General features: G+C 49.4%; 2 protein-coding genes across 2 annotated transcripts; one reads left to right on the top strand and one right to left on the bottom strand.

Moving 5' to 3' along the window:
* Positions 1 to 19493: 19493 nt before the first annotated feature.
* On the top strand, positions 19494 to 20075 carry LOC100063717 (methyl-CpG-binding domain protein 3-like 1). Its single transcript, XM_001916900.1, has one exon. It carries the CDS (start codon positions 19494 to 19496, stop codon positions 20073 to 20075), a length of 582 nt encoding a protein of 193 aa, XP_001916935.1.
* Positions 20076 to 21877: 1802 nt separating this feature from the next.
* LOC100629766 (mucin-16) lies at positions 21878 to 97186 on the bottom strand. Its single transcript, XM_070275002.1, has 64 exons — positions 95320 to 97186; positions 87938 to 91675; positions 86672 to 86796; positions 86508 to 86575; positions 83954 to 84126; positions 82061 to 82096; positions 81774 to 81839; positions 80961 to 81091; positions 80806 to 80873; positions 78648 to 78820; positions 76478 to 76513; positions 76167 to 76232; positions 72034 to 72164; positions 71886 to 71953; positions 69600 to 69772; positions 68962 to 68997; positions 68674 to 68739; positions 66533 to 66657; positions 66282 to 66349; positions 64739 to 64911; positions 64373 to 64408; positions 64049 to 64114; positions 61283 to 61407; positions 61122 to 61189; positions 59912 to 60084; positions 59411 to 59446; positions 59123 to 59182; positions 57781 to 57905; positions 57524 to 57591; positions 56712 to 56884; positions 56563 to 56598; positions 56281 to 56337; positions 52763 to 52884; positions 52346 to 52413; positions 50787 to 50959; positions 50413 to 50448; positions 50125 to 50190; positions 48407 to 48531; positions 48208 to 48275; positions 46147 to 46319; positions 45991 to 46026; positions 45392 to 45516; positions 45039 to 45106; positions 44250 to 44422; positions 44101 to 44136; positions 43518 to 43553; positions 42570 to 42605; positions 39372 to 39496; positions 39212 to 39279; positions 35811 to 35983; positions 34380 to 34415; positions 33439 to 33504; positions 32380 to 32501; positions 32211 to 32278; positions 31877 to 32049; positions 30412 to 30542; positions 29999 to 30066; positions 29212 to 29360; positions 27946 to 28109; positions 27555 to 27622; positions 25643 to 25809; positions 24252 to 24293; positions 23968 to 24047; positions 21878 to 22642 (listed from the first exon to the last, which is right to left on the bottom strand). The coding sequence occupies exons 1-64, from the start codon at positions 97184 to 97186 to the stop codon at positions 22544 to 22546; spliced, it is 11550 nt and encodes a 3849-aa protein (XP_070131103.1). The 3' UTR covers positions 21878 to 22543.
* Positions 97187 to 119079: the final 21893 nt, after the last annotated feature.

The raw sequence follows: 119079 nt of genomic DNA, 5'->3' as shown, positions 1-119079 counted from the left end.
GCAGCTTCAGCATAGCTTGATGAGCAGTGCCATGTGCGTGCCCAGGATCCAAACCGGTGAAGCCCTGGGCAGCAGAAGCAGAGCATGTGAACTTAACCGCTCAGCCATGGGGCTGGCCCCACGTAACTTTTATTTTCTTGGGAATTTGTGAATTTCATCTACATTTTCAGTGCATCAATAAAATATAACTTACATTTTCTTGATGTTAGCTGACAACATTCTCCATGGATGGTAGTCTTCATCCCCCATTTTGTTCAAATTTCACATTTTATTTTATTTTTAAAGAGAAAGTTAAAAAAAATATGCCCCCATTTCATGGTGGAAACGAGACAATGAAACTAAAACCAAGTAGAAACCTGAAGTTCTATACACCCTGAAGGCTGAGCAGCTGCATATTCCAGAGCCCAGGTACTAGGATAACTTCCCATCCTGGCCGTGAGGTCAGGGGCTGTCAGTGGGAGGAGACCTCGGAGAAGCCCCAGGGAGTCTTTGGAGAGGAGAGACTGCAGGGCCTCCAGGCTGGCAGCAGCGAAGGAGAACTCTTAAGTCCTTTGGATTCACAAATACCTTAAAGATAATTGCACTGGGTGGTCTAGGTGAATGCCTGGGTCATGACTGGAGCTGAGGGGTCTGCAAACCAGCTCTAAGCCAGTGTCCATTCTGGGCAGAGATGAGTCCAGGAACGGGTCTGGGTTTCTCACAGCCCCTCTATAGGCAACGGGCAACTTCTGGAGATATCAGGAGACAGATGCAGAGAGAAAAGCATGCGAGAGACGGACTGTTGGCTTGAGGATAGAGGAGTTTGCCAGGGAGGCAGAGAGAATGAGGAGCCAAGAAAGGCACCCTGAAAACACAGTGGGAAAAGCAAGATTGGTGCTGGAGAAAAGGAGAGTGGTGCAGTGAGAAATTCGCCAGGAGACAGCCTTGACCCCCACAGCATCTCTTTGTAACGTCCAACATGATCTTTACTGTTCATGGTAAACCTCGATTTTTATTTACCATGATTTTTCTTCCTTTTTTTTATTTTTAAAAGATTTTATTTTTTTTCCCCTTTTTTTACCAAAGGCCCTGAGTACATAGTTATGTATTTTTAGTTGTGGGTCCTTCTAGTTGTTGCATGTGGGAGGCTGCCTCAGCATGGCCTGATGAGGATTTGAACTGGTGAAACTCTGGGCCGCCGAAGCAGAATGCATGAACTTAACCACTCAGCCATGGGGCTGACCCCTGATTTTTCTTCCTTTTTATATTAAAATCAATAGGATAATTGAGGCTGAGGAATTGGCATTTTGAACTTACATTTGTTTTTTCTAGTACTTGCCCTCAATGAAGAGATAATACCCACTCAAATGAGATTTATCTATGTTATATTAAATATGATTTCATAAATTATTATGATTTTGCATCTAATTTTAACATAAAATCCATCAGTCTTTGTCACATGTTAATTCAGACATAGATAATTTTTATATCATAAATTAAGTACCTCTGATTTCTTCCCTGGCAAACTTGTCTAGCTTTGATTTTGGAATCTTAGCAATGACCATACTCCGTGGGGCATTATTTGCCACTTAGAGAATCTTGGCAGCCAGCTTAGTGCCTTCATTCCCGCACTAGATCTGGAGATGTGGAAATGCATTCACCTTGCTCGCAGCATCGAACACATAGTAATTACTCTATAAACATGAGATAAATGAATAATCAGTGGCATCATCAGGTCATTCACAGAAGCCAGACTGAGACAGAGCTTTCCTAGGTCAGGAAGGAGAAGGATTCATTTATATTTGCAATGTTTTAATTTTTAACATTATAATGTCAACAGCGAATGTATTATTTTTATTAAAATGGGTTCTGAAAGTTTTAAAAAAATGTCGAAATCTCAGAGAAGAGAAAAATAAACCTCTTTGAACCTATCACTTGCTTCTAAGATTGTCAACTCATAAACCACCTGGCTTTATCTTCACAATCCCCACCCCCCCCCCAATTAACCAGCTACAGATGCTGAGAGCACATCATTTCAGGTGTAAATATTTCAGTATTTCTTACAGATGAGAGATTTTTGGAACGCAAACACAAGTACATTATCACACACAAAAATTAAAATGTCATCCCTATAATCAACTATCTAGTCAGTATTTAAGGTCTCCCAGTTTTTGCTAGGCTGTTTCTTGGTTTTACATTTTATTTGAGTCAGGATCTTAATGATCTTCATTTGCAATTGGTTGATCTGTTTCTGAAGTCACTTTTCATCTCTATATTTCATGCATCTTGGGCTTTGGGTGGGATATGCTTGTGTGTGTTTATGTGTCTACACCACTGTGTGAATTATTTCTTTCCTGGATGGCTGGGCCCTGTCAGGAAGGGCCTGGGCTATGGGGAACAGCATTTATACTCTGACCCGGGTTGACACGTGCAATCTTCAGAAAGGAGGGGGAAGATTACCAAGGCATTCACGTGACCCTTGTCTTGCAGGGTGTTTCCAGGGCATGATGTTCAAAAAGCTGGGTGGTAACATTTTAGCTTCTGGTCATCGGGTGGGTTCTCAGGGTGAGCTCAGAGCAGTATCAATTCACTACCTACATGGAAAGCATTTCAGTATTTTGATTGGTGAGGTTGTGTCTGCGTAGGCCCATGTTCATCAGTTTGGTGGCATTCCCCTTCTGGACGCCTGTCCCTGCTCCTCTCATGCTTCATCTTTCAAAACTCCCAACAGAAAAGTTTCCCATCCCCATAGCACATAACCACATAACCACAGCACAAGACTGGGGAAAAGAACACAGCCATCCTGGGGACTACATGCTCCATAGGTTTGGGCCCAGCTGGCCCTTTAGGTCAAGTTGGGGTCAACACGACTGAGTGTGTAAATTAGTGATTGTCCGAGACCATGAACCTCAGAACCACATGGGCCCAGACGTCACCCAGGGCAGCAAGGGAGAGTGTGGGTCATTCACTGGCCAATATTAAGGTCCCTTATCCTGGCAAACCTGATCTTACTCAAGCTCCGTCAGGCCCAGCCAGGGAGGAATGGCCACAATGTACCTGACAGAGAGGCTGGGGGTCTTAGGGAATTTCTGCCCAAAAATAATTCTAGAAGGAAGTGCAGGGATGCTGGAAATCCTAGTTCACAGGGAGCAGTGATGACTATGGAACAAAGCCCTGCTGTAGCTTTAAAAGCTGCATCACAAATCTTTCCCTCTGGATGGGAAACAAGCAGGAAAAGGACCTGCAAGTTCATGGACCAGGATCCCGGGAGTAGTCCAATCCAGGTAATGGGTGAACAGGGAGCCCCTAGAGGCGGCCTGTGGAGGGATGTCCTGCCTGCCCTTAGTCCGTCTGCAAATGGTCTTCCTCTGGCCTTTTCTCTCCCATGTGCAAACATTTATCTTTTCACATTTTTCCCCATTTAGCATTGAGGCATTTACAGAGATTGACTACAAAACTACACGTTCCAATAATTGATCAAAAGAAAGCTCAACAAGAGAAGCAGAAAACATTCCTTCTGCCTCAAAAGCTGTAGAAAGGCAGCCACTGTCCCGGGGCAGGACGTGGTCCTGGCAAGTGCCATCTGGAAGACATGCACATTTCTGTGCTGGTTGCTCTGCTGGGACAGTCCCTCCAGCCTCTAAATCCAAGGGGACCTGAGGGCCTGTCTCTGCTCCTGCCCCAGGGGAAGCACACTGAAACGAACCTGTCCTCTGAGGAACGGGGACTTGGGGGGTCCTTAACTAGCTAGGGAGGGGGTTGGCCTTCCTCCCTTCTCTCACATACAATAAGCTGTGACCACACGAGTTCTTAATTCACGGATGGATGAGATTCTGTGTCTCATTTACATGAGCACAAGAAGTGAAAACCACACCACAACTCCCAGGCTATAAGAGAAACACGATTTTAATATAACATTCAAATCTAACATTCACAATTAAACAAATAATGTTGCTGCACACTAATAGGTAAATAGGCACTGAAGTAGACATGTCAAGGGAGTTGGGGGGTCACCCCCTCCCCATTGGGCTTTAGGGGAAACCAAGAAAAAGCTTACAAGCTGGCCCAGTGTACTCCAAGCTTCCCAGCTGTGTCCCTGCTGCTGGAGAAGCGGCTGAACTGGTGGTGGTCTCCTGAGTGTGACGGCCCCTTGCCAAGGGCATGGCAGCTGAACAGAAGAAACACACTATTTTGGGGTGCCTCCCTGAGATTCATGGCCCACCTCCCTGCCCCCACTGCACTCTGTGCTCCAAACCCTGTGCTGAGTGCTCAGTGCAACCACAGCACCCCATTTGTCCCTGACATTCAGGTACCATAAAGCATCACCCATTTCAGAGGAGGCAACCGAGTCCCAGAGAGGACAAAAGAGTGGCCCGTCACAGGACTGGTCAGCAGTGGAGCTGGGATCCAGGCACAGACTGAGCCCAGAGCTTTATGAGCCCCTGGATTCAGTCCCTGCTGCTCCCGACACTCACTCAGCCCCAATCTTGAGCATGGCCGGTTCTTCTTGGTCCTGAAGAAGCCTCACATTTTGCTCACCTTCAGGTCTGGGGGCTCCAGCTGGCAGGACAGGCTGTAGCTACAGGACAGAGTGGACCTGTGAGCTACCAGGAGCCACACCTCAGGTGTCCCTCCCAGAGCCTGCCAGCAGCTGGAGTCTTGGTTCCCCAGGGATCACCAAGCAAAAAGGTCTGGGGCTGGTCAGAGAGCAGTGGGCACATGGTCCGGAGCTGGCCATCAGAGAGAGTCTGCCCTGCACTCACCCAGCTCCTGAGCCCTCACCTCTCATCCTCATGGAGGGGCTCCATGGCCTGGAACCAGGCCCCAAATTACTCCTCAGGCTTCAGGTGGCGTTCATTGGCAGCCTCTTGGAGCAGCTGGATCCTTTTAATGACCTTGAATTTCTGGGAGGAAGGACAGGATGCAGACAGGCCCTGGGTGGGGAACCCAGCCAGGAACTTGTGGGTAGTGAGGAGCGGCTCTGGGGTCTTTGCTCACTGGGAACCCTCCTTCCCTCCCACTCCATTCAGGACTTGCCTTTTCTCACAGTTGGGTTGAACTAGTTCCTCATCCAGGAAGGTGTCCTTGATGTCAGCCCCTCCTCCCACCCACCAATGTGATGGGATTCCCAGCTGCCTGTATCTAACTCTCTAACACATAAAGGATGAGGCCAGAGAAAGTTTTGCCAGGGGAGGTCTCTGATTTCCACAGCCCCACCCTCCCCGCATCGAGGGCACGACTGCTCACCTCACTCCATTTCTGGAAGTTCACCATATTTCCCTCGAAGGCAGACAGCCAATGTCCATCAGAAACAGCCCCCTTGGCCCATGACTAGCCCCCAGCCCACCCCTTCCCAGGTTGCAGGACTGCCAGGGCCTGGCAGAGGGCAGACACTGCCACAAGGAGAGCCTGAACCTGGGCCAGGCTCTGGGCTCCAGCGCAGGGGGGACAGGGGCACTGAGGCCAGAGACTGTAGCCCAACCCTCTCTGATGACAGACAGGGAGACTGAGGCCTCGTGCAGGGAGGGACAGCTGGACCACGGATGTGCTTCCTGACTTGCAGGGGCTGTCTTCACTCCCCCAGGGGTGGGGCCTGAGGGAGAGGCTGAGTCCAGCTCTGACACCACCTCCTGTGGCTCTGCAGTCAGGCAGCTCTGAGCTCCCCCAGCCCAGGGAGCCTGGAGGGGGGCTTATGCGGAGCTTTGGTTCCCACATCACTAAGATGGGCCTCAGGCCCCAGCTCCAGGGGCGGCCAGGAGGCTCTCAGGAGAGGAGGTTTGCCAAGAGCTGAGAGCTCAGGACCTAGTGTGGGGCTCTCACCTGGCCCCGCCTCCAGCCTCACTCACCTGCAGACAATCCTCCATCTCAGTGTCCAGCAGCTGCAGGTAATGGAGGAGTGAGTGCAGGAAGGGGATGACACACTGTGCCATCAGGGTGGGCGTGGTGATGAATCCTGGCACTCAAGTGTCCCCATGGACCCTCCCCCGAAAACCCTCACTCCAGCCTCCTGCCTACCCCAGACTCCCACATAGAGCAGCCAGAACCCTCAGCAGTCTCCCCCAGGAGACCCCTCCAGGAATACCAGTCTCCCCCATCACCTCCCAGGGTTGGCTTTTGGCAAATCCCAGGGAACATGGTCCCTGCCCCTCCCCACCCCAAGTCCCTCCTGGGCCCAGCACTGCCAGGCCTCCTCCTGCTCACTTCCAATGCAGGCAGTTCAGGCTCTTGGGGCCAGGAGCTGGGCTGGAGGAGGTGGGAGCCCCCTCTGGGTGGAGACCTCCAGCTGTGAGGGTGGAGCCCCCTCTCCTCGGACACATGGACCACTCACCTGCAGGCACCCTCACCTGCTGCTGCTGCCTCACCTGGGCTCCCCGGGGGCCCATCTCCAGGATCTCCAACAAAGAGGTTGCTTCCTGAAAGGTCAAGAGAAGGGTCAGGGATGCCACAGTCCCTTCCACATGTCTCCCAGGCCCTTGATCTTGGACCCTGGACATCTGGTGTGTGTGGCTGCTGCCATTTCTAGAGTGCTCTGATTCTCGATCAGTCCCAGCTCCAATACTCGCTCCTCTGTGGCCTCCGGTCTGCCCAGGCCCCTAAGCCTCTGTCCTCATCTGGAAAGTGTGAGGAGAACTCCACCTGCCTCCCAGGGCCTCCTGAGGACTCAGTGTCATCTGATTGTCATCACTGCTCTCCCCTCACCCCTCGAGGAGGAGGTGGCACATAGTTCCTGCACATTCCTCTCCTCCCTTGTACCTCATCCCCCGTTTGTGGGGCTTGTATCACACATCACCTCCCTCCATCTCCCAGATGAGGAGACTGAGGCTCACAGAGGGGCAGTGACTTGCTCAGAGGCCCACAGAGGAGAGACCCCTTCCCCTCCCAGCCAGAGGCCCTGTCTCCCTGCCTTCACCCCACCTACAGACACACCTCTGAACAAGGTCATGTCCTCTGGACTCTCAGGGTTTAACAAGGCCCTCAGCTATGCTGAGCCATATATGGGGATGGGCAGGCTATCTCAAGGGGCCTGTCCCAGTGACATCTGCCTGTCCCAGCCCCCTGGGATTCTCTGACCCCAGGCTGGGCCTGAGGCCATGCCAAAGGCCTCAGCTCCCTAGGATCCCTCAGGACGTTCCCTTGAACAGAACTCTCTATTCATCCACTCAGGAAGGGGACCCACAGTGGCACATCTGAGTGACGGTGTAGGGGGTGACCAGGGCACTGAGTGATGGTGACATTTGCTTCCTTTTGTTCTTGGAAACTTCTAACATCCAGTCAGGAAGGTCCATGAAGTATCTATTGGATCCCCCAATACTCTCACTGCCCTCTGGGGCATGTGCCCTGCCAACAGGGCACCAGGTGAGAATCCCACTGGGTGTGTCAGCAGTGACCACTATCAGGGCACAGTGGGGAGTCCCAGAGAGCACACAGTTCTGTCCCAGGTCCACCATTCATCCCAAGGCTGGGCAGCCCTCATGTCCACCTCGCCTATGGGACCCCGCAGTGCCCATCCCTGGGGCAGGCAGGGTGCCCTGTCCTTCGAGGTGCAGTGAAGACAGAAGGAGCATCAGGGGCCTGGCTTCCTGAGGACAGATTGGGCTGCTTTAGGAAGAAAAGAGTCCCTGCCCCCTCCATCCACCCACAGCCTGGAGAGAGTCAAGTCCCAGCTGATGGATCCGCATGAGAACCAGGGACCTGCTCATCCTGCCTGCTCCTCGCCCTCCTGGAACAGTCCAGCCAGCACCCCTGGGCCCCCTGACCAAGGCCTCCTGCCCCTAACTGCCCCCACCCGTCCACGCAGCTAACACCTCTCTTCCTGTCAATCAGAACAATATAGACGGTTATTCCTCAGAGAAACTTTAAGGGAAAAACTAAACCAAGCACATCCAGCCTGCTCCCTCCTCCCCTCTCCCCTCCCCTCCTTCCAGATCTGCAGCCTCCACTCACCTCCATGAGCAGCTTCCTGCTCACACTCTGAGCGGTTTTTTAAATTTTTGAGAGCTCTTCCTGAGGGGGGAAAAGGAAAGAATACCTGTTGGGTGTATTAAAAGTAAATCCCATTTCTTTGAAAACCCAGAATATCCAAACATCCTGGATGAGGGTTTTCCCTGGGTCCTCTGAGCCCTGGGATCTCCATGAGACTGGGGAGGGGGCTCTCCTGGTGTCGCCTGGGGCCTCTGTTCCTATAACTACTGAGCAGATGTGTTTTCAACATTCGTGGTTTCAGTTGGACAGAGAGTTCTGTTGTTGCAAAGCAAATACTTGAGAATCTTCAATTTGCCTCAACCCAAGATCTGACATTCAGGGAAACTGATTCCTGAAGCAGAACCACTGGCTTAAGTTTCAGAAGAGACTCAACCCCCAACCATGTCAGTCCCTGTGCTAGGGTGGGCTGTCTCCTGGGAGGTCCCAGCCGACCGAGGAGGCAATGCCAGCCCTATGGCGGGTGTCTGGTCCATCAAGGTGTTGCTCATATGGAGAGAGGCCTACCCACCTGGAAACGTGTCCCCATGTCTTTTTGAGCCGATGGATTGTGCAGCTCTGCAGAGCAGAGAGGATGGCGTGGAGTGAAGGAAACTTCCTCAGGCCTTGGCACGCCTGAGGAAGGGAAGAGAAGGAGCTGTGAGGGGAGCTGGAGCCCTGCTGCCTCTGGCTTCTGTCCCCTCATGGATATCTCCTGTCCTCGATGAGACACATGTTCAGGGAACCCGGGGAGGGCACCCCTGGGACCTGATGAGTAACACTCCCAGACTGGAGGATTTGAGCTCAACCCAAGGAAGGAGCCCAGGAAGAAGTGATCTTCCCACACTGGGACCAGGATTCAAGGTCAGTGAGGCCCTGGCAGGAGGGGCCTGGGGATTGTGCAAGGGATCAGAGCACAGACTTCAATCCCGAGAGCTGAGGAAGGAGAAGGGGCTGTTTCCATGACTCCAGAGAGGGGCTCCCTAGGCCACCCAGAAGGTACCTTGGACACCTGGATCCAGAGCTCCACCACCCTGGCCCTGTCCTGGGCTGTCATGCTCAGGTCTCCCAGGCAGGTGGTGACAACACAGTTGACCACTGTGATAAACTGGGTGACGGTGGCACAGATGGTGGGTGCCAGGTGCTCATTGCCCATGTTGTCCCATGGGGATCAGATGGGGTCCAGGCAGTGGTGGGGCATCACTTGCTTGAACAGCCCCTGGGAAGCAGGGAGTGTCACCCAGCCCTGCCGCATCCCTGCTCAGCGTCCACAGCCCACAGTCCCAGGCCGGGACAGTGGTCAGAGCTGGAGCACAGGAAGCTGAGGATGTGGCCTGGGGCTTGTGGGGGTCCCTGAGTTTTGTCTATGCCCACTGAGGGCACCCAGCACAGGATGACCCAGGACCAATAGTGTGGGGAAGGAAAGAGGCATTTGCTCCCAGCCCAGTCTCACTACTCCAGGCACCAGAACCCGGCTGATACTTGACCATCATAAGGGGCCTTGTCCACCCATTCTGATCACCCTGGGGCGCGACTCCCCACTCAATTTCACATACCTCTCAGACAGTGACAACCATGGGCTATGTTTGTTTGTCTCCCATTTAGTCATGTACACATGAGGTGCCTAATAAATGCTGAGGCTATTGAGGCCTCCTGTGCAAATAGATGATCAACCCAAGGACCTGACAGCACTTCAGTGAACTCCTCTCCCCGACCCAAGGGCCTGACTTTGCCCAACTTCCTCTCTGTTCTGCCTCATTCATCTGCACAGCCAGTCTGCATGGCAGATGCCCTTAGTGTCCATCTCTAGTGTCCACATGAGGAGAGCAAAGGCTTGGAAGTTAAGAGGTTGCCCAGGGCACATGATCGTAAGTGGGGAAGCTGAGACTGGACCTAGGTCATGAGATTCTGCATCAGGAAACGGCAGATCTTGGGCCTCTGATGGCACAGGGAAGGCCGGCCCCACCTGCCCTGAGAACCCCGCTGCTCACCGCATCCATCAGTGTAAATTGCTCTGCAATCAGCTGGGGAGGGAACCCCAGGAAGTCAGGCTTCTCCTCCCACAGCAGGCTCTTGGTGGTCACAGCCCGGGGGGAGGTGGGCTCTGGGGCTGGATCCGGCTCTGATGTTCTCTCTCCACATGGAGGTAGAATTCTCCCTGGAGACAAGGGTCCAGCGGGCTCCAGCTGGATCTGGCCCTGGGGCTGGAGCTGTTGTTGGCATGGCTCTGGCCCTGGAGGGGCTGATGGAGGTGACACTTGCTCCAGCTCTAGCACAGGTGGTAGAACTAGAGCTGGAGCTGGCCTGGGCCATGGAGCTGGCCCCTGCTCTGGCTCTGGAGCTGGTGGGAGCTCTGGAGATGGTCCTGGAGCAGGATAAAGAAAAAGTATCATCAAGTAGATGACCTCCCCTGAGGCTTTCCAAAGACAGGAAGGACCCCACTGCCTTAAGAGAACCCAGCCTGTGAACCTCCTGCAAATTGTCTTCCCAGACTGCAGGGCCCTCACCTTTCAGCTCTGCCTCCACGGGCTCTGGAGCCTCCAGCTGGACTTGGAGGAGGGAGGCGTGGCCCTCCAGCTCTGAGGCAGGCGAGCTCACATGTACATGGGCCAGCTTCATCCTGAAGTGCAGAGGCTTCCAGAAATCCTGCATGGCAGGAAAACCTGCAGGCAGGTTCCCATCAGAGTAGAGATGGTGCTGGGTTGGGGTGCAATTGTGCAACAGATTCAGAGGCCTGGTCTTTCCCTCCACACTGCCCACGCAAAGCACTCTTGTTTGGGTCTGGGCCCTTTGCCTGCCCATTCCCATCCAGAGGAGAGTACCATCCCAGCCCTGACCCCTGTGTGGCTGTCCTGGTGGTGGCAGGCCTGCTCATCCAGCAAGTTGCACAGAGTCTGTTGTGAATCTCTTTTTTCCACCAACATTCTCTTCTCAAAGGGCCTGTACAAGGCCTGCCCCAGCTCCCCACGCACTTGTGCAACTGGACTGAGAACTGAGGCCAATTTGTGAGCAAGTTGCTCACACACCACCTCTTCTGGCCTGGTGGTGGTCAGAAGAGGTGGATGTGGAGGAGGGGAGGCAGATCAAGATGGGACTGTGGTCTCTAGGGGACAACCCAGCCCAGCCTCCACTCTGGTTCCCAGGAGTCCTGGGATCCACAGCTTTTTGACTCCTGTCCTCCTGGAGTGGAAGCCATCAGACCTAAGCCCTCCCATGGGAATCAAAATATGTGTGAGATGCAGGGTTCTGCCAGGCCTGCCTCAGCCACAGCCCCCATACTCTACCCCTATGCTGTTCTGCAGAGATAGGGAGCCCTCCTTCTGGACCCAAAGACCACTCAATTTTCTGGGTGGTCCGGTGGTCTGCCCTCTTGGTTGGAACAAGGAAAGATGCCTTCACATGTAGAGGAGACTATGAAGGCATCACTTGGGATGCTTTGTGGAGGACAGGACTTGTGAAAGATGTCTAGTGTGACTGTTTGACTCTCAGACTACCATTGAGGCCCAAGGATTTTTTCTGCTTCATTCATTGAGTTATACTAAGTGCCTCCAAATGTCCTGCAAGTAGTAGGTGTTTAATATACATGGTCAAATGGCTGAAGTCTAACCAGAACCATCCCAGATATGAGTGGGCCTGGGGCCCCTCTGAAGCCCAGAGATCCTTAATTGGCTCCACCAAGCACAAGGCCCAGGACCAGCTGGATGGAATCTCAAAATCCTTGACAGGGTGCTTCCCCATGTGCTTTGCCAAACTCAGAAAGACCATTTCACAGAGGTGAGTGAGACAGACTACTTTTACTTTTCATGGGGAAGAAGCAATAATAACCATGAACAACCACAGCTCACCCCACAGCCCCATCTGCAGAGCCAGGCACCAGGTAAGCACCCGCCATGGCTGATCCCATTATTCCCTCCAAGAACCCCATGAAGTTTATCCCCTCCTACCCCACTCTTCAGAGGAGCAAACTGAGGCTCAGTGAGATGCAGTGACATTTGCAAGACACATAGTCGGCAGTGGGCAGAATCACCACTGTGCTGAGGGGGGCAGGCACTCACCTAGGGAACAGCTGGTCCAAGACCAGGTGGGATATATTGAAGGCTGAGTAGTTGAACACAAAGGTGGTGACATTTGAGATGTTTCTACCCATTAAGGCTGGTGCCATGGACTCTGTCGGAGTTTCCATTGGGCCTGCCTGGAGGGCACGCATCCTGCAGGTCTCATTTAAATTCACAGTGGGGTCATCTTCACACTGGGTGGAAGGAGGAGGGACACACAGTCAGTGGCATCACCTTGAACCACCAAGAGGATTGAGGGGACTTTCTTCCTGCCCATGTAGCTGGGGGGGAGGAGGGGAGGTCGTGATTCCTGTGGGAGTGGGGCTGTGGGACACTCCAGAGAGAAAACACTGGGAGGGTCCCAGGGGAGTCTCAGATTTGAGTCTGGATGCTGGTACTGCCTCGGTCATGTCAGAGTCCCCGGTTCGAAGACCCCACAGCATCCATGCTCACTTCAGACCAACCTTGGTCATTGTTGGTGGCCTGGTGCACCTGCCTCCTGTCCAGGGAGGTGGTGTAGTTGAAACCATCCACCAGTTCCTCGACCATTTCTGGGGGCAGCTCTGCAAAGACAGTGCCTGGCAGTTCAGGAGGCATCAGGGGCCTGCCTGGATTTCACCACCAGGGGAACCCCCACCACAGATCAGGCTCAGAGGGGATCTGCATAGACCTCCACCAGGGAACGAATGCAATGACACCGTAAGGGCTTGGGATTCACATATGGATAAAGGAGCTTGGTCCCCAGCACTCACCTTCCTATCCTTCCTGCCAAGATCTGGGGTATGAACACGATACACCACTGGGATTCCAACACCTAACTACCTGCTCCTGCCCAGGGTAGGTACCCCCTTATTCCTTCCCTAACTCCACCCCGTCCCCCCCCAACACACACAATGAGGGTCAAGTGGTTTGGAGCTGCGCAGGTGGGATGAGTTGTGACCTGACCTGGAGTAGCCTGCCCTGGGCTGCCCTGTGTTACCTGAGGGTTCCTCCTGCCACATGGCCAGAGACATTGGATGTGAGAGCTGAGCCATTGTCTACAGCAACTGAAGAGGCTCTCATTCTCAGCTTTCTAGGAGCCAAAGATTCAGAAAGTTGGGGAACAGCATAAGAACATCCTGCTGTGTTGAGTGTCTCCACTCAAGTGAGCTGGACAGGAGGCTGTGTCTAGAATGTGTTTGCCTGGTAACCAGAATGCCGAGTTCTATTGGCATCTGTCACCAAGGAAGTAAAGTCACTTCTCCAAGTTTCCATTACCTGGGCCCCTTCCTTCAATCATACCCACCCAAAGCCCCCTCTCAGCTGTTGACTGCTCTCCCTCTTTGCCCGTGTCGTCTCCATCACTGTTCACAAATATTCATCACTGCTCCTTCCACAGCTCCTTGGGAGTGGAACCAGGGCCCAAGCTTTGAGGAGACACAGCTGAGTCCAGACCTCTTTTTTCCTATCAGTTCTGTGTCTGCAAAAGCCATTGTGCCTCTTAAGATCTCCCCAGTCTTCCAACTTGCATAATGGGGATGGTACTAAAAACAGCTTCCTAGGGACATTGTCAGGGGTATGTGTAATAATACCTATAACACCTGTGGGCTAATGTCACATGTGTGTGATACAGAAACTTAGAGATGGAAGAATTACAAGAAGGAGTAGGATGTAACGTGGAATACCACATAAAACGTCCCTAGGTTCCAGGCGTATAATCTAGGGACAGTCACTGCTCACCTGGGCCTCATTTTCATGTCTGTACCTTTAAGGGGCTGAAACTAGAGGAAGGTCGGTTATTGTCATCTACTAGCATTAAACCTTCCATGGTCTCCTGTTTTACTTAGGATCAGACCCAAGTGCCTCATCTTGGCCTATGTGGTGGGCAGCCTCCACAATGGCTCCCTCCCTCCTGGAGCGCACGCCCTTGTATAACCACTAAGTGGTTAGTAACTGGCTTCTGAACAACAGAATGCAGCCAAGGTGGTGGGATGTTATTTCCAAGTTTCAATTACAAAATGTCTGTCACTCCCCTCTTACTGACTTTCTTGTATTCCCTTCTTCTCTCTCTCCTTCTATTTCCAGCTCTCTCTCTCTGTCTTATCTCTGGAACTGAGAGAGCAAGTGCTGATGTTTTCAGTTGCCCTGTGTAGAGGCTCCATAGGAGAGAACTGAGGGGGTGCCCAGCCAACAGACAAGAACTCAGAATCTGTCTAAATGAATTCTGACAACACTCATATGAGTGAACTTGGGAGTGAATTCTCCCCCAGTCGAGCCCTGTTGAGACCACAGCCCCTGTGTCCTAGAGATCGTGAGGCAGAGCACCCAGCTAAGCCATGCCTGATGCCTGGCCCACAGAACTGTGAGATGTTAAATATTTGCACTTTACAGGTGAAAACTTTTGGAGGAATGTTGTCACAGAGGAACAGAAACTAACACAGTCCACCATGTCCCACGGTCTGGCCCTATCACCCTCCTCTCTCCCCTCTTCTTTCTTCTCAGGCTCCCTCCAGCCACGCTGGCCACCTTTCTGACCTCCTCTGGTGAGACTCACTTCTTCCCATAAGTTTCTGAACCAGGGGTGCCTTCTCCCTGACACACTAACTGTTCCCAGATATAGGCAGGGGTGGCTTACACTTGTCATTCTGGCTACAGCAAAAGACCCCTCAGTGAAGCCTTTCAGAACCTGCTATCATAGTCTCTACCATCACAGATCTCACATCCAGAAAAGCACTGCATTATTTCCTCTTTCTTGATCCCATTGAGATAAAGGGAGTCCACGAGGAAGTGCTCTCTGCTTTGGCTGAAGAAGATGCAACTCCTTCTGGTTCCACCAGGCACACAACTGTCTTTTTCAGGCTAGATTTTTACCACCACAAGTCCATTATTTAAGGAAACTATCTTTCCCTCCATTTCATGGGTTTGGTTCCAGAAAGAGACAGAAAATGAGCACCCAGGTTGAAACACCACCAGATCCTTAATTCACTTACTGCTGAGTGCCTCCCAAAAATTTTGCAATTCAGTGGTTCTCCTGAGGCCACCTTTCCCCTGAGACCCAACTCCCAGCCTGTCCTTGGCTTATTAGAGTAACAATGAGATTCCCTCAGAGCCCTCCCAGCCCGAACAAGGTATGTTTTGAAATATCCTCCGCATTAGTTTTTAGGGACTGGGGATATTGGAAGGAGTAATTTGAGTGGATATGTGCAATAGTTTCTACGAAGGGATTATATTATTCAGGCACAGAGAAAATAGTGTGGCTATTGGATGTACCAAGAAAATGGATAATTGATTACATTTTTTCACAGTGTGAAGTCTTTAGAGAGCAAAGATCACAGTTCAGATCATAGACTATAGAGCCAACATCTTATGTTCAAGTCCCAGCTCAATCCCTTACTAGATACTACGATAGGGCAAGTTATTAACCTTGTTGGTGCCTCAGTTTCTTCATCTGTCATGTGGCAATAATGATAAGCATACCTACTTTGTAAGGTCATGGAGAATGTTAAAGGAGTTAATGTTTGAAAAAATGCTTATTTTTCAAGCATAAGAGAAGCACTGTATCTACGGATTATAATTAAATTTAAAAATTCTCTTGACGCTGTCCATAATCCCCAGATGGTCAGACTATTGCCTGGATGTGTGTAGAAATCACTCCACAACAGTCAATGAAGAAATGAATGTACAAAATTGGTGAATGCATTACCAATGTCACGTATGTCATTCTATAGGCATTTCCAAGCCAAGTCACACACAAGCATACCTGCTCTGTCCTGCAACATCTTCTTTGATTCTATCCAGGAATCACTGAGATTTCTTGGACCTTGGTAACCATGTCCACTAAAAGTTCTCTTTTCTCTGTCAGCAAACCCAGTCCTGTCCAATTCCTGCAGCTCACAGGGTCTGCACTCTGATCCTTTTCTTCGCTCAAGGGAGAAATGTCATCTCAGAGCGGGGTACACATAGTGCACGAGTGTTGGAGAAAATGTTTCCCTGGCCTGAGGCAGGTGGAAGAGAGCAGTGACAGAGTGCGATCTGGGGAACATCCTCCAGGTGTCATCAGAGGAGGTGGAGCCTGGGGATTTGTCAGCAAGGACTGGTCTGGTTGGCAGGCCTTGGTAGGTAAATAGTAGGGGAGGCCAGCACAATTCACAGGTCCTAGCATGATATAATCAAAATAATGGTCATGCAATCAGAATCAGCCTACTAAGGTCCAAATAAACCCAATGTCATCTGTTCCCTGACTGACTCACTAACCCAGTAGTGACTTAAGATAATGACATTCATGTTTTATCATTTCCTTTTCATTGATTAGAGTTGTTATACTTTGCATATCTTGCGTATTTTTAAATAGTAAAGATAAAGTGAGATTTAAAACAACCGTCCATGAAAAAGTCTCCCTGACATATTGAATTAATAACCATGATGGTTATTAAGCCATGATGGGAAATTCACAAAAAATCTTGACCTTTAGTGTCTGGTTTTAGATTTTCCTGACTTCCAACTTCTTTCTTGAGATTAGTGCACTTAGGACTATGTAGGAGTGCAAGCTCACACCGTTTGAGAAGTACTGTTGGGACTGTAGGACAATATTTGTTTCATTCTTTCAGTGTGTGTGTGTGTGTGTGTGTGTGTGTGAGTGAGTGCTGAATCTTGCCCTGTGGACTGGCATAGACTCCTTTCTGTGGGAAAAAAATTTCCTAACTGCTTTCTTTTCACTCATGACTTGCCCTGCACTGTCCAACAGTAGCATTAAGCACTCTGTAATATGGAATTCAAATTTTTTGTAGTCATATTTTATTTTATTTTTTTAAAGGTTTTATTTTTTCCTTTTTCTCCCCCAAACCCCCAGTACATAGTTGTATATTCTTCGTGTGGGTCCTTCTAGTTGTGGCATATGGGACGCCGCCTCAGCATGGTTTGATGAGCAGTGCCATGTCCGCGCCCAGGATTCGAACCAACGAAACACTGGGCCGCCTGCAGCAGAGCACGCAAACTTAACCACTTGGCCATGGGGCCAGCCCCAGTAGTCATATTTTAAATAGTGAAAACAGGTGAAACTAATTGTAATCGTATATTTTAACCCATTATGACCAAGATATTATCATTTGTGCGTGCAGTCTATATAAAAACGAACAATGAGGTAGTTTACATTTTTTGCTGGGTTCCACAAATCCAGTTTGTGCTTTCCACTTACAGCACCATCTGAAATTGTAAGTTGAATTTTTTCAGATATACATTCTCTGTATTGAGATATTATAACATTCCCAGCTGTAAAATAAGATTCACATATCTGAGTTTGTAACCGAAAGTTCGGTCTCTGAACCCGATGCCAATCCAAATAACGAGAACAGAGTCTTGAGTGGAAGAGGAAAGGTTTTTACCATGCCAGGCACAGGGAGCAAAGCAAGGGCTCATGCCTCAAAAATTGCTAGCTCCCCGATGAGGAATGAGTAGGGATTTTTATCTGGGGCTTTGGGTAGGGGAGGGAGCGCATGTAGCTTGTGCAGGTCGGGGCTTTTCCACCAGCCTGCCTTTGGCCTTGAGAGGCTGCCTGCAGCAAGGTGGTGGGGGGGAGGGTGAGATAGGAGGATGGCAGGTGGGCGTCCTTTGCCTTTGTCTCTTGTCTCCTCTTCCTGTTTGAGGCGGGTTCGAGCGCCGGAGTCAAGGAGTTGAGGTCTGGGAAGCCTCCGGCTCCTTGATATTCTTGAGACAGCGGCTTTCCTGGCAGACTTCAAGGACACGTGATCAGCTAAACTTTAGTGTGCCTCCAACACCAGGCCACCTGGGTTTTTAACGATTTGTAACTCCCATTTAGTTGTAAAGCTCAAGGAGTCCAAGTTTAAAGAAACAGGTATTTACATATGAGTGGAGCTAGAGAAGCAGGAAAGGGGTGGTGGGTTTTAGTTTTAACCCCATATACGCTGGGTTCAATGTGGGGGACTGATATCAGGGCTGATGTTAAGAGCCTGTAACAAGTTGTTCCAAGTATACTTAAAAATGCTCCACTTCAAGATCATGTTGGATGACTAGTGAAAAGTTACTATCGGGTCTGGCAACAAAGGAGTCAATGTGAGCTTACACAGGAAGCACCATAGAATGGTGAGGGCAGATGGAGTGTGGGGTGGTCTGAGGAGGTAGTTGGAGGTGAGGCCACAGAGACACACGATGTAGATGACCTTTTCTCGGTGGTTCACAGCTGTGAGGAAACATTAGAGAGAGCAATTTATCTGTGAAATATCGGACAAGCTAAGGGGCCTTGAATATGTCTGAAGGAAAAAGAAATGTGAGGAACATTTGAAAAAAAACTTTGTGAAAAATCAAGGAGTAAATATGCCACACATAAAAGAAAGTAAAATTTCCTGACACTATGTATGCTTCCCAGTTGATTCAGATGACTTTGAATTGACAGTGGAACCAAAATGTCACACTGTATGCTTTTCCTAGCAGTTATCATAAGACCAGCAGTAGCTAAGGTATGGCAGATAATCGGGATCTTCTGGGTTTGAAGTTTTACAAAGCAGATATGATGAGCGGTAAGGAATTTTGGATCATTCCGAGGGAATTACTGAGATCATAGACCATACAATCCAGCATGGATAGGAACAGGAGAAGAGAAGATAAGGTGAGATATGGGGATCTGGCATCTCTTCTGATCCTGAGGGACGGGTATCTATTGTATGAATGTTTGAGTAAAAAACCCAGAAATTGGGAATTTGTGATGGGTGAATATGTTTTCTGAATTATTTACTTTTGAACATGACCATTTGGGTTGATGGAAACATCTGGGATATGAGAGTATGTGGCTAGGAGTGGGGCAGATGCTAATTTCTCTGTTGATTTACGCTCTAAAGGAGCTACAAACATAAAGTGGTCAATGGGTTAATCACATGAATAGTCATATAGCACAGAAAAATGGTGGGATTTAGGATTTAGAAAAGACTGGGAATCATGTGTCCTGAGAGGGAGCACCAGGGATAGTGCAGTTGAGAGTGACAAGGACAAAAAAAAGAGTAAAATCCTACTCAAACAAGGAGAGGTTCTTACGAGATGGTGGAGGGGAAATGACCTAGAGTAGTCCTGAGTTTTGACTGTAAGCTTTCTGGTCTTGACCCACATCTCTTTGATGATGTCCCAGGACACAGGTCAGATCTATCCCCACACGGAGCGAGGGATGGTGGAAGTACAAGAGAGCTGAGATAATTGTCCAAAAAGGCAGGTTTCATTTGTTTTTTTAATTATTATTATTAATGTGTATTCAGTACTGGGGTACTTTTTTTTTCTGAGAAAGATTCATCCTGAGCTAACGTCTGTGCCAATCTTCCTCTAGTTTGTATGTGGGACGCTACCACAGCATGGTTGATAAATGGAATAGGTCCGCACCCAGGACCAAACCCATGAACCCAGTGTTCTTAAGCACAGCATGTGGAACTTTAACCACTCAGCCACAGGGCCAGCCCCTCATTTATCATTTTGATCCAATCTCACAATTTATTTTTATAGGGTAAGAGGAAAATGAGTATGATGGTCAAGTCTTCACAGAGGAACCAATCCAAACCAAAGCCTGGGTTAAGCACCTCCATCCCTTTGAGGCTGTCCAGTTACATCTTCCAGAGGTCAGTTACATCCCATCCTGGCAATGAGGTCAGATGCCATCAATGGGAGGAAACCCTGGAGCGGCCCCAACAAGTCTGCTGGCAGAAGAGACTGCAAGGGCTGCAGGCCTGCAGCAGTGCAGGAGAACTGTTAAGCCCTCTGGATCTTGCCAAAGCCTTGCACAACCTTACACCCAATTGCACAGGCACATCCCTGCCAGGCGTGCTCAGGGGTGGTCTGAACTCCAGTCCCATGCCTGCCCCTTTCAGGTCTTTAGATTTTGCAGAGATGATTCCAAGAGCTGGTCTGGACATCCCCCAGCAACTCTGTAAACAATTTCTGGTGACTGAGGAAGATATCAGGAAACAGGAAGGGAAAGTGAAGATGGCAAGAGAGAGACTGACAATGACGTTGGTTGCAGACAGACTTGCTAGTGAGGCGGAGAGAGTGAGGGGCCAAGAAGGACATCCTGACAAACACTATGAAAAAAAGAGAAGATGGCGCAGATGACATGGAACACCACATGATATTGATGCCTCTTTGCAGTGTTCCTAATGTTTTCTTGCTTTGAGCTCTAGAAACTTTAGAATATACCAATACTTTTCTTTCACTCAGTTCTTTGGTGTGACATAGAAAATATAGACAGTGATCCTTTTGAGGTGAGAGATTGGGTTTCAGGTGGGAGAGAAAGGAGATCTTTTCACGTTGTTCTCTCATTTTCCTTTTGTAAGTATATTGTTTATTTGTATTTTAAGGTCAACAGAGAGTTATCAAAGTCACGGGATTCTTTAGAGTTTTGCCCTCGCAGTCAGAGTAAACCTACCTAGGCCAAATGGATTATCTTTTTTGTGTAACATTCCAACAGATTCCAACATAATATTTCATTAAAGAGCTGTCACACCTGTGTTCCCAAAAAAGATATCCGTGTTTGGTTCTCTGTTTTTCTGTTATTTGTTGCACGTTGATTCATAGTTGCATATAATGAAATACCAGACTTTCCTCGGTTTTTTAGATTTATATGTGTTAGAAAATTGACATGTCTTTGGAGTATCATGCTATCAAGAGAAAGACTGTTTTCAGCATCATAATCTCACAATAAGCCACTGTGGGTTGGAATTTGTCTATTGGCTGATCAACTATGTTGTATTATTCAAATCCTCTATCATTACTTTTGTCTGACAGATTTATCAGTTTCTGAGAGCAATGTGTTAAACAATAATAGAATATCTTAGTATTTATATCTTCCCTAAATAATCAGTTATTTTCTAGTTAAATCTTCTCATTTCTATTCTTCCACGTGGCAATCATCTGGAATTTGGCTAGAGTGTGTTTTTAATGTATTGTTTTAAAATTAACACTAACTTAGGGGGGGCGGCCTGGTGGCACAGTAGTTAAGTTCACATATTCCGCTTTGGCGGCCCAGAGTTCCCCAGTTCGGATCCCGAGTGTGGACCTACACACTGCTTGTCAAGCCATGCTGTGGGAGGTGTCCCACATATAAAGCAGAGGAAGATAGGAATAGATGTTAGCTCAGGGCCGGTCTTCCTCAGCAAAAAAGAGGAGGGTCGGCAACATATGTTAGCTCAGGGCTAATCTTCCTCAAAAAAAATTAATACTAAATTAGATGCCCTATATTTTTCTTTTACTTAGGACTCCTGTTATGTTGTCCTGGGTTCACATTTCTTCTTCCTGACGTACATTCTTTGTCGATTCTTTCACTGAAGCCTGCGGGAGGTCAACTTTGAGTCTGCCTGTATGTCAGATAATGTCTTTCCTTCTCTGACAGACAGTTTGGCTAGGGGTTTAACTTAGCTTTGCAGTAATATTTTCTCTTCCCTTGTCAAGTTATTTAATAATTCTGAGCCTCCATATCTTTAGCTTAAAATAGGAATAAAATCCTAAAAATGTTGAGCGTAACTGACTGAAGGCACAGAGCTCACTGATCATGTTGCTTAGCAGACATTAAATAGTCGATAATGAGAGTTATTATTATTACTATAATCTCCAGAGAGTGTATTCTCAAGAGAATGACTGCTTAAGACTGAGAATGTGAAGCTCACACCCTGAAGACTGAGTGGTTGGCATGACAGTGATTTGAATTCTTAGCCCTTGGGGAGCTTCAGCTGTGGTCTGCAAAGCGTGTACAGTTGAAATAATTGATTCCTGCAAACCCACCACAGGACAGTGCAGCCTGCCTCACGCCTGGGATGCTCTGGGCTGCTTGTTGGGGAGCATCTACTGTAAGTCTAGATGGATTCTGTGCAGAGAAAGATGAAAAAAAGACTGTCTTTCTTTTCCCTCAGATTTTTACAGCAGAGTTTTATTCATTTGTACATCCAAAGCAGACACTCTCCTTCTAGAGCCTTGGTGTTACTCTGGGATTCAGGCTTCCCAGACACCTAGTCATTTCAGCTCCCAGGTCCCAATGTGACTGCAGAGTCACGTCTGACCCACTCCTTCCATCTTGGCCTGTTTCCCATCTTGAAGGACCTATGAGCAGGGAGAGGAGCCACCGAGGCAGATGGATCTGGAAGTCCTGGTGAACCTGAGCTTCAGAGAATGAAGCAGATATTGGAAACCTGAGACTGCCAAGGCTTCAAGGGCATGGGAAAATACGGAATAAATGAGAGGGGTGTGATGGCTGGCACAGAGGCAAGGGGAGAGTGCTCCAAAGTTGCCTGAGAAAGGAAACCTCGCACTGAGGTGGGGATTTGATTTTATATGACAGCAATCTCTGTGCCAGTTTCACCAGTTCTCGTGTCCCTGAGGGATGAAATGGTGTGAAGCCACAGGACAGAAGTTTCAGTTGCCTTCAGGTCTTAAAGAAGGGGAAACCTTTTATCTGAGTCCCCTGTGAACCAGTCAGGGGTCAAGTTTAGAAAAGCCTGAAGGCTGTGTCTGACCAATGTGGTTTATTTCTGTTCCAGCCAAGCTCCTCTGGACCCCGGCTGGGAAAAAGGGGTCTCAGGCAGATCTAGTCATCGCAGCTTCCGCAGGTCAAGGTGGGGCAGGTAATAGCCCAGGCGTTGTTGTTGCACTTGGTAGCCGCCCTCCTTCTTCCGCCGGCAGATGGTGAGCTGTGAAGTGAGGATCAAGCATCAGAATGGACCAGTCAGCTGCCCCGTATGGGAGACTCCAGGGCAAGGAGATACCAAAGACACAGAGACCTGATGCTTCCTGTGTCCCTCTCTTCCTTTTTTCCACTTAATTTTCCCTCTTGGTCCTTCTTTTTTTTTGTTTTTTTTTGTTTTTGGAGGAAGATTAGCCCTCAGCTAACTACTGCCAGTCCTCCTCTTTTTGCTGAGGAAGCCTGGCCCTGAGCTAACATCCGTGCCCATCTTCCTCTAGTTTATACGTAGGACGCCTACCACAGCATGGCTGCCAAGCAGTGCCATGTCCGCACCCGGGATCCGAACCAGCGAACCCCGGGCCGCCGAGAAGCGGAACGTGCGAACTTAACCGCTGCGCCACCGGGCCGGCCCCCCTCTTGGTCCTTCTTGTCCTTCCCTTTTCCCTCTTTCAGCTCTCCCTAACCCACAAGCTCTAGCTTAATTGAGGTATTAATGACATACAATAAACTTTATACATTTAAAGTAAATGATTTAAGTTTTGATTATGACACTGAACTATCACCACAATCAAGACAAGGAACGCCCATCCTCCCCAAATTTCCTCATGCTCCTTTGTAATTCCTCCTTCCCTGCCCTTTGCAAACACATTCTCATTCCTAGGCAACCAGTGGTCTGGTATCCGTCCCTACAGATTCACATGTATTTTCCAGGAGGTGTTTATAGATGTGCTCATTTTTATCTGGCTTCTTTCACTCAGCCTAATCATTTTGAGATTTATCCATGTCATTGCATGTATCAAGAATTCATTCCTTTCTATGGCTGAATAGTAAGCCATTGTGGGGATACACCACACTTTCTTTATCCCTTCACTTGTTGGTGGACATTTGGGCTGTTTTCCATTTTGGGCTAGTATAAGTAAAGTTACTATGAACATGTGTGTACAAGTCTATGTAAAGACACATGTTTTTACTTCCCTTGGATGGATTCCTAGGAGTGGAATGGCTACTTAGGTGCATGTCATTTTTAAAGATGCACCCAAGCTCTTTTGCACGAGCACCAGTGAGAATTCCAGTTGCTTGACTTCTTCACCAACACTTTCTATAGTCAGTCTTTTTAATGTTAGCTCTTCTCAGGTGTGGTGTTATCACCTTATGACTTTCACTTGCATTTTCCAAATGACTGATGTTGTTAAGAAAAGGAAAAGGCAAGCCACACTCAGAGTGGGAGAAAATATTTGCAAAACATACCTCTAGCAAAGCACATGTATTTATAATATGTAAAGAGCTCTTACAACCCAATAGTAAGAAGACAGGCAACACTTCCTGGCTTACCAGGAGACAGCAGATCAGGCATGTGACAAGCACCAGGAGTACTGCCAAGCAGATGAGGATGATGGCCCAGAAGGGGAGGTCTGGGGAGACAAGTGCTTGGGTGAGCCACCTCCTGTCATTCTCCCAGAGCTTCTCCCGTCCCACCACTGTGCCTCGACAATGCTTGACATGGGTTGGCCAACCCTCATCATTATCCAAGACCCCGTGCGAGTGGTTCTCTTTGATGGGGCACAGCATCAAGATGCTCCCTCCCCACCCTGGGCTGGGGCTTCCTGGAGGCTTACCAGGACTCTCAGTCAAGGTGTCATCTCTGTTGGAAGAATATCCTGGAAGCAAATGAAATGAAGAATGCATGTGAATGTGTTTTACTCTTTTCAAGCACAAAGAATGGAGAGAACAATCTCATAAACGTCCATGACCTAGATTTAACAATGTATATTTCATTCACTTAAAACAATATTTCATCCAACATAAAAATTACTAACACTTGCCACTCTTGCTTCATCCCATATTTTCACTGAAATATTAAAGTAGACTTCATGATATTTCACCCCATTTTACTTTCCATCTCTAAAAAATGAGGACACATTGCTACATAATCCAAGGCCATTATCACACTACAAAAGTGCAATAAATTAAATCAAATTCACACCTGTAGGCATGGAGGACTGAAATTGGGCTGTGCCATCTAATGATGGTCAGGGGGCGAATGGGTCATAATAGTTGACATGGGATCTCTCTAAAGCTGTAAATTCTCAAATGCTTTCTTCTCTGCCTACAAACACATTCATCCCCTTTTCCTATACTGAGTTGCTTTATATTCATTATCCAGGATTCACCTGCAATGTAATTTCCTCCAGGAAGCCTTTTCTGATTACCACCCCAAGTATGGATTGGTTCACATCAAATAATTTAAATTTCCGGTTGCTTATTCTTGTTATGGCCAACTACAACATAAGCTCCAGGAGGCTAGGGCCACACAGCAGCCAATGGATACGGGAGGAGGGTTGCATGTTCCGCTATTTGTACACCCTCTCCCTAGACAATCTCTTAGAGATACGCTGTCTGATATGGAGCAGCAAGTGCTTTTCTAAATTAAAATTAATCTTAGTTAAATAAAATAAATCTGGTACCTCAGCAGCATTAAAACTCAGTAACCATAAAAACCAGTCACAGTATCATTCTTCAAGTCCTCAACAGCCACATGTGGCTATGCACTGGACAGCACAGATATAGAACGTTCCAGCACTGCAGGAAGTTCTAGTGTATGGTGCTGATCTGGAGCAGGACTTGGAAACTACAGGCTGTGGACCAAGTCAGGCCCATTGTCTGCTTTTATACAACCTGCAGATCAGAAAACAGGTCCATACCCTACACCTGCCAAAGCTGGTACACACAGCTGGAGGCCCTCACTGACCATCTGGCCAAGTGGCTTTCAGCACAGAGATAAGGAAACAGAAGTCCAGAGAGGAGAGTTGATCAGCTTGAGGTCACAGAGCTGTCCAGCAGAAGGCAATGACCTCCTATATTCTACTGGGTGTCCTTTTCTCACTCCCAATGATGGGTGAAAGCCTGCCATCTGCCAGCCTCGGAAAGTTCAATGCTGTCTCAGCCCCAGGCCTCCAGATTCCCAGGAAAGGCGTCAGTTTCTTCCCCAGTGACCAAGGAGCCTTACCATCCACAAGGACACTCTTCCTGTCCAGGGTAAAGTTCTGCAGCTGGGTACCATTCTGGGTCAGCCGCAGGAATTCCTCATAAATGGCAACTCTGTCCAGTCTCTGTGCCAATGGTGAGAAGGCACATAGGGAGTCCACCTCCGTGTGGTCACTGTGGGGGACAGACCTGGAAGCGCACAAGGGATGAACAAGGGTGTCTGGAATTCTACCCTGATTCTAGATTCCCTGCTTCTAAGTCCTGTCTAAGAGAACTTTCTGCAAGGTTAAAAACATTTGTGTCTGCATCGTCCAATGCAGTCATTATTAGCCCCATCATGGAATTTAATTTGATGTAATTAGTTTATAAATAAATAGCCCCAGAGACAACATTTTTGAAATGTTGGAGTAAGAACTTCTGCAAATGCATTAAAACAACAAGAACACTGGCAAAAATGGTCAAAATCAACTTTTTCAGAAGTCTAGAAATTAATCAAAGGCATGCAACAGAGTTAAGAAAAACGGTGGCATCTTGTTAAAGGCAGAAAACGTTGTGGCATTATAACTTGCACTATTCCCTGCCTGCTTTCACAAGATCCTCCATATCTTTGAAAGCCATCAGTCTCAGAACCATGCCAGCTGTGAAAACCAGCAGCCTAGCAGCCATAATGGGTTTGAAGTTCCCAAAAGACCTATCCCCATTGAACTGTCACTATTTGACCTGCCTGGCAGCTCCTTGAAAGAGCCCCGTGTTCAGGGCTTGTCCATAATTAACTCAGAGCTTGCTCAGTGAGGAAAGTCCATTCCAAGGACACTTGCTAAAAACAATCAGTGGTAATTATTTTACATTCTAGCTCCCTGAGTGAGTGATGCAGTTGAGGCAGGCAAGAGGTGAGCCAAAAACATTAAAGAAAAATTGGGGGAACGAGATATTCATGGGTAACTTTGAAAATATCTAACACATTTGTGGAGATCTAGAAGGCCACAAATATTCAGGGCTGTGTGCACGCCCAGGAAGGACTTGAGAAGGTCTCAATCTCTCACCTCTAGCTGAAAGCTTGACTTAATATCTGAAAAACTGATTAATGTAACACACCATATTAATAGAAGGAAGGACAAATACCACACAATCTTGATCCACACGGACAAAAAAGAATTACACAAAATACAACATCCTTCATAACTAAAAAACTCTCAACAAATTAGGAATAGAAGAAAACTTTTTCAATCTAATAAACAACATTCACGAAAAACCCACAGCTAACATCATACTCTATTGTGAAAGACCAAAAATGTCCCCCTAAGACCAGGGACAAGACGATGATGTCTGCCCTCATCTCATATGTTAATCATGGGTACTAGAGGTTCTAATGAGGGCAATTAGGCAAGAAAAAGAAATAAAACACATCCAGATTGGAAAGGAAGATGAAAAACTATTTCTTTTTGCAGATGACACAATATTGTATATAGAAAAATCCTAAGAAATACACAGACACACACACACAGACACACACAGTATGTGAATCGTATCTCAATAGGAGTATAAAACATTTAAACTGCCTCAGTGGTTAGTGGCTCCACTCTTGGACAGCAGAGTTAGACTGCCGGATTCTATGGCAACCAGTTCTAGCCCCCCACCTTCCATGGATCCTGACTGTAGTAGGTGATGTCTTGAGGCAGTGTTTCTATACACCATTTCCATGGCTCCCAGCACCAGGCATTGCCATGTTTGCTAAGGTTTACAGAAGGTCTTTCGAGTCTCTCAGGCAGTTGTGCTCACTGCTTTAGGAAGAAGCCGTTTTTTAGGTAACAGCTTCGTATTCCTAGGGCTCTCTTCCATAAGAGATAGGTACTGGGAGATTATGGCATGGAGACACTTTTACTTAAAGGACAACAGAAGTCTCCAGAGTGATCAGGTCCTGAGTTGGAACTCACCTGAATGCTGAAACTTGACAGTCAGAAAAATAGCTTTTGATGCTGCTGTTTCGGAAGAGCTGGTTGAGCTGAAAGACAGGGCAACACTTCCTTGGTCAGAATCCCGGGTCCAGTGGCATCAGAGAGTTTTCAGCCACAGAGCACACTTCCCCATCTATTCATTCTTGTCTCAAAAACGCTGGTCCAGCCAAGGATGTCTTGTTCTAAGGTTTAACTTAGCTATGTGACCCTGGGCCAGTTACTGAAGCTCTCTGTGTCTGTTTCTTAATTTATAAAATGGGAATAAGGACCTGTCTTTATGAATTGTTATGAACAGTCACCCCCTGGCTCCCAAGTATCCACAGGTCAGTCTTTATTTGGGAACAGAGTGGACACACAACCCCATGCTCACCGCAGCCTCAATACTTCTCTTGTTCTGCTGGTGTTTGCTGGTGCCTGGCTGGGCGATGTCCTGGGAATAAAGTAGGTTGGTGACAGTGAAATTCAGCTGGAAGTGCTGGGAGCTGGGACTACTTGTTGGCTTGTCTGTCGGTAGATGAATTGTCGGCTCCACTTCTACAATAAAAGAAAAGAAAGTACAAAAGTCCCCTATCTGGGGAAGGTTTTAACAAATGGATCATTCCAGCCAGTCTACTTATTCCTGGAAACGTGACCTGAGCTGGGTTTTTAAAAGTGGGCTACAGGAGACCCTCCATTTGCCTGTCCACCTTGAATCCATTCATTCGTCTACCTGTCCAACTCTCCACCAAGCATTATGAGTTCACTAGGATGTGGGGAAGAGGATATTGGGCCTCTCTGGGGCTTAGATGGCAAGCGCAGGTGTTGATCCCCCAGTGGGCATCTGTCATACACCTTTGCTGACCCAGCTTCCTCATGGGTCTTTCTGCCTCTGGTCTTCTTCCCCCTCCCAATTCATTCTCCACACAGCATCAGAGGATGAGCTTTCTAAAGCAGAACTCTGAGTGTGTCATGTTGCTCCACAAACCACTCCAATGCCCAAGAAATTCCCTGCCCACATGTTTAGCCTCAACTGTCACCTCTCCCATGTCAAAGTGTATGCTCCAGCCACACCAAACTTCTCACAGCTTCCTCAAATATGCCATGATCCATCTACTTTCTAGATTACAGACACATGTAGCATGATTCCTCATCTCTTCCCTCTGGCTAGGTCCTTTTCTCCATCACATCTCACATCTCAGTTTCTTCATCACTTCCTCTAGAAAACTTTCCAAGACTGGGCTGTGTGCCCCTCCTTGGGGTTCCCACGGGCTCTTGACATTCCATTACAGCAATTAACACAATGTATCACCAGTGCCTATTTACCCTCATTAACTGTTCGTTGAATGCACGAATAAATGAATGAATGAATCAATCAATAACTCATAACTGGGGACCTAAGAAGGAAACCCAGGATCCTTCACATTTGGGGTTGGAAAAATTGACATGTGAAAAGTAACCATTCCCTTGGGTGCAATTGCTACATTTTTTCTTCATGCCTCCTGTTGGATGACACACTGCCGTGGGTCATCAAGATGAGCTTCCAGAAAGCCTCCTTTTTCCCTCTGGAGCCTCGATCCATTCCACTGTTACTCAGAAGTCCCATCCATCTGCATAGACTAATATTTTCCAGCTTAAAGCTAGCCCCCTCATCTCACACCTGTCACATGCATGTCCGCCAACTGGTAGGTGGCACCCAGCCAGTGAGATGAAGCATTCAGGGTCTTGTCTAGAAAGATCTGCTTCACCACACTCGTGTCCAGATTGGAGGAGAACAGTGCCTTGATGGTGACCAACATGGAATCCAACCTAGAGACAGGGACCACATGAAGTCAGACAGCACCAAACACCAGCAGTGTCTCCCGAGTTCCTGCTTTATACAACCAGACACCTAGGGGCAAGCAGTGGGGGATTATCTGGCTGCCTCTTCCTCCAGGCTAGAGAAGAGACCCTGACCAAAAAGGGAAGGCTTCCAGGAGTTGGGGACAGAAGCAATAACAGGAAAAATAATGAACATCTATGGAGTGCCTCTAAGAAGTGACTTACACATTCCCTCACCATCACGCTGGTGGAAGGTATTGTTACAATTATCCTCATGTAAAAGATGAAGGAACTGAAGATTGGAAATACTCAAAGTCAGCACTGTGTCCTATGACCTTCTTCTACCCAAGTGTAGATGTCCTAGTTCCTCCATCCAACCCTCAGAGACCTGGGATCAAACCCAACTGTGACAGTTCTTGGGCTGTTCACCTCACTTCTCTGAGCCTCAGTTTTCCCACCTGCACAATGGGGATGATCATTGTATCCACTTCATGGGGGCCATTGTGAGAACTAAATGAGATGATCTTGCACAAAAGTGCTCAGCAGGAGACTGACCATGGTCAATGTCATCATTGCAGAGCCAACAGCTGCCAGATCAGCCAATGCTTCCAATCTCTTCAACTTACGTCAAGTCGGTGACCAGGCAGGAGATGAATATGTCTCGTAGCTGGCTTCCTCTGTAGAGCTTGGTGACCTAGAACAAAGGATAAGGAGAGTGGGTGAGATGGAGTTCTCCTGGGGCTGCAGGGGACCACTAGAGCCAGTGAAAGATCACAGGCCTTGTAGCAAAGGAGACCTGAGTTCACATTTTTTCTCTGCCCCAACTCACTGTGTGATCTTAAAGGCCCCTTTATTAGCTTCAGTTTACCCATCTGAGCAATGGGGAAGGCAGCTAGGGCACTGTCTCTGGAAACTGAGAGAACCCGGAGCACACAGAGAAAGTGAAGAGTTGAGACAATCACTTAATAAATGTAAGTCAGACGGAGGAATGAGAGGGGCCTCCAGGGCAAGGAGAGATGGGAGATGGGGAGACACCCACCTTGTCCTGGATGTCCATCAGCAGGGCGGTGTACTCCAAGGACGTGGGTTCCAGGCTGCTGAGGTTGCAGTTGATGATGCGGAAATTTAGCTGGTACTCTCTCTGGATAGATAAACTCTTGGGGGCATAGCCTGCAGCCACCGAGAGGAAGAATAGACAGGCAGAGACTCTCAACTTTCAGCACAGAAGCATGGTGGCCCAGGGGGCTCCTGCCTACTGTCAGAATCATCCAGAATCAAGCCCACAAGCTGGGGGCTGTGAGGGCTTCCAAATGGAAAGTCACCCCAAAGCGGGGGAGAACTGGAATTTTACAAGAATTCTCCTGAGCTGAGGTTTTCTGCTGGGCTGATGCAGTTCCAGCTTCCTGGAATGCTCTTCTACCCTCTTCTTTTCCTGGAAAGCTCCTATTCATGCCTCAGGAGCCCAGTGAAATGGAGCCCCATGAGAGTAGGGACTCATCTATCTTGTTCTTGCCATGTCCCAGCGTGCAACACAGTTTAGGGAACATAAAATCCTTTTCCAGGAAGCCCTCCTTGACTTGTCCCTCCTCCCAACTCCCATGGCACCCTGTTAATAACAGTGTTTATGCCCTTTTTTTGTCCATAAAAAATCTTTAGTTCACTTTCACTGTGAATTTCAGGGGAAGAACCTGTATCTTCTAACTCTGTACCTGGCACATGGCTTGGAACAGAATGGTCATATATATGTGTTTGATGAATGAATGAATGTGAGCTACAATGGATTCCCAAATATGAGGGCCTAAGATACTCATCTCTCATTTGATCATTCCTTCACTCATTTATTGGGTACCATGATGAACCCACATATTATGAACAGAGGATATAGAACCTCACTAGACATAACCTAATGTCCCTAATGTGGTAGAGCTCAGAGTGTGAGGGGGGAGTTGGATAATTAAACATTTAATTGCAGTGGAGTGTGGTAAGTGTTGGTCTGGTGCCCATTTAGGAACTGGGGGACCACGTGCAGTGAGGTCTTTCACTCGCAGAACAATCAGAACTACTGACATTTGGGGCTGTATAAGTCCTGGGGGGTGTCCTGTGCATTGGAAGATAATAGCAATGTCCCTGGCATCTATACACTAGATGCCAGGAGCTCCCTCCCCCAGCTGTGACAATGAAAAATGTCTCCAGACATTTCCAACTATCTCCTGGGGGCAGAGTCACCCCTGGGTAAGAAACTGGCCTCGAGGAACATCACAGAGAAGACTCGCTGTCCCAAGAGACCCCATGGGTCAGAGATTTTGGTTTTGAATTAAAATTAATTACATTACTTGATCAAAGAATTTCATGCTGTTTGACTGACATGATAGCAGGGACCCTCCCCATGGGGGTTTGGGGAGGGTGTCCCCCAACCAGAATGTGGGCTGATTTGTTAAATAGAAAATAAAATAGAACAGGGACAAGTAGCGATCATATGAATCCAAGTCCACATGAACACTCACCATTGACGAAGAGGCTATCCCTGACCAGGGTGTAGAGGCCCATCTGGGTGACACCGTGGGTCAGCTGGTTCAACTCCCAGTACAGCTGCTTTCTGTCCAGCCCGAGGCCCACGAGGTCAGGGTGGTAGGTGCAGACAGCGTCCACGCTGGTGGCCTCCCCATCCTTCTCAGGCCTGGGGAGAGAGGGATGTGGAGACTATAGAGAGAGGTCCTGAAACCTTTGCGGGTGGGGGCCAGAAGGAGGGAGGAGCAAACGGGAGGACAGTGGGAAGACTGAGAGAGGGGCAGTCACAAAAGAGGTCGTTACTGGCAAATGCTCAGGAAAAGGTCTTACTTGAGGGAGATGAGCCTGCAACTCGAGTAGAAGGGGCCCAGGCTGCTCTTCTTGAACAAGGATCCAAGCTGGGGAGGAAGCGGGAGGAGGGTGAGCAGGAGGGACAGGGGCTGAGGGAGGGGCTGGCTAGAATTTATCCTACCAGGAGCTGCTGGGGCCAGCATCTTACCAGGCTCTGCAGGACCCTCTCAGTAGAGTTGAACATGGCTGAGCCATTGCTCATGTCTGTTGAATACTGGAGGTTGGAGATGGTGAAGTTGACTGTGAGGGTCTTTAGGTTGTGTCCCAAAGCTGCAAGAAGAGAGGGAAAGCTATGGCTGTCAGTGACAGCTGGCCTGAGACCAGATCAGAGTCCTGGATTCATTACAATCTGCTGTCTTCACTCCCAGTGGTACACCACCCACTCATGTGGTCACCCAAGTCAGAAACAGCATATGTGCTCAGCTCTTCCTCCCTCCCAGCAACACCAATTCCACTTGCAGAGTGGTCCTCACATATACTCCTGCTCTCCATGTCTGTCCCAGCTCAGGTCTTACCTTCTTTTACCTGGACCAAACTCCAGCAGGCTCACTGGATGCTTTGTCTAAAGGATGCTCTGTACACGGAACACTAGAAAAATCTTTCTGAAATGAAAATCTCACTAGGGCTGCCACTGCTCTAGTACCACCCATGGCTCCCTACGGCCTTCAGTATTAAGTTCAAGCTTCTTGAATTGGCACTCAAGGCCCTTCCCAAGCACGTTCCTGCCGACCTTTCAGTCTCAGTTTATCCATCTACTCTGGGTTAAGATTTATGCTTCATGGAAACCACATTGCTCTCAATCCTCTCCATACACCATGCTGTTTCTGGCCCCTGAGCCTTTGTTCATGGAATCCTCTCTGCCAGGAAAAGTCTTCATCCTCTATGCACCTGGATCCCTCCTACTCATTCTTGAAGACTCCATTCCAGTGAAACTTTCTCTAGCAAGCTCTTCCTCTTCAAATTATGCCAGGTGCCTCTCCTCAAAACGTCCCACATTGTGTTATAATAGTGTGCTAATTTCACAAGACTAGGGGCTCTCTGAGGGACGGCATCAGACTTCATTGTTGGTATAATCTTTGTGATTAGCATGATTGCCTTAAAACCATAATTTCACACCTTGGCTTCCCAGATCCTGGTTTACAATTGGCAGGTGGAGGTGTGGGGCTGGAGAGCCTCTCTTGGGAAATAAAAGGGGCACCCCAGATACCTGTGGTGGCTTCTGGTTGCACAGGTAATGAGGAAGTGGGCAGGAACGTGGTGACCGGCTCAGGAGCTGTGGAAAAGGCTGTCATCAAGGAGGGATAGAGTGGGAGAAGCCCCCAGGCTCACCTGGGTTGTAGCAGTGGTCTCCCAGGACCACCATTCACAGGTGAACCATAAATGAGAGTGAGGGAAGGGGTGACAGTGTGAGTAGAGGGATGAGCAAGCCTGTGGGTGAGATGAACCCAAGCAAGTGAGATGGGTGAACAAGAGAGAGACTGAACACAGAGGAAAGACAGATGGATGAGCAGAAAGATGGACAGACAGATGGGATACCTGGATGGACGGAGGAAGAATGGACAAATGAAGGGTCAGAGAGAAGCAAGAAGAATAAAGGAGAGCAGTTGGAGGGATGGGAAGAAAGAGGATGGAAGGACAGCAGGAAGGAAGGACAAACAGGTGAGTGGGCAGAAGGATGGTTGGAAGGATGGATGGATAGAAGGATGAAAGGATGGATGAAGGAAGGAAGGAAGGAGTCCAAGAGAAGGGATAACTGGGAGGATGGAAAAAGGGATAGGTTAAAAGATTATGAATGGACCCCTGAAAGAATGAATGGGAAAATTTGGTCAAACAAATGAAGGGCCACCAGAATTTTCAGCATGACAGAGATGGCTTTTGTGGTCCCTGTAGGAGATTTTGCTTTCAGGGGGCATGGACTACAAGGTCATTATCTGACCTCAACCCTTATCCCTATAGGGAATGCTTGTTCAAATTTATTTTTCTAACCTAGAAGGATGTAGAAAATTCAGAAAGCCAACACTATGGCTGCAGGTCCAAACAGAGGCCAAGGACTCAGCATTCTTCCTCCCACTGACACTCAGAAGAGAGGCCTAAGTTTTGTCAAGACCCATTGAGGCTGAAATGGGCACTGGTGGCAAAGATACATACTTGTAGGAGGCTCATCCGGACCACGTTCATTATAACCTGGAAACCAAAAAGTCACATGTTAAGGGGAGATGGCAAAACAATCTCAAATGTTCTATGCCTTTGTCCATGTGGGGTTCCTGCCTGGATGCCCTTCCCTCTGTACAACGTGCTCATCTACATGTCTTCTAAGATCAGACTCAAACATCATCTCCACTAATAAAGGCTTTCCTGGTCTTTTGATTGGAAATTATTTTTCCTTACCCTCCTCTCCATCATGCCCCCAACAAGAGGCTCTCGTCATATTTATGTTCACACATTCATCCCCCGACATATCTATCTGTCCCACCATCTGCCGCTCCACCCTCCCTCCAGTCTATCCCTCCATCCAATAAGTATTTATTGAGAGCTTACAATGTGCCAGGTTCTGTTACATTTGGGGAATACAGCACTGAACATAACAGTCTCTGCCTCACTGGAGCTACATTAGGACAGTTGTGCATGTAGCCAATCTCTGTCCCTGTGCCGGCACAAGGCCTGGGTTATGGTAGATGCTTGGTCAATGCTGAATGAGTGAACAAAATGAAGCATGTACATTGTGCGGTTTACGAGCAGAAAATCCTAAACTGGCCCTTGCAGTGGCCAAGGTGATGGGAACAGATGTGAACTCAGAACATCAAGACCCAGACTGGCCACAGACCTCCTGAGGGTGTGGTCAGGTCCCTTCTCTTCTCTGTACCTCCATCTCCCTCTTTGCTAAAATGGGTCATACAGGACCAGGATGGTTCCCTCCCACCTGATGGGGCTATGGAGATAAGGCAGTATGAGTTGCCAAATGCCATTACCAGGTTGGAGACAGAGAGGAGGGAAATTGAGTCATTCCAATCAACCTCCCCATGGCCAAACTCTGCATCTTAGAGCCCAAAATGAGAGTCACCATCGTAAATGCTGTCCCTTCCTGGATTCTAGGCTAATGTCCAGTAGGTCCAAAGCTTGGGCCCTTCAGATGTTCAGAGAGCCTGCCTCCCTCCTGGCCTCAGGGCCCCACCCAGGAGGGAAGCCCATCCCTGGTTGAGGCTGAGAAGAAAGCAGGGAGGGGAGAGAGATGTTGGGTTTGCTCTCCCCAGGGCCCCCTTCAAAGACTCTTCTATGAGTTAATGTGTCGAGTGGAGCACAGCGTTGGATGCTGACAACTGGGGCTCATGCCCTGGCTGTACCACTCTCAAGCTACACCCACTTGGGCAAATTACTTAACCTTCCTGAGCCTCAGTTTCTTCATCTGCAAAATGGGTTTAATCAAGGACCAGCCTTTCAGGGTGGCTGTGTGGGGTCAGTGTGGAGTCGAGATTCACACCTGAGTTTGTCCCAAGTTTTCCCCTAGAGAACTGACTGGTAAATGAAGAGCCTTCTAGGATTCAGGCATGGCCCCAGTGAGGTAGGCTGAGAACTACTCACCATTGAGGTAGAGGCTGTCTTTATCCAGAGAATAGGGGCCCAGCCGGGTGATGCCACGGGTCTGCCGGCTCAGCTCATGGAACACTTGCTTGGCAGGCAGACCCAGGCCACTAGGGGGTTGCCGGTAGGTGCAGAGGATGTCCACTCCTGTCTTGGCACCATTCTTCACAGACCTGGAGAAGGAGAGGTTGACCTTTAGGGGAATGCAGCCCACTTGGCACCTCTCCTGCTGTGGTCACTACACATCTCACACTGTGTGTTCCAGCCTTGTTGAACCATTCACAGTTTCTCCATTGGGCCATACTCTCTCACCCCAGGATCTTTGCACATACAGTGACTTCTGTCTGGAAGTCTCTCCCCTTCTCTCCTTACCTGGGTAATTCCCCGCTCATCCTTCTGGTCTCAGCTTAGACACCTCCTCCTCCTCCTCTAAGAACCCTGCCAGCTGGTTCAGGGGCCTCTTCCGGTTCCCACAGTGCCCATGCTTCCCCCATCACAGCCCTGGTCACCCACTGTGTGAGCATATATTATTTGTCCCTACTTCCTCCAGATGGTGATCTCCATGTGGTCAGGTAAAGGAACAGCATAGTTCACTGTTGTCATGTTGAAGCCCAAGCCTCCAGTACATTACTTCTCCATGTAAAAACTAAAGTCCTGATGAATGGATAAACCAACGATGATACATACACACAGCGGAATATTATTTGGCCATTAAAAGGAAGGAACTTCTGACACATGCTACAACGTGAATGAATCTTGAGGATATTATGCTCAGTGAAATAAGCCAGTCAAAAAATGACAAATACATATGATTTCACTTATATGAGGTACCCAGAGTGGTCAAGTCCATACGGACAGAAAGTAGAATGGTGGTGGCCAAGATCTGGGGGTAGAGGGAACTGGAGAGTCGTTCTCTAAGGGATATAGTTTCAATTTTGCAAGTTCTAGAGATTGGTTGCACAGCAATGTGAACATAATACTACTGAAAAGGACACTTAAAACGATTCAGATGGTAATTTTTATGTTATGTATATTTTACCACAATTTAAAAAATCAATTTCCTTATAACAAAGAATCCTAAAATTTCTATGGAACAACAAATGACCCCGAATAGCAAAAGCAATCCTGAGGAAAAAGAACAAAGCTGTAGGCATGACAATCTCTGACTTCAAAATATACTATAAAGCCATAGTAATCAAAACAGCATGGTACTGGTACAAAAACAGACACACAGATCAATGGAACAGAACTAAAAGCCAACAAATAAAACCACACATTTACAGACAGCTAATATTTGACAAAAGAGCCAAGAACATACAGTGGAGAAAGGAAAGTCTCTTCAATAAATGGTGCTGGGAAAACCAGACAGCCACATGCAAAAGAATGAAAGTAGACCATTATCTTATACCATGCACAAAAAGTAACACAAAATGGATTAAAGACTTGAAACCATACAACTCCTAGAAGAAAATACAGGCAGTACATTCTTTGACATCAATCTTAGTAGCATCTTTTCAATACCATGTCTACTCAGGCATAGGAAACAGAAGAAAATATAAACAAAAGGCATTACATCAGGCTAAAGAGCTTCTGCAAGGCAAAGGAAACCAGTGACAAAACGAAAAGACAACCCAGTAGCTGGGAGAAAATATTTGCAAATCATACATCTGACAGGAGGTTAATCTCCAAAATATATAAAGAATGCATACAACTCGACAACAACAAAACAAACAACCAGATCACAAATTGGGCAGAGGATATGAACAGACATTTTTCCAAAGATATACAGATGGCCAACAGGCACATGAAAAGATTTTCAACATCACTAATTATTAGGGAAATGAAAATCAAAACTATAATGAGATAGCACCTTAAACCTGTTAGAATGGCTATAATTAGCAAGACAAAAAATAACAAATGTTGGACAGGATGTGGAGAAAAGGGAACCCTCATACACTGCTGGTGGGAGTGCAAACTGGTGCAGCCACTATGGCAAACAGTATGGAGATTTCTCAGAAAATTAAAAATAGAAATACTATATGACCCAGCCATCCCACTACTTTGTTTATCCAAAGAACTTGAAATCAACTATTCAAAGAGACTTACACATCCCTGTGTTCATTGCAGCACTATTCACAATAGCCAAGATGTGGAAGCAACCCAAGTGGATAAAGAAGATGTTGTATATATATACAATGGAATACTACTCAGCCACAAAAAGACAAAGTCATCCCATTTGAAACAACATGGATGGACACGGATGGACCTTGAGGGTATTATGCTAAGTGAAATAAGCCAGAGAAAGACAAACACCACATGATTTCACTCATATATAGAAGATAAGCAAACACATGGACAAAGAAAACAGATTAGTGACTACCAGAATGGGGCTGGGGGGGTGAGCAAAAGGGGTAAGGGGGCACATATATAGGGTGACGGATAAAAATCAGACCTCTGGTGGTGAGCATGATGCAGTCTATACAGAAACTGGTAAATAATAATGTACACCTCAAATTTCACAATATTGTAAACCATTATGACCTCAATAAAATAGAAAAAAGGAAAGGATACAAAAAATCAGTTTCCTCCAAGACTCTACGCGGTGTAGACCCTGCTGATATCTCAAATCCCCTCTCTTCCCCCTCTCTTTCTCCCTCTCTGCTCCAGCCACACTGGCATCCTTGCTGTTCATCGAACATGCCAAGCTCATTCCCATCTCAGGACTTTTGTACATGCTGTTTCCCTGCCTGGAACAGTTTTAATTGTTGAATCTTTGTTACCAATTGGGTCACAGTTCAGAAGTCACCTCCACAGAGACGCTATCCTGTCCCCTGGTTAAGCTGCTTTCCCATCACTCTATATCTATGCTCCACATCACCTTACCTCATTTGAAATCACCTTACACAGGTATTTATTCTCCTGCTTAGTATCTGTTTTCTCCACTAGATGAGGGAAGGGGTGGTACTCGTCTTGTCCCTGTGGGTCTCACCACCTGCCTCAGAGGAGCTGTACCATCGGCATCAGCGGAATGAGAATAGGAATGGAGAAGTGCTTCATAAATCCCAACAGAACGCAACCTGATCCAGAGATGGGAGAGTACCTGCCTAGTGGGTACAGAGTTTCTGCTTGGGGTGACCAAAAGTTCTGGAACTAGAAGGGGTGATGGATGCACAATATTGTGCCTGTAACCGATGCCACTGAATTGCACACTTAAATATGGTTAAAATGGTTAATTTTATGTCTATATGTATTTTTTCACAATTTCAAAAATTAATAATGTAATAAAAAATGGATGCAGAAAAAGACCCTCCAAGAATAGCCTGTGGCAACTGGGGGTGGCCCCCATAGTCAGAAGTCCATGTCCTTTGGTGGTGGGTCATGGGGCGGGGGAGCATTCTCACCTTAGGGAAGTGACCTTGCAGCCTGCATAGCGGGGACCCAGGCTGCTCCTCTGGAACAATGGGCTGAGCTGGAGAGGAAGCGAGAGCCAGTGGTGGTCAGGGGTGGGCAACAGCCCCAAGGATGGGTCACGGAGAGCGGGAGGGGGAAGAGTCCTCTCACCAGGTGCTGCATGAGGGTGTCTGTGATGTTGAACTTGAGGGAGCCATGGCGACCCATGTCCGCTGAGTAGCGCAGGTTGTCGATGGTGAAGTTCACTGTGAATGGTTCCTCACTGACCTCTCCAGCTATGGTAAATGCAGAGAGAGGCTCGAGGGGAGGTCAGGGGGCCCTACGTCCACCCTAGATTGGGGCTTCAAAAGGCTCACATCCTCCTCCAGATAAGCCTGAGGGTCACTTGTTAATGGAGACACTCCAGTAGCAAGTAATGGCAGGGCTAATGATTTGGGGGGTTGAGATGGCCTTCCCTCCCAGATGCAGGGGTGGAGGGCTCTGTGAAAACACTCGTGGCTTGTACTTTCCCAGGAGGAAAAGCTCCAATTTGCCACACTGATGCAGAACTGATGACCCCAGAGATTTTCAACCACATTCTCTCTGCTCTACCCGTCTACCTCTGTCTCTCGGTGCCTCGGTCTCTCTCTCTCTCTCTCTATGTGGATAGATAGATCTATATCTATATCTTCCAGGATTGTTGGCTTTTTAGACCTCTGCATAGAAGGTTGGCATATCTGGTCATCAGAAGAGGAGATCTATCTATCTATTTATTATCTATCTATCTATCTATCTATCTAATCACCTATCTATCACCTATCTATCTATCACCTATCTATCTATCACCTATCTATCTATCTATCTATCTATCTACCTATCAACCATAGCCTATCATCTATCTTTCCTGCCCTTATAAGTAGGTATGCCAATCTTCTGTGCATTTGGTTAGAAAAGCCAACAATCCTAGCAGCTATAACCAACCTCTCCACACCTCAATTTACTCATCTGTAAGATGAGATCATAATGATTCCTACTTCAAAGGTTGTTATGCGGTTTAAACAAGTTAATATTTGTAAAGCACTTAAGCACAGTGCTGGGCATGGAGTAAACACTGTGTAAGGGTTTATTACATAAAATAAATAAGCAAATGCTTTTTGATCACTTAGTATGTACAGAGCTTTTTACACGGATAAATATATGCTGGGTACTAGAATTACCCACATTAAACAAAGGAGGAAACCAAAGTACAGAAATGGTCGCCTGCCCGGGGTCACATCACTGGAGGGAGGGAGAGTCTGGTTGGACCCAGGTCCTCTGACCCCCGAGTCCTTGCTTGTGAACTCTCCTGCTACCTGCTATGCTCTTGCTCAGACTGATTCTGGTGCAGTGCTCAATAATTGGGGTGACCTGTGTAGAGCCCAGGGGAAGTAGAACAAATGATTGAGGCAAGACCAGAAGTCCTGTGGCCTGACTCTAGTAAAGATAAGCAATGCAGCAGCTAAATAGTCAAGACAAAACTCTGGGAGAAAAACTCCCCTCTCTTCCTCCCTTCTGTTCATCACTCCTTCCAAGCTTCCTTTTCCCCTTTCTTCCTTCCATCTTTCCTCCTACCCATTCATTTTTTCTTCTTCTTCCCTCTATCCCTTCCTTGCTTTCTTCCACCATCTATCTAACTATCCACCCATCCTTTCATCCAATCCTTTATCCATCCCATCAGCCATCCATCCATCCATCCATCCATTCATTCATCAATTCATCCATCCATCATTCCTTCCTAACTCACTCCTTTCCTTCTTTATTTCTTCCCCTTTATACCTCCCTCTATGCATCCTTCTGTCCATCTTTTCTTCCATCTATCCATCCATTTTTCTTTCCTCCCATCCTTATTTTGTCCTTTCATCTATTTATACATCTTTCCTCCCTTTCTCCTCTTTTTTTTCCTCCATTCATCTTTTCTTCCTTCCATCTGCTCATCCCTCTTTTCTCCCTCTCTCCTTCCATTCATCTTTTCTTCCTTCTATCCATCCATCTTGCTTTCCCTCCATGGACATTGACTTGGTCCTAAAATGCTCAGAAATTATTCCAAGGACTGGACAGTGGTAAACAAAGGAGTCAATGGAGCTGACTTTAACTTATTTTTCTTCCTATAATTTGGGAAAAGACACCTGTTTTTGGACTACAGGAGCCCAGAACCCTGATGTGGTTGGAAGGAGTGAGAGAGGCTGCTTTGATGTAAAAGGCCAGTGATTGACCCAGGGATAGTTTGAGGGGATTGAGAAAACACACCCCTAATGCAAGGGCAATTAATCCTTGAAAACCTACAAGGGTTTGCTGGGGATGCAAAAGGAGTTCCTGCATATAATAGGTGTGTACCTAAAATCAGTATATCTTTAGGAATAAATTAACTGATGGTGAAAAGCATCAAGAGTGGGATCACAAATTTGAGAGTGATAAGAACTCCAGGTTCTGCTATTTATTTGCTGTGTGACTTGAAAGCCTCTCTGAGTCTGGGTTTCCTCATCTGTGAAATGGAGCCAAGTGACATGGTTGCAGTCAGAATTAAAGGGTGGAGTGTATGTGTTCTGAAATGAATTGTGTACCCCCAAATGTCATATGTTGAAGAGCTAGTTCCTAGTCCCTCAGTAGGTGACTGTATTTGGAGATATGGCCTTTAAAGAGGTACTTAAGTTAAAATGAGGCTGCGGGACAGGCACTAATCCACTCTGACTGATGTCCTTATGAGGAGAGGAAATTAGGACACAGAGAGACACCAGGAATGTGTGTGCAGAGGGACAGTCACATGAAGAGGCAGCAAGAGGGCGGTCATCTGCAACCAAGAAGATGGCCTTGGGAGAAACCAACCCTGATGGTCCTTTGAACTTGGACACCAGCCTCTAGACTGAGAAAATATACTTCTGTTGTTTGAGCCACCTAGCATACGGTATTTTTTTACAACAGCCATAGCAAACTAACACAGTATGTAACTTAGCATGGTGCCTGGAAGGTGGTCAGTTTCAACAAATGTTCACTGGAAATCCAACCACAACTGGTACAACACTGATGTGGAGAACCTCTCAGATCAACAAGCAGACATATGAATAAAAGGAGAAGAAAGGAGGACCAAGGGCAGGGCTGTAAGAGAATTAAAGTGAAAACCACGTGAGGGCAGAATGGGGTGGAGAACACGTCTGTGTCTAAGGTTTTCTCACCCTGGGCTGGGACTCTCCACCAGAACCCGGGAGAGAGAGAAGGGATGAATTAGGGGCTCTTTTGGAGTTTCCCTCACCAAAGGCATGGCGTGAAGGAGAACAACTGCTCCTCAACCCCAAATGGGGAAAGGGCCCAGGGGATAAGGCCAGAAATACTCACTGGTAGTAGTCGGGGCTATAGCTCCATAGGTGTAACCTGTAGAGAGACAGGAATCATATGGACATAGGTACACTGGGAGGGACGCTGCAGCTGCCGTGTGGAGGACTGTAGGAAACCAGAACGGAGGCTACTGCAGTCGTCCTAGTGAAAAATGGCAGTGGCTGAATAAAGGCAGAGTGATGCAGATGCAGAGAAGGGAAGGACTCGAGAGAGATCCCAAAGGGAGAAAAGATGATTTGGTGATGGATGGATGAGGGAGGTGAGTGGGAGGGAGGGTGCAGGTTGGCGCCCATGTCCCTGCCTTTGGTGATCAGGAGATAGAGCAAGTTTGGGAGAAGATGGTGACTCCAGGGCCACAGACTGGGTGATGTCCAGGAGGTGGGTGGACCAAGGGTCAGGAGCTGCTGTGTGGTGTGGGCTGGACTCAGGGTTTGGATTCAGAGCAGCTAGATGATCTCTGAAATCCACAGAAATGGATGAGTTACCTCAGATGAGTGAGCAACGAGGGAAGAAGTGATCTGGTACAAATGATTTTGGTACCAGTAAGAGCCTTCCTATCTGTGAGCAGGATGCGGGGGATGGAGCCAGAAAGGACACTGGGAAGGATGTGGAGGTCACAGCAGCTGAGGGAAAAAAAAATCAGGAACCGCATCCAAAGTGTGCTATACCTTTAAGGAAATGGTGGCAGTGGTGGTGGCTCTCGTTATAAAATGTACACCTCTCTCTATGCACCATTTAGTCTGGAGTTAGGATATCATCCTCGGTTGTGTGAGGTGGGAGATGGGAGATAAGTCCTGTTATGTCTCAGCCCACATTTCTATGCATGTCCTCTGGACTCCTTTCCGTCCAGATGGTGAATGACAGTGGGGAAGAGTTGGCTGGTTGAGCAGCTCCCATTTCTGGGGGCAGGACAGTGGTCACAGGTGCACAGAAGTCTGAAATACTCACTATTTGGGGTGGTGGCTAAGGCTGGATGACTGTAACCTGCAATAGAGGGAGAGATGCTGAGGAAGGTGGGAGGGAGAGACAATGAAGAAGCAACTCGGCCATTGGAGAGATGGCAGCTGGACCATCACAGCTGTGGCTTCTTAAAAGGAAGACAGAGTGCTCACCTAGAAGAGAGAAAATCCACCCTCCCATCCTCGGAGAGGCTAAAGACTTGCTCAAAGCACTCTGAAATGTGAGGCCCCCATAGAGGTCAACTTGGCGCGCAATCTGTTGCAGCACAGCCCAGTCAGTGTGGAGGAGGAGACCCACACCCAACACAGCTCTTCACCATTGATGAAGACACTATCATCACAGAAGCTGGGGAGAAAATAGCCCAGGGACTTGGGTTGGGGACCTCATCATCCTGGAGATGCCAAGAAGGTGGTGCCCACGTCTGGGGCTTTAAAGGGCATTGGTCCTTGTTTTCTGAGCCTGGAGGTGAGGTGGGGATGGGGAGTGAAGGCAGTGGGCTCCTGGCCTCTTCCATTCCTAAGGGCTGGCACTCAGAGGGTTGTAGAGACTTCTGAAGCCTCAGAATACTCACTGCTGGGGGTGGCGGCCTTGATCTTGTGGGTGTAACCTGCACAGATAGAGGGACATTGGGTGAGGTGGGGGCGGGATGAGGTAAAGGGAAGAATGGAGACAGAGGATGTGGGACCTGTTGAAATGCAAAGAAAGATGACAGCCCCTCACCATTGATGTAGAGACTCTCCTGGTCCAGGGTGTAGGAGCCCAGCTGAGTGACACCATGTGTCAGCTGACTCAGCTCCCAGTACAGCCGCTCTCTGTCCAGGCTCCAGCCCTTGGGGTCAGGGCGGTGAGTGCAGACAGCATCCACTCCAGTGGCTGCCCCATTCTTCTCAGGCCTGGGAAGGGAGGGTGAAGGGGATGACAATAAATGGAGTCCTTAGGGAGGAGTCCTGAGATCCCTGGGGGTGGGACAGAGGAAATGAGAAGGCTAGGAGAGAGGTGAGAAATTAGACTTAGATTCTCTGGGTGCGCTGACTTCCAGCAAGCCTGGAACTGTGAGCCAAGTCAGTAGGTGGGAAAATTACCATTAAATTGCAAGGCAGAAGCCTACTTCCTTAGGGCAGGGGGACAGGAGAGCTCATACTTGAGACAGGTGAAAAGCTGGAATTTGAGATTAAAGTCAGTGGAAAAGCCATGCTTGTCTTGGGAGAAATCCCGGGGACAGAATTGAAGACCTAAAGGAAATGCCCCTATTGGTCAAAGGGAGAGGAGGAGGGAATTCAGAAGGATGACCAGGCTAGGGCCCAATCCTGCTGATGGGCTTTGCAGAATCTGGGGACACTTAGCAGGGAGAGTTACAATCAGATGAGGTGTTGGTCCTGGAGCCAGTGCCTCCTGAATTCCACCTCTGTGGAGGACATTGACAGAGAGGTCAGGGAGGAAGCAAACCAAACTCCTCCTCAGGTCTGAGAGCACTGGAGTCAGCCCTGGCTGGTTATTCCAAGGTCTCACCTGAGCAGAGTCAGTCTGCAGCCGGAGTACAGGGGGCCCACACTGGTGTTCTTGAACAAGGGTCTAAGCTGTGGATGAGGGCATGGGAAGCAAATAGATAGGTTGAAAGCCAGGGCAAGATGGTCATCTGGTGAGTGGGGCAAGAGTGAAGCGGGCGAGCCTAGCACCAGGGGATGCGGCAGGAGTGGAGCGGTGGTCATGAGTGGGCAGGGCTGGCATCAGTATGCAGGATGGAGGTTAGGTGGGTGGAATTGGCTTCCTGGGTGGGGCCGGCATCAATGGGTGGGGCAGAGGTGAGGCGGGCAGGGCTGGCATCAATGGGTGGGGCTGGATGGAGTGAGCAGGGCTCTCACCAGGGACTGCAGGGACTTCTCTGTGGTGTTGAATTTCAAAGAGCCTGGAGGCCACATGTCCTCCAAATAGTGCAGGTTGGTGATGGTGAAGTTGATGGTGAAAGGCACCAGGGGTGGTTCTGTGGCTGCAGCAGGGGAAGGAGAGGAGAGACCATGCTGAGTCCAGCTGAATGGGGGCAGGGCCTGGCACCATAGCCCTGAGAACCGCAGCCATCTCGCTGGAGACCACAGCGATGGCTGAGCGTGCTTGGGGTGATGCCAGAATAACCAGTATGGACAATGTTAGACCATCAAATGCTTCAGGGGAAAGAGGGAAAGATTTGGAAGCTATGAAGCTTTGAAGGAGACCGTCTACAACCCACCATTCTTATTCACTTCAATTGTTCACTTACTTTCCTCCATCCATCCACCCAACCAACATTTAGTGGCCACTTTTCTGTGTTCAGCAGATAACACAGAGGTGATTCACAGATGACTCATTGAAATGATTTCCCAGCCTGTGTCCTGGACTCTTTCCCTCCCTGACAGCTGGAGATGTGGACAGGGCCTTGCTGCTTCCTTCCCTGGTGGGGGCCTTCAGAAGACCACTGAGTACTCACCACTGGGAGTAGTTTCTGAAGTCTGGTTGGTGTAACCTGAAGAGAGAGAGGGAAAGAGAGAGAGAAGGTGCTGGAGGTGGAGAAGGAATAAAGAAGGCATGGAGAGTGAGAATGCAGGCTCAATAATTCAGCAAAGCAAAGGTGGCCACTGCTCACCATTGACATAGAGACTGTTCTGGTCCAGGGTGTAGGGACCCAACTTGGTGATGCCTTGGGTCAACTGGCTCAGCTCCCAGTACAGCTGCTCTCTGTCCAGCCCTGGACCCACGGGGTCAGGGTGGTGGGTGCAGACAGCATCCACGCCAGTGGCTGCTCCATCTTTCTCAGGTCTGTGGAGGGAGGGATACAGGGGTAGAGACAATGAGGAGTCATCTGTGGAAGGTCCTTGAGAATGTTGTGGGGGGTACCGTAGGGAAAGTTGGAAAGTGCTGGGGCTCTTGTCAACAGACATTTGCTGAAATCCTTCCTTGGCTCCTTACTGGCTGTGGGTGAAGCCCAACATCCCAACAAGCACAACACGGCATCCAGGCCTGCCCTGCTCACCTCTCCGCCTTCCCCTCGCTTTTGAGTATTTCTGTCCTGCATGCTCTCTCTACCTTAGCCACTGCTTTCTCCACCTGTGTTCCCTCTCCCTGAAACACTCCTCCTGGCATGGAGTGGTGTCTCCTGGCCATCGCCTACTGCTCTCCAGGTATGAGCTCCCATCTCAGTTCTTCCTAGATCCACTATACTTCCCTCACCTCTCAGCACTTCAAGTCTCTCTGGACCTTGGTTTCTCATCTATAAAATGGGTGTAATCATGGTACCCACGTGTATCTTGTGAGGATTAAATCTACGGATATAAGTAATGTGCTTAGAATAGTATCTGGTACATCCTAAGTGCTAAGTGAGCGTCTGCTGCTATTATTTTATTTTCCATTATTATTACTATTAATTATATGTTTGCCATTAGTTAATATGTATACATATGTTTGCATACATTTATAGATCATTAACATGATGCACTCTTTTTGAGTGCAGAGTCTATGCTTTGGCCCCCATCGAGTTTTCAGAGCTGAGCAGAGCTTGGACACAGGTGCTCAAGCAACATCTGTGGAAGGAAAGAAAATCTGTGGAACTCCAGGCCAGGGGAGTGGGGAGGCCCCTTTTGCTGTGGGTGCATCAGCATCCTAGGCTAGGCTCTAAGAAAGATGACTTCCTTCCATCTCTCTCTCTCCTAGCACTTCAGGGAAGAAATCCTTTCTCAAATTCTAATTTTGGAGGCATGGAGAAAATTCCAGGGAGATGCCCACTGAAGCTAAACCTTCTAGAGACCTCAGAATGGAGCTGGCTATTCATATTCTGGAACCCCCATCACTAGCTGAACTAGGGAGTTCCACAAGTCTGCACCAGAAGGGAGCAGAGAATTGCAGGCTGGGCTCATGGGGAAGGGATGTGAACCTATGGTTCTTCCAAAAGAAAAGAGGCAAAGCTTAGCAGAAAAAGCATGGGCTCTGAGGAGACAGGGTTGGAATCCTGGCTCTACCAATGGGCAACTACTGGCTTTGGGAAAGTTCCTTAACATCTCTGTGCCTTAACGCTTCACGGTAAAATGAGGATATTAATAGCGATGTTAAAAGAGTTCAGGGAGATGATGTATGGGAACCATATAGCTGTCCCCTTGGATTTGCACTCTCGGGGACAATTGGCAATGCCTGGAGACATTTTTGGTTGTCACAACTTTGAGCAACTGGAGTGCTGGAGGCATCTAGTGGGCAGAAGCCAAGATGCTGATGAATATCCTAGAGTGAAGAGGACAGCCATCCACAACTTTATTTATCTAACCCAGAATGTCAATAGTGACCGTGTGTCAAGAACCCCAAAGTCTGACACATACTAAGTGCTTGCTGTATGTTAGCCTTCAGAAATGTTTATATGCTGTGTGGGGTTGGAGGCACGGGAGTCTGTGGGTGTGTCCTTTATGAAGGAATTTGGTGCATACTTTTGGGGTGCTACATTTTGTCGTTTTGTTCCTAATCAATAATGCATGGGAGATTTGAGGCTCAAGAGGATGGGAAGGTCCAGAGCAGGGCCTGGGGGTCAGGAGCCTGAGGCACAGTAGCTGTCCCAGGTGGAGAGTTGCAAAGGACTGAGGCTAATGGGAGGCCCCAGCCCTAGAGGACTGTGGGTAAGAATCTCCACTATGTGTCACCGGGCCGTCTTCTTTGGAGGTCTTACCTGAGCGAAGTTAGTCTACAGCCAAAGTAGATGGGACCAACACTGGTATTCTTGAACAAGGGTCTGAGCTGTTGAAGGAGAGAGAGGTGAGTAGAAAGACTGCATAGGACAAGAGCAGGACCAGGATGAAGTGGGCAGGACCAGCATCAGTTGGGAGGCAGGGAGAGGTGGGAGGGGCAGGGGAGAGGCGGACTCTCACCAGGCGCTGCAAAACCTTCTCTATTTTGTTGAACTTCGCTGAGCCAGGAGGCTGCATGTCCTCCATGTAGCGCAGGTTGATGATGGTAAAGTTAAGGGTGAAGGGAACCAGGTCAGGTCCAGAGACTGCAGTGAGGTTAGGAGAGAAGTCACACCCTGAGTCACCACCTGAGCTAGATTCAGGGGTCATCAAGGAGAGTCTGGATCCACATCTCAGTAGCCCAGTGCAGTCACATCTGGTGCAAGAGCTCAGAATGTCTCCTCCCAGAATGGGAAGCTTTATTTTATTATTCTATTAATAGTAATGATAATAAAAATGACAATAAAAATAGCAGCAATAATAACAGCTGATGTTTGTTGAGAGTTTAGTTTATGCTACACTCTGTGTTATGTAGCACTTTCCATCCAGGATCTCATGTGTTCCTCACCCCTCACCCAACCCCTGGAGGTGAGTCCTGTTACTTATACCCAACTGACAGAGGATGACAATGAGTTTCAGAGAGGTTAAATCACTTCCCCAACATCACACAGCTATTTTAGGGCAGAAGCTCTGACTCTAGTGTTTGAATGACTTAGAGTTGAGTCCTGCCCATCTATTGGTTGTGTGACCTCTGAAAATCACTGAGCCTGCCAAGAACCACTCTATGCCTCTCTTCAATGGAGAAATAGCAGTGTCTACCTGCAGGGGTTGAAGGTCATACATGTAAAGAAGAGCCTCGGTTATGTGACAATGAAAGCTGCTGTTATTGCTTTGTTGTCATTGTTACCATTGTGTCTACTTTCTCTGCCGACCCCTTTAGTCTCTGCCCTTTGGGAATTAGTTCTGGGTTTACCCTTGACTACTCCCATTCAGTTGTTGCAGAAGGTGAAGCTTTGGGAATTGTTTTAGAATGCACTGCTGGGTCTGTTCTCACTAACTGACCCCTCCAGGTCCCTTAGGGCCAACATGGTCACAAGCTGGTCCCTGGTAGGTCACCTGGGATAGATTGTAAAAATAGCCACAAATTCTTCACCTCCCTGCATCTACACCCTTCAGTGTGGTGTTGCAGCCCCTTCCACCAAGACGTGGGAGTCTATTTCTTGGCCATGACTTGCTTTGGCCAGTGGGACAAGAGAAACGTGATGCAAGCAGAGGTGAGAAAAGGGCTTGTGCACTGAGGCTTGCCCTTTCTCGGTGTTGGGGGCTCCATGACCACCATGTGAACCAGCCAAAGCCAGTCTGTTGGATGATGAGAGGTTATGTGAAGGAGAACTGCGGCACCCTAACCATCAGTCAGGCATCCTCCAGAAGCAGAGTCACTAGCAATCTGCAGGTGATTGTAGATACATAAGGAAGCTTAGTTCAGACTAGAGGAGTGCCCAGCTGACCAATATACTAGCGAGCAGCAGCAAATGATTGTTTTAATCCATTAAATTTGGGGGTCATTGGTTATGTTGTTTGTAAGCAAGCTAACTGATACAAAACCTTAACAGAAAGCCAAGAGTAGATTACAAGGAGCCACTCCTTCAGTCTAGGATTGAACACCTGGAGTCACAGAGCTCTCCAAACCCAGGGATGGCCTTGGACTGGTCTGTGGTGAGGGTGTGGCCCCAAAGGGTCATCCTCCCTACCCTGTCCCCTTGCTTTGACCTGCCTGTGTGTACTTTCTTGTCTTTCTCATTGCTAAACATGGAGGCAAGTAGGTTGGAAGGAAGGAGACACGGAGAGAAGGTTCCCACCTGTAGAGCTGGAGAGGGAGATTGGTGCCGTGGATGTTCTCAAGGAGGGTGTGGACGCCACAGAAACTGAGGAGAGAGCACCAGAAATGAGAATGATGCCATCTCATCACCTTGGAAATGCCAGAGAGAGAGGGCTTGATGCCCAGCCTGAGTCACAAAAGGCAGAGGTGGGGGTAAGTGAGTAACCAGGACCCTTCCTCCATGAGGCCCAGGACTTTGGGAGGAGGGACTAGCTGCCCCCACAAGGTGTTGGAGGGGCATGGGGCCACTTAGGGTTTGAACACTTACCACTGTGGGTGGAGGTCAAAGCTGGTCTGGTGTAACCTGCAGAGAGTGGGTAAGAGTGAGAGTGAGGTGGGATGTTTGAAAGGCTGAAGGAAGGGGTGAAGGGGCTAGGCCATTGGCAGAAGAATGGATGCCATCAGGAGGTTGTGTCTCTTCTAGACAGTGAGTTGTGCCTCCTATAACCTTTCTCTGACTTTCCATCTCTCTATGTGTGTGATGTAGGCCTTGGTGGCGAAAGAGGACCTCACAAGGAAAAGACTGAGGAGAGAGAAATCTAGAAGCAGACATGGATGCCTCCTCTGGTCAGAGCTCAGAGCAGCAACAGAGGAAGCCACCTGGGGTACAGGTGGAGACCCCTGCCCCCACCGGACACTTACCGTTGACATAGAGACTGTCCCTGTCCAGGATGTAGGAACCGAGCTGGGTGACACCATGGGTCTGGTGGCTCAGCTCCCAGTAGAGCCGCTCCCTGTCCAGCCTGAGGCCTGCAGGGTCAGGACGGTGGGTGCAGATGGCATCAACTCCCGTGGCTGCTCCACCATTTTCAGGCCTGGGGAGAGAAGGACATGGGTATTGGGCTAGGAGAGAAGGGCATGTCTGGTAGGACATCCTTTCATCAGCCCACTTGTATGTGGACGCCTGCTTATCTGCTCTCCTGGTCCAGGCATGAGCCACTCACAAGAGAAGGAGCATCTTCAAGTCACAAAAGACCAGAGTGGAGTTTACAGTCAGGTGACCATTGGTTCAAACCTTAGTTCTGTCACCTGTTGACTAATCCACGTAAGCTTCTCTGACTCCGTTCTCCCATCTTTGCAGCATGGATTATGCTGTAACCACTTTGTTGGAATGTGATGGGATTCAGAAATGATTGATATAAAATACTCAGCCCTGGTGCCAGGTACATGATAAGTGCTCGTTAATTAATCATTTGCTTAATTAAACAAGTGTTTACAGAGCAGCCACAATGCCTGGCAAGACTGGACAGCAGCTCTCAAAAGAGATTCATCAGCTCTCAGAAAGATGATCCAACCCAGTTTTTGGATCTGAGCGTCTGAGCATGAAATACTGCATGGCAGAGCTCCCCACCCACTGCCCACCTGCCTCTTACAGAAACAGCTCTCTGGGGCAGCAGGAGAAATGAGGCCTGAAGGGATAACCTGGGAGATGTAGCAGGTGGCACTGCCAGAGAGCATTATAGTGGAGAAATGGAGTGTCTCTTGCACCTCAGCGGGATGGAAGCAGCCTTGAGCTACTTCCGCGCTAGTTCTGTCATCCTAGAGACTTGACGAGGGCACAGTGTCAGTTGTTATGCCTGGTGATGCTGCTTATGCTAAAAATGATCCTTGTTGAGGACCTACATCTTTTCTGGAAAGACTGTAAATAGACATCAATACCTGGCAGGAAGCTATAGCTTTGGGATTCCTTGCATGTGTGGTGACCCTGATAACTGGGCAGCTCTTTCATAAAGGACCGGTTCCTCTGTGGGACATGGGGCATTTAACCCAGGGTGGTTTCAGTACCTATCCATTGAGATTTAATTTCCTTGCACGTGAACTGTCACTCAGGAGGCCAAAGGTATAGCCCTTGGGCTTCCCAGAAGGCTCTTGCAAAAAATAAATGTCAGTGCTGTCCTGCTGGTATGCCGTTTTCTGTCCATATCCTTCTAGGTGAAACTGAAGTCATGGATGGCTTACTCAGGTCTGGAGAGTCTGACTAGCCCCAGAGCTGGGAACAGCGCGAGCGAGGTGAGCGAAGACCTAGATACAACCTCTAAGGAGTGCTCAGTCTCAGGGCTGTGCAAGTATAGAGTTAGCACCTCCTTAAATAAATTTTGTGCCCTGGGCACCTTGTTTGCGCACCCTAGTCTGGGCCCTGGCCAACCCAACAGACCCACACTTACTATACCACTAAAAGCAAGACAAAGAGCAAGACTCACCTTAGCGTGGTCAGTTTGCAGCCAGTATAGAGTGAACCGATGCTGCTGCTGGTGAACAAGGGCTTGAGCTGAGGGGAAAAGAGTGGGTGAATGGAAAATAAATGTAAAATTATTCATCACTTAAGACACAGTATTTTTGAATAAAACAATAGCTCCCTAGTCATCTCATCCCACATTTATCTCAAAAGGACCCTTTGGGATAAGCGCTTTTGTTATCTCAGTTTACAGACGAGGAAGCAGTAGCAAAAGGCGAGATCACTACTCTAAAGTCAAGTCACTTGTCTGTGGCAGCACCAAGTTTTGAATCTGGGCCTGTCTGCCTCCTGAGCCCTCTGTGTCCTCCAACAGCATAGCACGGAGACTCAAGAGGGTGGGGAGGAAGTTGGAAAGGAGGGATATGGAGGAGGGGCCTCTCACCAGGTGTTGTAGGACTGCCTCTGTGGAGTTGAACTTGGCAGAGCCCGGCTGCATGTCCTCTGTGTAGCCCAGGCTGGTGATGGTAAAGTTGAGGGTGAAGGGCATCAGAGCAGGGCCAGTAGCTGCAGGGGCGGAAGTGGAGGAGAGGCCATGTCGTGAGTCGGGCTTGGACCAGATGTGAGGCAAAGGACCACTAGGAAACAACCCCTGCCTGCTCAGAGGACCCCATCATCTTGGAGACGCCAGAGAGAGGCTATCACTCTCTGTTCACCTGAGGCTGGAGATGGAGTGGGGGTGGGGAGTAAAGGCCACAGTACATTCTGTTTTACACTGTCCCCAGCTTTGGCCACACACAAAAACTAAAGATGGTGGTGTCTTGGTGTTACATAAATGAGCCAAAGGTGGAGCCTGTAAATTAGCCCTAAGATTATTTATTTCTTTAGAGCAGGCTGGGATCCATTAGCTCAAAAGCCTGCAAGGACCAAACTCACTATTGCACATCCAGTTGTTTTAAACATAGCCCAAACAAGAGGATTTTAGAGCCTGCCTGATTTGCATACCCCATGAAACTGCACCCAACATCTGATGGCCATAAAAAGGACAAAGCTTGTGGCTATAAAGAGCCTAAGCCACTGGCACCCTTTAGAGCTTTCTAACTTAGAGACTCCCCACCAGGCTGTTGAGTGACATCAGCCTCCTCTCTGATCCCCTCCTCCCTTGGGAGCTCCCTTGCTCTTCTCCCTTTCTGAGTAGTGAGCCCCACGCCATAACCTCACCATAACCTCTTGAAGGTGTCAGGCTGTGAGGGACTTCCCCTGCATGTAAACCTGTGAAAGCCTTGCCCAATAAAGCTTGTGTGTGCTACTACCATTTAGTGGTCATGTCTTTTTCTTTGATCAACCCTGAAACCCCTTAAAACTCCTATGCTGGGTTGGGCTGGTGAGACTAGGTGAGAAATGGAGAGTTAAGGACCACAAACTTGTCTTGGCTTGAGTCAGTTTCTTCCTCACACCAGGTCACCTTTGAGGACCCTCCTGGACAGGTTTAATCCTTGTTTGAGAATTTGCATGAGGAGCAATTTGTCAAATAATAATTTTTTCCAATTTAATAAGACTCCTTTAATAAGACTTATTTTATGAATAATTCTTCTCAAGTAGATTCTGATCCAAGAGTATATACAAAGCAAGTAGACAAGGCCAGAATCTGTTCTGATGTCTTTAAAAGTTAATGTCATGATAAAAATCAGGATGGGGGAAGGGCCAGCCCCATGACCTATTGGTTAAGTTCGGCATGCTACACTTCAGCAGCCTGGGTTCCGTTCCTGGGTGCAGACCTACACCACTCATTGGCAGCCATGCTGTGGCAGTGGCCCACATATAAAATAAAGGAAGACTGGCACAGATATTAGCTCAGGGCGACTCTTCCTTAGGAGGAGAAAAAAACAGGATGGGAAATGGGGGTTCTGAGTAGGACTATTCTAAATCAAAAGACACTAAAAAGACAATAACATAATTAATATAGGTGGCTTGAGTGAATCCTGGTTTGGAAACAGCCACCTATAAAAGGAAGACATTTGGCTAAAATGGGAATATGGACTGCATATTAGATGATAGCAAAGTATCCTCGTTTTTAATTTTTTAAAATTTTTTTATGGGAGTGTTTCTGCACTCTCTGGGAAGGCAACCAACCATCCCAGAGAAACTGTGGGAAAACTGGTTGGTAGGGGTGGTTTGGGCTCAGCACCCAAGTCAGGGATCCATTGGTGGGGACCAGGTCTTTTTTTTAAATATTGGTGCCTGAGCTAACAACTGTTGCCCATCTTCTCTTTTGCTTTTTTGTCTTTCTCCCCAAAGTCCCCCAGTACATAGCTGTATATTCTAGTTGCAGGTCCTTCCAGTTGTGCTATGTGGGATGCCACGTCAGCAGGGTTTGATGAGCGGGGCTGGGTCCACACCTGGGATCCGAACCAGCAAAACCCTGGGCTGCCGAAGTGGAGCACTGAAACTTACCTACTCAGCCACAGGGCCAGCCCCCAAAGTATCCTTATTTTCTGAAGTGTGGTAATGGAATTACGGTTACATTGGCAAAGTCCTAATGTTTGGTGATTCTTGCTGAAATATTTAAAGGTGAAACATCATGATATGTGCAACTCTTAAATGGTTCAGAAAAAAATTATGTCTACTTCTACACACAGTCAGTTCTGTTACAATGCCTCTTTTGAAAACGTGATCTTTTCCAGGGGACATTGATACATTAGGGAACAATTTGAACATAACGTAAATTTCATATTGGCTTATGTGCAATATCTTTTGCAAGGCACACAAGAGAAACACTAGATAAATGCAGAAAACTGCACCCAGCTGAACCTAGCTACACAGGCATACACAAAACGCATGCGCACAGCTCAGATATCTCCCAGCTCCATCAGGGGCCCCTCAGGTGTTATGAGGGATACCCATATCCATGCTGGGTTCTAAATTTCTGTATGCTTTCAGGTAACCCTCCTTTCAAACCTCTTCACAATAACTCACAAGCTTCAATCCTTCCACAAGCAAATGTCAGGCCTCTGCCAGGGTAAAATGCTATATTTATTGTAGCATTTATGTATTTCCTAACCATTTAACATATGCAAAACTTTGTTGTTTTCTTAGATGCCTAATTTTTATGTCACTGACAAGGTTTTTGAGGGTTGACTCCAAATCTCACTTTTCTCATAAGCCCTGTGGTTTTCATTGTGGGATTTTTGCACAGCACATGTTAGGAACACCTGTGTCACGTTACAGCAGCACTACAACGTGCAGGAAGCAAATGAGACAAAGTGTCAATGACTGTGGTGGACAGATGGATGTTCCTTGCCCTATTCTTTCAACGTTTCTGCTATTTTTGACAATTTTCTTAATAAAAAGTGGGGGGAAAACACAGACACACAAAATATTCATGAAATGCTGAAATGAGCCCATGGTCTCTAGACTCTGAGAGATCAAACATTCCTTAAAATGCCACTAAAATAAAATGGCTGTATGCATTGACTGTAGTAAGACAGACTACATATATTCACAAGGAACATATTCATAAAGACATTAAAAGAAGGATAAAGTCATATCTATTCAGCATATTCACGAAGAATATTCCTTAACGCAAGCTGTTGGTGGATTGGTTAATCGGGTAAACTGGGGAATTGATCATTTGCTGAGCTGGCTTTGGCACCCTGGCCACTGGACAAATCTATTCTCAGTGAATAGGTCTGCTTTGCATTCTACCAAGGGTTGCTGGATGATTTGGAAATTAGGGGCCACCTACAAGTTTTGGAAACATGGTTCCAGAGAATAGCTTAGGACTCTGAGTGCTGGGGCTGGGATCGGTATTCAAAAAATTCCCAGGGACTTGGGTAGGTCTCATAAGATCCTCAGAGTCAGGTTTAGGCTCTGAGAGATGCCACATACTCCACCCTTCCTCCTACATCCTGTGTTTAGAGATCAACTGGAGTCACTGGGAGCATCTTCAGAAAGAATGCCTACCTGCGGAACTGGAGAAGGCGGTTGACATCCCTGCAGAAACTGTGACCACCATAGAAGCTGGAGAGAGAAAAAACCCTGAGAGCCTGGGGTGGGGAACCATCACCTTGGAGACATCAAGGAGGGGTGGCCATGCCTGGGGATTTCTTGGGTGTGGGGTCCCTGTTCACCCAAGGCTAGGATGCAGTAGGGGTGCAAAGTGGAGGCAGTGGGCTCCTGGCCTCTTCCATTCCTAGGTGCTGGGACTTACAGGGTTAGAGACTTCTGAAGCCTCAGAATACTCACTGCTGGGGGTGGTAGCCTGAGTCTTGCGGGTGTAACCTGCAGGTAGAGGGAGATAAGGTGAGGGGGGTGCAAGAGGAGAGAAAGGGAAGATCGGAGGGGGAGGATGGGGGACGTGTTGAAATGCAAAAAAAAAGACGGCAATCCCTTACCATTGATGTAGAGACTGTCCTTGTCCAGGGTGTAGGGGCCCAGCTGAGTGACACCATGTGTCAGCTGGCTCAGCTCCCAGTACAGCTGCTCTCTGTCCAGCCCGGGGCCCAAAGGGTCAGGGCGGTGAGTGCAGACAGCATCCACTCCAGTGGCTTTCCCATTCTTCTCTGGCCTGGGAAGGGCGGGTGAGGGGGATAACAATAAATAAAGTCCCTAGGGAGGGGTCCAGAGATCCCTAGGGGCAAGACAGGAAGGGGCCAGAGGAAATGAGAAGGCTGCTAGAGAGGTGAGAAGCCAGCCTTAGATCCTCTGAGTGCCCTGACTTCCAGGCACCCTGAGACCATGAGCAGAGTAAGCAGGTGGGATAATTTTTATTAATTTGCAAGTTCGAAACCTGCTTCCTCAAGGCATGGGAGTAGGAGAGCTCATATTTAAGACAAGTGAAGAGCTGGAATTTGGGATTAAAGCCAGTGGAAAAGGCACGTTTTTCTTTAGGGAAATCCTGGGGACAGAACTGAAAACGTGAAGGAAATGTCCTCACTGGTCAAAGGGAGGGGAGGAGGGAATTTAGAAGGATGACCAGAGGAGAGGCCCAATCCTGCTGATGGGCTTTGCCGGATCCGGAGACACTTAGCGGGGCTATAATCAGAAGAGGCGTTGGTCTTGGAGTCAGCGCCTCCTGAATTCCACCTCTGCTTGAGGATTCGACAGAGAAATAAGGAAGGAAGCAGAAGAGCAGGAAGGAAGTGGAACAAACTTTCGGGTCTGGGAGCACTTGAAGGAGCCCTAGCAGGCTATTCCGATGTCTCACCTAAGCAGGGTTAGTCTGCAGCCGGAGTACAGGGTGCCCACACTGGTGTTCTTGAACAAAGATCGGAGCTGAGGTGGAGGGAAAAGAGGGAGAGTAAGAAGTCTGATGGATTGTGGGCAGGGCAGAAGTGAGATGGGTATGGCTGGGATCAATGGGCGGGGCTTGCATCTACGCGGACAAGGGTGGTAGGTGAGTTCTGCTTTGGTAGGCGTGGCAAAGAAGTGGGCGGGGCGTGCACCTGTGGGCGGGGCTCTCACCAAGTCCTGCAGGACTCTCTCCGTGGTGTTGAACTTCCAGGAACCGGGGCGACGCATGACCTCCTCAAAGTGCAAGTTAGTGATGGTGACGTTGAGAGTAAAGGGCACCAGAGGAGGACCAGTGCCTGCAGTAGGGGTGGGAGAGAGACGCCCACTGAACCTACCGTGTGCTGAGTGAGCCTAAGTGTGGGGAATCTCACATGCCTGTCTATGTGCATTGGGAGGGTCTTCCTCCAAGACTAGCAGTTTCCATAGGGAGATCCCAGACATCAGCATTAACTGAGGGGCACTGGGGCTAAGTATGGAAAATTGCACTATGGGCGTAAATGCATCATCGAGCAGGAAGCAAGCATATCTGACCCTCTGGTTGGCTAAAATCTATACATGCATGCTCTTTTCCTGAGGTTTTTCTTTTTTTTAAATCCAATGTTTCTCTGAGATCCACCTATTTATTGATTTTTAAAATTTTTGAAGAAATGCTTACATTGCATTTTTACGGGTCAGCCCCTGTTTTAAGTGCTTCATTTACATTTAAACCTTGGACCAAACTCTTCGGAAGGACATAATATTCTTATCCCCATTTTATAGATGTGAAAACTGAGCCCAGGGAAGGTTAAATAATTTACCCCAAGTCACATAATCTATAAATGGCATAGCGTAGTTTGAACCCAGGCATTGTGGTCCCAGAGTCTGTGCCACTAACCCTCCACCTGGGACCATGGGCAGGTCCCACCTACAGTGGCGGCTCATTTGGGCCTGAGTGGTCAGCGGTCAGAATGCCCTCAGGAGGCCCTAGAGGATGAGTGACTAGAGACTCCAGTTAGACAGCTGTAATGATGGCTCATCTAGGACCCTCAGCAGGGTCGATGGGTGGTATGGAAATCTACCATGGGCCAGTGGGAGGCCAGGAATGGGAAGCTGACCCTTAGTGCAATCAGAGTCTGCTCAAGTCTCTGACCAGGACCTGTAAGAGGGCATTTTCTAGGTACATATGTAGCTCATGCTGTTCCCTTCTTTCCTGGAAAGGAAAACTAAGTAGCTGAGAGAGAGAAGCCCTCCATGCATATCTGCAAAACTTAGCCTAAGACCCTGCTGATGGTAATTCAATACCTATTTATACACTCAAGAGTTCATTCTCTGTCTTTCTTGATGGAAGCCCATCAAAGAGTAGGGCCCTTTCTATTCTGTTTACTGCTGCATGAGCAGGGCCTTTTATACAGTAAGTGATAAATAAATACTTATTGAATGAATGAATGAATGAGTGTGGCTCTCCACATGATACCTCCCACTGGTCAAGTGCAGCAGACCTTTCAGGGGGGAATCCCAGAAAGAAAGTTCCTACCTGTGGCTACGGGGACTGGGATCGCTGAAGATGCTGGGGAGATAGTAGAGGCCATAGCAACTGAGAAGAAAACAAAGCGAGACAAACATGGCAGAAGGGAGGGCTTCCTCAGCCAAACAGGACTCATCATGGGACCTTAAGACCATTTTCTTGTTCAGCCTCAGGTCTGTGCTGGGCTTGTCTTTTCTGAGCCAGGGTGTGAAGGTGGGGAAAGACCAGAGTGGGGACAGCAGAGAGGAGAAATGGGCCCCAAGGCAACGCAACACTAGGACCCAAATTACTACTCACTGCTGGGAGTGGAGGTCAGGGCTTGATGGGTGTAACCTGAAGAAAGAGATGGAGAGAGGGGATGAGAACTTGTAAGGATGCAGGATGGGAGGAAGTGGCAAAAATCTGGGGCTCTTTGGGTTTCTATGAATCTATTATTTAAGTAATATTTATACAGCACCCTCAAAGTGCAGACCCTATACACAAACCCCAAAGAATGTCACTGGAGCACAGGGAAGAATTTCTATATCAGGTCATCCGTGGTCTATCCCTCTGCCATCTGTCCCCTCCTCCTTCTCTGAGCGTCTGATCCCTCAATATATCTCCAGAAAAGCTGTGAATGTATGCCTTTTCCTGAGGGAAAGAACTAGAGGTGAAGGCCAGTTTGGGACAAGCTCAAATCCTCCCCACACCGGAGAGGACAGGAGATCCAGAATGTGAGTCATGAACCCAGAGCACACTGCCTGCAGTGAGACCCACGGGGAAGCAGGAAAAGACCGGGGCTGCGGCACTTTCACTCACCATTAACATAAAGGCTGTTCTTGTCCAGGGCGAAGGAGCCCAGCTGGGTGATGCTGTGGGTCTCACGGCTCAGCTCCCAGTACAGCTGCTCTCTGTGTAGCCCAGTGCTTGTGGGCGCAGAGCGGTAGGTGCAGATGGCATCCACTCTGGTGGCTGATCCATCCTTCTCGGGCCTGGAGAGGGAGGAACACAGGGATGGGGGCATATGAAGGACTGATGATGAGGGCAACTTGCAAGAATGATAATACCTGGAAAAGCCACAAAGTTGAAATCACCTTCTTTGGAAGGCAAAAAAAAAAGGAGACAAAATATCTAGAATTTATCCAATAGATGAAGAAGGTGAATTAGGACTCAGATTGGCACAATGTTTGTTCATCATCCACGTACCAGCCTCCTACCATCCCACTCAGATTGGTCCAAGGGGAAAAAAAGAAAAAAGTGGGCACAACCCCAAAATCTTGCATCTCTTTTGAACACCTTAAATGTGGGTTTAGAAATGTGCATGCCCCAAGGACTGTTCATTTTTGCCTTAAAAATTACAGAATAATTTTGGAAATTGCAAGGCACTAACTCCTGGGAGATGTTCTACACCTTGTTTGGGACTTTAAGGAAGTCTAAGAAGACAGGAACTGGCAGAGGGCTCAGTATATGCAGCATCACAGGTGCCCAGAGCCTGCTACACTGGGCAGGTGGGGAACATGTATGCGGTGGAGGAGAGGAAGTGAATCTGGGAGGTGTGAAATGAGTAAGGGAAACCTCAACTAAATTGGAGTGGGGAAGGCCTCTAGGGGGAGCCCTCACACTCAACACACCTTGTCAATTACTCTAACCAGAAAAAGACAAACACTTGCACCTCTGGCGGCAAGTGCAACTATTTTGCTGCTGTAGAAAGATTTCTCTCCTTACCCGGCAACAGCCCAGCTAATGAGAAACACAGCTCAGCCAATGAGAAACCACCATGAACTGATACTTTTCCCCGGACGGACTTTCTATTAGAACAGCCCCTTTCTATTCTCTGTTATTCTCTATAAAGGCAGCATCCCTCCTTTGTTCTCTGGATTTGCCTATGGTTCACCACACCATGCACATCCTTAGTTGCAATCCCTTTGGCTATTCCTGAATAAACTTATTTGAGGGTAAAATAACAGGAGAATTAGATTTTTAATTGACAGAGGCATAGGATGTGAGCATCCACTCCTGGGTGTCTCACCTGAGTGACGTCAGCCTGCAGCTGGAATACAATGGGCCGATACTGGTGCTCCTGAACAAAGAACCAAGCTGGGGAGGAAGGAGAGGGCGGTAAGGAGGAGAAGGAGACGGGGCCTTGAAGGGATGAGGAGGAGTGGGCATCAGGCATCTCGGGGCTCTTACAAGGTGCTGCAGGACCTTCTCTGTCATGTTGAACTTTGCAGATCCTGGATGTCCCATGTCTGGCATGTACTGCACGTTCATCACGGTAAAGTTGAGGGTAAATGGCACCAGGGTAGGGCTTGTAGCTGCAGCAGGGGAGGCAGATAAGAGAACCTGTCCTGAGCCTGCTATGGCTCTCTGTCCAGTCCCTCTTCCAGCCTCCCTGGGCCCTCACACCCATGAGCTCTCATTCTCTCCACCAGAGGGCTCCATCCAGCTTGGTTCTTAATCCAAAGCAGCCAGGGACCACTATTTCAGTCATGCCCAACAGCTCTTAGTATACGGAGTTGGTTTTTCTCCCAGGAGCTCTGATTTTGGGGTACCTAATGTGACCCCCAGGCTTCCTCTATATGGGCCCAGTCATGTGACCAGACTCAGGCCTCAGGTTCCTAGTTACAATTTGAGTTCATTCATTCATTTGTTGCATAAATATTTATTGAGCACCAGCTATGTGTTAGGCATCACCATGGCACTGGGCACATATATTTCTAGTTAGGGAAATAGAACTTATGTCAGGTATTTCAATAAGAATAATGTAATACAAAAAAAAAAAAAAAAAAACCCTGAAAAGGTAACACAGAGATTAGCAAAATCAAGAAGCCTCTAGCCCTGTGGGGCTGATGGATGAGAGAGTGGCATACTGAGATTGCTGAGACCATGGAGGACACACAGCCCCTGCTGGAGATACTGTACGAAGCTCACAGAGGTGAAGAAATATCCTGGCTCTTCTCCTGCCCCACCCACCACTGTCCTACCAATGCCTCCTATTGGCTGAACCTAATAGGAAGCTAGTTAGCTAGTGTGATCAAGCTTGGCTCAAACTGGTGTTCTCAGTCATGACCCAGCTGAGCCTGAGCTGAGCCTTCCAACTCACAGATGCCTTCCAGGAAAACCAAAGAGCCTTTTGCTCATCATCAAGGGACCGAATTTCCTTGAATTCTGTCCCAGAATCCTGTGACAACTTCAGTTGAATTGGTAGCGACTGCCTGGTGTGTTTTATTGGTAAGGATTCTGGAGATGTTTTGAGCTCAGAAGGCATGGATGCCATTATCATTAGTGACGTCTGCCATAGATGAGAGGAGTGGTGGCACAGATGCCATACATTTGTCCTGGTTAGAATCTAACAGAGTCATTAAAGATTTGAACCAGGGCAGGAATGGACTGTTACCACACATTACAAGAAAGCATATTCATTCCTTCCTTTCCTGGGAGAATCTACACATTTCTTGTAGACCTACCATGCACAGGGCACTGTGGTAGACACTAAGGAAGCACAGAGGAGTAAGACACAGTTGCTCCATGTGGCAGGTTTACTTAACATTGGGATCAACAGAAAACAAAATGTTCAAAAGCAGAAAAAAATCTAAGAGTCTGCACTTATTAATAAATGTAAGAATTGTTTTTAAAAATAAGTAACAGGATTTAAAGTGAGTGATAAACAAAAGGTTTCCACGGCTTCCTTGTCTATAATGATAGAAAGTTTTTAAAAAGCATATTTAATAATACTAGTTAGATGCTGAGCATAGCATTTGGTTTGTATCCAGTATTCAATAATGTGAGATATTGCCTGTTTTCTTTCTGATCACCATCATCATCACTGTCACTACCACTATCATCACCTTCACAATCACCATCATCATCATCGTCACCATTACCATGATTATTGTCATCACCATCACCACTACCACCATCATCATTAACATTAATGTCATCAACACAACTATCATTATCATCACTGATGTGGGGTCGGTGAGCCGAGGAGTCAAAAGAAAGATTTCTTAGACTCTCAAGATCTGGCAGTAGTGCTCTTTTATTTAGAGAATAGTATAGAATAGCATGGGGACAGGACCCATGGGCAGTCAGAGATGCTGCTGGCATGGGGAGCTGCTTGCTGCCACCGCTGGCATGGGGACAGGACCCATGGGCAGGCAGAGCTGCTGCCAGCATGTTGCTGCTGCCGCTTCTGCTGCCCCAAATTGAGGATTAGAGCTAAATTTAAGGCATAGGTATGTGAGTTGTCTCTTTACAAGACAAAGAATATGTAAAAACGTTAAAATGGTATCAGTGCCCATATGGTCTGGCCATTGGGCGGTCCCACAACTTTTAGATAAGAATCAAACCGGAATGAGTAAATGGCAGAAGTCACCGCTTGAATATTATCCTCAGCTAAAGACAAAGGAGGATTTGGGGGGGGTGGGGGTCAGTTACATGAGGTTGCCAGATAGTAAACAACTTAAGTTCTTGCCTCTGGCATTGATTAAGAGTTTCTAGAGATAAGGCCATCCCTCTTCTTCCTGGCACAGAGAGGAAGGCATCTTTACAGATGGAAGTTTCCCTTAGAAATGTAAACGTTTCCCAACAAAGGGGCAAGCAAATTCCACTCCTCAGAGCCTGCTTCTCATCTGCAGTTTTAAAATTAACCAGGCTAAAAATCCTCATCAGTCACCAGCACCACCACCAGCATCATCGTCCTCATCATCAACCCCACCATCATTATTATCATCATCACGATAATATAAGCTCAATGAGGACAGCGATGTTTTTCGGTTCTATGTTCCCTGCCATATCCCCAGGGCCTGGCACAGAGTAGGTGCTCAATAAAGGTTGTTGGTTCACTCATTATCACTAGATTTACTATGGCTTTTCATCTTTATTTGAGAGATTAATGTCAGAGATGTTCACACTCCTCAGGCACTCTCTAACAGATGTGCCATCGACTGTACTCACCTGTGGGGCTGGAGAAGGGGGCTAGAGTCCCAGAGGTTCCCAGGTCCACTGTGGAGGTCCCAGGAGCTGAGGAAAAGCCCTCATCAGCGAAAACAGAAAGGCATCACATGGCAGAAATGCCAGAAGGACAGACTATGTATTGGGCTTGCTGTATGTGGGGATTGAGCTGGAATTCTCTCTGGAACTGGGGAAGAGGGGAGGGTAAATAACTTGCACCCTCCCAGGAACTCTTTCTCTCCTGGAGAGGACATAATTGTGCCTGAGGAGGGGTCTGCTCCTTCCCCGCCTGAGGTGGAGGGCACTAGGCATCAGTGGGATACTCACTGCTGATGATGAGTTCAGAACTCTGATGGGTGAAACCTGTAGCAAGAAGAAGGGATGATAGTGGATGAGAGTTAAGGGAGAGGTGGGGGATCAAATAGGGATCAGGGCTACCCTGGTGCAATGGAGGGGGTTTCACGAGACAGAGGCTATGGGGGAGTCTCCATCAGCACCCTCACGTCATGAAACAAGGCCCTGAGGATGAAGTAAGCCCAAGATGAAGAAGAAACCACAAGGTCCACACCTGAATCAGCACATCCAGAGTGCACAGCCGAGCCGCTAGGAGCCAGATGGAGTCTGATCTCAAGTTAGAGAGCAAAGGCTACTCAGCGAGGAGGAAAAGACTCTGACCAAATCACAGCTGCTCACCGTTAACATAGAGACTGTTCCTGTCCAGGGTGTAGGGGCCCATCATGGTGACACCATGAGTCATCTGGCTTAGCTCCCAGTACAGCCGCTCTCTGTCCAGTTCAGGGCCTTCAGGGTCATGGCGATATGTGCAGATGGCATCCATTCTAGTGGCTGTCTCGTGCTTTTCAGGCCTGGGTAAAAACCTCCACATGGTTGGTCCAACTATCTCTCCTTCTATTCATCCTTCCCTCCCTCTCTCTGCCAGTCCCTAAGGCAGAATCTTAGGAAGGCCTGGTTTTCAAAGGAGCTGCTTCAGGGAGATTCCCTTCATAAATAACTAGGACACCACAGAACTCCAAGCCTCCTGCATGCTGGGAGAGAAGCCTCTGAAAGCACTGGGTGTATGAAAGTTACAGAGAGGTACTATTGAGGGGGCTGAACAATCCTGGAAGATGCCAAATGGAACCACAACATCCAAATCCTGTCACAGGTTTTGATGGACACAACAAAGTGCCTAGGGTCATGCTGTAATGGGTGACAGTGGCCCCATGACATGTGACCAGGGCATGGCTGGTGACGTTTTTCTGCAGAGAGTTGGGGCTTTCAAACGGTGGGATCAGAACGCTAGTCATCCTCTCTAGATCCTGTGTACCAGCAGGGCTGGGACATTTTGAAAGAGACTTCAAGAGACTAAATGGCTTGAGAGAGATGCCTTTTTGGTGGGTGTCTGAAAGCATGACTTGTCCAAAGGAAAGTCTCCATGTCTCATCTTCCGTCTCCAGCTACAGGACATCGATCCACCTACCCATCCACCTAGTCACACACTATTATTTGGAGAGAAAGGGCTCCCATGCCCTGGGGCCATGGATGAAACACCTCCCATAATAACAACTACCAATATCAAATACTTACTATGTGACATGCCCAGCACTTTGTATTCACGATCAGGTCATTTAAGCTTCAAAGCACCCCTATGGGCTGTATTCCTCAAAGCATCCTCAAAGCAAAGCATGTAATCCTCAAAGCTTCCCTATGGCCTCGCCCACTGATGCAAGCCCCGCCCACTAGCCCCAGCCCGCCCATATCACCCATGCTCCACCCATACCAGCTCCTCCCCATTCATCTCACCTAAACTTGCTTTTCCTCCCCTCTTAGATTCTCTGGCAAGTTCTTTTAGAGAAGTTGTCAGATTGGTATTTTCCACACCCTGCAAGGTCATGATGGGGGCAGAGCAGCAGCGCTGCTTGAGGGCTAGGAGTTTGGATCTAGAACCCAAAATGCTGGAGTTGTTCTGTGTGACCTGAACAAGCTACTTAATCCCTCTGAGCCTTAATTTCACCTTCTTTTCCTGTATCATGAGGCTGTTGTGAGGACTGATGAGATTAAATATAAAGTAATAGCACAGTGCTTTGAGTCTCCGTAATTGTTCACTGCTGGTATTATTGTTGCTGTTGATGCTTGGTATCCATGGGGAGTAGTTGTTCTAAGTATGGACAAAGGCAGGGAGCCCATAGGTTAGGATCCACCCACCTGTTAGCTGTGTTCTTGGGGAGGGTCTCACCTGAGCGAGGTTAGTCTGCAGCCTGAATAGAGGAATCTCAGACTGCTATTCTTGAACAAGCGTTTGAGCTATTAGAAAGGAGAAGCGAGGTGAGAAGGAACCCTCGAGGGAGGCCAGGAGAAGCTGGGGAATTGGTGAGGTGAATGAGGAGGAGATGGTATGGGCGGGGTACAGCTGGGGGTGGGGCTTGCGCTAGTGGGCGGGTCATGAGTGAAGTGGGTGGGGCTGACACCGGTGGGTGGGACTCTCACCAGACCCTGCAGGATCCTATCTGTGGTGTTGAATTTCCAGGAGCCTGGGCGCTGCATGTCCTTCTCGTAGTGCAGGTTGGTGATGGTGACATTGAGGGTGAACGGCACCAAGAAAGGGATTGCAACTGCGGGGGGGAAAGGAAAAAGGAGGCCACGCCTGAGTCAGACCTGGGCTGGGCTCTAAGGCAACTTCTGGGGGCAGAGATGGAGGGTCGAGATCTGAGGAAGCAGGGGTTCAAAGTAGGCAGGTGGGCTACCTTAGGACCAAAGACAGAAGGCGAGATAAGGAGCAAAGTGAGATGCTATTAAGTGCGGTAGCGGGCATGTCCATTAGGATAGGTATTATTGAAAAAAAAAAGGGAAATAAACAGTGTTGGCAAAGGTGTAGAGAAATTGGAACCCTTATGCATTGTTGGTGGGAAGGCTGGTGGAGTTGCAATGGAAAACAGTTTAGTGATTCCTCAAAAGGTTAAATATAAGATTACCATATGATCCAGCAATTTTGCTCCTAGGTAAATACCCCAAAGAATTGAAAACAAGGACTCAGATGCTTGAAGACAAATGTTCATAGCAGCAGCATTCACACTAACCAAAAGGTGGAAATAACCTAAGTGTTCATCAACAGATAAATGAATAAACAAAAGTTGGTATATACAATGAAATAGTATTCGGCCATAAAAAGGAATGCACTCTTGATACGTGATATGACGTGGATAAACCTTGAAAACATTATACTAAGTGAAATAAACCAGACACAAAAGGACAAATATTGTATGAGTCCCCTTATGTGAGGTACCTAGAATAGACAAATTCATAGAGACAGAAAGTAGATTAGAAGTTACCAGGGGATGGGGGAGGGAGCTAAGGTGAATTAGTGTTTAATGGCTACAGAGTCTCTGCTTAGGATGATAAAGAAGCCCTGGAAATGGATAGTGGTGATGGTCGCACAGCATTGTGAATGTACATTTAATAATGGTTACAATGGTAAATTCCATGGTGGTTTCAAATCCCCTCTCAGCCCCTCCCCAGCCATGTGACCAGGGATATGTTCCTCAATCTGTCTCTACCTCCATTTCTTCAACTGCAAAATGGGGAGAATCATACTCTGTAGGGAAATTACGAGGGTTAAAGGACTATTTATTAAAGGCATTGTGCTGAGTGAAAAAACCCAAGCCCCAAAGGTCACATGTTGTGTGATTCCATTGATAGCCTCAAAATAACAAAATTATAGAGATGGAGAACAGATGAACGGTTGCCAGGGGTTGGGCTGGGCGAGTGTGATTTATAAAAGAGCGGCATGAGGGAGATGTTTATGGCGATGGAACAGTTCTGTATCTGGAATGCAGTAGTGGTTACAAAAAAATTTGCCTATATGATAAAATGGCATAAAACTACACACACGCACATACACAAATACATGTAAAACTGATGAAATCTGAGGTCTGAAGTCTTTGATTTTAACAATGTCGATTAATTTCCTGGTTTTGATATTGTACTACAGTTAGGCAAGATGTTAACCATTGAGGAGAAACTGGGTGAAGGATACAGGGAATGCTGTACTATTTTTTGCAAATTCCTGTGAGTCTATATTTATTTCAAAATAAAAAGTTAAAAAAGAAAGAATGGCACACAGCCTGGCACATAGTAAGTGCCAAACGACATGGGTATCTTTTTAAATTATTATCCATTGTAATTGCACTTTCAATTTCAGTCTCCCTCAATACATTGTAAACTTCATGCGGGGAAGGACACACCGGACTTAACATCTTGTCCCCTCTGCCTAGCACAGAACATGTGCCCAATAAATATCTGTCAAGCTAAATTCCCTGGCAGTCCCTGTGCTGGGTTCCTACATACGTTTTCATTTAACTTTCACAATGACTTTATGGAGTATTATTATTCCCACTTGGCAGGTGAGGAAACTGAGGCACTGAGAGGGTGAGTAAATTGCCCAAGGTCAACAGAGCTGGACAGATGAGGAGGTCCTGTCCCCTGTTCTTGAGGAGTTTAGAGCAGAGCAGAGGGTGCCCGTGGCCGCTCCAGGTTCCCTCGTGCCAGCCTCTCTCTGCAACTCCCAGGTCTTAGTTTTGAGGCTGAGCACCTTGACTTCCTAGATTGTGTTGGAGAGAGAAGTCACCTACCTGTGGAGCTGGAGAAGTGCGCTGGCACCACTGAGGTCCGTGGGAAAAGCACGGAGGTCACAGTAGCTGAAGAGAAATGATCTGAAGTGAGAATAGGGATTCCGAGTGGGGTATGGATGCCGCTGTGTGCATCTTTTCTGTCCAGCCTGAGCCATTGAATGTAGAGGGGTTGAATAAGACAGACAGGTCCTCCGGCTTCTTCTCCCACGGAGGCCCTGGAGTCGGGGGATAGGTTGCTGTCCACAAGAGGGCCCAGAGTGCATGGTCATCAGGGCCCTGAATACTCACCACTGGGAGTGGGCGCTGAGGTCCGATGGGTGTAACCTACAATGAGAAAAGGGGACAGAATTGGGATGCAAGCAGGGGAGGCATGTCCAAGACACATCCCAAGACCCACTAGCCCCCACCCCCAACTGAGACTTTGAGTCTAGATAGTTCAATCATTATGATTTAGGAGCAACTATATTTTGATCCTAAAGATCTGAGAAATCAAAGATCCAGTCCCTGTTTTCATGGGCTTGCAATTTACTTGAGAAGATAACTATGCCAACATTTCCAGAACATGGGTTTGCTAACTGTGTTTCTCAGGATCTAAGGGGGATTTTGAAATGTTGGCAGGGAGAAAGATGAATAGTCAGATTCTTGAATTGCCTTTGGCTTCAGACGGAGGGATATTCTCTTTTATCTGTCTCGAGAAAGGCTTTAGTTCCTCAGACAAGTGCACAAATCATGTCCCTGGATGCAGAGATGCAAAGGGAAGAGGGGGATTTGCAAATTGGAGAGCCTTGGGGGCCCTTGAGTCATCAGGGAGATTGCTCAGGTGGAACATGCTACATAGGATGGGTCCTGGGGAAAACTGGAGAGTCCACATCCTTTCTGTGGGCAGATTCTGAGCTTCAACTTGTACCTACTAAAAGGATTCTCACCATTGACATAGAGGCTGTCCTTGTCCAGCGTGAAGGAGCCCAGCTGGGTGACATCATGAGTCTCGTGGCTGAGCTCCCAGTATAGCCTCTCTCTGTCCAGCTTAGAGCCCATAGGCTCAGGACGGTAAGTGCAGACAGCATCAACTCCAGTGGCTGTTCCATTTTTCTCTGGCCTGGGCAGGGAGGAGCACAGGGATGGGGAGGTGGGGACTTCTGGAAGGAGCCCTGAAAGGCCTCACTGAGGGAAGAGACACAGAAAGTAGGAGGCCTGCTGGGCAGCCTAGAATGGCCTTGGTGCTGGGGAAAGTTGGAAATGAACAGGACAGTCAAGGTCCCTGAACATAGAGGATGTAGCACCTCCAAATGTTGACATTTGTGCCAAGTTTTAAAATGTCAATCGCCACAAGGCTACACACATCCTAACAACAGAAGCATGACAGACAGGTGGAAGGAAGGAATCTGGGAATTTGACAAGGTGAAAGAAGACAACGTCAAATTACTTAAAGCCCAGCTCTGCTACTCAAGTGCTGGGTGACTCTGGGTAAGTCTCTCAATCTCGCTGTGGCTCATCTTTTCATCTCTCAAATGAGGTAACAGTATAGATCTTACAGCACTCAGCACTAGTAAGGCTCAATAAAACGGAGTCATATTTATCAGGTATTAAGAAGACCGATATTCTTGGTGTGAATAGACCTTGCAATGAGAGAGATCAGCTTTTTGAAGGCAACACTGAGGCCAGCAGGCAGCCTAGGGTGGAGGTGGGGATGGGGCTGTGTGGTATTCCAGAGCCAGAAACATCTCAGGGCCAGTGGAAAGGGGAAGACATAGCAACATGGCTAGAGGACACTGGTGAGTATCTTTGGCTCTGGGGGCATTCCATCCTCAGACAAAAGGTCCATAACTGGGAGAGATCACACAGGGGTAAGGTGACCCAAGTGCACGTGTGGGGGTTCCCACATGCTGGAGTCATTCTCAGTACCTGGCTCTAAGAAGGGTTGTGAATAATTCACTGCATGTTCTCTATATGTTAGGTCATTGCTAAGCATATTTAATTTTAATCCTTACTGTGTTCACAAAAAGACTACAAATTCTTTGTGCCAATCAGAAGTGAAGTCTATTTTCCCATCTCTTGAATCTGGGCTTGACCAGGTGACTGGCATTGACCAAGGGACATTAGCAAACATGATGCAAGCAGAGGCTTGGAAAGCACATGTGCCCTAGGGCTTGCCAATACTTGCTGCCCTTGGAACTCTGAGCATGTGAAAGAGCTGAAGCTAGCCTGCTGGAGGATGAGAGACTGTGGAGGAGAACCAAGGTCCCCCAGCCAGCAGCTGACTGCAGACACATGAAGGAGCCTCATCTGAGATCAGCAGAGCCAGCCCAGGCAGGAGAACCTCTCAGTAGAATGTGGCCCAAATCACCATCCAGCAGAATTGTGGGCTGAATTTGTTATGCAGAAAAGCAAACTGAGCCCCTCCAATTGATAGGTGGGGAGGCTGAGGTGCAGAGATGTTCAGTAACCTGTCAGAGTCACACAGCCTTGAAGCAGGGGAGCTATGATTTGAACATAGGCATGTCAGACTCCAAATAAAATCGTATAACCACCATGCTTTACGGCTCAGTAATCCTTCTAGGGGTGGGCAGACATCCCAAGTCCACCTCTGCTTGATCAGAAAGCAAGATTTGGTCATTATTGGAGGATAGTAGGAGAAGGGAGGGCTTTCTGGGTATAACAGACAGGCCAATCATTAGTCAAAATTTAGGAAAAGCTGGAGAGAGAATTATGAATCCTCTAGAGGAAGGTTTCTCAGGCTTGGCACCACGGACATTTCAGGTCACGTAATTCTTGGCCCTGGGAGACCATCCTGTGCATTTTAGGATATTTAGTAGCGTCCCTGGCATCAGTCACTAGATACTGCCAGCAACACCCACCTTTGAGTTGTGACAACAAAAAATGTCTCCAGATATTATTGCCAAATATCCCCTGGGGAGCGAAATCACTCCTGATCGAAAACTACTGCTCTCTTGTGATGAAGCAGACATGGCTGACTAATTATTTTCTTGATGAGTTCCAGAAAAAAGATCTCTCTGAAAAGTTCAACTTTATCTCCTAGGATGGAGAGACTAACAGGATTCTGCATCTTCTGGTCCAGAACACAATGTGAGGCAGAGTGGGAGCTGGTGGTCAGCTGTCCCTGGGATAGTGGGTGCAGGATGTTAGGGCCCAGTTTGTGGTAACCTCCCCCATACATTGCCTTCATGTCTACTCTGAAAGTCTAGTCTCACCTGAGCAAGGTCAATCTGCAGCCAGAATAGAGGGGACCGATACTGCTGTTCTGGAACAAGGGTTTGAGCTGGGGATGAAAGAGATGGAGGTGAGTAGATGGGCCAAGGTGCTGGGCAGGACAAGAGCAGACACTGGAGGGGCTCTCACCAGGCGATTCAAGATCCTTTCCATGGTCTTGAATAGCTCGGATCCCAGGGGCCCCATGTCCTCTGTGTAGTGCAGGCTGGTGATGGTGAAGTTCAGGGTGAAGGGCACCAGAGAAGGGCTCATGCCTGCAGCTGGAAAGGGAGAGAGGGAGTTCTTTATGATCTCTGGCTGGAATGGCTGTAAGCAATGGGTTTGAGGCTGTCCTTAGACTTAGTGTCCAGCGAATCAGGTTTGAGATGTCCCACCTGTGTCCCCCTTGCATCCAGCCAAACTTAAAGAGGGAGAGGGACCTCCACACTGGATGGATAATTTTAGCTGGAAAAAGAACCTCAACTCTTTTCAGCTGAATATATCTGAAGACAAACAACTGGCAGACATTTTGGTGGGAGGAATGGAAGCAAAGTCACTCTGCTGCCCCCGGGGCAGAGTTCTCCCTTAGCCTTCTGGCTTCTCCTTGAGAAAACGTGCAACTGCTGAGTGGTCAAGCCTGTTCCTCTCATAAGAATGGCCCCTGCCTCAGCTTTATTAACCATCTTTGAAGGTGGATTTTAGATAGAGTGATCACATCTCTTGATTTTCCCTGGACTGTCACATTGCACTCATGCAAATATTCATTGCAACCCCCCTTCTTTTCTCAAAAGTGCCCCAAGATGGAAAAAAAAAAAAAAACCAAACCTGAATGGTCATCCTGGGGTTAGAATATGAAGAATTAATAGGCCAAATGTCTGAGCTGGGTGATTGCACCCTCCGTATATTTCATCTGTGAGCGCTAACTATGTGCTAGCCTTTGTACTGGGCACTTCATCCACAGGATGCCAGCTCACCCTCACCACAGTCATGAGAGGTAAGTCTTACCAGTTCTGTTTTACAAATAGGGAAACTGAAGATTAGAGAGAATAAATTTTCCGAAGTCCCGAAGACAAAGAAATGGCCCAGCTACAATATCTTTTTGGCTCAAAAATAGGTATCTTTCTATTTGTGCACGTATGTTCGTAGAAGCACTGTTTACAACAGCCAAAAAGTGGAAGCAAACCCTGTGTCCATCAACAGATGAATGGATAAACAAAATATGATGCATCTATAAAGTGGAATATTATTCAGCCCTAAAAAGGAGGAAAATTCTGACATGCTACATCATGGATGAACTTTGAAGACATTATGCCAGGTGAAATGAGCCAGTTACAAAAAGACAAACGCTGTATGATTCCACATACAGTATTATATGAAGTATCTAGAATAGCCAAATTCACAGAGACAGAAAGTAGAATGGTGGGTACCAGGGGCTTGGAAAGAGGAATAGCGGTTGCTGTTTAATGGGTATAGAGTTTCATTTTTGCAAGATGAAAAGGCTCTACAGATTGGTTTCACAGTGTAAATATACTTAACATTATTCAACTATACACTGAAAAGTGGTTAAGATGGTAAATTTTATGTTATGTGTGTTTTATCACAATTAAAAATTTTAAGAAACAACAATATACATAAAAAATCAATATATTTTCCCCAGAAAATCCACATCTCCCCTATGACGTAAAGGTTGGGAGTTTGGCCTTGGATCCTGACTGTCTGCATTTGAATGCCAGCTCTGCTACTCACTAGATGGTTTACTGGACAAATACTTAATAACACAGTACCTCAATTTCATCCTCTGTAAAATGGTGGTAATGGTAGTAGCTTCCTGCTAGGGTTTGGGCAAAGACTAAATGAATTAAAATTCTGGTCAAGGTGGAATAAGCTCATTACAGCCCATCACCCACAGTTATCACAATCAAAACATTTAGACAAAATACAAAAATCAATTACCCCGGATGCTGAAAAGTAAATAAAAACAGGCAAATTGTGGAGGGCAGTCAAAACTTGAAGTGACTTGAACAAGGGTGAGTTTTACTCTTTTCATCCTTATTTTCTCTCACAAGTTTATTCGGAAGGCAGATCTTAGCATAGAACTGTGTATGAGGGAATGAGGGAATAGATAGATAAAGTTATCCTAAAAACCCTGTATTTCTGACCAGATGGAACTAGAAAATGGGGTTCCTGTGGGCCACAGAGGAGATATGATTACTTGTTAAAACAAACAAACAAGAACAAGAAAAGCATTCCTGCTAATAGAAACTGGAGTATACACAAACATAACGTTCACAATATATATTCACAATATATTGTGACATAATTACATGACATACTAAGAACCAGAAAAAAATGTATCCAGTCTTCAAGGGAAAGACAACTGACAGATGCAAACTCCAGGGTGACCAGATGTTGGTATGGTCAGGTACAGACTTTAAAGCAGCTGTTATAACCATGATTCATGAGCTAAAGGTAAACGCACTTGAAATAAATGTAAAGATAGAAGTTCTCAGAAGAGGAATGGAAACTATAAAAGAGGAATGAAACGGTTACCAGAGGAAATGGGGGTTGAGGGGTTGGCACAAAGGGTGAAGGGGCATGTTTATATGGTGACTGACAAATAATAGTGCACAACTGAAATTTCACAATGTTATAAACTATTATGACCTCAATAAAAAAAACAAATGGAAGTTTTAGAACTGAAACATACAGTATCTGAGATAAAAAAATTCACTTGATGGGCAGAATAGAGATGATAGAGAAAAGGGTCAGTGATTTTAGAGATATATCAATAGAAATTATTAAATCTGAAGGACAGAGAAAAGAAGATTGATAAAAAAATAAACAGAGCCTCAGGGACTCATGTGACAATATCATTTCATTGGAGGACCAGAACAAGAGAAATAAATTGGTGTAGAAAAATAAGTTGAAGAAATACTGGCTGGAACTTTCCCAAATTTCTTGAAAACATGCATTTTCAGATTCAAGAAGCTTAGAAAAATCCCAAACAGGATAAACTCAAAGAAAGCAACACCAAGACACATTATAATCAAGCTGCTGAAAACCAAAGATGAAAAACAAGTCGTGAAAGTATCTAGAGAAAAAAGACATCATCAGTCATGGAATGATTTGGTTTATAGCACATGTCACATATTTAAAAGCCTACAGGGGCCAGTCATGTTACATAAATGGTTGAATTGATCAGGGTGGAGTAGTCAGAAGGGGGAGTGTGCATCCTGTCTAAAGCATATAGATAGTGTGCAGTGTCTTGACTTACAAAACACAGAATGTTTGAAAGCAGAATTCTAATTACAGAACACCAGTTTGTATCTCATAACTCCAGACTCACAAGGCAGGGTTAAGGGCCAGAGATGCCCAGTCTGGGTCATGATATTAGCATGAAAAAGAGCCATAGACTCAGCTTTTACAATAAATCTTAATGGCATGGGCAAGACAGCTTTGTTGTTATTGTTGAGGAATATTCGCCCTGAGCTAACACCTGTGCCAATCTTCCTCTATTTTGTATACAGGATGCCACCACAGCATGGCTGATGAGTGGTGTATGTCCACACCTGGGATCTGAACCCACGAACCTGGGCCGCTGAAGCAAAGTGCCCCAAAATTAACCACTACACCACGGGGCTAGCCACAAGCCAGCTTTTATGGCATAAATCAAGCTTCTGCATGATGTTCCCAGAGACTCAGGAGCCCTCAGATCCACATCTGGACAAGTTGAGGAGACAAGGCAAGAATCAAACTCATGACTAAGACCCTCAATGATTTTCTGGGTGTTCAAATAGAATCTGCAAATGTGGACAAAAACAGAGATTGCTACATCCATCCATTCATTCAAGCAATAAATATAAAGTGAATGTGGACTAGGTGCTCAGCTCCAAAAAGACAAATACATAAAGACTGAATAAAGCAAATAGTAGTAAATTCCATGAAAGAAATACTCATGGTGATACGATAGAGAAAATCTGTGGGCCAGGTGCGTATTCAGAAGTGCTACTTCATACAAGGTGGTCAGGAAGGGCTTTCAGAGAAGGTGATGGTTGAGCCGAGATTTGAAAGGCAATAAGGCGTCAGGCATAGCTGACCTCCAGGAAGAGCTAGTATAAAGGCCAGATAGAGGTTAGGACACTAGAAGAACAAACCAGTATCTGATGTGACCGAAGTTTGGTGAGTAAGGGAGAGAGTGAGTAGGACAGGCTGAGGCGGGGGGTTAGTAGAGACCAGAGTATACAGTGTTGAAGTTGCATAGGTCCCAGAGAGCAGGTTCCTACCTGTAGAGCTGAGGATGGGTGAGAGAGATGTGGAAGATTCTGGAGAGAATGTAGAAGTCACTGGAGCTGAGAAAGAAGAAACAGAGGAAACATGATTGAGTCCCATCCTGAAGGAATGTGGGGCGGAAGCTGTTCATTGGAACTTGGGCTTCTCTCTTGACTCAGAGGAAGACCTTGGGTTGATTAGGAGCTGCTCTGAGGCTGCGGCCCGGCACTTGGGGAGGGGGCACTGGTAGCTTCTCTCCTGAAGAAGGCACTCTGGGGAATAAAGGTCCAGTGGGCATTGAAGTTTCACAGTTTTAAATACTCACTGCTGGTGGTAGGGGTCCGGTACCGACGATTATAACCTGTAAATAGGAAGAAAAGAGTAAAGAAGGATTGTTATGATGGGTAAGAGTCAAGGAAGTGGTGGATGGTAGACCTAGAAATGAGCGTCATTAACAAACTTTCTGAGATTCAAAACAATTTCAATAATGAATAATATCTATAATGAATACTATCAATCAATAATATGAAGGAACCATAACAGCTACATTTTATGTGGTGCCTCTTATGTCCCTTGTCCTTTGAAAATAGTGTTGAACATCATCGCTAACATTGCCAAATTAAAAATATGATAATAATAGCTTCCCTTATTTATTGGGAATGTACCATGCAGAAATAATGCTGAACACGTTATAAGGGTAATGGGGAAAATTTAGGAATTACTTTGTGTTCCATCTTTATCCACGTTCTCTCAATCCATAAAGATAATTTTATCCTTACTCGCTCAGCTCCTCTCCCTTTACAAAATTTTATTGTGTGATTTTATTTTTCTAGTTTAGTTTCTGTTTCTTTGTGATATAGAATTGACAAAATTATGGCAGGTTGAGAGATGAGGTATGTGGAAATGAAAATATAGTGAGATGGAGAGAGGGAAATGTACATGTGGTTTGGAATCTCAGAGAAAATCTGGAGATGAGGTTGGATAGTAATAAAGAGATGAGACTTAGAGGTCAGGTGATGATATAAAAATTTCAGCCTTAAAGGAATTAGGGAAAAGATAATTTTCCATGACTGTTTCTCTGGGTCCTAGATTGCATCTCCTTTGATGCTCTGTGAAAGATGTGAGTAAAGACTAGACCCAAGGAGCCCTGTGATTTACTTGGGTTATTGTTGAATTATCTCCTTTGATTATTAGGACAATCCTGCCTGGTATATATGTTTATTCCATTCTACAAATGGAATATTAAAACCTAGAGAGATGACATGGCTTGTCCAGCATCACACAGAACAGCTCATTAATCCCCATACATTAACTACTGCTGTAAGTTAGTCCCAATCCTTGAATTAAACTTTCTATGGACACAAAATAGGATGTGATATTGTTAACACAAAGCAATGTATATATTTCAAACCATGTATAAAGGAAGTTTCTAAGTTGATATGGAGGGGAAATAACTAATCAAGCATTAGGTTAGATTGCTTGGCTAGAGGTCGTCAATGCCCCTTCCTGTCTTGAGATTTGAGGCTTTCTCTATCTGAATGGTCTTCAGTGTTGCCTTGTGGTTAGGATTTTGGAGTTTAGATTCAATCTTGGGTTTGAGTCTTGACTCTGCCGTGCATAATGGCTGTATTATCTTGGGCAAATGATTTCCCGCCTGAATGAATAATAGCTTTCTGTAAAAATGAGGATGATAACTTCACAGGGTTTTGGGTAACATTAATATGAAATAATACAAACAAAGACCTTATCACAATTCCTGGCATATAAAAACCTTTTGATAAGAATTAGCCACTATTATAGTTATTAGTCACAGTGTTAGCATTCCTGTTAGGGGCACTGTCACCAACAGTGTTGTGTAAACAGCTATTATTCATGGAGTGTTTGCTAAGTGTGGTGGTGTTTCAGGAAGTCAGTGTCATTCCAGCTTGCCTGTGGAAACTTCGAAAATTGCCCTAAGTTGTCATGACGGAGAGAATGAAGTGGAGTGAGGGCTGAACTTGGCACCCACTGCCCATCAGGAAGACAAACACAGGGCCCTGCATCGTCTTTCCCCAGAGTCTGCACACTCCAGTTGGACTCCTACGGGAAGCAGTGGGAATATGGAAGAGGAAACATTTCATCTGAAGAGGTGAAAAGAGAAAGGAAATGGGCCTCCCATGGTGTGTTAAGCATTCAAAAATGAGTCCTCAAGGAAATTCTAGATTTGTACCAGAACTATGAATCTGTATACAGCAATTTCTCAAACTCGGCATTATTGATATTTTAGTCTAGACAATTCTTCATGGTAGGGGGCTGCCTTGTGCATTGTGGGATGTTTAGCAGCATTCCTGGCCTCTACTCACTAGATGTCGTTAGCACCCCTCCAGTAATGACATGAAAATGTCTCTAGACATTGTCAAATGTCCCCTGGGGTGCAGAATCTCCCACAGTTGAGAACTACTGGTAAAGGGAGACATGGGACTGTAGGAGACCCCAGCTGCAGCACAGACACTCACCATTGACGTAGAGACTGTCTCTGTCCAGAGTATAGGTGCCCAGGCGGGTGACACCATGAGTCAGCTGACTCAGCTCTTCGTACAATTCTTCTCTGTCCAGCCCAGGACCCGCGGGATCAGGATGGTAGGTGCAGATGGCATCCACTCCAGTTGCTGCCCCATTCTTCTCAGTCCTAGGGTGGCAGGGACATAGGAATAGGGGCATCCAGAGATGTGGGAGAGTTATATACTTTGTTCAACTCTCTCCTTCAAATTGACCCTCAGCCTTGGTTTTATGACATTTCTCTTTACTGGACCTTGTCTGATTTCTCAGGCACATTCTTTTCTGGGTCCTCTTTATCTAGGTAGCTTCCTACTCCATAAAGTGGTTTATCTCCATTCCTTCATCCTCAGCCAACTTCTATCCTTTTGCCCTTCATTATTCTTGGGTCCTGTGTTCATACTCATTGTTTCAGCTGCCACCTTTATTATCATGAGATCCAGTCTTGCTCTCTCTATCCAAGACTTCTCTCCTGAGCTCTGTGCCATGTAACCGACAGCCTCAGGGATTCTGGCAGATCTATCACATTCTGTATATCCCAAATTAAGCTCATCACCTTCCCCCCTAAAACCACAGAACCTGCTCCTCCTCCCATGTTTCCACATCAGTGCCAGAGCCAGAGATGTAGTAGGCTTCCTGGACCTTTCTCCAACCATTATACCCGAACCTAAGCAATATCCAGGTCCAGTCCATCATCTCACAGGTCTCCCCATATCCTGTCCCATCATCATGTTAATTTTTTCCATCCCCATACCTACCAGCACTCTACCTAAAATGATATCATATCAGGGTTCTGCTTACAACAGCTCCATGATTTCCTGCAGCTCTGAATAAGTATAACTAATATTTATGGAACATCTACTGGTTGATAATATTCATGGGACATGTACAAGATGTCCTACTCTTCCATTTGCTATCTCTTTTTATCTTTTCAGCAACTCTATGAGATAGATGCTGATACAATTCCCACTTTATAGTTGAGGAAACAAAGTCATATAGAACTTACCAAATATCACATGGCTAGTGACAGAAACGGGATGTGACTTCACGCATGTGGACCTTGTAACCATTAATGCTTAACATTTTGCTGTGCAAAATACTATGAAAACTCCTTAGCATGGCCTTTGACCTCAGCTCCAACTGAACTCTTGGCGATATCTACTACTCCAAAGTCATCCCACAATTTATCCACCTTTCTTGCAACTACACGCCCATGCACCCATCCATCACTCAGTCAGTCCCCCAGCCAACCAACTTCCTTCCCTCCCTCTCTCCCTTCCTTTATATCTCTCTTTCCTTCCTCCGTCCCTTCCTTCCTTCCCTCCTTCCTTTCTCCTTTCCTTCCTGCCTTCCCTCTCTCCCTGCCTACTTTCCTCCCTCTCTCCCTCCCTCCCTTCTCTCTCTCTTTCTCTCTCCCTCTTTCTTTCTTTCATTCAATTGCTGTTTGCCCCACACTCCAATTTCATAGAACTTTTCTCATGTATTGGGATATTTCTCACATTTGTCCCATTACTTAAGATATGCCACCCCTTAAAATATCTTTGGCAGCATTTCTTCTGGCTAATGCACACCTCATTGTCAAAACTTGGTTCAGGCATCACTTTCTCCAGACAGCCTCCACTCCACTCCCCCAGGTTGAGCTCAAAGTCCATTCTCTAGGCTCCTATGGCCCCTGTGTAGTGCTGTATTATTGTACTAACCCTCTTCATATTACGGCTTTAAGTCCATATGGCTGTTGTTCTCTCTACATTGTGGGCACTTTGAGAGAAGGGCCCATGACTGATTCTCTCAGTGCCCTTATCAGCTGTCACAGAACATGGCCTAAAGTGCCTCATTTAATGTTTTCTGAATGAGTCATTGCTGCCCTTTCTCACCAATGAGTATGAATGCTCTGCAAATCTGCTTATCCAAATAATTTAAGACCTTTGACAGCCACATCTTTCAGGAAGCCCTCTCTGATGCACTCAGCCAGAGGGGAAACCTTCCACATCTGAATTCCTGGAAGGCTCCAATCATTTATGATTCTTGCCTTCTAGTTGTCATCTTCAAATCCTCACCTCCAAGTGAGCTTGCCTGTGACAGTACAGCCCTTCATATTGTGAAGGAGGGAGGTCTTACCTGAGCAAGGTCAGTCTGCAACCAGAGTACAGTGAGCCAACACTGGTGTTCTTGAACAAAGGATCAAGCTGGGGAAGAGGGAGAGGGAGGTGAGCTGAGGGGACTGGGTGGCACAGGGGTAAGGCAGGCCAGCATAGGCACTGACAGACTCTTACCAGGTGATTCAGGTCCTTCTCGGTGGAATTGAACTTTGCAGAGCCTGGGTGCCCCATGTCTGATGTATAGAACAGGTTGATGATGGTGAAATTGAGGGTAAACAGCACCAAGGCTGGACCAACATCTGCTGCTGGAGGGAGAGAGAGAAGAGACCCATCACAGTGTTAGGCCTGATCTGAATATTGGGGAAAGGGACTAATGCCATCTCTTGGTCCATAGTCTCCAGTAAGTGAGGCCTGGGATATCCGACTGAGGATATCCCTCCCTCCCCAGCCGCTTGTGGGAGGACAAGGGACCTCGCTTTTAGATGTGTGATGTCAGCTTAAAAGGGAACCTCAACCGTCTCACCCAAGAGTGTCCAAAGGCTGACAAGTCACGGACGTTTTGGTGGGAAGAGAGGGACCAAGACCTTTTGGGCTCAGGTCGTGGACCACAAATGCTTGAGCAATCAAGAAATCCAAAGGGTAGTAATTTCCATGGGGGAAATGGTCATAGAGATTAGTTCTGTGTGAGACATGAGGAAATGCTACTTTATAGGAGGTTTTCTGAGCAAGAGCATGCTGAGCTGAGATTTGGAGGACAAGGAGGAAGCAGGCACAGCTGAGTTTCAAGAACAGTAAGTGCAAAGGCCCTGAGGATGGAGAGATGTTTGAGCCCTGAAGGAACAGAGATGAGGCTGGTGTGGCCAGAGATTAGGGAGCAAGGTAGACAGTGTGACAGACTGAGGCTGGGTTGGCATCAGGGTCCAGACCATGTAGGAATTCATCAGCCACTGAATGGCAGTTGATGGGACTCACAGATTAGATTCCTACCTGTAGAGCTGGGGGTGGATGTCAAAGATGCTGGGGGCCCTGGAGAGAATGTGGAGGTCACCAGAGCTGAAAGAAAATTCAACATGTATAAAAATTGTTGAACCCTATCATGAAACAATGAGATGGCAGAGCCGTTCATGGGAACTTGCATCTCTAGCTTGGCTTAGCCTGAGACTTTGGGCATCTGGGACTGCGAACCTGGGGCATGTGGGATACTTCCTCCCGGGGGGGCAAGCTTAGGGAACAAGGGCCCCAGGGGCGAAGAGACATTCGCCCTCATTACTTACTGCTAGTGGTGGGAATCCAGTATCGATGGTTATAACCTGCAGAGAGAGGCAGAGAGGAAGAGTAAGATGATAGGAGAAGGTTGAGAAAAGAGTGATGAGGTAGGACTAGAAGCACAACTGCATAGACCTTCCTGAGTGTTTCTCTGAGATTCATCAATAAATAATGATGGCTATTCCATATGAGTTAACTGCCTCATTCTCTGATGCTCACAGTATTTCATCCTCATTACCATTAACCACAAAGACAATAATGATCATAGCACTCTCAATCACGTGGGGTTTACTAGGTGCTTGGAATGGTATCAACCTCATCAAATGAATAATAGGACAACAATTTTACGTGAGTCTTTCCAGCCTTATTTTTGTTTTATTTTTCTTCCATTGACTATAATTTTGTCCTTGCTCTCTGAGTTTCTCCCCACACCCAACTCTCCAAAGACAGCTTGATCTGCGACAGTGTAGTTCTTGGACTTCTGTAATGTTGAATTGGATGAGAGAGAGAGAGAGAAAGAGAGAGAGAGAGGGAGAGGGAGGGAATGATTTACGGAGAGGGGAAAGACTCAGAGGTCAGCCAGAGATTATAAAGTTGGAGAATAAGAGAAAATGGGGAAAGGAGGATTTGAATAAATATGGTTCTGGATCATGGACTGGATCGTCTTTGATGCTATGTAAGTAATGCTAATAAAACTTAGACTTGCTTTATATTTGATGGTCTGACTGGGTTTCTTGAAATGAAAGTCTTATCTGAGGCTGGACCAAGTAGAACTCTGTGATCTATTGAGTTATTTGGGTTTTGTCTCATCTGACTCTCACACTAGTCTCAGGTGATTTTTTAAAAAATTCCATTCTGAAAATGGACACTAAACCATAGAGAGGATGCAAGGCTTGTTCAGGGCCACATAGGATCAAAAGGCAAGACTAGGGCTTAATTAAAGAAGACCTGTAATTCACCAAAACCCACAGTGGTAACTACTGCTTTAAAGTAATTGCCAAGGACTGTTGAAATACAGAACAAGTTTTAATCCAGGTAGAAAGAAAATGTCCCATGTGATATAGTGGAGATAATTAATTGAGCTTTAGTTGAAATTGTACATTATAGGCCCCTTGATATGACTTCCCATCCTGAGATTTGAGGCTCGCTCTAGCTGCGTTAGCCTGCAGTATAGCCTAGCAGTTAGAGGGCCTAGATTTTAGAGTCAATTGAGGGTTCGAGTCACAACTCTACCACATGTATTAGCTGCCTAATCTTGGGGAAATGGATTTTCCTCCCTAAGCCTTGTTTGCTCCTCTGGAAAATATACATAATACCTCAGAGTGTTGGGCAGGGTTAGTCAGGCATAATATACATAATGTTATGGACTATAGGAATCCCTCAAAAAATATTAGTCTTCAGTATAGGTATTACTGTGGGTGCTGTTGCTAAGAGCATTGTTGCAAAGGAATTTATTGCTAAAAAAAATTACTAACAGCTTTGTTTGTTTCTCAGGTGGGATGTGGTTCCAGCTGGCCCTTGGAGAATGGGTAAAGGACCACATGCTGCCATAAAGAAGATAAAGAAATGGAACAGTCACTGCATTGGGAACCCATTGCCTCTTGTGGGAGAGTTAACCCCAATGGCCATCATGGGCATGCATTACCCTCTTCCTTCTCTCACATCTGCATGCTTTACTGGGGATTCTGTGAATGGCCATTGAAATGAAGAAGACTATGGGGGAAACCTTCATTTCCAGAACTTGAAAGGTGCTTTTTAGATGTTACGAAGAGAGAGAACTGATCCCCCATGGAAATTTTAGGTTGGTCTAGAGCTATGAACATGAGTGAAGAGGAGTTGTACTGCAAGAAGACCCCATCTGGGAATCAGGAGGAGACCCAAGCTGCAGAATAACTACTCACCATTGACATAGAGACTGTTCCTGTCCAAGGTATAGGGGCCCAGCTGAGTGACACCATGAGTCTGCTCGCTTAGATCCCAGTACAGCCGTTCTCTGTCCAGCCTGAAGCCTGTGGGATCTGAGCGGTAAGTGCAAACCATGTCCATTTTGGTGCTTGTTTCATCCTTTTCAGCCCTGAGGAAGGAGAGACATGAGAATAGGGACATGCAGAGACATCAGAAAGTTGGATACTCTTGACAACTCCTTCCTCTATTGTAGCCCTTGGTTTCAATGTCAGAGCTGTTCCCTGGGTCTCATCTGCTTTGTTGAACACATCTTTTCTGTCTCATGTGGGTATTCAGACCCCTCATCTTCTTAAATGCAGTGTTCACCAGGGCTATTCCTTAGCTAGCTTTCTTTTGCTGCTCCCCATTCTTTTTACTAATTGTTTCAAGCTCATTCTTCCCACTACCAGCCCCTAGAATGCTCCTTGTCCACTCATGAAAGTAAATATACATGGTGTCCACTCCAGTAACAGCTGAGTCCTGCTTGGGCCATGGGGTTGGGCATATGGAGCTCCCAGTGAAGAAAATCCTGAGAATCCTGGGGCCAGGAAGCATGTGGAAGGGAAAAAACAGGAAGGTTGGAGACCTTGGGGAAGGTGAGTGAATCACCCCCACAACTGGCTGTGATGCTGTCAACAACCATCATGGGCCCTGAAACAGGGACTTTATTTCAAGTTGGTGGATCTCAAGGCTGAGGTCAACACTTTGGGAACACCTTATGGGCAGGCAACCAAGTTTGGGGAAAAACAGAGAAAATGAGTTAAGAAGTAACAAGGGGACAGTGTGGTTCAAAAATATCTTCACCCTGAATTTGAGCTGATCCTACAGTGATTCACCCAAAGCGAGGGCTTTACAGGTATGGAGAAATATCCCCTTCTTCTCTTGCCTGGGAATTCTTCTTGCTATTATCCATGCTATTCAAAGAATTCCCATTTTACGCCCATATAGTGTAGGGCAGAGGTTCTCAAAGTGTGGTCCAGGGACCCTGTTCACAAAACTTTTACAAGGCATCTACCAAGTAAAATATATTTTCAAAATAATACTAAAACGTTATTTTCACTTTCATTCTCTCAGGAATATACAGTGAAATTTTTTCCAGAGGCCACGAGGTGGAATATTGTAAAATACTGAATGCAAAAGTAGATATCCTGTTGTCTTCTACTAAGCCAGACATTAAAAAGATCTGCAAAAATATAAACAATGGCCTTCTTCTCATTATGCTTTTTTGGGGGGGGGGGTGGGTAATATAGCTATTGCTCATAAAAATATGTTCTTTCTGTTAACATGCAATGGGTTTATTATTTTTAATCATTAATGAATAAATATTTATAAAATTTCTCAGTTTTAATTTCTAATACAGTAAATTTGGACAGATATAACCTCCAAGTCCAAAGGCTCTTTGGAGTTCTGAGTACTTTTCTAAGAATGTAAAGGTTGTTGAGCACAGAAAGCTTGATTTCTGCTACTATTCCAGCTAAAAGCAGGGACTCTGGAGCCAGAACACCTCGGTTCAAATCCTGGCTCCTCTCAAGCAAGCAACTTGACTACTCTGAACCTCAGTGTTCTCATCTGCCAGGTGGGATAATAATCGTGTTGTTCTGAGGCTGAAATGAATGAAAACATGTAAACCACTTAGATTATCGGGCAGCATGTAGTGTTGGCAATATTATTACTGATTCCCCCAGCTTCCCCATCTTATGGAGCGATAAGGGCCGGTGTGGTGGTGCATCTCCTTTGAGGACAATTTTTATATACAGTACTCCAAAAATCTCTCCTCCTGGAACCATGTGGGTAGAGGACCCCCCTCTCTGGCAGGACAACTTGAGTTGGCTGGATGGAAGACCCCAAATAGAGGCTGCAGGGTCCATGAAGTGTAAGGAAAGGGTCCTGAGCTCCCTGACCTCAGAGGACACTGGATGGACAGAGGCAGAGACGAGAAGACAGGCCATTTCTGCAGAGTTAAGGTCCATTTGAGTTTTTAAATTGCAATATATACTGCCTGTACTGAATATTTGGTTTGCTTTTCTCTTTGGTTCAGTAAGACTTCTTTGGGAAAGGAAGTCCCTGCCTATTTTTAGGGAATAAAGGGCAGAGCTGCAGTGTGTAGAGTTTGTCCTCAATAGGGTAGAGATGAGCTGGAGCAGGGAGAGTGTCAGGGACTCTGGGGACACAGTTGTTAAAGATGCTACACCAGCTGGTAATACAAGATCTCATTATTTGAGCACTCACAATGTACCAGGCATTGTGATGAACGGTTAACAACCCCAAGAGTAAGGTGCGGTTGTTATCATCATTTTATAGATAATGTGATTGAAGAACAGAGTGGTTATGTGACTCGCCCAAGGTCACACAGCTAGCAAATGGGATAACTGGGGTTCAAACATAGGCACTTTGGATCCACTTATATACCGTCTCTCAGCAAAGGCCCAAGTAGCCGTGGTTGACCAGGGTGTGGGGGATCAAGAAAGAAGAGAACTGGGGTTTCTGCAGATGCTTTGGAGGAGGTCTCACCTGAGCAGAGCCAGTCTGCAGCCAGTGTAGAGGAAACCAATGCTGCTGTTCTTGAACAAGGGCTCGAGCTGGAAGAGAATGAAAAGGAGATGAGCAGGAGGGACCAAGACAGTAGGGTGTGGTGGGATTGGGGAGAGATGGGCATTGGTGGGGGACTCTCTCACCAGGTGCTGCAGGTGTCTCTCAGTGGCATTGAATATCTCAGAGCCCGAGTTTCCCATGTCCTCTGTGTAGTGCAGGTTGGTGATGGTGAAGTTGACGGTAAAAGGCATCAAGAAAGGAATTGCAGCTGCAGGGTGTGGGGAAGAGTAAAATGAAGCCAGTCTTGAGTCAGGCCTGGGGTCAGGGGGGTAATAAGGCTCTGAGGACACACTCTAATTCCAGTGCTGAGTTGGGGTCTGGCCTAGGCTGTCCTACTTGAGACACCTTGTGGAGTAGTCACTGTCCAAGACCCTCCCACATAGGTTGACCAACCATCCCAGTTTGCCCAACACTATGTGGGTTCCTGGTATGCAGATTTTCAGTTTTAAAAGTGTGGCAGTCCTGGGCAAAGTGGGATGAGTTGATCACCCTACTTCCACATCCCTTTGGCTCATAAGGGTAACATTTCAGCTCATGCCAGCACCTGAATCTCTTTGTCATGGAGGAATTAACAGGCCCAGGGAGCATGCTGGGCAATGACTGATGGGAGTTGGTGTATAAATACTCTAGCTCCCTCATCTCCCAGAAGGAATGACTCCAAGGTGCACGTTCTATGCATTCTCCTAGGACTTCCATCCAGCCTCCAGAACTGTGAGACAATAAATTTCTGTTGCTTCAGCCACTCAGTCTGTGATACTTTGTTATGGCAGTCCTAAGAAACTAATTCACCAAACAACCCAACAATGCCTTTTCTAGGTATTCCAAAAGAATTGGAAACAGGGACTCAAACAGACTTGTGCACCCATGTTCATAGCAGCATTATTCACAGTAGTAAAAAGGTGGAAATGGCCCAAGTGTCCATAAATAGATGAATGGACAGATAAAATGTGGTATGTCCATAAGATGGAATATTATTTATCCATAAACAAGAATGAAGTTTTGATATATACCACCATATGGATGAACCTTGAAGACATTATGCTAAATGAAATAAGCCAGACACAAAAGGACAAATATATTATATGATTCCACTTACGTGAGATATCTATAATAGGTGCATTCATGGAGATAGTAAACAGATTACTAGGGGCTGAATGGGGAGGTGAAAGGGGAGTCATTGTCTAATGGGTACACAGATCCTGTTACCCATTAGATAAAAAATGTTTTGGAAATGGTGATGGTTGCACAAAGTGTGACTGTAATTAATGCTGCTGAATTGTACATTTAAAATGGCAAATATTATTATCTAAATATATACACAACCACAATTTACAAAAAGTTATTCTTACTTGTTCCTGAAGTCACACTCACAGGGGCCAAGGTGGACGTCCCAGTTGTGGTCACAGGGACAAAGGGGATTCCAGCCAGTGTATTGAAGGTGGTTGCGGTCTTGGCCACTGTGGGGCCTGAACCTGTGGAAGCTAAGTTAGTGGTCTCAACAGTTGTACTTTTAAGGATAGTAGTAGAACCTGATCCCTCTCCATGACTGGTCTTAGGTGGTGTTGGGGTCTGTGATGCTATCAAGGTCACAGTGTCCCCTGTCACAGTCTCGGTAAATTCTTCGAGTCCCACTGAGGTTGCAGGTGGTGAGGTGTCTGTGCTCCATGATGTTACAGTGTGAGGCTCACCAGCTGTTGCAGGGGTACTGGCAGGCCTGAGAACAGCAGGGGAAACAGTCAGAGTTGGGATACTTGTACTGGCCTCTGCTGCAGGAATGGTGACCAATAAGTCTGTGGTCTCTGGTAAATCAGGGGAGAGAGTTGAAGTTGAAATAGTTGTGCTGATGTCTGTCCCAGGATGGGTGGAGAGTGAGGCTGTTTCCGTAGGAACAGCAAGTGAGACAGTTGAACCTAGGTCAATTATGCTGGTCTCGGTCACAGGTGTGGTGAAGGATGTTGTTTCTGGTGGACTGAGGGAAACAGTCTGAGTGGGAAGAGCTACACTGATCTCCAACCCAGGTTGGATGGATGGTGAGGGGGTGGTCTCTGGTGAATGAGGAAGAACAGTTGAAGCAGGAATATTTGTGCTTGTCTCTACACTGGGGTGGGTGACCAAGAAGGCTGTGGTCACTTGTTCACCAGGAGGAAGAGTCAGAGTTGGAATAGCCATACTGGCATCTGCCTCAGAACTAGTGACCTGTGAGGTCACCATATCTGATACACCGGGGGAGATGGTGGGAGTTGCAACAGCTGAACTGACTTCAGCACCAAGGCTAGCGGCCATTGAGGGTGTCGAGTTTGATTCACTATGAGAAACACTGGGGATTGTTTGTGGAACAGTTGGGCTGGTCTCTGCAGCATAGGTGACCAATGAGACTGTTGTTTCTGGCTCCCCAGGGGAAACAGTCAGAGTTGTCACAGCTGAACTGACTTCTGTCCCAGAATGGGTGACCCAAGAGGCCGTGGTCTTTAGTTCATGTGAGTAATCAGTCAGAGTTGGAAAAGTTGTACTGGTCTCTGCCCCAGAACTAGTGGCCTGTGAGGTCACCACCCCTAGTACACCAAGTGAGACACTTGTAGCTCGAACAGCTGAACTGGATTCTGCCTCAGAACTTGTGGCAGCTGAGGGCATGGTGTCTGATTCACTATGGGAAACATTGGGAGTTGTTTTGGGAACAGTTGGGCTGGTCTTTTCAGGATGAGTGACCAATGAGACTGTTGTATCTGGCTCCCCAGAAGAAACAGTCAGAGTTGGAACAGATGAACTGGCTTCTGTCTCAGAAGGAGTCACCCATGAGGCTGTGGTCTCTAGTTCATGTGGGAAATCAGTCATAGTTGTAAAAGTTATACTGGTCTCTGCTCCAGAACTGGTGACCAGTGAGGTCATCATATCTGGTAAACCAGAAGAAACAGTTGTAGTTGGAATAGGTGAACTTGCTTCTGCTCCAGGACTGATGGCCATTGAGGGTGTGGTATCTGATTCACCATAGGAAAAATTTGGAGTTGTTCTGGAAACAGGTATGCTGGTCTCTGTGGAATGAGTGACCCATGAAGCTATTGTATCTGTCTCACCAGAGGAAACAGTCAGAGTTGGAACAGCTGAACTGGCTTCTGTACCAGAATGGGTGACCGATGAGGCTGTTGTCTCTGGTTTGTGTGGGGAATCAGTCAGAGGTGAAAAAGTTGTACTGGTCTCTGCCCCATGACTGGTGACCAGTGATACTTCCCCCCCTGATACTCCAGGGGAAACAGACAAAGTTGGAATTGCTGAACTTGTCTGTGACACAGGATGGGTAACTGATGACGCTGTTGCATCTGGCTCACCAGTGGAAACAGTCAGCATTGTAACAGCTTTCCCGACTTTTGTCCCAGAATGGGTGACCCACGAGGCTGTGGTCTCTGGTTTGTGTGAGGAATCAGTCAGAGTTGGAAAAGTTGTACTGGCCTCTGCCCCAGAACTGGTGACCAGCGAGGTCACCATCCCTGAGACAGTCGGAGTTGGGATGGCTGAACTGGTCTGTGCTCCAGAATGGGTAACCCATGATACTGTGTTTGCTGATTCATCAGGAGAAAGAGTCAGAGGTGGAATAACTATACTGGCATCTGTTCCAGAACTAGTGGCTTTTGAGGTCACCATATCTGATACATCAGGGGGGAGAGTGGGAGTTACAACGGCTGAATTGGCTGCCATCCCAAGGCTGGTGGCCATCGAGGGTGTGCTGTCTGATTCACTATGGGAAACATTGGGGATTGTCCTGGGAACAATTGGGCTGGACTCTTCAGGATGGGTGACCAAGGAGATTGTTGTATCTGGTTCTTTCAGGGACTCAACCAGAGTTGAAAAAGTTGTACTGGTGTCTGTCACAGAACTAGTGACCATTAAGGTTACTGAAGCTGGTACATCAGGTGAGACTGTCATCGTCGGAATGGCTGAACTGGCTTCCACTCCCAGGCTGGTGGCTGTTGAAGATGTAGTGTCTAATTCGGTATGGGGAAAACTCCAAGTTGTTCTGGAAACAGGTGTCCTTGTCTCTGAGGAATGCTCCCATGAGGCTGTTGTATCTGGCTCACCAGGGGAGGCAGCCAAAGTTGGAACAATGGAACTGGCTTCTGTCCCAGGATGGGTGACCCACGAGGCTGCTGTGTCTAGTTTGTGTGGAGAATCAGTCACAGTTGAAAAGGTTCTATTAGTCTCTTCCCCAGGACTGGTGACTACTGAGATTTCTACCCTTGATACACCAGGGGAGAGAGCCAGCGTTGGAATGTCTGAACTGGTCTGTGCTCCAGGATGGGTAACCCATGAGACTACTGTATCTAACTCACCAGGAGAAACAGTTAGAGTTTGATCAGTTGGGCTGGTCTCAGCCCCAGAGCTGGTATCCAGTGAAGTCACCAGCTCTGGCACACTAGAGAAGACAGTTGGAGCTGGAATGGATGAGCTGTTCTGTGCTTCAGGATGGGTGACCCATGAGGCTTCTGTCTCTTGTTGATCTTGGGAATCAGTCAGAGTTGGAATAACCATACTCGTCTCTGCCTGAGGACTAGTAACCAGTGAGGTCACCATCCCCGGTACATCAGGGGAGACAGTCGGAGTTGCAACAGTTGAACTCACTTTTTCCCCAGAACTGGTAGCTGCTGAGGGTGTGCTGTCTGAGTCACTATGGAAAACATTCAGAGTTGTGCTGGAAACAGTTGAGCTGGTCTCTGCAGGATAGATGGCCCATGAGGTTGTGGCCTCTGGCTCAGCAAGGGAAACAATCAGAGTTGGAACAGCTGAACTCATTTCTTCCCCAGAACTAGGGGCCAGTGAGGACATGGTCTCTGATCCTTTATTGAAAATAGGTGGCATTGTCCTGGGAGCTGCTGTGCTGGTCTCTGCTCTAGGTCTGGTGACCAACAAGGTTGTCATCTCAGGAACATCAGGGGTAACATCTGGGGTTGTGATGGTCACTCCAGTTGTGCTTGTGCTGGCCATTTTACTGGAAGTCATGAGACGAGTCAGCATTCTTGAAGTGGGAGTAGAGACTCTGGCGGTCAAAGGCGCTGTAGCAGTTGTCTCTGCCCTCTCCGTCCCTCCTGTTGGTAGTCCTGTGAATTGTGGGATGGACACACAATTTAGACAAAATTATTACCACTTACTGGACTGGCAGTAGTTTATTTTTTCTCCACATGAGGAAAGAGAGAGAAATGTCTCCGCCCAGGATGTGCCTGCGATGCTTCTGGAATGGGAAAAGGAATTGTGATTGCCATTCCCCTGCCCTACCTGCCTCATCTTAGGCTGTAACTCCCCCATGAATTCTTGAGCACTCTCTGGTCCCCTCCAGCCTCTGAGCCTTTGTTCAAGCTGTTTTCTCTGCCTGACATGCCTATTTCTCCTCAGACTTCTTATGTTCAGCCCCTTTTCAAATGCCAGCTGAAATTTACCTTTACAAATTCATGTAAGAATTCATATGTCTCTCCTCAATATTTCCTTTTCATACTGTCTGAACCAGTACTGTACCACCCCTCACAGTCTTCTTGGTAATAGCTATTAATGTCTGACTGCTTGGCATACACTACGTTCTCAACAACTATTTTTTGAATGAATGAATGAGTGAATGAATTAATGAAAGAATACATGGATGGATGTATACACAGGCAGGTCTCCTCTGACTTAAGAGTGATCATGTATCATTGTGCTTAAGAATGGGGAGGTCTGGAATAAGGCAGTCTTGCACTAAGATTCAGGCTCCACCACTAAATAGATGTTACCAAATCCTGCTCGACATCCATTTTCTCATTTATAAAGTAGGGATAGGTACAGTGGCCGTCTCAGTGTGCTGATAACAATGCACCAAGCAAAGTGCCTCGTGGCTCACAATAAGACAGTGCTGCTACTACTGCTGCTGTCTGCTATTGCTACTGTTGTTACCACCACTGCTACTACTACTACTATTACTACTATCACTTCTGCCACCTACCGTTACTGGTGTTACTACTACTCTTACCACCTATCACTGTTGTTATTACTACTCTTACTACCACTACTCTTACCGACTGTTACTGGAGTTATTGCTACTGCTACTACTGCTGCTGTCTGCTATTGCTACTGTTATTACCACCACTGCTACTAACTACTACCACTATTACTACTATCACTGCTGCCACCTACCGTTACTGGTGTTACTACTACTCTTACCACCTATCACTGTTGTTATTACTCCTGTTACTACCGCTACCCTTACCGACTGTTACTGGAGTTATTGCTACCGCTACTACTGCTGCTGCATATTATTACTACTGTTACTATTGCTTCTACTTTTTGTGTTTCTACTACAAAATAAACCTATACTGCATTGAATTTGCCAGGAAATACAAAAGCTGACTGGAATTCAGCCTTGAAGAAGAGTCAAGTGGCATTGGCTGAGACAGAAAGCACTGACCAGGGCTTCAGAAAATGGTTCCCAGGAGGAAGGAAGAAGTACGTGGAGCTTCTCTATAAAGACCACAGAGTCTTCGGGAGCTTGGCATAGGGGGAGGGACAAAATGAAGGAGATTTTGACTCTGATGATAAAGCAGTGTCCCTTTGCTGCTCAGAATATCCTAAAAACCATATTTCTGAGAGCAGATATCCTAAAGAGCTTCATATGTATTTGATGATGATGATGAGCAATGGCAAAGCACTTCACAAGATTTTTCTCTTTGAACACACAGAAAGCTATTAATAACTATTTTCAGTAAGTTAAACTGGGTCAAATTTGTAAAGTTGACATATCTAACCTTGAACTAAACTTACTCAGCATGCTATGAGAAAAGGAAAATTGGTAATATCCACCTAGTAAACATTAGACAAAGATCCAGCTAAGACAGGGAAGCCCATGGCAACTGCACACAATTCTTTCTTTAAATAAACAAACCTTTCGTCTCTCTAACATAGGAAATAGGCCACAAGTGGGATTACTGGGAAGTAAGTGAACTTGAACCTATCTCTAAGACTAGCAGATGATGCGATGATGGAGGGACACAAACTGGTCCTGTGGTGCCTCCATGTGCTGCTTCATTGTGTATCTTTGTGATGTGCTCTATGATGCCATCAGTCCCTGCAGGTGAGGGCAGGGAAGAAACCTACGGTAACTCATCTCATCCAGAAGGACAGCACTGTCTAAATGGATCCACTTAATTCACTGTACAACTCAATTCATCTCAAGTCCATCTGTATGGACTTGAGCCAGTGCTATACGCCATAAGTGGCCACATTTGTCCATGGATCCATTCATCCACCCATAGATTCATCCATCTATCCCTGTATCTACCCATCTATTCTTCCTTCGTTCCATCTTTCTTTTCATCCTGTCTTCCTACCATGCATCTGTCCTTTTATGTGTCCTTTCTCCTTTCTTTTCACCTTTTCATCACTCTTTTCCTCAATCTTTACTTCTTTGAATCCTCCTTTCCACCCATTCCTCCTCCTTTTCATCCTTTCCTCCTTCTATACATCCATCTCTTCTTCCTTCCATATACCCAGCCTTTCTTCTTTCATTTATCCATCTCTCCATTCTTCCTTTCATCCTTCCACCCATCCAACCACACTTTTACCTTCTTACCATCCAACTCATGACTTCCTTACTAAACATCCATGACTCAACTACGGAGCCATGCTTCAAGACATGAGTCAATAGCCATCGATGTGTCTAACTTTGCTGTGAATTGTTAAAACTAGTGTGAGAGAGAATCAAGTCATCCTCCTACAGATATTTAGTGAAGCAGCTGCAATAGTTGGAGGGTCTCTTTGGACTAGTGTCCAGAATAAAAGTGGGGATCAAATTTAACTTTTCAGAAGAATAGTACCCCTCCTTCATCTACTGATCTCTTGGAGGTGGCCTTTCCCCTCCTGGGCTTGGGTCCCTCCCATGTCCAAAAGGACTTTGTTCCCTTGATTTTCATTTGCACACCATTTTCTTTCATATTTCCCTTCCCTTTGACACTGTTCTCAATATAGAAACAAGCTCAACTCAAAGGCGGAATCCCTCCCCTGTATCTCTGTATTATTTTAGGTGTTGTTCTAGCCCTCTACAGCTCACTGCTATTCCCTTCATTAGCATCCCTGAGGACCCACACGTTGTCAAAGAATTTCTCAACTCATTTCAATCGGGCTGTCCTGTAGCATTTGACAGAACGGACCATTCCTCCTTCCTAAAACTCTCCCTTCCTATGGATTCTGTGATTCCAGAATCTCTAGCTTTTCCTCCTACCTCTCTGAGCAGTACTGCATAGACTAATGGTTAAGAACATGGATTCCTAGTGGCACGTGGTCTGAGTTCTTATCACTTGCCAGCTTTGTGATCTTGAGCTGCTGTTAACGTTTCTGCATCAGTTAACTCATCTGTAAAATGGGATCATAATAGTCCCTTCTTCCAAGTGAATTCCAATGAGAATTAAATAACAGGACAGTGCTTGACACAGAATAAGTGCTCTGTAAACATTTTTTATAATTATTATTATCAGCAGCAACATTATTAGTAATGTTAGAACATCTATCATGGTACCATAATTATTCAGCTGGTTGCTTATTTATCTTTGTCTCCCCAGTACCTCTTTCAGTGCCTGGAACTGAGGATAGATATACAAATGTTTGCTAAAAGAGTTTCTGGTGCAGTAATAAACCCCTAATTAACTCATTTTTTACCTCTCAGGAAAGGAACCATTTCCTATGAGCCCCAAATATTGGGAGTATAGGAGCTGTGGGTCCTTACTTGTCAACTGTGTTGAGTGTGGAAGAACCTGAGAAGAACTTGTCACTATTGCCAAGTCAACACTTTCTGTCATTCTGGTATCCATAACGGGTGATAAAGATGTCCTGACTGACGGAGAAGACGTCTCCAAAGTGCTGGCCATAACCAAGGGTCCTTCAGCAGTACTGCTCTCTGCCTCGGGGTCGGTGTCCGCTGTAGGTGGGGTAGCAGTTGAGGAAGTAATCTCATGGAGCACTGGGCTAGTTGAAGAGTGAGTGGTAGTGAAGGTTGAAAAGGGGGATGGTGTTGAAGCTGATGAAGGTAGGCTCTCTGCAATGGTGGACATAGTAACATCCCCAAGACCTGATACTGTCCTAAAAAATGAACTGACTGAGAAGGGAGCTGAGCTGGCACGAGGAACTCCAGGTGTGGTAAAGGAAGCCATAGACTCTGACAGAGAAGGTGTCAATGTGTTGGCCAAAATCGTCTCAGCGGAAGATACCATATCTGTGCTTAGGTGATGAGTACTTTCAGATACAGGAACAGAAGGGGAGGAGGTCAACGAAGTGGACCCTGTAATGGGGAGAGAAGCAGAAAAGTGGGTGATGGTTTTCATGGGGATTTCAGTATACGGGAAAGAAGGAAGGTGGTAAGGGACAGATATTTTCAGAGAAGAGGTGGCATCAGTCTTGGGATTCATTGAAAGATGAGTGGGGAAAGGAGAAGAAAGTGTTTTTCTGGGTGTAGATGAGCTGGGGTCCAGGGCTGTGCTTGGTTCCTTCTGTCCACGAGTCAAACGAGAAAGAAGTTTTCTCTCAAAAGCTGTAGTCTCAGAGAAGGAAGGAGGTGATGAGGAAATAAATGTCTCTTCCATGAATGGGGCAGTGAATGCTGAATACGTGAGTGTGGACGGCTCAGAGAGGATTGTGAAAGAAGAGGGGAGATCATATCCAGAATTCTTGGTCAGAGCAGTGTTAACTGCTGTGAAAGAGGAAGGAAGGATTTCCGCTGTATCTGAAGAGGGTTCCGAAGTGGGCACGTTGGCAGATGTGGTGGAGGCAGGAAACGAAGAGGAACTTGCTATCGTTGCCAAGCTTGTCTGGAAAAAGTGTGAGGGCACTGAGGAAAATGGAAAGCTGCTTTCTCCTGGAGAGGGATGGAATGTGCGTGACACAGGGCCAGGACCTGCACTGAAAAGAGAGGTCTTCTCTGAGTGTGAAAAACGGTGAGTAAAAAAGGAGTGAGGCTGTGACGAGAAAGAGATGGTTGGTCGGTCCGAGGGCCGGGCGCCTTGGGAGGTGGCCTCAGGGGGACCTGTTGGGCTGGGGATGGTCGGGTCCGCAGCTGCTGGAGTGCTGGGGGCGGGAGGGGGCCAGGCGGTGCTGCCCGCGCGGAGCTCTGCCGACGTCGTGGACCGAGCGAGGTCCGGGCTGGAGGGCCCGCTGGAGGACACGGCCGCGGTCCCGGGGTCCCCCGCTGGAGTAGCCGTGGGCGCCTGGGAAAGAGCCGAGGTGGTCCGGGCGGCCGAGCCGGGCTGCTGGGGGAAGGTGCTGGCGTCCGTGAGCCCGGGGCCCCCGGCGGACCCCGACTCTGCCTCCACCTGTGTCGTTCCGGCCGAGCCAGGCCTTGACGGGGCCACGCTGGTGGCCGTCCCGGCGGCAGAGGTGGCCGGGGCCGAGGTGCCTTTCCAGGGCTGCGAGGCCGCCGGGCCAGAGGACTGGGACGCCGGGCCGGGCCTGGTGGTGCCCACGTGGGTCGCGGCCGCGTTTTCGGCAGGGCGGACCGCCTCGGGACGTGCGGGGGCCTCTGAAGTGGCGGGCGTCGCAACCGTGCTGCCCGTCAGACTGGGAGGCGAGCCTGTGCCAGGTTGCAAGCTGGCGCCGCCCATGTCGGTGGTCCTGGCCAGAGCGCGGGGGGCAGTGGCTGCCGGGTCCGAGGGCCGGGCGCCTTGGGAGGTGGCCTCAGGGGGACCTGTTGGGCTGGGGACGGTCGGGTCCGCCGCTCCTGGCGTGCTGTGGGCGGGAGGGGGCCAGGCGGTGCTGCCCGCGCGGAGCTCTGCCGACGTCGTGGACCGAGCGAGGTCCGGGCTGGAGGGCCCGCTGGAGGACACGGCCGCGGTCCCGGGGTCCCCCGCTGGAGTAGCCGTGGGCGCCTGGGAAAGAGCCGAGGTGGTCCGGGCGGCCGAGCCGGGCTGCTGGGGGAAGGTGCTGGCGTCCGTGAGCCCGGGGCCCCCGGCGGACCCCGACTCTGCCTCCACCTGTGTCGTTCCGGCCGAGCCAGGCCTTGACGGGGCCACGCTGGTGGCCGTCCCGGCGGCAGAGGTGGCCGGGGCCGAGGTGCCTTTCCAGGGCTGCGAGGCCGCCGGGCCAGAGGACTGGGACGCCGGGCCGGGCCTGGTGGTGCCCACGTGGGTCGCGGCCGCGTTTTCGGCAGGGCGGACCGCCTCGGGACGTGCGGGGGCCTCTGAAGTGGCGGGCGTCGCAACCGTGCTGCCCGTCAGACTGGGAGGCGAGCCTGTGCCAGGTTGCAAGCTGGCGCCGCCCATGTCGGTGGTCCTCGCCAGAGCGCGGGGGGCAGTGGCTGCCGGGTCCGAGGGCCGGGCGCCTTGGGAGGTGGCCTCAGGGGGACCTGTTGGGCTGGGGACGGTCGGGTCCGCCGCTCCTGGCGTGCTGGGGGCGGGAGGGGGCCAGGCGGTGCTGCCCGCGCGGAGCTCTGCCGACGTCGTGGACCGAGCGAGGTCCGGGCTGGAGGGCCCGCTGGAGGACACGGCCGCGGTCCCGGGGTCCCCCGCTGGAGTAGCCGTGGGCACCTGGGAAAGAGCCGAGGTGGTCCGGGCGGCCGAGCCGGGCTGCTGGGGGAAGGTGCTGGCGTCCGTGAGCCCGGGGCACCCGGCGGACCCCGACTCTGCCTCCACCTGTGTCGTTCCGGCCGAGCCAGGCCTTGACGGGGCCACGCTGGTGGCCGTCCCGGCGGCAGAGGTGGCCGGGGCCGAGGTGCCTTTCCAGGGCTGCGAGGCCGCCGGGCCAGAGGACTGGGACGCCGGGCCGGGCCTGGTGGTGCCCACGTGGGTCGCGGCCGCGTTCTCGGCAGGGCGGACCGCCTCGGGACGTGCGGGGGCCTCCGAAGTGGCGGGCGTCGCAACCGTGCTGCCCGTCAGACTGGGAGGCGAGCCTGTGCCAGGTTGCAAGCTGGCGCCGCCCACGTCGGTGGTCCTGGCCAGAGCGCCGGGGGCAGTGGCTGCCGGGTCCGAGGGCCGGGCGCCTTGGGAGGTGGCCTCAGGGGGACCTGTTGGGCTGGGGACGGTCGGGTCCGCCGCTCCTGGCGTGCTGGGGGCGGGAGGGGGCCAGGCGGTGCTGCCCGCGCGGAGCTCTGCCGACGTCGTGGACCGAGCGAGGTCCGGGCTGGAGGGCCCGCGGGAGGACACGGCCGCGATCCCGGGGTCCCCCGCTGGAGTAGCCGTGGGCGCCTGGGAAAGAGCCGAGGTGGTCCGGGCGGCCGAGCCGGGCTGCTGGGGGAAGGTGCTGGCGTCCGTGAGCCCGGGGCCCCCGGCGGACCCCGACTCTGCCTCCACCTGTGTCGTTCCGGCCGAGCCAGGCCTTGACGGGGCCACGCTGGTGGCCGTCCCGGCGGCAGAGGTGGCCGGGGCCGAGGTGCCTTTCCAGGGCTGCGAGGCCGCCGGGCCAGAGGACTGGGACGCCGGGCCGGGCCTGGTGGTGCCCACGTGGGTCGCGGCCGCGTTCTCGGCAGGGCGGACCGCCTCGGGACGTGCGGGGGCCTCCGAAGTGGCGGGCGTCGCAACCGTGCTGCCCGTCAGACTGGGAGGCGAGCCTGTGCCAGGTTGCAAGCTGGCGCCGCCCATGTCGGTGGTCCTCGCCAGAGCGCGGGGGGCAGTGGCTGCCGGGTCCGAGGGCCGGGCGCCTTGGGAGGTGGCCTCAGGGGGACCTGTTGGGCTGGGGACGGTCGGGTCCGCCGCTCGTGGCGTGCTGTGGGCGGGAGGGGGCCAGGCGGTGCTGCCCGCGCGGAGCTCTGCCGACGTCGTGGACCGAGCGAGGTCCGGGCTGGAGGGCCCGCTGGAGGACACGGCCGCGGTCCCGGGGTCCCCCGCTGGAGTAGCCGTGGGCGCCTGGGAAAGAGCCGAGGTGGTCCGGGCGGCCGAGCCGGGCTGCTGGGGGAAGGTGCTGGCGTCCGTGAGCCCGGGGCCCCCGGCGGACCCCGACTCTGCCTCCACCTGTGTCGTTCCGGCCGAGCCAGGCCTTGACGGGGCCACGCTGGTGGCCGTCCCGGCGGCAGAGGTGGCCGGGGCCGAGGTGCCTTTCCAGGGCTGCGAGGCCGCCGGGCCAGAGGACTGGGACGCCGGGCCGGGCCTGGTGGTGCCCACGTGGGTCGCGGCCGCGTTTTCGGCAGGGCGGACCGCCGCGGGACGTGCGGGGGCCTCCGAAGTGGCGGGCGTCGCAACCGTGCTGCCCGTCAGACTGGGAGGCGAGCCTGTGCCAGGTTGCAAGCTGGCGCCGCCCATGTCGGTGGTCCTCGCCAGAGCGCGGGGGGCAGTGGCTGCCGGGTCCGAGGGCCGGGCGCCTTGGGAGGTGGCCTCAGGGGGACCTGTTGGGCTGGGGACGGTCGGGTCCGCCGCTCGTGGCGTGCTGGGGGCGGGAGGGGGCCAGGCGGTGCTGCCTGCGCGGAGCTCTGCCGACGTCGTGGACCGAGCGAGGTCCGGGCTGGAGGGCCCGCGGGAGGACACGGCCGCGGTCCCGGGGTCCCCCGCTGGAGTAGCCGTGGGCGCCTGGAAAAGAGCCGAGGTGGTCCGGGCGGCCGAGCCGGGCTGCTGGGGGAAGGTGCTGGCGTCCGTGAGCCCGGGGCCCCCGGCGGACCCCGACTCTGCCTCCACCTGTGTCGTTCCGGCCGAGCCAGGCCTTGACGGGGCCACGCTGGTGGCCGTCCCGGCGGCAGAGGTGGCCGGGGCCGTGGTGCTTTTCCAGGGCTGCGAGGCCGCCGGGCCAGAGGACTGGGACGCCGGGCCGGGCCTGGTGGTGCCCACGTGGGTCGCGGCCGCGTTCTCGGCAGGGCGGACGGCCTCGGGACGTGCGGGGGCCTCCGAAGTTGCGGGCGTCGCAACCGTGCTGCCCGTCAGACTGGGAGGCGAGCCTGTGCCAGGTTGCAAGCTGGCGCCGCCCATGTCGGTGGTCCTCGCCAGAGCGCGGGGGGCAGTGGCTGCCGGGTCCGAGGGCCGGGCGCCTTGGGAGGTGGCCTCAGGGGGACCTGTTGGGCTGGGGACGGTCGGGTCCGCCGCTCCTGGCGTGCTGGGGGCGGGAGGGGGCCAGGCGGTGCTGCCCGCGCGGAGCTCTGCCGACGTCGTGGACCGAGCGAGGTCCGGGCTGGAGGGCCCGCGGGAGGACACGGCCGCGGTCCCGGGGTCCCCCGCTGGAGTAGCCGTGGGTGCCTGGGAAAGAGCCGAGGTGGTCCGGGCGGCCGAGCCGGGCTGCTGGGGGAAGGTGCTGGCGTCCGTGAGCCCGGGGCCCCCGGCGGACCCCGACTCTGCCTCCACCTGTGTCGTTCCGGCCGAGCCAGGCCTTGACGGGGCCACGCTGGTGGCCGTCCCGGCGGCAGAGGTGGCCGGGGCCGAGGTGCCTTTCCAGGGCTGCGAGGCCGCCGGGCCAGAGGACTGGGACGCCGGGCCGGGCCTGGTGGTGCCCACGTGGGTCGCGTCCGCGTTTTCGTCAGGGCGGACCGCCTCGGGACGTGCGGGGGCCTCCGAAGTGGCGGGCGTCGCAACCGTGCTGCCCGTCAGACTGGGAGGCGAGCCTGTGCCAGGTTGCAAGCTGGCGCCGCCCATGTCGGTGGTCCTCGCCAGAGCGCGGGGGGCAGTGGCTGCCGGGTCCGAGGGCCGGGCGCCTTGGGAGGTGGCCTCAGGGGGACCTGTTGGGCTTGGGACGGTCGGGTCCGCCGCTCCTGGCGTGCTGGGGGCGGGAGGGGGCCAGGCGGTGCTGCCCGCGCGGAGCTCTGCCGACGTCGTGGACCGAGCGAGGTCCGGGCTGGAGGGCCCGCGGGAGGACACGGCCGCGGTCCCGGGGTCCCCCGCTGGAGTAGCCGTGGGCGCCTGGGAAAGAGCCGAGGTGGTCCGGGCGGCCGAGCCGGGCTGCTGGGGGTAGGTGCTGGCGTCCGTGAGCCCGGGGCCCCCGGCGGACCCCGACTCTGCCTCCACCTGTGTCGTTCCGGCCGAGCCAGGCCTTGACGGGGCCACGCTGGTGGCCGTCCCGGCGGCAGAGGTGGCCGGGGCCGAGGTGCCTTTCCAGGGCTGCGAGGCCGCCGGGCCAGAGGACTGGGACGCCGGGCCGGGCCTGGTGGTGCCCGCGTGGGTCGCGGCCGCGTTTTCGGCAGGGCGGACCGCCGCGGGACGTGCGGGGGCCTCCGAAGTGGCGGGCGTCGCAACCGTGCTGCCCGTCAGACTGGGAGGCGAGCCTGTGCCAGGTTGCAAGCTGGCGCCGCCCATGTCGGTGGTCCTGGCCAGAGCGCGGGGGGCAGTGGCTGCCGGGTCCGAGGGCCGGGCGCCTTGGGAGGTGGCCTCAGGGGGACCTGTTGGGCTGGGGACGGTCGGGTCCGCCGCTCGTGGCGTGCTGGGGGCGGGAGGGGGCCAGGCGGTGCTGCCCGCGCGGAGCTCTGCCGACGTCGTGGACCGAGCGAGGTCCGGGCTGGAGGGCCCGCTGGAGGACATGGCCGCGGACCCGGGGTCCCCTGCTGGAGTAGCCGTGGGCGCCTGGGAAAGAGCCGAGGTGGTCCTTGCGGCCGAGCCGGGCTGCTGGGGGAAGGTGCTGGCGTCCGTGAGCCCGGGGCCCCCGGCGGACCCCGACTCTGCCTCCACCTGTGTCGTTCCGGCCGAGCCAGGCCTTGACGGGGCCACGCTGGTGGCCGTCCCGGCGGCAGAGGTGGCCGGGGCCGAGGTGCCTTTCCAGGGCTGCGAGGCCGCCGGGCCAGAGGACTGGGACGCCGGGCCGGGCCTGGTGGTGCCCACGTGGGTCGCGGCCGCGTTTTCGGCAGGGCGGACCGCCGCGGGACGTGCGGGGGCCTCCGAAGTGGCGGGCGTCGCAACCGTGCTGCCCGTCAGACTGGGAGGCGAGCCTGTGCCAGGTTGCAAGCTGGCGCCGCCCATGTCGGTGGTCCTCGCCAGAGCGCGGGGGGCAGTGGCTGCCGGGTCCGAGGGCCGGGCGCCTTGGGAGGTGGCCTCAGGGGGACCTGTTGGGCTGGGGACGGTCGGGTCCGCCGCTCGTGGCGTGCTGGGGGCGGGAGGGGGCCAGGCGGTGCTGCCCGCGCGGAGCTCTGCCGACGTCGTGGACCGAGCGAGGTCCGGGCTGGAGGGCCCGCTGGAGGACACGGCCGCGGTCCCGGGGTCCCCCGCTGGAGTAGCCGTGGGCGCCTGGGAAAGAGCCGAGGTGGTCCGGGCGGCCGAGCCGGGCTGCTGGGGGAAGGTGCTGGCGTCCGTGAGCCCGGGGCCCCCGGCGGACCCCGACTCTGCCTCCACCTGTGTCGTTCCGGCCGAGCCAGGCCTTGACGGGGCCACGCTGGTGGCCGTCCCGGCGGCAGAGGTGGCCGGGGCCGAGGTGCCTTTCCAGGGCTGCGAGGCCGCCGGGCCAGAGGACTGGGACGCCGGGCCGGGCCTGGTGGTGCCCACGTGGGTCGCGGCCGCGTTCTCGGCAGGGCGGACCGCCTCGGGACGTGCGGGGGCCTCCGAAGTGGCGGGCGTCGCAACCGTGCTGCCCGTCAGACTGGGAGGCGAGCCTGTGCCAGGTTGCAAGCTGGCGCCGCCCATGTCGGTGGTCCTCGCCAGAGCGCGGGGGGCAGTGGCTGCCGGGTCCGAGGGCCGGGCGCCTTGGGAGGTGGCCTCAGGGGGACCTGTTGGGCTGGGGACGGTCGGGTCCGCCGCTCGTGGCGTGCTGGGGGCGGGAGGGGGCCAGGCGGTGCTGCCCGCGCGGAGCTCTGCCGACGTCGTGGACCGAGCGAGGTCCGGGCTGGAGGGCCCGCTGGAGGACACGGCCGCGGTCCCGGGGTCCCCCGCTGGAGTAGCCGTGGGCGCCTGGGAAAGAGCCGAGGTGGTCCGGGCGGCCGAGCCGGGCTGCTGGGGGAAGGTGCTGGCGTCCGTGAGCCCGGGGCCCCCGGCGGACCCCGACTCTGCCTCCACCTGTGTCGTTCCGGCCGAGCCAGGCCTTGACGGGGCCACGCTGGTGGCCGTCCCGGCGGCAGAGGTGGCCGGGGCCGAGGTGCCTTTCCAGGGCTGCGAGGCCGCCGGGCCAGAGGACTGGGACGCCGGGCCGGGCCTGGTGGTGCCCACGTGGGTCGCGGCCGCGTTTTCGGCAAGGCGGACCGCCTCGGGACGTGCGGGGGCCTCCGAAGTGGCGGGCGTCGCAACCGTGCTGCCCGTCAGACTGGGAGGCGAGCCTGTGCCAGGTTGCAAGCTGGCGCCGCCCATGTCGGTGGTCCTCGCCAGAGCGCGGGGGGCAGTGGCTGCCGGGTCCGAGGGCCGGGCGCCTTGGGAGGTGGCCTCAGGGGGACCTGTTGGGCTGGGGACGGTCGGGTCCGCCGCTCGTGGCGTGCTGGGGGCGGGAGGGGGCCAGGCGGTGCTGCCCGCGCGGAGCTCTGCCGACGTCGTGGACCGAGCGAGGTCCGGGCTGGAGGGCCCGCGGGAGGACACGGCCGCGGTCCCGGGGTCCCCCGCTGGAGTAGCCGTGGGCGCCTGGGAAAGAGCCGAGGTGGTCCGGGCGGCCGAGCCGGGCTGCTGTGGGAAGGTGCTGGCGTCCGTGAGCCCGGGGCCCCCGGCGGACCCCGACTCTGCCTCCACCTGTGTCGTTCCGGCCGAGCCAGGCCTTGACGGGGCCACGCTGGTGGCCGTCCCGGCGGCAGAGGTGGCCGGGGCCGAGGTGCCTTTCCAGGGCTGCGAGGCCGCCGGGCCAGAGGACTGGGACGCCGGGCCGGGCCTGGTGGTGCCCACGTGGGTCGCGGCCGCGTTTTCGGCAGGGCGGACCGCCTCGGGACGTGCGGGGGCCTCCGAAGTGGCGGGCGTCGCAACCGTGCTGCCCGTCAGACTGGGAGGCGAGCCTGTGCCAGGTTGCAAGCTGGCGCCGCCCATGTCGGTGGTCCTCGCCAGAGCGCGGGGGGCAGTGGCTGCCGGGTCCGAGGGCCGGGCGCCTTGGGAGGTGGCCTCAGGGGGACCTGTTGGGCTGGGGACGGTCGGGTCCGCCGCTCCTGGCGTGCTGGGGGCGGGAGGGGGCCAGGCGGTGCTGCCCGCGCGGAGCTCTGCCGACGTCGTGGACCGAGCGAGGTCCGGGCTGGAGGGCCCGCGGGAGGACACGGCCGCGGTCCCGGGGTCCCCCGCTGGAGTAGCCGTGGGCGCCTGGGAAAGAGCCGAGGTGGTCCGGGCGGCCGAGCCGGGCTGCTGGGGGAAGGTGCTGGCGTCCGTGAGCCCGGGGCCCCCGGCGGACCCCGACTCTGCCTCCACCTGTGTCGTTCCGGCCGAGCCAGGCCTTGACGGGGCCACGCTGGTGGCCGTCCCGGCGGCAGAGGTGGCCGGGGCCGAGGTGCCTTTCCAGGGCTGCGAGGCCGCCGGGCCAGAGGACTGGGACGCCGGGCCGGGCCTGGTGGTGCCCACGTGGGTCGCGGCCGCGTTTTCGGCAGGGCGGACTTCCTCGGGACCTGCGGGGTCCTCCGAAGTTCGTGGTGTCACAGACATGGTGCCCGTCAGCATTCGATGGGAGCCTGTCAGAGGTTCTAAGGTTACCCTGCCTTTTGTCCTGGGCGCAGCGCTGGGCACTGTCGTTGCTGGGTCTGAGTCATGGCTGCCTTGGGATGTTGCCTCAGGGTGACCTGTTGGGGTGGGGAAGGTTGTGTCCTCAGGTCCACATGTTCTGGGTGTGGGAGAGTGCTTGGCGTTGCTTCTGGAGTGGAGCTCTGCTGATGTAGTGGACGTGGTCCTTCCCACTGTTGTCATTACTGCTTGATTCAATTTGGGGGTTTTTGTTTGCTTTAAATTGTTACTTCTTCTAGACGATAACTCATGGAGTGTAGTGTTCATCATCTGTAAGAACTGTGTCGTCCTTTTGACATTCAAACTTACAGTATTTTCTTTCATCTTATCTAAGGATGTAATGGACTGGTCCGTCTTCTTCACGATGGTCACAACTTTAGCTATATCCACTGGGACATTGTCTCTGGTGGATTTAGTAACCTTTTCCACTGTGGTTTCAGCCCTTTTGGTATGTCTCGTCAAGGATGGTCTAGCAGCAGTTGACGCAGTGTGCCCTGTGGGTTCAAGCATGCATTGTTCGACTTTACTCTGGATGTGAGTGTAAGAGTAGTCCTCTAACAGGTGGTGGCTTTCTGCTACTGGGCTTCTTGCATTTTTTGTGCTGGGAGATGCCGCTGGGATCTCTGTGCTTCTCCTGGACAAATCTGTGTCCACAAAAGCTACCGTATCTATTGGATTTTGGTGCAAATAGGGCAACCCTTTTGACCCAGAACACACAAACTTTTGCAAGAGAAAGGATGTTCTCACCATAGATAGTTCTGTAAAATGAAAATCTGACCATCTCAGTTCCTTCCTGCAAACCTTTCAGTGGGTCCTCAGTGCCTACACCATAGGATTCCTCAGTAGATTGTGTCTGTATGGTCTGTCTCCTTTTCTCTCTCTCTCTAACATAGTGGTTCTCAACCGTGTATGACTGTTCCACTCAGGGGATATGTGGTAATGTCTATGCGGTTTTTGCTAGTTATTGGTTTTCACAACTAGTGGTTTCTGCTGCCATCTAGTGGTCAGAGGCAAGGGATGCTGCTAACAACCTTGCAATGCACAAGATAGTTCCCACTGTAAAGAATTACTGGGCCCCAAATGTCAACAGTGCTGAGGTCCAGACACCCCCCTCCAACCTTACCTCTCTCTGGCCTCTGTAAGTCACAGATACATTCTTGCAGTTCCCCAGCCAAACAAATCATAATTCTTCACTCATCTTTCCCTCTGTCTGCAATTATCACCATGCCCTTTTCACAAATTAACTCCTATTCCTCCATGATGATTCAGCTTAAGCTATTTTTCTCATTCTTTTATCTTTACTGAATTCTTCAAGTGTTCTACAATGAGCATGCATCACTTCCATTTTAACAATGTCTTTTTTTCCCCCTGAAGACAAAAGTAATGCTCATTTTAGAACATCAGATGGTTCAGGAAAGTCTGAAAAGGAAATTCATACCACTGTTCATTTTTTCCTCCTATGAAGTTAATTTAAAAACTGCACAGCTCAAGTATCCACTCCTCTGAAAAGTCTTCTTTGAAGCTGTGATGTTGCGATTTATAATTAGAAATATAGATTGGTTTTTGTCCCTGTTTCTGCACAGAGTTCCTAAAACCCTTGGAATTTCCTAAGTGCTGAGTCATCATGGTGTCTTTTGTTATGTTAATGATGTGACTTTTGGAAAGCTCCTTGGTCTCCTAAGGATGGGGGATGGTTGCCAGGCACCTGCTGGTGTTAGAGCATTGCTTTGCATTGTGTGGGGAGCCCTCCCTCACGTATACATTGGAAATCGGGTCCAGGAACCTAAAAGAGAAGCCCTTTCCCAGTGGGATGATCCTCTTGTCCGTTCTCTCAGCACCAACGTGTGTTTCTTTGATCAAACTTATCACACTGTATCTCAACTATTTGGTGACATATTGCAATAGACCAGAAGCGCCTGAAGGATGGAAATTGTCTTTGGAATCTGCATCTCACTTACATACCACAGAGTTTCATATCCATTTGTTGCATGAATGAATCAACGCATGAACGAATTCAACTCATTGAGAATATAACCTGGGCATGTGTATTATATTAACAGGATGGAAGTAAAGTTCATTGATCCATTCATATGTGTTAAGTCTCTACTTAATATAGAGACTTAACTCATAGAAATATTGTGCTGAGCTAAAGATGATGTCAGCTTCCTTAGAAATCTGTAGATAATCTGTCCTGCAGAAAGCTGTCACCTCCAGATGGTAGGGAATGATGGAGATAATGATGATAATAATGGAAGAAAGAAACTGTTCAAGAACTCTGTGCCAGGTCTCTTTATATGCATTGCCTCACTGACTCTTCATAACAGTCCCATAAAGTTCTTACTATTGAATAAATTAATATATGCAAATAGTGTTTGACACTGTGGAAATTAGTAAAAGAAATCTTAACTAAATTTGAGTCGGCAAGGCCTGTAGGGGGAGCTCTCACGCCCTATCATAAATGGTCAATTACTCCAAACAGGAATAGACAAACACTCGTATCTCCGACAGGTAGTATAACTACTTTACTACTAAAGGAAGATTTCTCTCTACACCGGCAACAGCCCAGCCAATGAGAAATGCTGCATCTGAGCCAATGAGAAATGCCACAGCTCAGCCAATGAGAAATGCTGCAGCTCAGCCAATGGGAAACCCCACAGCTCAGCCAATGAGAAAAGCTGCAGCTCAGCCAATGAGAAACCCCACAGCTCAGCTAATGAGAAATGCTGCATCTCAGCCAATGAGAAATGCCACAGCTCAGCCAATGAGAAACGCTGCATCTCAGCCAATGAGAAATGCTACAGCTCAGCCAATGAGAAATGCTGCATCTCAGCCAATGAGAAATGGCACAGCTCAGCCAACGAGAAACACTGCATCTCAGTCAATGAGAAGCTGTCGCTCCCCTCAACTGCTACTGTTGCCCAATGGACTTTTGTTCAGAACAGTCCCTCCCTACTCCACCCTTTTCTCTATAAAACCAGCTCCCTTCCTTTGTTCTCTGGATTTGCCTATAGTTTGCCATAGCATGCATATCCTGAATTACGATTCTTTTGGCTATTCCTGAAGAAACTCATTTTGAGGGTAAAATAACAAGTGAATTTGCTTCTTATGTTGACAACACATGGTAATGAACCCCAAACCAAGCTCTCCACCATCATGTCATTCTACTTTGCCAGGACAACCGAATGCAGAGGTAATATGAATGAAATCATATTTTCTATACATCCATAGTACACACAGCTCTCTCCAGTACCTGAGTGCCACCAGCTATCCCAAAAGCCCCTCTTTCAATTGTACTGTCTAAGCTTTGCATGATGGTCTCCACAGGGGGCAATGGAAGGTACAAGGATCAACCATCTCAGACACAGAGGGCACTATGGTACACACATCAGCTCATTCTTTCCCTGAACTGAGAATTCTATCTGAGAAGCTTCTGATAAAAAATCCAAACCTGAGATTACATGCTGTCTTTCTGTCCTCCAACTTGTAAGGAGTAAAATCTCAAAACAAAGTAAAGATCATGATTGGGAAAGCTTGCTAGATCTAAGAGGCAGGGGCCTTTAGGGGTGATTATATCAGGTCACCATCGTATAAGCAATTAAAGAGATGGATGAAGTTTTGGGGAATGGAGCACAGAGAGGTCTCACTGGCGTGTCTCAGAGACCAGAAACTAGTGTAAATGCTCCCAGAGGCCCTGACAGAGATAAGCAGATAGAAGGAGAACATTGAGACCAATATTCCTGAGGAGACAGAACCCCTAATGCCAAGAACTCCAGCACAGAGGACAGTAGGGACCGAGCACTCTACCTGCAAGGAGGAGGGACTGGAAGAAGCCAGGACAGGATGCTTACTAGCATCTCTGGCTTATACCCACCAGATGTCAGCAGCCTCTGTCCTCCTACCACTGACAACCAACTACTTCATCTCCAGACATTTCCCATTGTCCCACAAAGGCAAAATCACACCTAGTTGAGAAGCACTGTATTTGAGGCAACATCTAGCTTAATTTAGGTTCTGTAACTACTCAGTCACACATTTATTCTCACAATATAGATAAAAAAAACTGGAGGCTCAGGGAGCTTACTTCACTAGTCCAGGAAGTGGCAGAGGTGGGATTTGAGCCCAGGTTTTCTGGCACCAGTGTCTGTACTCTGAACTACTCTACTGTGTTGCTTATGAAGTCTTTGTCATCCAAACATATGGAATGAACTAGACTCCTGGAATGAGGAGCACACATCACCCAGGGCAAGGAATGGAGGGCAGCATGAAGAACACAGGTGGGATTTGGGCCTCAAATTCCCTCTTCTTGCCTGCGCTGGTTCCTGCCAACAGGATGTCTGGGCAGTGTCCTGGCCACAGGAAACTTGCCCATGTGTGTGACAGAGTTGATGGCTGGGCCCAGATTGAGGTCCATCAACACCATTTGCATCCAGGACACTGTGCAGACATGGAGAGAGAAGATGAGTGGATGGCCAGTAGGATCAGAAGGAAAGGGACAAGGGCCAGGCTGTCTCTCTCCTGTCTGCTCTTAAGGAAGCCAACATTCGTGAGTAAGGCAGAAGAAATGGAGTCTACACACGCAGGCCTCCAGTTCAATTCACTTCCCAGAGATCCATTATCTCCTCCCTCTAAAATCAAGGCAATTGCAACTTTCTTCGTCAGAACAGGAAAGAAAATGCACAGTGGGAGGAATCTGGAAGAAATGGACTCAGCTGGATTCTAATCCTGGATCTGTGGCTTGCTTGCTATGTGACCCAAGGCAAGTCACTTAACCTCTCTGAGCCTTGTCTCCTCATATCTCCAGTGGAGATACCAACATAGGGCTTTTGTGAAGATGCAGTGAAGTGATGCATGTGAAGCAGAGAGGGAGAACTTAATAAACGCTAGTTGTTACTGGCCTTTATTATTACCTACCCATGGAGTTGATGAGTGGTGCTGAAGATGAAGGATTATGTGTTGACTGTCTGGTAGCTTCAGATGTCACCTGCTCTGAGGTCTGGGCAAAGGCCACTGCATTCCATGGCACCCCTATGGAGGATGGACCCAGGTCGGTTATCTCGACAAGAAGCAGCATGAAGGAAAATCTTTTCTTCTGAACTTTCTATTCTTTCCATTGGAATCTCTACATAAAGATTCATTCACCATTTCATTTGTTCATTCCAGACCCTCTGTCCCACATTCATCAAACCAGAAAGTATCTCTTGAGCCCCTCTTATGGAGCAGCCACTATTCTAAGTTATGGGGACAGAGTGACGAACAAGACAGGTCCTTGCTCCCTCAAGATGTTTACATTCTGGTGGGTGAACTGGACAACAGCTCATCCAACAGATCAATGAAAAACGTCCTCGCAGGGAGTGGAGAGGGTTTTGAAGTAACTCTATGAATGGACAGTGTGAGATTTTCTGTAGGGTGATCAGGGAAGACTTCTCCTAGGAGGTGATACTTAAGGAGGGCCCTGAGAGATGAGAAGTTGCTTTTCACAGAGAAAGCATTTCCTGGTGGAGGGAACAACATAGGCAAAAGCCATTGTTCCAGAGGCTGGGATGAACTTGACCCATCTGGGGAACTTCAAGAAAGCTCCAGCATGGCCAGAGCGCATGGAGCAAGGAGGACTGAAGAATGAGGTGAGATCAGCCAGGCAGGCAGGGGCTAATGATGTCAGTCAAGGTTAGAGGCATAGATTTTGTCTGAAATGCAATGGGAGATTCCTGGAGGGTCTGAAGCAAAGGGCAAGGTTATAACCAGATTGATATTTTCCAAAGGTAATTCTGCTAGAAAGCAAGGAATTGCGCAAAATCTAATGAGATAGTGTTACAAGGACACAGAAGAGTCTATAAAGTCCTTAAGATCAGAGGCCATGGCTTATTAATCTTCACATCCTAACCCCCACTGAGGGCTAGCACCATGTCCAGAAAATAGTAGGCGTCGAAGCCAGCAGGCAGGCACCCTCAAAGACCAATTTGGGACACTTTTAGCATCCAAAAGAATAATGACAGTGACTGATTGTAACACATGAAAAATTAAAATGCATGGGTTAATAATGATAAGTTGCAGAGAAAGAGCTCCTTGACCCCTTCCACTATGCGGGGACACAGCCAGAAGACAGCCATTTACAACTGGGAAGTGGGCCCTCACCAACACCAACTCTGTCGGTGCCCTGGACTTCTCAGCCTTCAGAACTGTAGAAATACATTTTTGTTGTTTGCAAGCCGCCCAGTCTATGGTATTTTTGTGATAGCAGCCTGGAAGAGCTAAGATACTGGGAAAAGTGATGTGGTGCCTGCAACTTAGTTTGAAATTACCCAGCGAAGAAGATAAAGCAAAGAGAGTGAAATACCAAAAGCTATTGAACCTGGGTGGAGTGTCTATGGATATTGACGGCACTATTTCTTTCAATGTTTGAACAGTCTGCTAATTAAAAGTTGGGAAGCAAAAAGGAAGGTCAGTCTGCTGTCAGGTGACCGGATAGCAAGGGTTCCAAAACGGAAGCCAAGAATGTGGGTTGTCGATTGAGCAGGCTTTGGTGAAGTTCCCCTCCTCTGGACTCCCCTGTGCCTGCCTTGTCACCGCTGTATTTCTAGCACCAGGCACAGCGCCTGGCACAGAAAGCGTGCTCAGTAATCCATCATTTGTTGACTGGCCTCAAGATCAGAAACTCCCATGAAGTGTCTGGAAGATTCTTCAGGTTCACTTTGACTTCCCAGCAAAGAAGCACATCCCCAAATTTCAACCTCCATCAGGAAGTAGGTGGAAGCAGCGGCTCCTTATATGAGGACAGGAAGGAGGAACAGAGCTAGCCTGTGCCCACGTCTCCTGACCTCTCTCAGTTGCCTTTTCAACAATGAAATCCTTGGAATTTGCCTGCCGAGTGGATCTAGTTTTGGATCCAGGAGAGAGGAATCCAGTGTCCCTGGGGAACGCTATGCCCAGGAGGTCACAGCATCATCTGGGGTGCATGGCTCCTGCCTTCAATGAGAAAATCTACACACACATGCACACACACCTGCTGAATGGCACTAAATTATCCACATAATATAATAATTAATTACAATTATTTCAATCACTGTAAGCTTCTAGGATGGAAAGAGCCAGCTTCCTAAAACGCAGAGGAGGAGAGAGATCTGTGAAAGAGCCATCCCGTCCCCTCATATTGACTGGCTTAACAAGAAGACACATATCCTAAAAAGAGGTGGCCTGTGCACTGCCTGAATCCTTTGGGGGCATCAACTCAAAGCAAAGGTTGCCTCCTTGTCTTGCTCCAAGGGTTAGCAGTGATCGGCTTCGTAGCGGGATGGGCTCTGGAGCCAGTGTCCACATCCTGTCCTGTTGTGACCTGACTTCTCTGCGACCTTCTGTCCTGCCCTAAGCATAGTCCTGTTGTGTTCTCTCACAGGGTCCAGGTTAGGGTGTTCTCCACCCTTGAAGTTTAGTAGAGGGGCGGAGCACTGACCTGGGCACTTCTAAGATGCAGGTCGCTCTCACCTGCCAAGGTCCCACTGAGCCAAGTGCTCAATCGTGCCTCCCCAGAAAGCAGGAATGAGCCCCAGAGGATGGACATAAGGAAAGTGTAGAAAAGGGTGCAGCGACCTGCAGGTCCAGAATTTGTTGTCTCCTGAGACTTCTTGGTCTTATTATCTTTAGTCCCCATTTCTGAATGGTCAAGGGGCTATCCATGCTGGGCACTTTATATATTCTTTCTCCTTTAGTCAGTGAAATTGTTTCCATTTTGATAAACTGAGGCACAGAGTGGTGAAGTCACTTTCCATGGTAACATAGCCAAACGAAGGGCAAAGCTGACATCTGGGGCTGTGTTTTTCGGACTCCACATCTCACTCCTAAGTGCTGCTGGGAACACCTCTATGTGTGGTTTCATCCACCCTGCCAGGTCGCGGATGCCATAGGACTGGTTCTCCCTCCTGGGCAGGCAAATCGCAGGCTCTCCTAACCCATGAGCTGAGACTCCTTACCCTTGCTTATAAGCAGCTGGAGTGCCATCAGATATAAATGCCTTCCCTGGAGATAAGGGGGCAGGACTCCCAGACTCCTGGGGACCTTGCAGGAGTTTGCTCTTGAAAACCCAAGGGATGCTGACTAGCACACAAGGCTTAGAGACTCAAGATTTTTAAAAAAGAATGCCCCTACAGCTAGATTGTTTCTTATCAGTAATGATGATAATGTTGATAAGATGATGAGGATGCAGCAAAGGATGAAAGCAGAAATGAAGCTGAGTGTGAAGATGAGGATAAGGAATCTAGGAAGGAGGGAGTTGCAGACAGCCCAGAACAGATCCTGAAACAGAAATGCGGCCATAATTCAGGATTCCTGCTCAGCCACTGAGGAGGAAGCTGCCACCTCCATGCTTCCAGCACATGGTGAGGGTGGTGGCTCATTCCTTGCAAACTGAGTGACGCTGGAAGGAGGCAACGTCTAAGGATTGACCCTCCTCCAGCCACATTTCTCCCCGACTTGGGAGGCTGTCCTCTGTGTCCAGGGCACCCTCCAAGGAACGTGGCCCCAGAAGAGCCATGCTTCTCAGAGACACAGCTGTTGAGAGGGTAGGGACTCAAAAAATAGTCTGGATATAGTCCCTGAGGATGTTCCCAAGACAGAGGAGCTAAACCAGGATGGGATCAAGGACAGAGCCCTGGATGAAGAGGCAGTGCCTGTGGGTACCTCTTGACGCAAACGCAGAGGCTCCTTCAGAGTGCCCTGCAGGGATGAAGAGGGTTGCAGAGGGAGAGGTGGCAAAGCTGGATGCTTCTATAGGAACCTCTGGGGAACCGAGGGCCGGGTTTGTCTTGGGGCTCTCAGAGGAGGCTGCAGCTGTCAGAGAAGATGTTTGCTTGTCTTCACGCCAAGGCTGGCAGCCCGAGAAGTTGGCGTATTTGCTTTGCACTCTGCAGATGAGCTTGCGTCCCCCAGGGCGTCATGGCATCTGTTGTGACTTTGGAGAATGAGGTAGTCGAACAGTAGTTCTCACCAAGTGAGATTTTGCCTCCTTCATTCATGCAACAAATATTTACTACACATCTACTGTGTGCCAGGGGCTGGGACAAGCTGCAGAAGTGGTGCCAGGAATGGAATAAGTACAGGAAACGGACCAGGGTGGATGTATCTCAGTTCGCCCTGGACTTTCTCAATTTTAGAACTTAAAGTCCCACTTCCCCAGGACTCCTTCATTCTCAGGCAAACCAGGACGGTTGGTTGGTCACCCTCCCAGGGTGTGCCCTCCTGACCTGCTCCTTGCCCCCCACAGCTCTGGGCCTATGATGAGTTAAGACCCCTGAGGACAGCTCTGAGCTCTGAGCAGGAAGATGAGGAGATAGGTTGGTACCTGTGCCGAGGAGTCCGACCTGGTCAGTGGCAGGAAGATGCAGAGTGGGGTGTTTGGAGTCAGACAACCTGAGCTCAAAGCTCAGCTCTTCTCTGTCTACGGGGGGACCTTCCTCTTTGAGCTTCTGTCCCCTCACCTGAAAAATGGGGCTGGTCATCTCAACCACTGAGTCTATTGTGCAGAGTGGATGGGTTCCCAGTTGAGCCATGGTGTCTAGCCTTCTGAAACTTTGGGTCTTCCAGAAGAAGAACGACCTGTGGCAGCCCTGGGAGCGTCAAGTGACCAGAAGGACAAGTTGGCGTGAAGAACCCCAGGGCTGCCCTGCCACGCCCAGCTGGACCCAGTACATTCCTTTCGAGGGAGGCCACCCAGTAACTGGAAAGAAAGGTGACTCTGTCCCTTGAGGATCAGGGGGAGCGTCAGCAAATTTTTCCTCTTTTCCTGGAGACACGTCACAGGTGTGAAAGATGAACTAAAATTCTGGCCAGAGCAGGTCAGCTCCTAACACCCTCCGCGCGTGCACCTGCTCCCATCGATGCCCCCTCCTTTCACAATCCCCCTCCACGGAACTCGATATCTCTGGCCAGGCCCAGGCTGGGATAATGACCCCTGTCCAGGGACCCAGGAAGATGCTCAGCAGAGCACAGCGTGATCTTTATATGCTCTATGCCATCAGGGCCCTCGGGGAGCCCTGTTGGGAGGGGCGGCAGAAGAGGGCCACTTGTCTTCCCTGGGGGTCAAGTAACCAAGTGCCAGGAAGCTGCCAGGAGAGGAGAAATCTTTGTCAACCCTCAGTCTCTTCCCAGGCAGAGGGTGAAGTTTGGGGCTTAAGAATCATCTAGAAACTGGGATTCAGATCCTTGCTGTGTGATTTAATCAAAAGGCTTAACCTCCCTGAGCCTCAGTTCCCTCTTCTGTAAAATGAGAGGCAAAGGCACCCCTCTTCTCACCTACGCAGGCTCAATCAAGATAACACAGATAACTCCCTGACACACAGTAGATGCGTAATACAAAATGATAGTTACTGAGGTCTTTTGGGATCTTGGGGTGTCTCAGCCCCAGGGGCAAGGAGGGGAAGAGCACAGGATACCAGTGTGGAAGAAGACAGACAAACAGACAGGGTTCAGGGTGGAGGGAGAGGTGAGTGAGGAATAAATTTCCTCCAGCTCTGAATTTTTTTTTAATGACTCTTTCGACAGATGGAAACTCAGAGAGGTTGGGTATCCAGCCCAAGGACACACAGCCTGTCAGTGCTGGATTTAAATTTCTTTTCATCCCTGCTCAGGGATTAAGGGAGCTTTTTCCAGCATTTAAATCAGTAGTCCTAGAGGGGGTCTGGACTGATTCCAGGGGAATCCAGGTCCTGAGAGATGTTCTGTGTACTGTGGAAATGATGGGGCGGTCGGGAGGGATATCAACCCATAACTGAGGTGACCAACAATCTCTGGGACAGAAGCAGGGGTCTACCCAGTTCGAAGAGTCCCCAGCATCAGACTCTGAGTGAACCTCGGGGACACAAGCAGTTAAACAGCCTCTGTCTGTGGCAACGTGCTTTGGGGACAGGTCAGTGGGACACACCCCATCGGAGGTGGTGAGATTGTCCCGTACAAACCCGCCCACCATTCAGGTCATTGTGTGGATGCCTCACAATGGCATCCAACCACAAAGCTTTTCCTGGGGCCAGAGCTGGTGACTCAGGACTGGGGGACTGGGGCACTCTCCCCACCTGCTCCAGGAGCTGCAGCCTCCCCCTCCCGCCCCCCTCCCCCACCCCCCACAGGTGGCTCCCAGGCTGCCTCTCAGGATGGGGAAGCAAGATGCTCCCACCACGACTCTCCTTCAGGCCCTCCATTTCCCAGCCAAGCTTTGAGGACAGTCCTTTCTCCTGGGACGAGTAAATGAACAGAGATTTAAGCACCTCGTACATCATAGATGCTCCCTTTTTACAAGCCTCAGGTTACCTTAGACACTAGAGGGATTTGGCTGGAAAGTCCTGACTGTGGGAGCAAAACAGTCTGGGGGTCTGGGCAGCCCTGGAAGCCACATGTGGAGGATCATGGACCTTCTCTCTGTAGTGTAGAGAGCATGGTCCCTCCCACCAACACCAAAACCATTCCCTGAGGCCAGTGGGCTTTCTCTGGACAGCAAGATCCAAACTGATCAGCTGATCCTCAATATGAGCAACAGGCCTGCAAAGTCCCCCTTGGGATGTAAGAACACACCTCCCCAACCCTCACAGGCTGCCTGTCTGCTTCCACCTCTCCCCTCAGCATCCCCCCTGTCACGCAGCCCACATGCGATCACGTGACACTGAACTACCCAAACCCACCTGGCAGCTTCCTGCCTCCTGCCCACTGCCCACTGAGTTCTTCCTGCCGGGAGGGTCCCTTCCTCCTCTTCTGCTAAGCATGTCTGTAGAAATCCCCACCAACCCCAACACCTCCTCTCAGGGCCCCTAAGATGGCAAAACTCCTGCTCAGCCTCGTACTCCCGGGGACTGGGTACCTGTCTGCCTCACCCACCAGCCTGGAGCTCTGGGAAGCCCAGAGGTGCGACTTGCTCATTTCCCTCCTGAGAGCTGGGCACAGGTGCTGGGAGCGCAGGTGTCAGTTAAGAAACCCTAGGAATGAGCGTGTGAGGGAGCCAATGAATGAAGGAATGCCTGGGTGTCTCCACTGATCCTGGCAGATACTTGATACACAAAGGAGAAGTTTTGTGAACTTGCCTAAGTCAGTCCAGAAAAGGCAGCCTTACCTGCCGGCTGTGATTTAGGCCTTTGCCAAAAAGCAAAAGACCTCCTGGTTGCCCCCGTGGGGGCTTGGGAAGCCTGAGGCACCTGCCACATCTGCTCTTCTCCTCCAGGAATCTGCCTGACTCCTCCACTGGCCCCAGCCCAGCTCTACTTACCTGGCCCGCAGGTGAGGAGGAGAGTGACAGTCAGAGCCAGCAGGTGCCCGCGCCGGTGGCATCCCGGGTGCCGGGGGCCCTCCCGGTCCATGCTGCTGCCCGCCCACCTGGCTGTGCTCCTCACCCTTGAACAAGTCCCTGAAACTGAAGCCAGCCCAGCCTGGCCCCTGCTCCTGGGAGGGCGGTAAGGACACGCCTTGCTGAGCTTCCCAAGAGGGGCAGGGCCTGCCCGAGCCGTGGTGCCGCTGCTGGCAAAGGTCAGCTGGCATTATTGAGTGCCCGAGTGGTGACTAACACCTGCTGGTGGATACTCTGTGAGGAGGGGCACGAGGGGACCCTTATCCACCAGAAAAGCCTGACTTCCACATCTGTTGCCAAACCGAAAGACCCCCGTGGGTCTGTCCGGGCTTAAAGGAGGACAGGGACCTGAACATAGATCTGTGCCATTCTTCAAAGCCCCCTAGGTTCTACCTGACACCTTTTTGCTCAGGGGCTGGCACTACCAGACAAGAGCTGGGTGGACACTCCCTGGGGGAGGCATGGCTGGCTCTGAGGGTTTTGGAATGTGGGGGAGCGGAAATGATAATGCATTCCCGTGTGAGAACTCCCTGGCTGCTAGGGGAGCTGAGGGCCGGGCTTAATGTAACTTTGGGGAGCCCCTAAGAGTCACCCCTCACCACCCCTTGCCACCCCTCTCCGCCTCTAGGCCCCCATGGCAACCACAGGGGCTGCAGGGACTCACTCCCCAGCCAAGCCCATCAGTTGCCCCTGCCAGGAGCAGAGAGGAGCATGAGTGGCTGGCGTGGGGGCAGGAAATGGATTTGGGATTCTGCCTTCTCTTTTTTTTTTTAAAAAAAAGATTGGCACCTGAGCTAACAACTGTTGCCAATCTTCTCCTTCCTTTTTTTTTCCCTGCTTTTTCCCCAAATCCCCCAGTACATAGTTGTATATTTTAGTTGTGGTCCTTCTAGTTGTGGCATGTGGGACGCCACCTCAACATGGCCATGATGAGCGGTGCCATGTCCGCGCCCAGGATCCGAACCGGTGAAACCGTGGTCCGCCAAAGCGGAGTGCCCGAACTTAACCACTCGGCCACGGGGCCGACCCTCTGCCTCCTCTTTGACAAGACCACAGCCCCCACAGGTTTCTTATCATCCCGGGCTTGGGCTGGGATGATAAGAAAACACCCCAGAAACGGCCTCTCTCCTGCCATCTGCCCAGCACAGATTGCCAGGGAGATCCTCCTTGGGTACCATGCTCCTCAGTGCCCCCCACACTCCTCCCTCATCCAAGCACTGAGGAAACCCTCACCCTTCCCTCTCTCCCACCCCTCCTCACACGCCTCTAACAGCCTGACAGGTGGGTTTATCTTCTCATCCAGGCGAAGGTGCTTACAGATGCACAGTGCCAAGGTGGCAGGCAGTGGACACTCCAGCGGGCCTCATACCACTCCTGCTTCTTGTACCCGGAGCCAAACTGCATGCATCTGGGGCCAGGGCAAGCTTAGCAGAAACTCCCAGGGCCTTCTGCGTCCCAGGAAACTTCCTGCTAACCTACTCTCTCCCGTCTGCTTGCCCTACTCTCGTTCATTCATTCATTCTCAGGACAGATTCATACCTCAGGCCCCAACTCCACTCCAGGCACACAGCCTGGCCCAGATGGACAGATGAGCAAGTGCAGGGGATTGAGCTGGGGTGGCAGAAGCACAGATGTAAGTGGGAGATGCCAGGCCCAGACTGAGAGGGGGCAGGGA

Source organism: Equus caballus, chromosome 7 (assembly GCF_041296265.1).
Source record: "Equus caballus isolate H_3958 breed thoroughbred chromosome 7, TB-T2T, whole genome shotgun sequence".
Classification (NCBI taxonomy): domain Eukaryota; kingdom Metazoa; phylum Chordata; class Mammalia; order Perissodactyla; family Equidae; genus Equus; species Equus caballus.
This window is presented reverse-complemented; position numbering and strand designations above follow the sequence as displayed.

Coding starts and splice junctions, on each gene's coding strand:
- LOC100629766 (XM_070275002.1), bottom strand. CDS start 97,186: ATGGGCGGCGCCAGCTTGCAACCTGGCACAGGCTCGCCTCCCAGTCTG. Junction 64,912..66,281: donor TGCAGACTAACCTCGCTCAG/GTGAGACCCTCC, acceptor GTTTTTACCCAG/GCCTGAAAAGCACGAGACAG. Junction 30,067..30,411: donor TGATGGACATCCAGGACAAG/GTGGGTGTCTCC, acceptor CCTTTGTTCTAG/GTCACCAAGCTCTACAGAGG.
- LOC100063717 (XM_001916900.1), top strand. CDS start 19,494: ATGGTCAAGTCTTCACAGAGGAACCAATCCAAACCAAAGCCTGGGTTA.